Genomic DNA, 120,846 nt, shown 5'->3' with positions numbered 1-120,846 from the left:
CCTATATAGATCTGACATGGATCTTGAAGCAATTAAGCAGGCCGTTTTGTACATGTTAAAAATTGGAAGATTTCATTAAATAAAAGTTAACGCAAATATACTTAGTAAATAATTTTGTTTTCATATCTGTAGATAAATCTACATTCTACACAATATCTATGTTAATTGTTTAGTTGAATCTAAGTAAATATTATTGAAATTAATACAAGTATTATTGTTTATGTCTGCTACGTTTAAGTTATCGTTATCAGATAGGTAAATGACCATTGATAGTGTATAGCGCAGCAATAACAAAATAGAATAACTTTAGATAAAATTAATTAAGGCATATTTATTAAATATAATATTTTCAAAAAAGACAAGAGATAATAAGATTTTTTTTGTTTAGTACACTAGTTGATTCGCCCTTATCCCCTACGGGAGGGCGAAAAAAACTCAGGAAAATAGTCAAAAAAGAAAAAGAAAAACCACCTCAAGAAGCTCCCTTGAACAGTACAACTCATTCCGCCCGAAAATTTTCGAGTTCCTAATCTTCAGACAAACAAATCACTACTTTATAACAAAGAATAAAAAAATGCTTAAAAATACACAGTATTCTTATTGGTATAGTATATTTCTATGCTTTGATCAATTAAGCAAAGCATAGCTTCATTTGATTTTGTTAACGGACATACCTTATTTACAGTAAAGCTGTGCCACTTAAGCTAAGACTTATTGTATAGCTATACGTACGCATTACATTCATATTATTATTCTAGTCCCTCAGATATTCAATTTGAAAATATAATACAAAATCTTCATGATTTTTCAACAAAACAAAAAAAGACAATTTTATTCTACATATTGAAACAAGGATGAAAATATCCATAAAAACAAAGTGATAAAATGAAATCGAACATCAACACTTGCAGTTTGTCAGAACTTAATAAGCAAAATGTAAATTTAAAAGTCAATTTAAAAGAACAAAATTGTAAAATTGTAAATAAACCTATTGCAAAATTGCTTAAATATAGGATTCTGTTTAGTACATACATATACTTTTATGACTTTATTATAGAGATAATATTGTATTAGAATAATTATAATATTGTTGTTCTATGAATCATTATTATAATAGGTTGATGTTGATAGGACAATTCTAACATGCCTAAATTAACGATAAGAGCTATCCATTAAGAACGGGCGACAGAAAAAGACAAGTTTCAAAAAAATATTTTGAAGTTATATTTTTTAGTTTCAAATACACGGATAAAAATCTTAGAATGTGATAAGAATATGATGCAGGGATCTAAAGGGATAATACAATGGAAGATAAATCAATAACCCTCCCCAATAATAATAAACAAAAAATTCTGTAGATTAAAATAATTGAAAAGTTTGGATACTCTAGGTTTGGAAGCACCAAATGAAACTCCAATATAAGTTCCCAAAGGTTTCGAGTCTTAAAATAAGATAAAACTTTGGGTACCATATAGTTCAATGTCCCTACATCCATGGATAAAATGGCTTCCTTGAGTGCATTAACTTACAATTGTCAAGGCATAAAGTCACTTTCATTGTGATATCACTGTATAATTCAGAGAGAGAGAGGGGACATTGTTCTGTTTATTACACAAGTCCCCAGAGATTTATGACAATGTTTTGTTATTCGTTGGCTTAATATCTTTGGAAACTTTGATTGAATTTAATTGCTTGATTCATTAATTAATCTGAGTAGGCTATCAAAAGCCCCGGTCTTCAACTGCCCAGTAATAGGGGATTTAAAATTTATAGAAGTGGATTATTTGTGTTTGGGGAAGTATATTAATTTATCGGCCATTGTAAAATTTTGTTCCTTATTGGAGTGTAAAGAACCTTCTAAAATTCAATAAAAGTACCCAAAGTTTTGAGCTTTGGGTACCAGCGTAATTTACAGTTGGTATAATGTTTTTTAAAAACTCTATTGAACCAGTCTCAATTTAAGCACAGATAAACCAAGAAAGCCCTTTTTAAAAGCATCTAAAAAAATAACCTTTGAAAAATATCTTCAATGTTACTTTTTATATTTTTAGTGGATTTAGATTTCAGTAACAGAACAGATTCAATTATCCATTTTAGAGAAGCTTTACACAGATCCTTGGTTTACGGCTATTAATATATTGATTCATGTCTTAGGATGGTTTTAGGCTAATAACTATTTTTTGTAATTGTTATAAATGAAGAAACTCTAATAAGGTCATCCCAAAAAAATATAAATTGAAATTTGTCGGAGAAATAGTTGCTACGCCTAGCATGGTCAAAAAAGAGACCACAAAATGCATCCAAAAATATTTTGAAAATCCAAAAAATGTAATAGTTATAGTAATATGCCTGCTAAAAGAAATAAAAATAATTTTGAAATTAACCTCTTAAAATCACATGTTGTATGTGTCTCGAAAATGACTGCACCAATTATAAATCTATAATTTTCATAGACGCTTATTATTGGTGGATATGTTTTTTTCTTATTAATCTAGGATAGGATAATACAACGGAAGATAAATTGATGTACAACCCTAATCAAGATCAACAAAATTAACCCTTCTGTGGAATGATATTATAGGTGAAAATGTAAGGACACTGATAGTTTTACAAACTAATCAGAATTTTATAAAAGTCCTTAAAGTTTATAATAACAAATGAGAGAACACGTAAAACATTGGGTTATTAAATCTTTATCTTTTGTATGACTTTGTTATATTAACAGCATTATCGTTAAGAATTTAAAATTAATGCTAGCAAACTATATCGAAATTGTATGATGTGTGCTACCATTTTTTTTGGCATATTCACATGTACACCAGTTTAAAGATGGACAATTTCTTCAGAGGGTTCAAGCCAGGGAGAATGGATACATTGGACTGTAAAATCAACTGGTACCCAAATTTTTGAATCTGAGGTGGATTCCTAAAAAAAAATTGCCCCACTAATCGCTTAGTGGGGCAAAATTGTTTTCGTGAAAAATCCACCAAAATCACATCAAAAATCTACAAAAATTAAACAAAATCATAGAAGGGTTATGAACATAAGATTTTATTTAATTTTTGTAGATTTTTTTTATTTGATTTTGGAGGATTTTTCACGAAAACATTTTTGCCCCACTAAGCGATTAGTGATGCAATTTTTTTTAAGAATTCACCTCTGCTCTCGCTTCATAATCTTGATTACCCGTCGTTGGTTTGAATTAAATAGCATTGCCCAAAATTTATACTAATAAATTCGAAGACGAAGAATGTCCCTTAAAAAATCAGCATGTTACGTTATAAAAACGTTATAAAAAGATTATCATTATCTCTTTTTGGGGTTTTCTCTCCCACTCCTCCTCTCCTCATCCCTCATTTTTTTGACGTCACTGAGGGACTATCTTCGTCTTCTGAAAAAGGAGAATTTTGTTTCACATAATTAGGGGTTTATACTAGGGTTGGGCCCAGTGGCGTGCAAAGCACTTTGTCTAGGGGGGGGCATTTTGAAGATTTTGTAAAATTTTGCCCCCCCCTAAATCAAAGTGCCACAAAACATTTTTAATGGGTGGAAGGGGATGTTATAAAATCTCATCAGGAAGGATGAATAACCCCATTAAAAAAAATTGGGGGGGGGGGAGATAAAAACACTCATTTTGGAAATAATTTACCAAAAATTAACCTAATATGAGAAAATGATATTAAATATTTCTTTATTGTTTGACAACAAGGATGACAACATCTTTAAGTAGCAAAGCACAAAAAATCATTAATAAGAATACAGACAAGTAGATTTAAAGAGCATCTGTTGAAATAAATATATATTTTAGGTAGAAAAAGTCACAAATCCTTTTTCCTGTATGTTGTGTGATGACAGTCAAAGTAAATTACATACTGGATGCTCGAAACAGCGAGAAATTTTATTTTTTTTAATATTATAATCCACAAAAAAATCTATTGTACCATAAAAACCAAAGATATAATGAACTGTGTAAAAAATAAAAAAAAATTACTTGTCCTTTCATTGTGATAAAAAGCAGAAACCATTTGGAAGGGCGTGAAGCGCTAATTTTTTTCTTCAAATATGCAGGGAGGGAGAGGTTTTTGGGCTGTTTATTACACTAGTCCCCAATATTTCATAGCAGAAACCATTTGGAAGGGCGCGAAGCGCAAATTTTTTCTTCAAATATGCAGGGGGGGAGGGGTTTTTGGGCTATTTATTACACTAGTCCCCAATATTTCATAGCAGAAACCATTTGGAAGGGCGCGAAGCGCAAATTTTTTTCTTCAAATATGCAGGGAGGGAGGGGTTTTTGGGCTATTTATTACACTAGTCCCCAATATTTCATAGCAGAAACCATTTGGAAGGGAGCGAAGCGCAAATTTTTTTCTTCAAATATGCAGGGAGGGAGGGGTTTTTGGGCTATTTAATACACTAGTCCCCAATATTTCATATAAAATTTTCTTATTTGTTGGTTCAACAACTTTGGGGACTTTAATGGAATTTTGATTGGTTGGTTAATTAAGTCGAGTTTCCATACATTTCATCCACTAATTGTAATCTATATAAGGTAATTTTGTGTATCATCATTGGGGATGTACAAAATTTCTTTGGTACAAAGTTTATATTATACAAAATAAAATACTTCCTATAACCTGGTTTGTTATGTTGAGTGAAAAAAGATTATAACCTAATTTCTACACTAATTAAAAAATTTTGTAAGGTTAAATGAATAGTAACTGTTTGTTTGGCGCGAAGCGCCAAAATTTTTTTTTGGAGTATTTCTTGATCTTTTTTTTGGGAAACTGGGATAGTTTTGCTTTTTGTAGGGTAGGGGGCAAAAAGGGGCATTTTTGTTGACCAGGGGGGGGCAAAATGGGGCATTTTTTAACATTTAGGGGGGGGCAGGGGGGGCAGTTGCTAGGGGGGGAAGGGGGGGGCGTTTTGGTCGCTAGGGGGGAGCGATTGCCCCAAATGCCCCCTTCGGTTCGCACGCCACTGGTTGGGCCGGATATCCGGCCATTTTCAATATCCGGCCGGTTACCGGATATTTAAACTATCCGGCCGGATATCCGGCTCTTTAATTTTTTATACTTTACACCAAAAATCTCTGCTTTTTAAAATTTTAAATGGCTATAATTTTCTTATTATTGAAGCTAGAAGAACATTTTTTCTGAACAAGTTTAACTTTATGTAAATTTATATAAGATTTCTGAAGAAATTTTTTTTGCTACTTTAATATCTGGTAATTTGGCCGGTTATCCGGCCGGATATCCGGTAATTTGGCCGGATAACCGGATATCCGGCGTTTGAAATCAGCCGGATATCCGGTATCCGGTATCCGGCCCAACCCTAGTTTATACCAATCTGCCGCCCATTGTCTTATCCCTTACAATCCCTGTGGGTTCAAGCTATACTGTTGTTGTGTTGGTAACTAACATGGTTAAAGGAATAAGTACACAAATCTTAATAATATTGGTCGCAGCAGTTTAAAAAAAAAAAGAAATAGAAGGTTTTTTCAGTATGGCTTTAAAACCGATTAATATCCGCTGGAACAGAACAGGTTCTCAGCCGTACTGAAGAATCATGTATAACATCGAATTACAGACCATTTTCAATGAAGGATAAAATCTAAATTATACAAAACTTGTTTTGATCTAATACTTTTTCATTTTAATCTAATATCCGCGGAAAGCTTTTAATAATATGATGCGATAAATAACTATTCTCCTCTTGGAAAGTCAGAAAGTACTATCAGGGGATGACGCAACTTTGATTAACCGTCTTTCAAGTTTGCCGCTTAAGTCAACCAATCATTTTTCTCCTTATCAAACTACTCGCGTATAATTGGATGTCTTTTGACAAGGGAGAAACGTATATTTTAGCGACAAATTATAAATTCTAAGTTTTTCCAATCCTATTGGAGATATCATGAGATACTTAATAATCTTGGAGGTCAGGTTAGTTACAAGGATTAAGGCCCCCCGGAAGGGATTGGGCATAGGAAAAATAAATACCATCTTCCCTTATTTTCAATTTTCTTAATAAGAGGGAGGGTTCGGTGCTCGAAATGTACTTTTAGGGAAAGCACCACCATTGTCTTCATATATCAAAATTGAACTGTATCGAATTTATTCTTGGCTACCATTTTATTAAACCTTTTTCGTATTCTTTTCTCCCATAGCCTAACAATAGTACAAACCTACATATATCACAGGATAAGGGGATGAAGAACAATACTCGGAACTTATGAATGGTTTACATTAAAAAAAATAAGTGGACACTACACTGGTACGGTACCCAAAGTTTTATCAACTTATTCCTCATTTGTAAAAAAATTTGAATTGAGGATTTTATTCAATTTGTCTTCCATTTATATTAAATTTGACTTTCTTAAGATCCCAAATACTTTTTCACTTTTAAAATGAACAGAAATTAGGTGCTATTTTGGTTCACCTATCAGAAATTGGTTTGGGTTAAATTTCTAAACTCCTTCAGTAATTTTTTCATCCTCCACTAGAGTGTATGTCAACCTAAAAACTGGCCAAAAAATAGGCAAAAATAAAGATATAGAAATGCAAAAAAAATATTAGTCTTCCCACAAATTTTATTGTGTTAAAAAGCATGAACTAAAAAATGATAATTTATATTAAGAAAAACTATCCGTTATTAAATTAAACAATCGTTCAAAATACAATAATATTTTCTACTTAAAATGAATATCTTACAAATAAAATGTTATCTAAGTTAGCAGAATATGATCTTTCTTGGGTTAAATCATCACTATCCTCCTATAATATAAAGTAGTAAGGTTTTTTGTCTAAAGCTAAAGATCTGAATAATCAATGAACTGATTTAAAAAAAACTTTAGGTAAGCTTCACTAAGGTCCAGAAATTGTTTAAGGCTATTCCATTTTCAGATTTAAATCTAGGGATGGTTTTAAGCTATTTTTCTATCCGCTTTCTTTGCTTTATATAGAGCTCCTAGAAGTTAGGGGCGCATTCACAAATATATCTAAAAAGAACCAATTAAAAATATTATTTAAGACTAAATTAATTACAGAATTCTCATAAGAACTACAGAAGAAAATCAAAATGAAGCTAAAGGTACTTTTTTATAATTAGATATTTTAATATAATCTTAAATATGACTAAAAACTACCAATTGTAATTTTGAAGTATCAAATTTTACAAAGGCTCTTATGTTTTTTATGTTTAGTAAAGGGTATTAACATATTTCTACATATATTTCTATCATATTTCTGATTTTATTTTACTGTCATCAGATAATATCTAACTAAACATATATTTTTGAAATGAATATCCGCTAGATTAGAAGTGGCTTTAGCCATACTAAAATATTATATATTATATCGAGTCCTATTGTTATTTTTTAAAACGAGTAATAAAATGAAAAACATAGAACTAATATTTTGTTTGCACTGGCCTTCTACCATCTAGAGCCAACCAAACTGAAATTACTCTCATGATTTTTCTTTTTACTATCTGCGGAAAGCTATAACTATAATACGATACAATGAATATAAATTTAGAAATAATTTGATATAAAATTAAGATTATTATTTTATTTAGATTTGTTTTACGCTGTTGATTACTATTGGACTAGCGAAGGCAGTTCCCATACAGGTAAACACATAAAATGAAAGCTAATTTTTTGGGCAGGTTTTAAGCCATTAATTTTATGTTAGGAATATAGAATTATTAGTATAAAGATGTGTTGGTATGCATAGCATGTCCTAGTAACTATAAAATGATGAAGCAGCTTACAGTACCTAATACAAATTACATCATACAATACAAATGACCAATTATAGGCCAGTAAAAATTTTACCATTGGTCAATATAAATGTATACTTGCCTATTATTGTTCATTTGTATTATATGACGTCCTTTTTTTATAAGGCACTATAATCTGCCTAAATCATAGAGCATCTTTGCTTCTAAAAAAGTAAATTGTAGAGTAGCTTTGTCACTAAAACATATTCTTAGCCACTTGATATTAAAGCTCTTTCATTTTAAGGCCAATTATTAAATACTTTATAGACCATTTTTGAGATTTAAATTTATTTCAGGAAAGAAATTCCGAGTTAGAAAAGTCAATTGTTAATGCTATAGTAGAAAAGTTGTCTCAGACATTGACAACCTACCTATCCGATAATACCAGGAACATCAAAATTTTATTTTTTAATATCGTAGCTACTTTATAACTATGGTGTTGTTCAATACAAAATTTTTTTCTGCATATCCATCAATAATCTTTCAGCTTCGCTACTTATGGATGTTGTCATCCTTGTTTTGATAAACACTTTTTGATCATAAAAACGTAAAAAATGTAGGCACGGCAGCTGGATTCCTAGAAGATCATACCTGGAACCTAAAATTGTCTGGGAAACTTATATTTCACCTATTTTTTTTCTATTTTGAACTATTTTAGTATTTTATCAATTTTAATGCTTTGCTCAATGCATAAAGCTTTGACAGTCAGAAACAGCAATTTAGAAATGATCTTGGGTGGCAAACAAGCTCAAATCGGAAATCTACCTATGTATTGTATATGTGTGGTCAAAAAAATCTTAATGGCTGCTCAACAATTTTAAGCATCGCTGCTTCCCAGACTTAATCTAATGTTTTATCTTTTTTTGGTAGCACACTTACTCTATAATCTTAGTATATGTTTGTTCGCCGCTAGGCGCATATTCCGATTTATTGGAAATGTATAATACCTTCCTCGTTTATTGAAACTTAAACACCTTAAAACGTATTTTCTTATTCGGTCTTTTATTTATATTATTTATTTATGCAAAAAATTAAATTAAGTCTATAAACTATTCATAATCTAGATAAAATTGCTTTTTATTGCGGCGCTACTATTAAACATGCATGTCCTTGTTTTAAGCAATTTTTATGGATTATTGTTTGTTTAGTGTATGCGTGGCATCTCAATAGTTAACATTCTCTCTCTGATAACTCACTTAACTAAATATAATATTAAAGGGTATAACCCTCTTGAGGGGCGTTTTTCGTTTTTTAACAGAAGCTTCACTTCTATTTCTAGCTTCTGCGGTGGTCTCTAACCCTGTGGGGCAATCACCTAACCTAGCCTAAAATAACCTCTAAAAAGCAACAGTAAAATTACGACAAATCGCCCCTTAAGAGGCGTTGCTACGAAATGGACTACTCCCAATATAATTAAGATTTTCTGTATAATTTTTTTTTCGGTTTATTACTTAGTTTTATTTACTAATTATGATGTTAGAAAAATGATGACGTCATCCTCAAGCTTAGATATGCAACAGGTAAGCCACTATTTACTCGTGACTGTAGCGGTAACATGTAGGTAGAACATTCGAACCACGTTAGGGAGGTGATTGTTTCGAATCATGATCTAAAATGCGCCATAAAGACGTTAAAATATGTATATACAGCAGTATTATGTCATGCAAGGGTCATAAAATCAAAGAGTCTGAAATAATTTCTTATCTCCTTAAGGCTAGGGGCGAATCAACTAGTAATTATAGTACTTGTCGAGAACTTGAAAAATATTAGCTCAAATTATTCAACTAAATTCTTATACTATTTAAATGAATGGATTTAATATTACTTGGATATGATCTTACACCAATTTATATTATACTCTAATAAAGTAAAACTCGTAGCTGGCGAAAGTGACGATCCAACACACCTACCATCTTTTACCCCAAACCCTCCCCTTCTATTGGATTAAACTGACCAATAAATGATGGCCATGTTAGCAACTTAAATTGACGACAACTTTTTCTCCTGTCATAATATCCTTTAATATTCTATATCCATTTTTCCAGGATAGATTTGCTTACACAGTTTGGTCAGAAGAAAATAAGAACTACATGGCAAGACAAGAACAAATGAATGCATTGGAAGATAGGTAAATAATTTGTCTAGGCATTACATCTTTACATCCTTATTATATAATGTAGTAAGATTTTTGTCTGTAGCTTAAGATTTCGATAGATACTTAAGTGGTTGAGTTCTTCATTTTATGGAAGTTTGCTAAAGGTTCAAGATGTTTTTAGGCTATTTAATTGTGATATCTAAGTTTGGTTTTAGGCTACTTTCCTTACTCCTTCAAATACGGAGTTGTCTGAAAGTGAAATTCACGATTTTATATAATTATACTAAGCTTATATCTATGATACAAAGTAGCTTGATGTCTGTCCGTCTGTCTGTCCCTTAAGATCTCGGTAACTACTGAACCGATCGAATTCAGGGAATATACCTACTGGTCCTGTGGTGGTTTTAGACTATTTTCTTGGGGGTTGGGACACCCCTAACCCCCCCAAAAACAAAAAAATCCTCCCCATTTTTTTTTCAGAAGATTTCTTTGGTCCTTTTTTTTCTTTTTTTTGCAGAAGATTTCCCTGGTCCTTTTATGAATTTCACCTTAATTTTTTTTATCACCTCTTGGGGCAAAGCCCTAGAGGCTAGGGGCGAAGCCGCTAGTTTATATAAAAGTAACAGGATGTCTCTGTATCTTATTTATAAAAAGTTGAAGGTCAAAGTTTCTTCAGATGAAATATCTATTCCCTGGCTACTTTCTTTGCTTTTATCTTTATTTGTATTGAAACTATTAAGAAACAATTTGTTAAATCCTAATGATGTAGTCCTTATGTATACACAATACTAATGAATAAGGTTATCAGCTGTCTTTACACATTACAGCCACTAAACTTTTTTTTACATTACTTTCAAAGAAAATAATAAATACCAAATTATAGCAACAGATCTTACTAATTAATTAACATATAGATTTATCCAATGTACAGAAGATTAGCGGGATGGTTTCAGAATATTTTTTCTGCATTCTCCCTTCTTATAAATTGCCCCTAGCTGCTAGGGTAACAACCTATAATACATAGTAGAATGATGTCTATCTGTCTGTCTTAAGCTTAAGATCTCAGTAACCACAGAACCGATTGTACTTTACTCTTATAGGTAGTAATATAGGTATTGATCCAGCGGTGGTTTTAAGCTATTAATATTTTTTTTTGGGGTGGGGGGAGGTTACCCCACCCTTCTGAAAGTGAAAAGTTACCCCGCCAAAATATTTTGAAATTAAAAAAAATTGCGCAAGTGATGGAATACCAAAGAATAGAAGGATTAATGTTTAAATAATGTTATACAACACCAATTAGTATGATTTATTCTTTATAACATGGATTTATTCAGGGATATAAAGGGATAAGACAATGACCGATAAATTGATGTATATACATCCCCAATGAGGATACACAAAATTACACTTTATTTAGGTCATAATTGGTGTTTGAAATGAATGAATAGTCAACAATGAACCAACCAATCAAAGGTCAATAAGGTCCCCAACGGTGTTAATCCGAAGAATAACACATCATAAAACTTTGGGGACTAGTATAATAAACAGCCTAATGTCCACTCCCTCCCTGAATGTATTCCATGGATAAAAGAGTATGATAATAAATATATTATATAATTAGTAGGATTTATACCAGGGATATAGGGGTATGAGCATATCATGATGTCACAGTGCCTTTGAAGGTGCTTTGACTTTAGTGTCAGAACCTAAATTGGGACATAGTGCATTTCATTACCTTAGGTTAGGTAACTTCATTTCACTTTTTAATAAAATCTAAAATGCAGCGGTTTTTGAGAAAATTAAATTTAAAAATTTTAAGTTCAATTTTCACCCACTATGAGTTACCGCATAATCATGACAAGAAAAGCAAAGATTTAAAATTTTGAACAACTTTGCTTTTATAAAGTCAGTCATAAAACCTCTCTATATATGATTTATTTAAGGCTGAATTTTCGTGACCTTAGCAAAGCAATTGATAAAAATGGCCATTAATTAACTTACTTCAGGACTGTTTTATGAAGAACTTTATAAAAGCAAAGTTGTTCAAAATTTTGAATAAATAATCTTTGCTTTTCTTGTCATGATTATGCGGTAACTCCTAGTGGGTGAAAATTGAACTTGAAATTTTTAAATTTAATTTTCTCAAAAACCGCTGCATTTTAGATTTTATTGAAAAGTGAAATGAAGTTACCTGACCTAGGGTAATGAAATGCACTATGTCCCAATTTAGGTTCTGACACAAAAGTCAAAGCACCTTCATTTGCACTGTGGATGTATTTTTTAGCGCTTGCAGCCCTAAGACGCATATTTCCACGTCATAAAAAAAATGTTGTAAAATAATTAACAGCAGAAATTTTTAAAGCCGAAGTTTGAAAAAAATGTTTTTGAGTTATTTATAAGAAAAGTACATTATTTCAACGAATTAAATTTATAAATCAGAAAGAAAAGCAAGTCAACAAATGAAATCTCTTTTATTAAATAAAAAAATGTTATTATAGGTATGAAATATATTTTATAGTGAAAGATAATTTAATTTTAAATTGCTAAACCCTAAATCCCTGTATTTTTATTAGAGGTATATAAAAAATTAAAAGCAAATATTCTTTTTTACAATCCCTAATGATTTTTATGTTTATTTAAGGTCTAATTTTTATATTAATGTAAGAATATTTCTTTCATAATAGTTATTTCTCGCATCGTATTATAAACATCTTTCCGCGGATATAAAATGTACAATTATGAGATTAAAACCAGTTTTTTAAGCCCCGGGGTGCCGAAGGCACGGGCTAAAAAAACTGGTTTTTATCTTATGATTGTACATTTTTATATTCGTAGAAAGCTGGATATAATACGATGCTAGACATAGTTTTTTCGTATAGAGGAGAACCGGTTTCTATATCCACCGGATTCGAATGAATACGAGAAAATAAAATTATATTAAATGGATTTAAACATTTTGAAATTTTGGCTCAACATAACAGATAGTTAAAGAAACGAACATTCACAAATGTAGAGTAACATAAAATTAAAATTATTTACAATAACATCATACTAACTGTTTTATTAATCGATAGGTTAATTCTATCATAAAATATAACATAACTTAGAGGGCGATTACATTAATTTATCATTCGTTGTCATATCCATGTAAACAAAATATTTTGTCTAAAAAAAATAATTATATTTTCATACCTGATTTTTCAAAAATGGAGCCCAAGAGAATTGTTTTGGTGCTTTCTTGTGCAAGTGGCAAGTTGATTACCTCTCCTTTTATTTTTAATAAAACGTAACCAATGAGAGAGATATGTTTTTTCCTATGCCCTTTACCTTGCGAGGCAACCCAAGAACCATTAAGCTAACCTAGCTAGAGCCTAAGGAACAAACAAAAAACTACTCCTACCAACGTTTTTAAATAAGATACATAAAAAAGCGATGTTTTCTTTTAATTAAAATATCCCTGTTTATATGACCTATTCGTCTTATTATAAATTCAATTATGCTGTGAATAAGCCTTGTTTACTTTCCACCATCGTACATATATGAGCAATAAACCTTGTATTTTAAGTATTAAAGTTTATATCCTAGGCTCGGCAGCTGCAATTGTGGTATTTAAGAAAGTTGTAAAAATCTCTGATATAATAACCAACTGCCGATTGCTAACAAAAAGCTGCGGCCTCGGCAGTTTAAATTTACGATTTTAAGATCAATTAAAATTAATACTTTTAATAGCACTCAAGCTCTATTTTTAAGTAAAAAAAGTTTTAAAAATACTTGTTTATAATTTTTTACTATGGCGCCTTGAGAAAAAGAGAGGCTGCCGAGCCCACTGTTTTATCTTGTGTCAAATTTAAAGTCTGTAAAAGATAAATTGTTTCATTAAGAAACATTTATTTAGATTTGTTTTATTTCCCTAATAAGAGAGAGGACAATGGACTTAAATTTAAACTAGTACCAAAAGTTTGTAAACACGTTTACACAGTCTTTGGCTTTTAATTTTCACATTCAATAATTTTCACATTTTGATCTCTATTGAATGACTATTATTAATTCTTAGTGTCTCTGGTAGCTATGAGTATATAGATCCATATGGAGACCTTGTGGTTGTTCAATATTCAGCAGGTCCAGGTAAGATAAGCTGGTAGCCAGGAGTATATAGATCCATATGGAGACCTTGTGGTTGTTCAATATTCAGCAGGTCCAGGTAAGATAAGCTAGTAACTATGAGTATATAGATCCATATGGAGACCTTTTGGTTGTTCAATATTCAGCAGGTCCAGGTAAGCTAAGCTGGTAGCCCGGAGTATATATGTAGATCCATATGGAGACCTTGTAGTTGTCCAATATTCAGCAGGTCCAGGTAAGATAAGCTGGTAGCCCGGAGTAAATAGATCCATATGGAGATCTTGTAGTTGTTCAATATTCAGCAGGTCCAGGTAAGATAAAGCTGGCTAGGGGATCTTGAATGACATACAGACATATAAACAGACAGAAAGGCCTTCAAGTAAACATTATGTTACTTTTTTTTTATATCGGATGACAGTTAATTAACATTAAAGTAACTACTCTACAATTCAAGAATGTCAGTCTGCCTGTCCGTTTTTCGGTCTTTATTTGGAATGTATTCATGTACTTTGTATTGTTGTAGATGGCTACAAAGAATCACGTACAGCTGTGCCTAACGTACTGGACACTCTTATTGACACACTACACAACACCCAGGTACGTATTGGGAGGGTGGGTTTACTGAAATTTAAATTACATTAACACCCATAGTTTTATAGCCATGCCGCCTAATCTACATTTTCCTGAAAACTTTGGGTAAAATGATTAAATCTTGATTGGTTGGATCAAACTATCAGTATCTAAACTTTTTAACCAATAATTTATAGATTCTCAATATCTTAATTACTTTGCTTATTTGTTCTTTTATGGTTTTATTTTTAAAAGCTGAAAAAAGACAAAACGTTTCTGTATTTCTTTCATTGAATAAATATTTTCAAGATCTTTAAATAAAGTTCTGAATTCTCATGATGAAAACTAATTATTAGGATGGACAAGTGATTGATTCCAGCGTGGGTGTGGCAGATGTCCCCTCCAGTCAGTTTGGAGCATTTCCAGTTCAGGTATCCTTATATAAAAAACACAGGGTCTCTATATGTCTGTCTGCATTGAATGATCTCGCCAACCGTTAAACCGATATGGTCCTCCTTTACAATGGAACTTCTTATAGGTCCTTGGAAGGTTTATAACTATTTTGAAGGTGTACCTCCCACCCCCTTAAGACACTTAGGGGCATATCCGCTAGTCTTCTGGACAAGAGTTGTGCAAACAAAGGGTTAGTTGTCTGAATCTAATACCTGAAAGGGTGGTACTGCAACATGTTTAGTTAAAATAGATAATACCCTTAGAGTCATGGACGTTAAAGATCATTTAAAGCGCGGCTATGAATGTTTTTAGGCCTATTACAATAGCCTTGCTTTTCCAATCTTATCAGAAATATATAGCTCTGAAAATCTCTTAACTCTCTTTTTGGCATAATTTTAAAATTAATTAATAAAGATTTTGTACAAATTTTTGTACTTCTTTTTTAGGAATCTGTTCAAGTAATTCAGAGTGTAAACCGTCCTATAGATGCTATTATAATAGAAGCTAAGAACACAAAACAGTAAAATAAAACTAAAAAACATAAAAAAAGTAAATGATCCAATCGAGATTTATTTTCTTATTATTTGTAACTATGAGAGTAGTCCCTTTCGTGGCAACGCCCCTTAAGGAGCGATTCGTCGTATTTTGAAAATGGCTTTTTATAGGTTATTTTTGGTTAGGTTAGGTTATATTGGGTTAGGTGATTTCCCAACAGGGTTAGGCAATTGACCCCGCAGATTTAGAGCCCCCCACAGGGGCTAGAAATAGGAGAAAAGCTACTATGAAAAATACGAAGAATCGCCCCTTATGGTGCGTTGCCACGAAAGGGACTATACCCGTAATTATAGTTTAATTTTGCTATTTTAATACATTTTTTCAAGCTGTTATTATTAACAAAAAAATCTTCTAACTTTGAATTCTTTTGACAAGGCAGTAAGCTATAAAAATTGGAAAGATTTTTAATGAATATAATAGATCTGCATAAAATTTTAAGGAATTTTTAAAAAATTCGTTTTTTGTATAATTCTTTATCTATAAGCGCAAATACTAATTAAGTTAAATAATTTTGACATCTGTGATTGGTGGATCGAAAACTATCTGCGCCCTGATTGGAGAAGCTTAAGTGACGTACATCATTCAACCAATTAGAGCGCAGGTAGTTTCCAATCCACCTATCCTATTGGTCAAAATTTATTAACTTAAATTGGATTTGCGCTTTTAAATAATGAATTATATAAAAAACGAATTTTATAAAAAAAATCCTTAAAATTTTATGCAGATTTCAAATCTATTATATTCATTAAAATTCTTTCCAATTTTTATAGCTTACAAGGCAGCTAACATAATAACTAAATTATTGATTTTTAAACAAGGATGACAACATCCATTTGTAGCGAGGCACAAATAAACATTGTATAAACGGAAAAAGTGAGTTATAAAGCAGATGTTCAATTGACAGTACAAAGAAAATATTACAGATGAACACAGTAATAGTGTCGGACTGATTATGACGTAACAAAAAAAATTCGCCAATGAGAGGCCGCTATTGACCAATGGTAAAATTTATAGTGGCCTCTCATTAGCTAATTTTTTTTGTTACGTCATAATCAGTCAGACACTATTACTGTGTTCATTACAGATATGAAAAAAAACCTTAAGAAAACGAAACCTTTGAAATTTATAAAATGTATAGACTTGATGCACAGATGCCATCGGAATCCCCAATGAAAATTTCAGCTGTCTATCTTCAATAGTAGCCGAGAAAATTTCGCTTCCTTCGTAGAGTTACAGACAGATGCAGTGAATTATAGAGTAGCCTCATTTCTTATACATTGTCATAGTTTATATCCGGATTTAACAATAATAAATTTCTCTGTCGAAAATCAAACCTGCACCGATTTAAATTTTAATTTTTATAAAAGATTTAATTATCAGGAAACAAGGATGACAACATCCATAAGTAGCAAAGTTAAAAAATTCTGGATGGACATTCGGAAATATTAAACTAAAATACATCACAAAACCTTCTAAATATGATATTGTGAAAATCTATGAATCGATCTAGCACCCCAATCAATAGGGAAATCTTAATGAAGCTGCATAGAAGTTTGCAGAATTTGAATGTATTCAATCCCTGAAAATCTTGAATAGGAGGCGAGAAAATCAAGAAAACAAAAAAATCTAGGAATCGATCTAGCACCCCGTTTAATAGGCGAATCTTAATGAAACTTGGTGAAAATATGAAGAATATAATTTTATCAAATACCTTAAAATTTCAGCCGTCTAGAAAATTATGAAAACTTATAAATCTAGGGATCGAACTAGCATCTAGCATTCCAACCAATAAGCATATCTCGATGAAACTTCGTAGAAGTTTGAAGAATTTAAATTAATCTCTGAAAATTTCAGCCATCTATCTTGAGTAGGAGTCGAGAAAGTCAAGAGAACTAAAAAAAAATAGGAATCGATCTAGCACCCCAATTAATGAACGAATCTTAATGAAACTTGATGAAAATATGAATATAATTTTAATTAATCCCTTGAACAGGAGCCGAGAAAATCACGTTTCCCCCAAAACGTTTCAGATGGAAGGACAGACGGACATTTCAAATTATAGAGCAGCTTCGCTACTAAACACGAATATATGAATATTTTTATAATTGAATAACCTTTAAGTATACTAAATAATTGATGTAATTATGTTAATAATGAACAAAAGGTGTAATCATTTTGATTTTTATTATTACCTTTTTTTCATTATTGTGTAATAAAATATGTAATAAAAAACGTTACTAATAGAATGTATGAAGTTTTTTTTATTCATTTTATAGTTATGTAATCTATTTAATCTATCATACCCTGTGAACCAATGCAGGTTTATTAACTAAAGATCTGTACAGCAATTTTCTTATAGACCCTTGGAAGATTTACAGAAAGTTGCGTTGGCTATGTATGTTGTAGACAGCTTTATTTCGGATAGTAAGTTGAAAAATTATAAGATATTAAAGTAATGATTTTTATTTTATTATTCGTAGCAAATTGTTTAAAATACGATCGGTTCTTATCCAGCAGATTTTTAACGGTTTCAAAGCAATCGTCAAAAGATTTATAAAACATTCAGAGTCTCATTATTCCTTCAGTCTTTTTGTTAATTTATAAAAAACTATGAAGACAATATCGAAGCACAAAAAATTAGGAATGGAATTACTAAAAGTTCACTTAAAGAGCAAATGATCAATGTTCATAATTAAAGAATAACTGTATAGAAATCACGAAACATCCACATTTGTTGTTATATTTATAACTTTGTATTAGGACTGATATACCGACGAACAATTATATACTAAATCTACCTTGGTATACAAAATTATCAAAAAAATCAACCGTCTTTATTGAATAGTAGCCGAAAAAACACATTTCCCAAAAGCGTTACGGTCTTACAAACTGACTGCCGAACGGACAGACAAAATAAACTACAGAGTATCTTAGCTATTAAAAACAAAAATTCCAAGTTTGTGTACCTAAAATTTAACCTACTCTTGTAAAAATCGATATAAGTAGATTTTAATTGACAGATTTAAAACACTCGTCTCCTGGAACAGATGAATTATTTTTATTTCATTTCTTTAAAACACAAGGATGACAACATCCATAAAAGCGAAGCACTTAAACGGTATGACAAACGGACATTATCACTTGTATTTTGTCAGAACTGAATAAGCAGAATATAAATGTATAAGAGTCGAAGCAAAATTATAAGTAAATTTGTTGAAAAACTGCTTGATACAGGTTAATGTTTATGGACGTACTTACCTTTTTAGGACTTGATTATAGAGTTGCTTCGCGTACAATATTGTACTTTGTTGTCCCAGGAATCAGTATACGAAAAATCAGATCAATATGATAATTAAATCACATAAAAATTTGTTGCTAAAAAAGTAAAAAAATCAACATGTTAAAAATGGACGTACGGACATTCTGGTAATCATTATAGAGTTGCTACGCTTTCTAAATCGTACCTATCTACTACAGGAATCACCATGCAAAATCGATAGGACAATTCTAACATGCCTAAATTAATGAAAAAAGCTCTCCGTTACAGACGTACGGACGGACGAAACGACCCTAATTATAGAAAAGCTTAGCTTTTAATAACCTTTTGTCTTTTTAAAACGCTTTTCTATAATTAAGGATCGGCCCGTCCGTATGTAACGTTAGGTCACGTTTAGAAATGTAAGTTAATTTAGACATGTTGAAATTGTCTTATCGATTTCAAACTTTGCACATATTCCTTTAACAGTTAGGTATGATTTGGAATTCGCAGCAACTCTACAATTAATGCAAGAATTTCCATACGTCCATTTAAGTCAAGGTAATTTTTGGCTTTGTTTGACAAAAATTGATATAATATATATCTGATTTATGAAATACCGATTTCTAGGACAACAAAATACAATTTTATAAGCAAAGCATCTCTATAATAATTCAAGTCTTAAGTTGTAAGTATGTCCTTTTACATTGTGAAGAAGTTACAGACAGACGGACAGAATCTAATTATAAGGTAGCTGCACTTCAAACAAAAGATACAAGTAAAAAATGTAAGCAATAAAACCAGGATAGGTCTTTTTACTACATTTATTTTATCTTGTACTCATATAATTATATATATATAACTTGTATTAAAACACATTAATAATATTATTTTATTTCTTCAAAATTCAACCTAGATTTCACTCTACAACCTTTAAAGTCTTACCATTACTTAGCTAAAATGTTCGACTTAATTAAATTTCAGAATTTTTAAAAATATTATTTTGAAAGGTTACATTTAAGACACAATTTTAAAAATATAGCAGTAATTAAAAGTTATAGAACAACTAATAAGCTCGTAAGTTTATTTGCTTTTTAATTTCAAAATAAAATAAAAATCGATATCAGAAAGTTTGGACAAAATACATATAGTTTCAAAAGCAGACGATTAAAGCATCTATAGTATTAAGGATTTTTTAAATTTTAAATACCAAGGATAAGAGCAACCATATAAGGTGCATTGAAAAAAAAAACAAAAAAATAAGGATGGCAACATCCAATCCATTAGTAGCGAATCGCAAAAAATAAAATCTTTGAAAAAAAAGGCTGTTTGAGCCATAGCGACAGAAAGACAGACAAAACTACTCATAGACTAATAAGTAAGACGAATGGTTAACGGACCCAACATGTAAAATCCTCAGAATGAAAAACTCAAGGCATCAAACTTTTAAATTTATTCAACGTTTCGAGGGCAAAACTGCCCTCATCATCAGGAATTTTTTTCGTCCATGTACATTATTAACAAAACACAAATTGAAATAGACTAGAAGTGCCCAGGTTAAAGGAAAATTTCATCCGAGAAATGCATATTTCCCCAATAGTGTAAGGGACTGACTGATGTATGGACTAACTGACAGACAAAGTGAATAATAGAGTAGCTTCGCTACTATTAAGACAATAAAAGTTGATTATTTTTTTTTTATAAAATTACGTGATTGTTATTATCCTGATATGTAGGTACATTTTAAAATGACTTTGGCCATTAAACTTCACTAGATTAAAATTTACACTTAAAAATTATTGTTTCTTGTCATACTATTAATAATAACCAGTGTGGAAAATGAGTTGATTAATTTTCAATAAAGCTTTCATTAGACTTTGTTTTTTATTAATTGGACTTTCTTATATAGAAAATTTACTAATAACTTTTTTGCTTTTATAGATTAAAAATGATAAAATGGATAAATTTGCCATATTTTAATACATTTTAAGGTGATATAAAAATTATCATCTTAATTAGATGATAATCCACTCAAACTCCACACTAATGTAAACTAAAACATATTATTATACAGAACGAGGTTTTAAAAAAAAGTAAATACTTTTTAAAGATATTAAAATACACTTTTTACACATTATACATATATTTTTTTCACAACCTTGGTATAATTATACATTTAATTTTTTATACTGATTTGTCATGAATTTGACACGTCAAAAAATTATTAACTTCTCTGAAATTTAATAAAAAAAGATAATAAATATTTTGTAAAATTTATTTAAAAAAAACATAATTATTAGCCTTACAAACTAAAAAAAAAGATTAAACCATAAGTATAAGATCAGCCATGTTTAACGAAAAGATTAAATTGTAGTTAAAATAATTATTTATCGCATCATCTCATAGACAGCTTTCCGCGAATATTAAAATGAAAAATTGTGAGATTGAATTCAGTTTGTTATGATTTTCATTTTAATGTTCGTGGAAAACTGCCAGTAATAAGATGCTATATATGATTTTTAAATATGGCTGAGATCCGTTTCTAATCCTGCGGATATAGATTGGTTTCGAAGCCATACTGAAAAATACGTTGGATAAAATGCAAAGCCAATGCAATTAATGCTTAAGCCAATCAAAATTCGTTTTGATAACAACTCTAAATTTCTTATATAAACATAAACTATAGGAATTGTAGGCTTAAAAAATACTACTAAGTTTAACAAGATGTCTTTTCCTATTAATTATGATTTAAATTAATAATGTACCTAATGAAATGAAATATAACTACAATGAAATAAAAAATAAATAAAAAATAATATTTACAGAAACTAAAGTTCAAAATTTTTATTTTTTACTTTCCTCTTTCTTGAGAACTGTCTTGTACTTTGATTCATCATATAATTGGTAGAGCCTGTTGACCGCCAGGTTGGACTGTTCAGCTGCTTTGTCCGCACAAAATATTATTGGGTCGCGCATTTTTGTTGGGCCCTAATATTGAAAAATTAATTATTCTGGTAATTTGATGATTTTAGAGTGAGGTAAGCCTAGTGGGGGGGGGGGGGGGTGATACAGACGTTTCCTAACAAATTGAAATAATTTCAGCAGTAGCCCCAGACTTAAATATTAATCAGATACCCAACGTTTTTATAAGCAACAGCATCTTATCGTTTGCTCAAAAACTGGTGGTACTTTTCATTGTGTTTTATTCATTGGTTTGTAATTTTGTTTATTATCATTGGGAATGTACTTTAACTTATCGTCAACTGTCTTATCCTTTAATATAAATAAAAAAAAATAATTTACCTGCTTCTTTTCCGAGTCGTTCATGCCTCCCTCTTTGATTTGTGTAATCCTATCCCGGCGGGCGTAATGCATGAGAACCATCCATTGTAATTTCTCCCCCTCAGTATCTGCCTCCAGCTGGAAGGTTTTCACTGAAATAAAACATAAAATTAAATTTTATTAATGTACAAAAATTTATACAGAAATATTAGTTGTTTAATTGTTCTCTTTTCTATTAAAATACTTTTTGACCATGAACCAATTGGGTCCTTATTTTCTTCATTTGCTTCTAAATTTAATAACCTTTGTTTAAAGGTATCATTTTGTCTTTCGAATATTTGTATGGATTTATGGTTATGACATTGGATTTAAAATATTTCATTTTGCTTGTTAATTCTATTTTACAACATAACTTCCCATAAAAAATTTCCCATAGAAAAAATATCCCTTTATATATAATTATCTTTGTTTTAAAACGTACAGATTACTTAGACTTTGAATAATACGGATTATAAGAAAGATAATGCAGTAGTTAAATATGTGTATTTTAGACTTAAGCAAAGCGTTTGATTGTATAACACATAATTTTTAGATAACTAACAATGAGTTATAATGTTCATTTTAAATTTACAAAATAGTATACATTTTATAAATTTAAAACCTTATATATAAAGATTTTATAAAAAAATAGTACCATGCTAAACACTCATTCATAAGCTTCAGACAAAAAAACTCACTATCTATAATACTAAGTAGCTTGATGTCCGTCCGTCCGTCTGAAGCTTAAGATCTCGGTAACCACTGAACCGATTGGATTCTACTCTTCAGGGAATATACCTACAGGTCCTGTGGTGGTTTTAGGCTTTTTTCTTGGGGGGTGGGACACCCCCAACACCCCAAAAAACAAACCCCCTCCCCATTTTTTTTGCAGAACATTTCCTTGGTCCTTTTTTTATCAGAACATTTCCATGGTCCTTTTTTTCCCTGGTCCTTTTACGAATTTCGTTTTAATTTTTTTTATCACCTCTTGGGGCAAAGCCCCTAGAGGCTAGGGGCGAAGCCGCTAGTATTAAATAATAGAACATTTACTGAGTATATCTCTATTTAGTTACTCTATTCCCTACTTAAGATTCAAGTGGATATATAAATAAAAAAAGATAATGAATATTGGTTGCATTATCCCTTAAAAGTTATTCTTTTGCCTAATACCATCCCTCTAAAAAATGTATGTGTACGTGTGTTAGTCTATGAAAAAAGTACCTACGAAAATTGAAAAAAGTTTTCTGTGTGTGTTTTTAAAAATGAAAAATCATTTTCAAAAGGCAAAATAGAAAGATTAAGAGTTGTTTATCCCCCTCAAAAAATTAACCTCCCTATTTCCCCTCCCTCCTCCCTCCCATTAAAAAGCTTGAAAGTCCTTGATCGTTTCGTACAATACTTTATTTAAATTAAAAGTAAAAGTATTTTAAAATAACAGAAAGGGTATTTAAAAGTATGTAAGTATCTAAAAATTTGAGAATTTTTAATAAAAGAATTTTCAAAAATAATATTTAGCACGGCTAACTTACAATCGATTCAACGATTCCATTTTTTAAGAACTAACATCTGTTTAATGAAAATAAGATGAAATAATTTTGTTATCATTGCTTAATTGTTTTTTTTATTGCTAGGTGTACTTGAGTAAAAGTTATGTTAAAATAGGGAGCAAGACTATAGGGGTCATATTAAGAAATAGTATATTGCTTGAATATCGAATACTAACCGAGTCAAGTGAGATAAAACAAAAAAATCTTTATAAATAGTATTTTATTCATGGACAAATACAGACCCGTTTAAGACTCATATAAGGAAACAAATTGTGAAAAATGTTTTAAAATGTATGTACTTTTTTGGGGCTTATAATATTTAAATGATTTTCTGTACCACGGTTTATATAAGTTCTGTAAAATACATTTGTAGGTTTTTTTTGATATTTGATAAGGTCTACCGTAAACGTGTACTGTTTAGCAAGCTGCAACTAGAGTTAGTGTTGCTAAGCTTTATAAAACACAATGCAAACCACACAGTGCATTGTAATTAGTATTCTGTAAGATTTACTGTATAATCTTTTTACCTTGTATCCAACCATTCTGTACCTTTATTGATTTTGTACAGCGAGTCATTTCTATTATTTACTTATGGTGGTTAGTTAAAAGTACAGCTTATTAGGTATAGAAACAAAGTGTTCACTAATGATTTTTTAAATTTTATGTCGACTAAATGAAACTTGATTTCCTAGAGCTTAATTTCGAACAATTTTATAAAAAAATCTCTAAATAGTTTTAAAAGAAAAACTAATATTTTTAATATTTTGGGTCAATTAAATTGGTTTGCGCCTCCAGCATCTAAAATGAAACATTGAAAGGGGTAAGAACGGGGCAAAAATAGCTGAAAACTAGCCCAAACTTATATTTAACAATAAAACAGCCCAAAACAATCCCAGGGGCTATGTGAAGCTTCCCTAAAACCAAATATTCAAGCAGTTCAGTTGTTATTGAAATATTAGGCTTCATACAAAAACAAATCATACTACTATTTATAATAGGATAAGCCACGCAAAAAAAATGGATAATTTTTCCTTGATTTTAGGCTTTATATGCATTTTATTCTTCAGTATATGTACAAATAAAAAATAGGGAAAATCATCTAAAATGTACAATTTTATTTATGTATATATTTTAATAATACAAAAAAATAATATCCAAATTTAAAAACTAATCAATTGTTATTATAGCGTTATGTCCTTAATTCATTCGTAGGAATGTTTGAAAATTTTTTTTGAGGGTGTATTTTTTTCACTGTTGATGAAATGGGTACCTTCCCCAAAAATAGTTAGAAACATTCCCAGAACCTAAAAGGAGGACTATATCAGTTCCGCGAGCAGCGAGATTCTTTGAACACACTAAGAGACACCCTGTTACTTTTGTATAAGAAGGGTAATAGTTTCTCATATAATATTTTAGTTGAACGCTTGCTCATTTTGTTGTAATGTAAAATATTGATAGCTTTTTGCGCCACCTAAAAAGTTGTCCTTGTTGATTTGAAAATATTTTTAGTAGCGGAGCTACTCTACAGTTCGAAATGGCCGTCCTGGTGTCCGTCTGTCTTTCCGTCCGTAAGATCCGGAATTGAGTAAACGTATTTCCCTGGCATCCTTTTAGTATTTTTGGTGCTTTGTCATCCTTGTTTATCTCAATTTGATTAAATAAAAATCTTGTGTTCCAAATAAAAATATTTGTAATGTCTCGTGTTTCTGAGATTAAATAATTTATTGGAATGAGGCAAATTACTTGAATAAGTAAATAAACATATCAGTTACACTACAAACCTTTCTTTGTACTTTAATTGGTTTTAAAAATCAAACTGCTCATCCAATATTGTACCAGAAAACATTAAGATATAGGGTTTATAAATATATCGGTTCAGCTGTTTACTAGAGCCTTCGCTACAGACAGACACACACACACACATAGGCATTATATTACTTGTATATAAGGATCGTTACCTGGTGTTATAATTTTCCAGGAGTTAGTATCTTTGATATCTTCTATCTGAATGTTTTCAAGCAGCAGCTGTCTTTGCCGAATATAATTCAGATTTTCCCTAAAAATAAATCAGACTTATTAATCATTTTTAGCTTATTTTTTTGCAATATCTCTAGTTAGCCGCTATAATTTAAATATGAGAAAAATATTTGTTGTCCAATATCTTCAGGATATGAAAATGGACGATAAATTGATTTACATCACTGGGCCTCTAATACGATTATTGAGTTCTTCAGATTAAAATTATTGGCGGATAAGTTTGCACTAAAGGTTTGAACAACCCAATGACGATTTGATAAAAGCCAACGAATTGGAGATCGTGTTCATAAACCTTGGGCACTTGTTCCCGTCCTATGGATACATGCATATTTAAGATATTGCCATGAAAAAACATTTCTAAGTTTACATATTATTCACTGAATTAGAAACTAAAATCCTAACTAATTTATATTCATTTACCTCAAAACAGTTCCCCACATGAGAGAATCATTGAAGAGAAAGAAATGTCTTCGCTTTACTTTGGATTTACAACTCTTTGTCAGAATTCCTTCGGCTAAAATATATGGCAAAAAGTTAGTTTGTTCATCATTATTGCAGCCAAAACTATGTTCATAAGTAATGCAGCAAAAACCCATAGACCCTTAAGGCAAAATAGTCAGCATCCGTGATTCTAAAAATGTAATTCAAATATTGCCAAAAATGTACATTTTGTTAAGGTAAACTCGGGTGCGAGAAATAAAGTAGGTTTGTAAAAGAAAGTTTTTGCTTAGAATTGTTTGTTAAGTGAGCTAAAAAAAAAATAAACCAGTTACAGAAAAAAATACATTGATTGAGCCTACTTATGTTTGAGCTACAAGCAAAGGTGTATACACTCTGAAATACACCAAAACTAAAAAAGTTTGGAAAATATACGCCACTGGCTACGGGCGTAATAATAATTATATCAATATAAAATCTTACCAAGCAAAATTTTTTGTTGATTAAGAATATCTCTGCCCGCTGTACCAAAACAATTTTGTATCATCCGTATCCTGCCCCTACTGTCCTCACTTGTTGGCACCTAAAATATGCATGTTTGTAAATTATACTGGTACACAACTGGTAACTCTCAATGGATGACTCAAAAAATTTGGATACACATAATTGATCTTATTGGTTAGTTCTGAACTAGTAGTGGACTAAAATTAATTATGTCTGTATGTCCTAACTTACGTTCATTGTAATGTATTTTATAAACTTTCCATAATTTCACGCGTCTGGCTATGCAATGCAGCATTTACTTATGATACAGTGTGAGCTGGAAAAAACTTACCCAACAACTAGCAAACTTTTAAATATTTTTTTTATCGCATTGTATTATAGTCAACTTTCCGCGGAGAGTAAAATAACAAAATAAAAGATTAATTACCTACAGTTTTGTTCGCTCTAAACAGCCAAAGACAAAGGCTAACAAAACCATGTATTAATATTATCCATTTTAATATATTGTTCGTAGAAAATTTACTATAAAACAACAATCTACATGATCTTTCGTATAGCTTAGAACCGATTCTAATCCAGCGGATATTAAACAGTTTCGAAGCCATGCTGGACAATTGCTTACCACTAGATCACCATTAGAAAGAAAGTGTGCTAGAAATTATTTGACACTGGCTGGAAGAATCACTTACCACTAGATCACCATTAGAAAGAAAGTGTGCTAGAAATTATTTGACACTGGCTGGAAGAATCACTTACCACTAGATCACCATTAGAAAGAAAGTGTGTGTAGAAATTCGTTGACACTGGCTGGAAGAATCACTTACCACTAGATCCCCATTAGAAAGAAAGTGTGCGTAGAAATTAGTTGACACTGGCTGGAAAATTAATCACTTACCACTAGATCCCCATTAGAAAGAAAGTGTGCGTAGAAATTAGTTGACACTGGCTGGAAAATTAATCACTTACCACTAGATCCCCATTAGAAAGAAAGTGTGCGTAGAAATTAGTTGACACTGGCTGGAAGAATCACTTACCACTAGATCCCCATTAGAAAGAAAGTGTGCGTAGAAATTAGTTGACACTGGCTGGAAAATTAATCACTTACCACTAGATCCCCATTAGAAAGAAAGTGTGCGTAGAAATTAGTTGACACTGGCTGGAAAATTAATCACTTACCACTAGATCACCATTAGAAAGGAAGTGTGCGTAGAAATTAGTTGACACTGGCTGGAAGAATCCTCCAACCTGATCCAAACTCACGTCCTGAAAATTAGTAAACATGTAGGTATATTAAGTTGGTATGATTAAGCAATAACAGTGCAAATGGATAAAGAATACGTGGATATTGTGAGAGAATTTTTCATACCGTAATAAAATGTTTCTCCCAGTTGGCTAATATAAGAATAACCCCCCACCCCCAGCCTTATGACTTAACCCCATTCCCTCCCCTAACCATGGGGAAACGTATTGGCCAATATCTTAGGACTATAAAAGCAACCTAAAGAGACGACTAAAATTACCCTGTCATTTTGATTTTCTTTCAATGTTTGGAGTACAGCTTAAATATATATAACCATAAAAAAACGCAGGGAGGAATGGAATATTAGGCTCAAAACTAAACCATTACCTATAGTTTTATAAAAACAAACATTATCTTATTTGTTAGCTCTTAAACTTTTGCTAATTTTGATTGGTTAGTTCAAAATGTTTCAATTCAATAATTCAATTTCGAAAGGGTTATTTTGTTTATCATCATAGGGGTTGTAAAACAATTTATTGGCCATTGTCTTATCCCTTAGGTCCCTGCAAACAATGTAAGATCATTCTAGACATTTCTAATTATAATTTTTTTATTGAATAAACCAAATATTGACTTTGCTACATACTAATTGTATTTCTAGTTACAATGCTACTCAAAAAGTCATTTTTGTCAACATGTCTGTCTCACTTAACCTTAAAAGGGCTTTAAATCAGAACTTGGCAGTCGCGGCTAAGCTTTTATATTAACCCATTTGAGTGATTTGAATATCATTTTGAAAAGAGGGATTGCCATATTTAGGCAATGCTTAGACTTTCAGCTTGTAGAAGGTTGATTACTCTGAGGCTTACATTCTTACTTTTCTTTTACAAAATGCTGTCTGAAGTTAAATGTGATTTATTTCTTCTTAAATATAATAACTATATAACAAACTTACCGAAGAAAACTGATTTTTAAGGCTTAATTTTTGTTATAGTTCTGCTATAATCGAGTTACCCGCAGGGGCTAAACGATATTACAATTAAAGTTTTTGAGTACATTTAGGGGATATAAGTTATCTTTTTAAGTAAAGATTCTCTAAAACGCTATCAATCTAGTTTAATTTCCACCGTATATATAGCGCTACGTATGGAAATATTAAACCTTGTTTAGAAGTAGGTTACTTCTTATCAGGGATCTTAAGGGATAAGACCATGAATATTGAATTGATGTACATTAATAAACAAAATTTACCCTAATGTGGATTAAAATTAATTGTTGAAAAGTTTGGACACTGACAGACTGAAACTATCACACAAGTTTAATAAAAGTATATCAACAAATGATATATGTTCAAAACTTTGAGTACAAGTATAATTTACAGTCCACTATCCCCTCCCTCCCTGAGTTCTTATGCATATAGTATGTATTAAACATACGTTAATGAATAATTAAGTGTATATTTTATTACAATGGATTTACTGTTACTTGGATCTTACATCATATTAAAATGTACTCTTGTTACTGGCTAAAATAACGATCCAACTCATTTACCTCATCCAATCTTAAATAATGAAAAAACTGACCAATAAGTGATGTCCATGTAAGCAACATAAATTGACGACAATTTTAGCCTGTCATAATATCCACGCACATTTCATATCCATTATTTGTTACTTTCTACCAATAAAAGAGAACAGGATCAATTTAGATCAATGAATAAATTCATACAATTATTATTTCATAGAAAAGCTTTTAACAGACTTTTTTAAAACATAAAAAAAAACACTGTAATAATATTTTTTTATAAAACAAGTATTGTTTATTCATTAAGTAGTTATCCCTAATATAAAAGTAACCCGATGTCTTGTTTGTCTGTGTGTGTGTATTGTGTAAGTAACCGCTTAACCGTTCACGGTTGGACCCTCAGATGTCAAAACTTTATTTTAGTGTTTGGCCAAAATGACTTAGCAATTGTATCTGTAAGTACGTCTAATAACACCCTTTGCTATTTTTAAAATCCTAGAAAATTTTTTTTGCAAGAAAATTGCATAAATTCGCAACCTTTTTTAGAACCACTACATAACTCGAGTGGTTAATGATCACCTTTTCCAACCAATATTCAATCAACTTCTATTTAACCCTTATCAGTCGGGCGCCTGCCCCCCTATTATCTCAGCTTCTATTACTAGTAGCTTCGCATCTAATTATAAGGTTTAAGCAGCAGCATTAAAGTAAATGAATAGAATGACAGGAGTTAAGTAACTGTATGTCCACGCAGGGGTGGAGCCTGTGCCGTCTTTTAATTGGGTCTTTTAATAACAGCCAATAGCGTCAAAATATTCACACATCCAAGTTGCTACAAAAGAGCAGAAAGCAATTTTTTAGTAGATAAAAAGGTCACCACCACTTTAAACAGATAGGTGTCTGGGTTACATACACCTATGCTTATACATTTATTGCAACAATTATTATACCATAATGCACTTTTTGCAGTCTTAGCAGAGACAAGCTAGTTTCAGGCATACGGTAGCCACAGCCACACTGCCCTTTTTGCACATATTTCTATAATCTGCTGCTAAATTATCCATTTTCAAATCATTAATAATTCCAGGCGTAGCCGTGTCACATAAAATGAAATGATAGAAATAGAAAAAAATTTTTAATCATAAACAAAAAATGATTTTTTTAATGTTCCTAAATTCCTGATAGCAAATTTGCGTTATTGGTATACGAGGTAAAAAAAAGAACATTTTAAAAAATTATTTAAATAAAACCTAACGTGTATTGGCAGTACAAACATCTTAATGCTAGCAGACATATGTTTATCAACATTTGCAGAAAGCTATTTCCACAAGAAAAATTATTCAGGTTTCTACTTCACAATTTTAAATATTTCTTTTTGATAAAATGTTTGACATATATCGTATAATCATTTACCAAAAAAATATTTTGATAATTTAGATTTCAGAGAAGATTAATCCTTTCAAAAAAACTAAGACGACATTTTACATCTTCTGTCATGACATTTTAGAAAAAATATAAAAAACCAAAATTTAGTATGAAAACTATTTTCATCGATTTTTCTGAAGGTATTATCGTATTCTGTGGCTTTGTTATTATCATTTACTTATATCGAAAGTGCCAAACATTGTACCCTAACTTATTCATTTAATAAAAAACCAACCGTGCGTTATGAATATCATTAAATAGATCCAGGGACGGTTTATAACTATTTTTTGGCTAAAGTATTTCCAACTTTCCAAAAAAAATGGTCTCTAGAAAAGAAAACACTCTCTAAATCTTGTTCTTAAATTAAAAGTAGAGGTTTAAATCCCCCCTTTCCCTAAAGAGGCTCAATGGTCAATCAAAAATCATTACAAAAAACACATTACCTCTGTAGGTTCTAAAATCTTTCAAAGCTATTGCCCATTGGTAAAAGCAATATTCCACATTATACATTTGCTGTATATTTCAAATAACAGCCAAGTTATTCTTATTAAATCCTTAACGTTATAGCGTTACAGACTGGAGGACAAACAATTAACAGAGTGAGTTACAGATAAGCTTCGCAACTAAAAATTGTATATAATAAAAAATTGTAGAAAATGAAACCCAACCCGAAATAACGTAATACGTTGGTATACATATTGATTTTATAATATTATTATGCTTTATAAATATCAGGGAGTAAGGGGCAATGAGCTGTATATTATATTGATTCCCAAAGTTTTACAAATACATTCTCACATATGGCACAACAACTTATTCCATTATTAATTTTGATTGGTTGTTACAAATTAGCAATCTTCAAACTTTTTCATTTATAATTTCAATATACAAAAGGGATAATTTGTTTATTATCATTGGGTTGTGCACCAATTTATATTCTGCTTTAATTGTTTCACATACAATACTTATTCTTAAAAGCTTTGCCTCTATTATTTTTATTATTTAGTTTATTTAACTGGTTTATAAATCTGATGTTCAATTTCAAGAGGTTGTTACCCCCCCCCCCCCCTACCCACTCCTTCCTCCCTTAAAATAATGTGTTTTTTTTTAGATAAAGTGGGATTACCCTAGATGTCCAAGGGTAGGGGTGTTTACCCCCTGAAACTTTGAAACTCATCCTTTTACCCCCTAACAATTTTTGAAAACACATTAGATTACACCCCCTTCAAACCATTAAAAAACACCTTAATTTACCCCCCTTCCCCTCAAAATAAAAAGCTTGGATGTCGGCGGCTTACCTTCGGTTCTGGAATATAAATAAACATGAAGGGTAGTGTAATGAAAAGTATAGCAGCAAGAATCCAAAAACTGCCGTGCAAACCAACTTCCGACTCTAAAAATATAAACAGTAATTAATAATACAAATATTATGATTATAACTCTAGAAATTACAAAAATTATTATACCTATGAATTAAGATAATAATAATAATAGCACGAAGTTTGTCCCGTTGCCTGTCTCTATGGAGAGATCTCGCTAACCGCTGAACCGTTAAACAGGTATGATTCTCCATTCCCATATAAACAACCCTTTAAATAGTGGATGTAAATATTCATTTATTTCCCTGGTATCTCATTTATATCCCTGGTATCTCATTTATATCCCTGGTATGATTTTAGAAGATTTTTAATTTTTTTTGGAAGATTTTATAATTTTTATTAATTTCTAAAAGAAAGAAAATAATCTCCTTTTTTCATATTTATAATCATAGCCGGGAAATAAATGAAAATTAAAAACCAAAATTAAACCACATTTTAGCATAAAAAAATGAGTTTTTTGTTTAAATGAGAATGATATTCCTGTCCAGTTTTTTGTTTAGGAATGAATATTTCTTACCCTCGTGAATAAATGATGACCTATCGGTCCATCATTTATTCCCTCGGGTAAGAAATATTCATTCCTAAACAAAAAACTGGACAGGAATACCCCATTTAATGTAGCTTTAGATAGGTCCTGAGAAGGTTTATAACAATTTTCGAGTGAATTAAGAAATCACACATTGGAAAAAAAACAAGGGGGGGGGGGATAACAATTTTCAAAATTGATTGAAATATTTCTAAGAGGATAATTCCTCGAGTTCTCTATTTTAGGTTAGCTTCACATAGGCCCAGTGATGGTTTTAGGCTATTTATTTTTCAGATTAAAGTCTTAGGATGGGTTTAAACTATTTTTCTAGGACCCTTTTTGCCCCTGAGTTGTTTTTGTAATACTTAAATTGGAAACAGGGGAGGGGGTTTGACCCCTCCTTGCCTCATGTGCCACTAAAAACTTCTAGTAAGGTAATATGTAGTTGGAAGGTATGTATGTCCATAGTAGGTAGAGGATGATAGCCAATTATAGGATCCAATTTTGTACTGTACATCATTTCTTTTAAATGTATAATTGCTAAAATGTAAAACCAAATACCAAATGACTTTTTGAAGCAGTATTTTGAATTCATTTTAATGTAATATTCCTCATTTCAATAATTTCATATATGATCTGTATAACTGTTTACAGATTGTAAAAGAATACTTAAAAGTCACAATATCATAATTGAAATTATCATACCATTAATATTTCCAACCAGTGACGTGCACAGGGGGTTGTGAACCCTTGAGGGGTTTGCACCCACCTACAGAACCTTATTTCTTTTAACTGTACAATATTTTAAAATTTTTAGCAACAAAACTACTCTAAAAATTGTGATTTTCAGTCTGAATCAATTATTCGCTTTATTTTAATTAACATATCTACTTCAATTATGATTAATTGCTCTTAAATTGTTCTTTTTGGTTTACTTATGTGCTATTTTGTACATAAATGAATATATTTTTACTTCGATCTTACACCTGATTTTGATGTTTTCAAAATGTTGGATAAAATAACAATTTCCCCATTCCCCTTTACTCTATTCCCTCCCTTCTAGTGGACGAATGAACTGGCCAATAAATGATTTCCATGATAGCAACTTGAATATATGACAATGTTTCCCCTGTGATAGTATCCACTTAATATCTATATTCATTGCTGTACAACTTTTCTTATTTTGTACATATTTTTTTCTTAATTCATAAAATTTGACGTATTTTTTGTCTAAACAAGGATGACAACATTCATAAAAGCGAAGCACTGAAACGGTAGGACAAACGGACATTAACACTTACATAGTGTCAGAACTGAATAATCAGAATATAAATGTATAAGAGTCGAAGCAAAATTGTAAATAAATTTGTTGAAAAACTGCTTGATACAGGATAATGTTTATGGACATACTTACATTTTTAGGACTTGATTATAGAGTTGCTTCGATTATGAAATTATACTTTGTTGTCAAAGAAATTGTTGTTAAAAAAGTAAAAAAAAATCAACATGTTTAAAATAAACGTACGGACATTCCTGTAATGATTATAGAGTTGCTACGCTTTTTTAATCGTACCTAACTACTAAAGGAATCACCATGAAAAGTTTTAAATCAATAGGACAATTCTAACATGCCTAAATTAACGAAAAATGCTATCCATCTGTGACGGACGGACGGACGGACCGACCCTAATTATAGAAAAGCTTCGCTTTTAAAAATAAAATAAATTAAGCCAGATAATCTCCACTTAAATATTCGTGTATTAAGATTTAAGTGAGATTTAAAAATGAGAAAATCCGTTAACAGTTATACCCTATTTAACTATGTTAAAAATTATATTATGTGAATAATAGTAATCTAATATTTATCAAATCGTATTATAGACAGCTTTCCACGGATATTAAAATGAAAAAGGCTCGGCTAACAATATTGGTATTAATTTCATGTTTTATTTTAATAGCCGTGGAAAATAGTTGTGAATCGATGATATACATGATTTTTCAGTATAGCTCAGAACCAAAACATTAATTATACCTACATTTTTTATTTTATTTTCTACGGAAAATGCGATGCGATACATGTATTTTCTTACCTAGATGTGGAAATATTTTCAGCATGGAGAATGACATCAGAGAAGATATACACCGAATAAATCCTTTGCAACGGGCTCTGAAAATTTAAAATTGGTAAATTATAATCAATATATAAAAGTAGCAGGATGTATGTCTGTGTGCCTTAACAGGTAGGGGAAAGGCTATTGGTGTTTACCTGTGCTTGGGTCTGTAAATTGTACTGGTACCCAAAGTTTTATAACGCCGTTCTCTCTTAAATTGGTCTAACAACTTTAGGTATTGAGATTAAACTTTTATTTGTTTTACATACTAGCAGTGGCAACACTTATCCACCAATAAATTTAATCTACATAATCTACAGAAGGGTTAGTGATGCATATTATGATTGGTTGCGTGTACATTCATTTTTATTCCATTGTCTTATCTCTTAGAATTCCTACTGTTTATGAAACTTTAAAGGACACAACTCAAATAGAAAATGAAATAAAGATAAAAATATATTGAATTATAAGAGGTTAACTCTCAAACAAAATATGAATTTTACTTATTCATTCAGATAATACAAATTTTTTCGAGCATGTTTGCTCGCAAGTCTCATCAGATGTCAATGTAAAACTAAAGTTTGAAATGTATTTAAATTAAAGAATTTTTACAAATATTTTGGAAGATTTTTTGAACATAATAATTAAATATATAGAATTAGGTGTTGAATATAGAGTTATACTTATGAGAAATTACTTTATAATAAGGTAATTACTAAATACATATTCCCTATATATGATATTATTGTACTTTCATAAATGGATTTATTATTACCTGGATCTTACACCAGATTTTCAAGTACTCTAATAAAATTAAACTTGTAGCTGGCTAAAAAAAATGATTCCCCCATCCAACCCTTTTACCTCATCCCCTGCACTCCTAATGGATGACCAAAATGACCAGTGAATGATGCCTATGTTAGTAACCTAAATTGACGACAATTTTTCCCCTGTCAAAATATCCATGTTTAAACTACATACAATTTTTCCTAATAGCATAATGATATTATAATAATACATATAATTATGCAACGCATGTATGTCAAAATTGCAAAAATTAGTGAACAATTGGGGAAAAATATTAAAATTCTAGATCCCCAGTTCTTGACTGGATCATTAAGAACACAGCGTAGTAACAACCTGACCATATGTTTGGTTAAAAATGTACACATTTCGATTTCAAATAAGGCTTTTAATGATATTAGGCCAAATCAAATGGTTGAATATCTTATTTAATAGAATTATATGGCACTAAATATAGACAAGAATCTTCGTTTGCGAAAAGTGTCATATGTGACGTCATAAAAATACGATTATTATCCATCTCTTTTTTGGGGGTTTCCTTTCCCACTCCTCCTCTTCTCCTTCATCGTTGGCCTTTTTTTACGTCACACATAACACTTTCCACTTTACCGTCTGCTGTTCCTGTTTTATCTGATTTGCCATCTAGGGTGATAACTCTATTGCTTGGAATAACAATTATGATTCCGAATCATGATTGAAGGTGCAATAAGAATAATAACGTAATAAGTGGTAGCTTCATAGATCAATGGAACTTATCGAGCACGGACCTCCTCTAAAATCCTTATAATAAAGTAAAGGATCTTGCTAACCGCTGAACCATTTTTCTAACTAGTTTTAATCTTATAATTGTACATTCTATATCTGCGGAAAGCTGTTTATAATACGATGCGAGAAATAACTATTCTCGTGCTTTGATTTAGAAACATTAGGTATTTTTATTAAATCTTAGACGGTTCAAGCTAACAAGTTCTAACTTTTCGACCAAAAATTTTTCTAAGTAATAACATAATTTCAAATGTTGTCACTAACATTTCAAATATATTAACTTGGCCCAATTTCATTTCATATTATTATTAGAATATTTTTCCCTTTCTGAATTTTACCAAGAATTTTAATGTTTTGAAGATTATAATCATGTAAAAAATATCATGAAAGATTGTTATTCGATACATTAAGTAATAGTTTATAAATAATTTATAAAACAATATATATGTACATAAAAGAAGAATATTTTAGTAGAAGAAAAGTATTTTACTTTAAAATTAAACCGTTTTCGTGTTCTACAAATAGAGGGTGATTGTTATATTTCTTTTTTCACCATTTTAAGTAAACCATACCTATACTTATAACCTAATTTTGATGAATTACTAGATTAGCAGATTAAATTGTTATGCAGGCTCATCCAGTAAAGATAAAAAAAAACATGTTTGACTCAATCAAAGTATTTTAAGTGGCTAAAATACTAAAATACCTATATAGTAGTACAAAAGAATGTAAGTCAATTTTAGGTTCCTGGTATGATCCAGGTATAAACCCGCGACCGTAGCACAACACGTAGCGCATCCGCTCGTCGTCGGGAAGGTGATAGGTTCGAATATCGGTCCGACACCGCGTCATAAATAAAGACGTTAAAAATGGTTCCTACTGCTGCTATGTCAGGTGCGCGATACAAATAGTAGGGGGGATTCCTTGGCCCAAAACAGACGCAACTCACTACCATGCACAGTTAGGACTTCTCAGACAAAGGTCGTGCAATCAAAGGGTTGGTTGTCTGATGGGCAAATGGATGCTTTACACCGCAATTATAGGGCTTAGGGCTAACAACCCTATCCCATATCCATAAAAAAAAACACTGTTACGGAAACACTGACAAATTATCAGCGGCCTATGCTCCCCCTGTGGAGTGAAAAGAACTTGTTGTTGTTGTTGTTATGATCCTGCAGGTCCTGATCCTCCAGGTTTCAGGAAATCTTTAAATGGCTCCTGTAACCACAATTTTTAGAAATTTTACTGAATTTTGACACTCATTTTAGCTAGAATTAACTATATTATTCTTGTCTTATAGACAAATATTTAAAAGAAAAGTCTACTATAGTTGCATTTAAATATCAAATATTTGTAGTGGTATGTTGTGTTTGTTATGTATGCAGTTGAGTGTGTGTGTGTGTGTGTGTGTGTATGTTTGTATGTGTGTGTGTGTGTGTGTGTGTGTGTGTACTACAAATAGATTAATGCATAAACAATGCAGTAAAAGGTTACAGCAAAGAATATTTATAGATATTGTTTGTGTCTTCCAAATCTTACCCTAGCTAACTTAATATCAACCTTTATTTTTGAGAGCTAAAAAGCTGGACTAGTTTAGGATTGCTTATTGTTAACATCTTGTACTTCAAGACTTTCTTGACATTCTCATTGAAAAAATAAATATTCAACCCTTCTTTAGATTTCAAGAATTACAAGCAAAGGGCATCTAGGGGAAGGTTGCGTGATTAAAATCTGACAAACTGCGACAGCATTGGTCAACCAAGTGCCAAGTCGATTTTACCAACTAATAATTATTAAGAATTACCTGGCATCGTTGGGAAAAAGTTCCCCAGACAACAAATTTGGAAATGTTTGTACTCCAATCTGGAGAATGAATACTTGACAGGATATGATAATTATTGGTAGCATCTTGTTCCTGTAATAAAAATAATGGTATTGGATTAGGTGCTTCTAGAGGCGCCTAGGGACACATGGAAGTCCCCATTTTCAATTTTAAAAATTAAAAATAAAAACATTTAGGGTGGTATCATTTTTTACTTGAGGTGATTTCTTAAAGGAGAGCGGTGGTACCCTTTCCAAGTTGTAAACCTTTCCAGGACACCTATAAGAAGCTACATAGTAAAGAAGAACCATACCGGTTTAGTGGTTAGCGAGATCCTTTGGTACACACAGACATACAGGCATCCTTTTCATTTTATCGAATAATGGTGAATATATAATAGGATAAATCCATTTAAAACAAAAGAACTTGATAGTACAATTATATCACTTTTGGAATAAAAAATTCATATTTTTATATTTTCCTCAAAAGTAAAAAAAATATTTAAATTTAGAATATGACATTTTAGTACATTTGATAACAATTATTTAAATGTAAAGGTGAAAAAACCAGGGCTAGTCAACCGCGCGTCAGCCGCTTGTAAGCTTCAGGGAAATATACCTTTCCCAATTTCAAAAATCAGCTGGAAGTCTAAACATGATAAATATATGGCAATCCCTCCTAAAAAAAAGTCCATGCTTTCAAACAGTTTTTAATTTGAGGCATAGCCGCGGCTGCAGAACCCTAAAATTATTCTTTAGATATTTTAAACATCATCCTCTACGCATTGTTTTACGTTCATTCAAAATATTATTATTTATTCATAGTGTATAGATGTTGTTCAATGTTTAAATTATGTAAAGGGGAATTTAAAAAGTTCATTGATAAACATATTTGTGTAATAATCAGAGAGAGAGGGGGAAATGGGCTCTTTAATGCACTAGTCCCAAAAATTTTTTCTATAATGTTTAACAACTTTGGGGACTTTAGTAAATTAAGATTGGTTGGTTAATTGAGTTGAGTGTTCGAACGTTTCAACCAAAAATTGTAATCTACAGAAAAATAAGTTTTGTGTGTCATTATTGGTGATGTTCATAAATTTAAAGACCATTGTCTTATTCCTTTATGGTCTTGATGGTCTTGGATATACTACATTTATGAACTAAATAAAAAAAACATAATCCATGATGTATTGGTTTGACTTTTATTAGACAAAAAGGATAAAATATACATCTTAAAAGGTTATAAGATAAAAGTGAATAGTAAATTAAGTTGAGCTTTTATAAAAAAAACAAGGGAAGGATCAATGTACTCCATAAGAAATTGTCTTTAAAATTTATGATTTCATTCTGCCAGTCGTTGGCTTAAATATTTTCATGTTTAGGTTGTAAATTTTACTTTACTTCTAATCTAAGTTAATGAAATTTTTTGCATTTAATCTTATTCATTTTGAAATGATATAAAATTAAAATTGACTGGCACTAGACTAAACACTACACATGCTTTATAGGTCGATGGAAAGGCTTCACGTTTTAAAAGTAAGTACCTTCAAAATAAAAGAAAAAACAGAGGTGGGCAGAAGGGGAGTGGATCAACCCCTCCTGTCAAATTAAGGGAGAGTGTATCCAACCCGTTGCTAAAATTGTTGGGAAAAGATAGACAAACCCCAAGCAGCTTATTACACAATTATAAATGACCAATGATAGGCCAGTATACTTTTATATTAACCAATAGTAAAGTGTTTAATGGCCTATCATTTGTCATTTGTACTGTATGACGTCATTTTTTTAGGAACTAAAAACTGCTTTGATACACTCCGATAGAGGTTAACCCTCAACCATCCCCGCCATTGCTAAGGGTTCTACACCCCCCTAGAACTGCCAAGAAGGTGTCAAGTTAAGAAAGTCACAACACCCTCTTGATTTTTGTTTACCCTAAGCACGCTCTTGTTTACAATATAAAAAAATCTTATTTGAAATGCTAAATCAGTAATAATAGCTATCTATACATTATTGATCTATTAGTATAAAATTTATAATTATTACAGTAATTGGTAAAACATCCAATATAATTGAAAAAGAATATTGTTTGCTGTAAAAAAAATATATGTATAAATCTTCAACTGCTTTATTAAAGTCAAAAACACACTAATTACTGAAATGACTTTATTTGATGTAAATTTCTGTTTTGCATTGAATTCTTTCTTTTTTTTAGTTACAAAATTCTTAGATTTATATTTTATAATAAAAATAAGTAGTAAATCCCGTCTATAATTGCTTGAGTTGCATGTAGAACTTTGACAGGCATCATAATTTTATAACTAAATATTCGATATATCATTATTTGGATGTTACGCCAGATTTCATGTGCTCTGATAAAGTGATGCTTGCAGCAGGCTAAAATAACGATATCTCCCATCCCCTCCCTTCCTACTGGATGAATGAACTGGCCAATATATGAGGTCCATAATAGCATGCTAAATTGACGCCTATTTCCCCTGTCAAAACATCCATTTATATCCTATACCCATTGGAATCATACCATCAATAGGAAATTTTAAAAATAAATATTTTACCTGCCCTTACTAAAATCAAAACTTTATATCCTATGAAATGTCAACAAAAGCCTTTTTTTGTGAAGTTTAATATTTTTACTATGGTTTGGGTTTATTTTACAAAATCGTTTTATTTTAGAATTTCTTAACTCCTTAAAAATTCATTTTGAATGGGGTGAAAGACCTCCTCCCATTTCTATTAATTTAAAAATTTCTGATAGAAATTATTTTTAAAAAGTCTAGACTGAATACAAAGGAGGCGTGATAAATAAAAGTTATATATTAAAAAATACTTATCTAAATTTCATGTTTTATACAACATTTAATTTTTTTAAAATCAAAATTTATATAATCTGACAAACAATTTTAAATATAAATAAAATTTAATAGAAAATTTGAAGGGTCGGTAATCTTTAAAAGTTCGTGATTAAAATATTTTTTATTGTATTAGGTCAGGTGAGGTTGGGGTATATTAGGGCTCCAGAAGTTAGGTCATTGCAAGCATAGTGCCCGCAGGATTAGAACCCACACATAGTTTAGGCATAGGGGAAAAATAAACCTTCCTTTATTTTAAATTTTTAAAAAATGTGGGAGGGGGGGGGGGGGTGCTCGATTGTCAACTTGAGAGAAAGCACCCAAGGAAAAAGTTAGTAAAGTTAGGTAATGTAAAAAAAACTCTATAAATATAATAGAAATCACAAAACCTAATTAGAACTTAAAGTTGTGTCATTGGGGACAAACGTACAGACATGCGCTAATCATAGAGTGACTTCGCTACTATAAAAAAAACACTTACTCAGCTCCCAAGTTGTAGTAGTCAATGAATCCAAAGGCGACCTCAAAAGCAATGGTGCCCACCGCGGATACAAAGTACATGGTCTTACGGCCAAACGTACGGATGTACCTAGCCGCCAACAAGGTTGATACTGAAATAAAAAGTATAATTATTATTCAAATTTTTTTATTCTAGCTTATCTAATGTCAGCTAATTCATTGGATTTTATTTCATATATTTGTTCTTTGCTTAAAATAGAAACATTATAGGTAATGTTTTAAGTAGTAACAATAATAAAATAATGTTAATTCATCGTATTTTAAACGATAATGCGTCAATGAAAGTTAAAATAAATAATGCTAAATTCATATATTTTCGCTGAAAATACGACAAAATTTTGTAACTAATATAAGGTAAAAAGTTTCCAATTTATTTTGTCAATATTATGCTCAAATGACAAAAAATTGTAATTTCTACTTTCTTCCTTCCCGAGGGGATAAGCTTAGTTTTACCATGTGATCAAACTTCGACAGAATATTTTAAAACCCATTCCAGAATCATCAATATTTCAAAAAATACGATGAATGAATATTTTTAATGAATAAATTTTTTCAGTAAAATATGCTTACCAAGTCTGACACTTGCCATAATAACCGCAGCCCAATAGGCCCTCTGAAATAAAAAATAAACAATTTTTAGATGACTAAATAAATGGTGTGTTTTCACGTACTTAAGATCTCCTGAATAGTAGCTTCATTTAGAATTAAAATAATGCATACACCGTATAATAAAGAGTAAATTTTATAGTAAAATCAAATTAAAACTTTACTTTTGGGTCCAATAATTGTAATAAAAGGAATTATAAGCATAATAATAAGATTCTGATTGAGGATAACAACATCCATGAAAGCAAAGTTTAGAATCAATATTTCAGCATGGCTTCGAAACCGATTAATATCCGTTGGATTAGAACCGGTTCACAGCCGTAATGAAAAATAATGTGTTACAGACAATTTTCCACAAATATTTTTAAAAATCACCAGACTAATACTTGTTTTGAAACCCGGGCCTGTGGCCTCTCGGGGCTAACAAAACTGGTTTTGAACTACATATTAGCGGAAAGTCGTCTATAATACAAAACAATAAATAACCATTCTTGAAGTGTAGCATAAGTTGTATTGTATTTTTTTCTATATGTTTTAAATATTCCAAAAGATTGGGGGGGGGGGGGTCAATGATTTTTCATAGAACTTATTTTTAAAAATTCTCCTCTAAAAAATAGCAATACAGTTTCTTTGACGTAGAACAGCAATATCCAAATTATCTAAAAGATTCGCTTTAAAAATATGTGCGAATACAATTACCATAAACCAAAAAAATATATGAGTAATAAAAATGGTGTATGTATGTTTTTTTTTGCAGGGATCTAAAGGGACGAGACAAAGGCCGATAAATTGTACATCCCAAATGATGATACAGATTATTACCCCTCTGTAGATTACAATTAGTGGTTGAAACGTTTGGACACTCAAAGTAATGAACCAATTAATAAAAATTCAATAAAAGCCAACTAATAAGAAAACGTTATCATTAGACTTTGGGGACTAGCGTAATAAACAGCCCAATGTCCCCTCCCACCCTGGCATGTATGTATGTAAGTATGAAAATTTGATAACTACATTTGGTGAAATTAGATTGTCAAAATTTGATTTATAAATTGGCGGAATGAATATAATATTCATTATGAAAGTAATTCTTAGCAGGTGTGATTTAATTTTTGTAGCAGAGTTACCCATATATTAAAAGCGGAGCTTTTCTATAAATATGGCCGGTCGATCCGTACATCCGTATATAACGGATAGCTTTAGAGTTAATTTAGACATGTAAGAATAGACCTATTCGGCTTTAATGTTGGACATTATGTCTATCTAAATATCAGTAAAATCGGTTCTTTATTACTCATGCAACCGTTTACCTTATCTTCTTAGAAATCTTATGGATGATAAGACACCCAATAAACAAAGAATGTACACAAATTTAAAAGTACAAGAATAGAATATTTTGTTTTCAAATCTCTTTGTTTTAAACATTTAAGTAAATTAACCTTTAAAAAAATCCATAAAAAAATATTTACTGTACAAGATCGAACCGTACATTTGCCTGTCATCATCTTATGATAGTACTTTTTTTATTATCTTTAAATATTCATCTTTTATTTGTTTGTTTATCATATGTTTTTATATGCAGATATATTATTATTGATCTATTTATTTTCTTTGGCTGGGTAAATATCTAGTAATCAGTATAATCTAATAAAGGTGAGTAGAATCAAAATATTATGCGCACTCATAATCAAAGGGATCCTTTTTTGCCTTTTTTATATGCTTTAAAGAAATATTTTCTACAATGGATATGTTATTACTTGGATCTTAAACCAGATTTTCATGTACTTTAGTAAGGTGAATCTCGTAGCTGGTTAAAATGACGATACCCCGATCCCTTCCATTTTCACCCCTCCTACTGGATGGACCAATAAATTATATCCATGTTAACAATCTAAATTAACGACAATTTTTTCCCTGTCATAATATCCACACACATTCTATATCCACTTTTCTTATGGACTTTATCAGTTTATATATGAAACAATACATGAAATTTATCCCCAAAATTGTGTCAATGCTAAATAAATGGTAGAAACAAAATTTGATGATTTTTTAAAAATGTAGAGTTTCCCTTTAGTCCATTCATGATGAATAAATGTGTTTAGTGATTATTAATTCAAAGACGTAAAGGGATAATATAATAAACAAGCTAACTGACTAATAGTTATTTATAGCCAGCTTTCCACGAATAGTAAAATGAAAAATTATAAGGATAATTCCAGTTTAATTGTTTCAGAGTTAACAAAACCAGTATTAATTTTTTGTTATTTCATTATTCGTGGAAAATTGTCTGCAATACGAAACGATACATGATTTTTTAGTTTGGTTTAGAATAGGTTCTAAAACAGCGGATATTAAACGGATTCAAAGCAATACTGGAAAAGATTAGCTTGAAATAATGATTTACCTTATCTATATTGTGTCCATGTTTGACTCCACTGCGTTCAGTAGTATATACATCAGCAAATATTTCTATAGCATACCCTTGAATTATCTAAACAAAATAAAATTATTAGTTTTATTAACCCTTAACAGTCGGGCACATAGCCGCGCCTTCATCCCAGCTCCCATTAGAGCTTGAGGGCTAAAAAGTGTTGTGCATGTAACCTGTTTGATAATGAATTATTTTATGGTTCATTTTTAATTGAAAAATTCAAACGCCTGTAATTTTCTTATCTTTGAAGCTAGAAAAAATATTTTTTTTTGTTCAGAAAATGTTATGGGTTTATCATAATATACGTTATAATACCAAAAGAAAAAGAAGGTATGTGTATCTGTCTGTAATAATTAGTACTAAAAGCTGTAGTTTAAGAATATATTATCTGTCAATTAAAGCAAATTTTTATCTACCTATCTACCCCCCCCCCCCCCCCCCTCCCATCTTTATTATAGGAAAGTTGTTTTTGTAGCCTTTATGGCTAACCCCTGCGGGTATCCTTGCCCTGTCCTAGACCTCCGGGGCTACTTTGTATCCAATATAACCTAACCTAATGTAAATAAAAACACTAATATACAGAGAACTCCCCTATTCCCTTTAGAAAAACGGGGTGTAGCTAAAGCAAGGGGCTAAATTTACCACCTTCTCCTAGAGACTATATCATAACCAGAAAAGTATCAGAATATATATGGTTAGTTGAAAATTTATAAGAAAGCTACGCATATATACATAAATAAAAAATCTGTATAAAAATCATTAATTATGTTTTCCTAATTATTTTAATGAACAGATCTATACAAATTTGCTCAACATTAACATAAAAAAAAACATTATTAAGCATTATTAAATATTTGAATACTTAAATCAACAATGATAAAAATGTGGTCCTCAGACAAACGCAGGAGTGCCAAACGTCGGAGTGAACAAACGTTGGAGTTGACAGTTTACCTAATCTATTTTAAACCGTACTATAGGCTTTTAATATTAATATCTTAACCTAACCTAACCTGTATAGAAATACTTATATCTTAAAGTTAGTATGTTCTTCAACCTATTTTTAAAAAACACACTATTCTAAGACATGACGAATGACGATATATTTCTAATTTTAGCAATCATTTTCAATTCATTTAGTCTCTTGTAGAAGTAAATCAATCATTATTAGCTTGGTCGTTTTAGAAATACTTAATTAACTTGTTATTTTGGACACTCCGGCATTTGTCCACTCCGACGTTTGTCATTCCTTCCTTTTTCCTGGAACCAAAAATGTGTATTACAATTGTTTTATTGGTTATTCCCACTGTTATTATCCTCCATTATAAATTATATTAATTCATAAATTCAACACTTATTAAATCATTTGATATGTTTATGTGGTTAGGTTAATGCACCTAATGTGGATTGCATTTTATTGTTTTACAGGGATCTTAAGGGAAAAGACAATTAACGATAAATGGATTTACATTCTCAATGATGATAAACAAAATTACTCTTCCGAGGATTTAAATTATTGCGAGCTCTTTTTATCAATCAAGAATTAATAAAAGTATCCAAAGTTTAAATAAGACATAAACTTTTTGACCAGTGTAATTTACAGTATGTAGCCTTGATTCTCTGAAGTTAGGATTCAGATGCACGAGGAGATTGGAGGTGAGAATCCTTTGACCAATCCTGGATTGGTAAGCTTCGCGCACAGTTGAGTGAATTCTATGTTACATTACAAGCTGACCCGCAATTCTCGTAGAAGCTACTCAATTATCACATCACCCTGGCCTAGAGTTTTGGCAGGTGTTCCATATTAAGCCACCCTAATTAATGGCACTCTCATATGAATGAGGAGCATGGACGAGGGAACGCACGATTACAGTTGCTTGATGGATAGGATCCTAACTTCCTACAAATCTCCCTCCTTACAACCTAAGGGCATCACAGGGAAAGTTGCGTGATTATATTCTGACAAATTGCAACAGCATTTGTCATCCAAGTGCAATATCTATAAGGGGACTTGAACTCGGATTTTCCCAACCACAGCGTAGTGCGCTAACCACTACTCTATGGGACACACTTTCTAATTTTTCTCATAGCGTGGCTACTCTACTCCATATGTTATTTGTCTGTTTGTTACCTTTATGCCAGAGCATTGTTGGGCTATAACCACGACTATCAACAGTGACAGAGGAATCATAACTTCTCTAAATAAAAAAAAAGATTATTTCTAGTAAAAACAAGTTTAATAAAAATACTCCTATAAATGTAATACTCAAAAATGCTCTTAATAATATTAATGTTGACAAGAAAAATCAGAGGTCTAGTTTTAATAGCAGCTGAGTAAATCCAATTCCAACCCGTAGCGTTACGGACGGACTGACGGAGGGACAGGCATACACAAAATCATATAATAGCTTTGTTTATAAAACCAACTGTATGCAATATACTATCAGTTTCAGTTATAACAAAAACTTTTTAATTATATGCCTTATTTTCAATATCATATCATATTAAATAAGTAAATAAAATAAAAAATTCCTACAAATGAGTAATGTTGATCATACTAAAAATAATAATTTGTCATAGATTTGTACATTTTCTGGGGTTCAATTAATCAATTAAGATTATAACAAAATATAAAAAAGGACGACAACATCCATAAATGCAAAGTTTTATATTAATACAGTAGAACAAACCACTGCATAAATACAGCATAATGTGTAAAGAAATACTTATATTTTAGCTTGACTACAGCAATGCTTCGCTTTAAATATTGTATTTTTAATAAACGTACGAACTTTCTAATTACGACTATAAAGTTGCTTTGCTTCCTAAATCGTACCCAACTGATCCAAAAATCGTAATGTAAAGTTTAAAATCCATAGGACAATACTAACATGCCTAACTCAAAGATAGAGTATCAATGAATATTGGACGTACAGACGGACCGACCCTAATTATAGAAAAAAACTTTGCTTTTAAATTTTATTTTTGGGGTACTTCAAACTTTCTTTTTCTAGAAATATGAAAGAAGGATGTTTTGAGACTTAGAACTTGGGTAGGAGTCATATAAATTATGATTGACCTATTTTCAACAAATGAAAGAGAAATTCACAAACATTAAAATATTGAGAAAATATTGGTTAATTTCTCTAAATATTAGTATATTTTATACCACACATAGTTTTATTTACTATGGGATATGGAAGATGATTAAAGTCCCTCAACAGATTATGACGCCATACGATAAAATAACCAATGAGAGGCCAGCATAAATTTTACCATTGGTCAATTACAGTGTATACTGGCCTCTCATGGCTATTCTAACGTATGACGGCATAATCTGTTGAGGGACTTTTATCATCATCTGGGATATGACAATGGACGGTAATTGATAAGCAAAAGTATCCCTTCTGTAGGTGAATATTTATACTCTGATATTTTACAACCCAATCAAGATTGATTGAGAAGGTTCTCTAAAAGTAAAGAGAATGTATTTATAAAGCCCTCAGAATCAAAGTAGTTTACAGTCAAATGTCCCCTCCCTCCCTGCATTTACTCCAATTTACTCTTATAATCGAAGGTCTGGACTGACAAAACTGGAATTATCTTTTTTTATTCTAATATTCATGGAAAATTGTCTGTAATACGATGCTATACATGATCTTTTAGTATAGTATCAATCGGTTTCAAAGCCATACTGAAAAATATTTTATCATATTTTCTTTAACTAAGAATGTTTGAAATAATTTAGTCAAAAGTATCAACCACCATAAAAAATATAGTATAGGTACTAGACTTGTTAAATCAATGAAGGGTAGTGTCCCTTGAAATTGGAATCTTCCTGTTTGTCTCTCACATTCCTTTCAAATGTAATTCTCATGTTTTCATCAAAACAGTTATTTGGAAAGTTTTTCTTGTCTGGAACTTTATACAACTTTTTTAATTCAATAGCTTTACGCTGTTTCCTTATTGACAATTTAAGGCGTGCTTTTTAGAAAAGCAAGTTACTCTTTAACTATATATGTATGTAACTACTTTCTCTATTTTCGCTTTAACTTTTCTCTATTTCTAATTGTCTTTTTATTGATTTCTCCTGTTCTCATCCTTTTTTATTCTCCACTTCTATTTCCTACCAAAATATTGTGAATGTTTAATGCTACGATTGCGTTGCTTATAGACATAAATGTCTTTGTTCTATATTTTAAGTTCTATAAGTGGGACCAAATTTTTTTTTCTTAAAATTAAAATTAAAATGGGGGTTGGACGACTTTCGCCAACCACCTCCAGTGCGTAAATGGAGAACGTCGCTCATTGTGACGTCATAAAAATGAGGGGGATGAGAAGAGAAGTGGGAAAGAAACCCCCCCCCAAAAAAAAGAGTTTGGTTATCACTCATTTTTATGACGTCACATGTATTTTTTTGAGCGACTTTCTCCATTTACCTCCAGTGCACATAGAGACCTAGAGAGGGGCGTAGGCCATAATAATGAATAATCTAAAATTACCTTCGTTGCATCATGTTCATGTTTTCTGATACAGATAATTTCTTGGTCAGGTTGTCTGACCCCTTGGGATCACTTGGTCCAGCCTCGCCATCTATTTGGGTGTAACCACGAGTCTAGAAATATAGATAGATTGTTTTATCTGGATAGAAAGATAGATAGATTATGATATATGAATTTAAATAGATTATTAGATAGATAGATGTATAGATAACAAGCCTGATCTGAATATAAAAAACATACATATTGATAGAGGCCTCTAGGGACACCTGAGATAAGAAAGGGGGAGAGCGTCAGTCGACCCTCTCCAAAAATATTTATAAACCTTCCCTGGACCAATAAGAAGCTTCACTGTAAAGTGACAAACGATATCTTCAGATACAGCCACACAGACATACACACTTTACTTTCATAAAAGAATATAATACAGATAGAAAGATACACATATAAATCAATTTAAATGCAAAGGAAGAGGAGGAAAAACAAAAGTGTAACATGCATTTAAACAGTACATTGATACCAAAATAGATTGATAGCAAAATAGATAAATAAATAGATAATATTCACCTGTGAAAGATAAATAGATGATTCAGGGATAAATAGTTCATACAGAAGAGAGAAAATAGATAGATAGATAAATAGATAATATTCACCTGTGAAAGATAAATAGGTGATTCAGGGATAAATAATCCTTACAGAAGAGAGATAATAGATAGATGAATAGATAATAATCACCTGTAAAAGATAAATAGGTGATTCAGGGATAAATAGTCCATATAGAAGAGGGATAATAAATTTATAAATAGATAATATTCACCTGTGAAAGATAAATAGGTGATTCATGGATAAATAGTCCATACAGAAGAGAGATAATAGATAAATAAATAGATAATATTCACCTGTGAAAGATAAATAGGTGATTCAGGGATAAATAGTCCATATAGAAGAGGGATAATAAATTTATAAATAGATAATATTCACCTGTGAAAGATAAATAGGTGATTCATGGATAAATAGTCCATACAGAAGAGAGATAATAGATAGATGAATAGATAATAATCACCTGTAAAAGATAAATAGGTGATTCAGGGATAAATAGTCCATATAGAAGAGGGATAATAAATTTATAAATAGATAATATTCACCTGTGAAAGATAAATAGGTGATTCAGGGATAAATAGTCCATACAGAAGAGAGATAATAGATGAATAAATAGATAATATTCACCTGTGAAAGATAAATACGAGATTCAGGGATAAATAGTCCATACAGAAAAGAGAAAATAGATAAATAAATAGATAATATTCACCTGTGAAAGATAAATAGGAGATTCAGGGATAAATAGTCCATACAGAAGAGAGAAAATTAATTTAAAAAATAGACAATATTCACCTGTGAAAGATAAATAGGTGATTCAGGGCTAAATATTAAATAGTCCATAAAGAAGAGAAAAAATATATAAATAAATAGATTATATTCACATGTGAAAGATAATTAGATAAATAGTTCATAAATAAGACAGATAATAGATAGATAAATAGATAATATTCACCTGTGCAAGATAAATAGGAGATTCAGGGATAAATAGTCTATACAGAAGAGAGATAATGGATAGATAAATAAATAATATTCACCTGTGCAAGATAAATAAGAGATTCAGAGATAAATAGTCCATAAAGAAGAGAGATAATAGATAAATAAAAAGATAATATTCACCTGTGAAAGATAATTAGGTGATTCAGGGATAAATTGTCCATACAGAAGAGAGAAAATAGATAAATAAATAGATAATATTCACCTGTGAAAGATAAATAGGTGATTCAGGGATAAATAGTCCATACAAAAGAGAGATAATAGATAGATAAATAGATAATATACACCTGTGAAAGATAATTAGATAAATAGTTCATAAATAAGATAGATGATAGATAAATAAATAGATAATATTCACCTGTGAAAGATAAATAGGTGATTCAGGGATAAATAGTCCATACAGAAGAGAGATAATAGATAGATAAATAGATAATATTCACCTGTGAAAGATAAATAGGTGATTCAGGGTTAAAAAGTCCATACAGAAGAGAGATAATAGATAAATAAATAGATAATATTCACCTATGAAAGATAAATAAGAGAATCAGGGATAAATAGTCCATACAGAAGAGAGATAATAGATAGATAAATAGATAATATTCACATGTGAAAGATAAATAGATAAATGGTCCATACATAATAGAGATAATAAATAGATGAATAGACAATAATCACCTGTGAAAGATAAATAGGTGATTCAGGGATAAATAGTCCATACAGAAGAGAGATAATAGATAGATGAATAGATAATATTCACCTGTGAAAGATAAATAGATAAATAGTCCATACAGAATAGAGATAATAGATAGATGAATAGATAATATTCACCTGTAAAAGATAAAAAGATAAATAGTCCATACAGAAGAGAGATAATAGATAGATGAATAGATAATGTTCACCTGTGAAAGATAAATAGATAAATAGTCCATACAGAATAGAGATAATAGATAAATGCATAGATAATATTCACCTGTGAAAGATAAAAAAGATAAATAGTTCATACAGAATAAAGATAATAGATAGATGAATAGATAGTATTCACCTGTGAAAAATAAATAAATAAATAGTTCATACAGAATAGAGATAATAAATAGATGAATAGATAATAATCAACTGTAAAAGATAAATAGGAGATTCAAGGATAAATAGTTCATACAGAAGAGAGAAAATAGATAGACAAATAGATAATATTCACCTGTGAAAGATAAATAGGTGATTCAGGGATAAATACTCCATAAATAAGATAGATAATAGATAGATAAATAGATAATATTCACCTGTGAAAAATAAATAGGTGATTCAGGGATAAATATTCCATACAGAAGAGAGAAAATAGATAAATAAATAGATAATATTCACCTGTGAAAGATAATTAGATAAATAGTTCATTAATAAGATAGATAATAGATAGATAAATAGACAATATTCACCTGTAAAAGATAAATAGGTGATTTAGGGATAAATAGAAGAGAGAAAATAGATAAATAAATAGATAATATTCACCTGTGAAAGATAAATAGGTGATTCAGGGATAAATAGTCCATACAGAAGAGAGATATTAGATAAATAAATAGATAATATACACACCTGTGAAAGATATATAGGTGATTCAGGGATAAATAGTCCATACAGAAGAGAGATATTAGATAAATAAATAGATAATATACACACCTGTGAAAGATAAATAGGTGATTCAGGGATAAATAGTCCATACAGAAGAGAGAAAATAGATAGATAAATAGTTTATACAGAATAGAGATGATAGATAAATAGATAATATTCACCTGTGAAAGATAAATAGGTGATTCAGGGATAAATAGTCCATACAGAAGAGAGAAAATAGATAAATAAATAGATAATATTCACCTGTGAAAGATAAATAGGTGATTCAGGGATAAATAGTCCATACAGAAGAGAAAAGATAGGCAAAGGAACCACTAGCCAAGCTAAAATATAAACAAAACATATTAGAATATATAATTTATAAAACAGAAGTTTTTTTTTATAATTAAGGTTGTAAGTTTGTTTGGCCCTTGTGGTAAATTTAGGAATGTTAGAATTGTCCTATCAATTTCTAACCTCACATGATGAATCCTGTAAAACTTATTTACTGTTTTCAAAGCATTTCTATTATCAAGTTCTTAAAATTTAAATATGTCCTACAACAGTATACTGTGTTAAAGCAATTTTGCATCAAATATATCAATATAGAATTTTTAAAAATTTAATTAATATTTTGCTGATTAATTTATAACGTTCTATACGCATCAATGTTTGTTTATCATACCGTTATTTCAGGGCTTCTCTTTTATGGATGTTGTCATCCTTGTCATTGAATTTATGTTATTCTAAAGTTAAGTACTAGTTTGCAAGAAAATGTAATTCTAATGACATTTCTTTTTAGATATTTTACTCTTAATGACATTGAAAACTAGAAATAAACTAATGAAGGAATAGCATTAACAAGGAAAAGCATGTCATTAAGTAGCGTAGCTGTAACAGGCTTATGTTACAATAGATTTATATAAAGGGTAGATCAAAGTTTTAATGAAAACGATCAAATAAACGGCAATTTAAATGAACTTTTAGATTTGGGTTGTAAGTATGTATCCAAAGGGAAATAGGTAGAAAAAGAGATATTAGAAAGGTGTTTTGAAGAAATTTATCCTTTCATCAATTTTGCCCCTGTAAATAAATAGTTAATTACCAGTCGGGAAAGCTAGTCTAAAACCATTCCAAGACATAAATATGAGAAAAATAGCCTAAAACCATCCTAGGATTATAGAGAACACGATCGGTTCCGTAGTTGTAGATGTCCAGAGCTTCAGACAAAAAAAATCTTGCTACTTCAGATATTATGATAGACACCATCAAATCCTTTGTTAAAGTCAAAAATACACTAGATATAATTACTTTACTTTACCTAGAGTGTTCCAATCAATGAAAGCGCCTGTGAGATACACACAAATAAGACCAAAACTTCTGAAAGCTGTCTCAATCTAGATATACAAAATATATGTGAATATGTCAGCTGGTTGTTAGGAAGGGGATTGGGATTATTGGACAGTATAGTTATTGACCCTAAATTGCATGTTATGTTGCAAGTCAAACTAATTCTAGTGCTAATATGTCAAGTGACAAAGTGCCCAACGATTAAAGTAGGAGAAGAGTAAGTGCGTTAGCAGCACTACTAAAAGTGTAGCTTATTTAAAGAATATGTAGTAATTAAAAGGTTAATTGTCTGTTCAATGTAAACATGTCCAATACCCTGGGTATATGGATAGAAAAGGACATCTTTAGATTTAGACAAAACATCTTACTGATTTAAATAATATTACATTTTAGAATTTTAAACATACCATTTATATTGTACATTAGCCTTATTCCTTTGATTTTATGGAAGCTAAAAAACTTAATGTCAGACAAGAATGAAACTTACCATTACAACGGAACCTCTGCTATCAGGAGCCACAATTTCAACAATATAAACAGAGGAAGTCAGAATACCATTCCCCAATCCGACCAATAATCTAAATAAAACAGATTAGGTTAAGTAAAGGTTACAAAAGCCCCACAGAGATATGGCCCCGCTGGTTAAAAATTTACTGTCAAAATGAAAAATAAGTAGAGGTTGGTAGGTTTAAGTAAAAATTATTCAACTTCAATATACACGTTTTTTTGTATTTGTTTGAATAGTTTTGTAAAATACGTAAATTTTATGCAATATTGAATATCTTCCTTTATGTCGTTATCATGTATACTAGGGTGACCCGAAAAGAAAAATTTTTTAACACACAATTGTAAATTCTTTCACTACCTATTACAAGAACACTGGTACTTTTAAAAATCTCATAAGACCTTTTGTTCAGCTTTATGTAATTCTCAATTTTTTACTTTCCCTCTTATGGTGGTCAACATTTTATTACATCAGAACTATGGCTTCATGGTGCTTCCAGAAAAGGTCTTGAGGAGTATAATCAGGAATCAAAGATTGTTTGAAGATATCTTGCTAATTGAAATTTACATAAACCTGAACTAATGTGCTAAAAACTTTTTGCATTCAATTGTTATCATTTCGTTATGGTTAAGATAAGATAAGATAAGATTTATTTTCCTCATAAAGGTACAACATATTTTTATTTTAAATAATTTATAATGGTTACTATGTAGTTTGATGCATTGATGTCTTGATATGCTTTGGTTTGTGTGTTTTTTACATAGTAGCAGGTTGGTATAGTACCTTGCACGGGATTGAACACGTCTCCACCTAGTTCATTTAATAGCAGTACAAATAATAGATTTTATTTTAATAATGAATCCCATGCGACATTGCACCAGTTGGATGGCGTAACCCTCTCAGGGTTGTTGAGCCTCTGGTAAACTTTGGTGCTTGCCAAGCCAGTGCAATGTCCGATAGACATAATGACATAATAAGGAATATAAATGACAAGTAAAAAAATGACAAATTATATTCTACTGTGCGCAGCTATCCTCCTACCATTGGTCGCGACCTCTCCAAGTGTAAGTTTGGAACAATTAAAGGAACCAAAGCCTTCCTAAGAAGTCACTATTCCCGTCGTGATCCTTGGCAACCCTACTAGACACATTTCCTTTTAAACATCTATTTTAAAAATCTAGTGTGAAAAACTCCCATTGTAAATGGGGTGTATTCACACCTGACCCCAAGATAACGGCGCGTATTTCGGATAAGACCAGCCAAAAAACTCAGGAGCCAAAATATAAAACAAAAGCATAGGACAAAAAAAACTCAAAATTGAGGATATTTTTGGAAATATCAGTATGAATGGTATGTATGATGTGAACGATATATAGAATAGGGGTATGAACAAGGAGTTGGTGTGTAAGTTCGATTCCTACGGAATCTGATTTTGATTTTTTGAGCAAGGGTATAATTCCCAGTACATATGGGTTCGATTCCTCCGGAATCTGATTTTGTTTTTTGAGGCTGGGGTATAGGTCCCAGTATATATATATATGGGTTCGATTCCTCCGGAATCTGATTTTAATGTTTTGAGTACTTTTCGTTGCAATTGTATTGCAAACGTAATTACAGACATACAGTTTTAATTTTACTATTTTGCAATGTGCAGGGGAGGGACAATCAGAGATAGCGAACGAGCGAACGAGAATAAATAGAATATTAAGTAATTATTAAGTGAGAGAATATAAAGTAAGAGACTGTATTGACAAGGTTAGGTTTGAGAGACGTTTTCAATAATAGGAAGTAAAAAGAGAGGGAGAAAAAAGAGGAGGGAAAAGAGAGAGAGAGGAAATTGGGGGGAGGAGGATTTTGACTTTATTGATGCGATTGGATATTATATGATTTTGAATTTTGCAAATTTTATGTAATATTTAAATAAATAAATTGTAAATGAGTGATATATAAGCTAAGGTTATAAAGTAGACAACCGTTTGAATAAAGAATAAAAATTAACAGAATAAATTGGTTATTTGAAATAAACGGTAATGGGTTTAAATACTAATTTTGTTTCTTACGTAATTCTTTAATTAGACGCTAATCTCCGGTTGCTTATGGGGAGAAGGGGAGAGGGGGAGAACGGGAGAACTGGGGGAGATAGGGTGTAGATAGTGTAGATAGTGTGCTTGTCAAAATTCCAAACAAATGCTCTCCTAAGACACCGTTATGTACACTTACGTAATAATCTAAACGATTTAAATTTATTCCATTGTTAAGGAAATATTAGTAAAATAAAATGTAAATAGTATTCAAAATATTGACTAAATTCTATTTACAAATTCTAAAGGATAAAGTATAAAATATGTTTATTTTCCTGTCAAAATATAAAGAGAGGCAGTTGGCAATTCGACAAGTACTAAATGGATAGGCCCATGAAAAAATATTTAAGAGTGGGGATTTTTGGCTTAGGACCCACTAAAAAGAACAAAAATCGTTTTGAAATTAATGGTTTTATAGACAGCTTACCGCAGATTAAAGATTAAAACAAGATTTTTGAGCCCCGATGGGCCGAGAGTCCGGTTAAAAAACTGGTATTAATTTTATGATTTTTATTTTAATATTCGTGAGAAATTGTCTGTATTATACGATGCTTAAAAGATCTTTAAGTATAGTTGAGAACCATGTCTAATCCAGCGGATATCAATCGGTTTTTAAGCCATTCTGTAATAATATATAAACCTAACTTTTTTCGATCAAATTAGAAAGAGCCCGAATTATCTAAATAAATGAAACTTTTTGATTAATGGAAAATGAAACAATTTATTTAATAAAAAAATGGTGCAAGTTAAGTTTTTCTTTCTGTGAGTAAAAATAATAAATTGTATAGAGAAGTCTCATCTAGAAAATCTACAAATATTGTCAAAATTCTTTAGATGTCTTCACTCATAAAGTTGGATTTTTATTATTTTATCAAGGATCTTAAGGGATAAGACAATGTATAATTAATTGATATACATCCTCAATGATGATTAATAAAGTCAACCCTTATGTATATCAAATTATTGGTTGCAAAGTTTACACAAAATTCAATAAAAGACAAAGTTTTTAAGAAAAATAATTTGATAGAATACATTTGCTTTGAAGCTTAGGGTACTTTATATTCCAATGTTCCATCCCTGCCTGAATTTTACATAACATTAACCAGTTACTCAATAACTTTTATAAATATTTTTAATATTTAAACCTTTCATGATTAGTTATTTTTTTCTTGAAATTAGTTGTTTTGAAATTCTAATTCCAGGAATAGAATTCTGATTAATAGACATCCAAGGTTTGGGGTAGGGATTCTACCCCACTCAAACTTTAAAACTCCTCATTTTACACCCATCAACACTTTTTAAAGTATAATTTTAGATAACCCCCCTCAAAACTTTGAAACCCCTCGTTTTACCCCCCCCCCCCCCTTAAAATAAAAAGCTTGGTCGTCCCTGCTCTGATTGATAGTATAAGCACCTCCTGTAAAAATATAAAAATAGTGTCCATTAACCATTACAGATATCTAAATTATACTTTTAAAATCAATATATAATAACTCGCACCAGATGTCCGCCTATATTAATTAAATGGTTATTCCAACTAGTTAATAAAACGACCCCCACCCCACACACACACCTTTTACCCCATCCCCTCCCCTCCAACTGGAGGAACGTACTAACCAATAAATGAGAACTATGGCAGTAACTCAAAATGACGACAAAATATCCCACGTCATAATATCCATGTATTCTATATTCATTATTTTTATATTTAAAACTATGTAGGTACTATGTTTCTTAGAAATTAATTTTAGAATATAAAAAAAAAATTTTGACTAACACATCAACATCATTTATTAGTTTAGGTTACAATGAAATCCTTTTTAACTGTCAATTGAGTTATTTCCTATTAAAATGTTTATATGTGGTAACTTTATAGTCCTCAGACAAAATTTAACAATAAAAATGGATTAAATAGTCCTGTATTCATTTTTCCATTGACTTTTTAAAAAAATAGCGGCTGCAACACTAGCATTTAGGTACATTACACTCGATGAGGCAAAAAAGGAGGGATAAACCTGGCCAAAAACCATCCTGGGACATATAAGAAGCTTTTCTATAAATGAAAACTTAATTGGTTCAATATTTATTGAAATCTTAAGCTTCAGACAAAAAATACTAGAAATTTAAAAAGTTATATAAATCTTTTATCTTTAATTGTTCTATAATTGTTTAGCTTGTAGTCTTGGACAATTTTGATACCGCAACCACTAGCTAATATATTATATTTATTTATAGAATGTAAATATGATTTACAATGAAATCAAATCCTTTGTTATGAAACAAGGATGATAACAGGAGAAACAATTTTATTTGCAGCTAATACAAATACCGTAATCTATTGCAAAGTAGAATGATGTATGTCCGTCCTTCCTTCTATCTGTCTCTGAATCTTATTGGTAACTGCTGAACCGATTCGCTCTACCCTCAAGGAATATATATACAGGTCTTGCATTAGTTTTAGGCTATTTTCTTGGTAGGTGGGCAACCCCTGCTCACAAAAAAGTTTTAAAAAATGTTTGGGGCTTCATGTAGTAAAACTTGATTTCTTCTCTTATGGGTCGATGCCACATGAGGCATGGAGCGAAGCCACCGTTACCAAACAGTTTTTTGGAATTTGCTAACAAATAGTATGTCAATTCATTGAACTATCAACTAATAAAATCTTAGATAATTATGGTAGGTCACAAGAGAAAATATTTTCTTACCTGCTGATAATAATAGTGGACATGTTAGGCGCTAACCCCATTAACAACCAGGAGAGTGTAATGGGTATACACGCCATCAAACTTGTCTTCTTTGGCCCAAAATATGCCTAGAATAATGAAGCATGTAATTCATATAGCTGCTAACTTTTTAAATCATTTCTACTGAAAGGTTTAATGTATCAGCCCCAAGAATATTTAAAACAAACAAGAAAAGAACAACCAAATCACTACAGTAGTTTTTTTAACTCTATTACTTTGGGCAATCAAGTTTGTATTTGAGTGGGTACAAAGAAGTCTTCTAAGAAATTGTAATTTATCTGAATGACTGTTGCTTTTTATCTTTATTACTTGCCTGTAAATGTCCAGAGGCCAGTGCAATAAGGGCTGTTGTACCATAATCCAAACTTACTATCCAACCCTTGTTAGAATCATTCACAACAATTCCTAAACAATTATAATTGTTGTACATTGGTCTAAACTTACAATCCAACTTTTGTTAGAATTATTTACAAAAATTACTAAACAATAATAATTGTTGTACACTAGTCCAAACTACAACTCTTATATAGGTAAAATCATTGAGAATAATTCCTAAACAATAATAAATTTTGTACCATAATCTAAACTTACTATCATAACCTTGTTAGAATCATTCACAACAATTCCTAAACAATAGAGATGTATCAAAATCTCAACTTCATATCTAAACCTTGTTAGAATTTTTTCAACAATTCATAAACAATAATAATTGTGTATCACAATCTAAACTTCCTATCTAAACCTTGTTAGAATTTTTTCAACTATTCCTAAACAATAATAATTGTTGTACCATGTGCTATATAACCCTTTCTTTAGTATAATTGACAACAATTGTGGTATAAAAAATAATTGTTATACCACAATCTAAACTTATTTTCCAATGCTTAGGTTATAATCATTCACAACAATACTATGCAATTATAATTGTTGTACCAAAATCAAAACTTACTCTCCAACCCTTATCAAAATCATTTGCAACAATTCCTAGACAACTATAATTGTTGTACCATATGCTTTCTAACCCTATAGTGGCATTTACAACAACTCCCAAATGTTGATAATTGATGTACCAAAATTTAAAACTTACTATCCAATAAGATATATAAGTTTTCCGGAATTTTAATGTTAGGGGGAGATTTGAAATCTGCATCAAATTTTAAGGATTTTTTTAAAAATTCGTTTTTTGTATAATTCTTTATCTAAAAGCGGAAATGGTTTAAGTTAATTAATTTTGACCAATAGGATAGGTGGATTTTAAACTACCTGCGCTCTAATTGGTTGAAGAATGTACGCCATCCAATCAGAGCGCAGATTTTTTTAAATCCACCAATCACAGATGCCAAAATTAATTAACTTAAATTGCATTTCAGCTTTTAGATAAAGAATTATAGAAAAACCGAATTTTATAAAAAAAAATCCTCAAAATTTGATGCAGATTTCAAATCCCTAACTTTAAAATTCCGGAAAACTTATATATCTTACTATCCAACCCTTATAAGTATCATTTGCAACAATTCCTGAACAATTATAATTGTTGTACCATATGCTTTCTAACCCTATAGTATCATTGACAACAATTCCTAAACATTGATAATTGTTGTATCACAATCCAAAATTACTATCTAATCCATTTTAGAACAACTGGCAATAATCTAAACAATATATGTAATAGCTAAGATCATTTGAAGTATCTAGTATGGATTAACTTACATACCTGTGTTATTTTGAGATATCAACTGTGGCACTAATATACTTGGATAACCTAAAAAAAATAAATAGATTTGTTACGATCATATTGGAGTACATTGTTTCATTAAATATTAAATAAAATATTGTTTTTTTTTTCAAAGGTGATAGACATGCTTTATTATTCAGGATTTTTAAAAAAAAATAACAATAAATCTTTTACTAGACCTTAACCTTAGTAATGGAATCAATATAAAATTAATTAATAAGCTTTCATTAGACTATTCCATTATACATACACATATACATATTTACAATATGGTTATTCCATTAGCCCCTATATAACTTATTATGGTTGTTGGATTAAAAATTTTATTAAGTCATGTTTAACAAAAATGAAAATATACATTTGTTAACTTTGAGGACATGTTATGAAAAAGATTAGTCTAATTCCATATTTTAGCCATTTCAAAAATGTATGTTCAAAATCTCCAACAACCCTTCAGAAGACTAAAAAGTTTTGTACAAAAACGCACAAAAATAGATAATGTTTCCAGTATTGATTCGAAACTGATTAATATCCACTTGGGTTAGTTGTAAACTTGGAATTAACAATACTGTTTTTAATCTTTTTCATCTGAATATCCGTGAGAAGCTTTCTATAATACAATGCGATAAATAACTATGAAAATCTCATTTACAATATTTGATCAAAGATTTGTATCTAACTCTACTAATCTAAGTATAAAATATAAATGTAATGTTAATGCTGTGCTTCTTTTGGACAAAAAAGTATTCTTGTTAGTTTTTAGACATTTAATGTTATAGGCTAATTACTTTAAATTAACAACATAGCTTCCTTTTTTAATGAATTTAATGATAATTATCAAAATAATAACAGTTAGGTACTCAAATGAACACTCGTTTCCCTATTTAGACAACGAGAATAATAACCTTCCTAAATAGTTATGAAAATATATCCTATTTATAAGATTAAATCTATTTTTAAAAGACTACTACTGTTTCTATATATTTTAAAATATGAAATAAAGAATTAAAGCCATATTATCAATAAATTAATATCCATAAAAGAGAATAATCTATCAACTTTCCCATTACAGAGTAGTACATTCGTGAACCTAACCAAATAATGTTTACTAAATCAATTAGCTTCATTAAATATTAACTGCAGACATTTATGACAATAAAACTTTTTTTTCAGTTGCGAAGTTACTCCACATGTGTTTGTGTCTGTCTGTCTGTCCTTCTATCTGTCTAGTATTCTTTCCTTCTAACTGTTGGTAATGTTTGGGGATTAAGATTTTTATTTTTAAAAGTGCAGATAAATCATTTACCACCACTACCCCATCACTTCTCTACTATTAACTTGCCCTGCCCTTCCATTATACCCTTCATTAATCCTTCACTGCAACATATACAAGATTTCAAAGAAAAAAATGTAAATTCTTTTATTTGTACTTTTAGGTTATGACTCATACTATGACGTTCCAGAATGTTTAATTTAAACTATTGTTCTTAAGTAATATGAGGCAAAAATCTGTAAAGGTTTTCATTATCTGTTTTTTTTCTTTTTAGATACTAGCGGTTGCGCACCTAGCGTCTAGGAGCTCTGTATTCTTAGGAGTAAGGAAAGTGGGGAAATAGCCTTAAACCAAACTTAGAAATACAAATTAAATAGCCTAAAACCATCAAGTGACGTAAAAAATCTTTCATAAAATGGAGAATTCAATCATTTAAGTGAAAACTTTATATAATAGATTAAGATTTTGTTGTCTATTTCTTCTTTTCTAACTCTATCAAACTTTGACCAGTATGGTTACTGCTTCGCTATTGCTATCAGACGTAATATTCATCCTTGTTTATGAATTTTAAAACACTAATCTTTAAAACTTCAGACGTTTTTGACTTTTATTTTTGTTTGTATGTCAGTTATATAAAGAAAAATATCTTTTTGGCAGCATTAAAAAAAATGGCATCAGAAAAGTTTTTTTTCTGATATATATTTAAAATAGTTAAAACTACTAGATTTTTGAGACGGTAATTAATGAAAAGAAAAAAATTTAATACAGCGATTTTTTTTTAATTGATTAATAATTCCAAAATGTATATAAATAAATAAAACGGAAATATATTCTAGGGCTACACGGGTATCCATAAATTCGCTCATTTTAGAATTTAAAAAAAGGACTCTCAAAATGTGTCCTCAATCTCAATACGATGTCATCTTTTAATTTAAAAATTCGTCAAACAAGTCAACACAATGTGGAAATTTTAATAGCTTTATTTAAGTGCAGCTCTTTAATAAAGATTCCTGTAGTTAAAGTCGCATTTTTAAGATCTAACAAAAAAAATATATGGATACTTAAATATAAATACGTCTGTAATACAGTTTTGACTTCCAATATTTATATTAAAGATTAATTAATAACCATTGATTTACTATTGTAACACTATTAAACATTGTATGGGTATATAAGTAGTTAAATATAACAAGGATGACAATATCGATCAGTAGCAAAGCACAAATTATCATGGATGGAAAAACGAACAAATTTATTTAAAGATCAAAGATAAATTTATTGTTAAAATTCGCGAAACCTTTAACATGTTTTTTTTTTATTAAAGTTTTATTTTTGTAGCATGACTTACAGACTGACGGACCAAGTAAACTACTGGATTTTGAATTGATTTGGGGAATCTTCACCAAAATTTTTTAATAACAGACGAAAAATCACACTTCCCCCATAGCATTACGGACTGACGTGCAGACAGACACAGTAAACTCAAGAGTAGCTTCGCTAAAAAAAACTGTCTGAAAATATAGTCATATGCCTTAAACAGAGATATCTTTTTTTCATTAGAAGGGCAGCAATCTTTGGAGTACATTTAATTATAGGTTAAACAGTAAAAAGAATCTTGAATTAGAAATGCGTATGAGCAAAAAATATGTAGTACCATATTTAGATTATTTAGAACTGGTGGCTGTACCCCAATTATCTAAGAATAAAAAAGTAGCATAAAACCATTCCAAGGTTTATTGCTAAAAATAAAATAGCCTTAAACAATCCTGAGACCTATAAAAAGCTTCCCTAGATGGAGAACTCAATCGGTTCAATTGTTATATATATCTTAAATTCAGACACAAGAGTAAGAATTTACTACTTTATATAATAGAATTTCCTTTAAGCATGTTTTGCTTTTTCTAAAGTGGTGAATCAGTAGCTTATCATTCTGCGTAGAAACATTAGTGGAGCTCATTGTAATTCGCTGCGTAGAGCCACCAATGTGATATTCCATGAAGAAGTGACGTTAAAACGAACGGACTAACTCTAATTATAGAATAGCAACGCTATAAATAATCAGTGTATAAGAAAATTATATTATGTCTCGGTAAAATATTGATTGGTAAAGTTACATGTTTTGTTATTGGAATAACATATAATTATACAACCTATCTAGCTTTTAGTTTAAAAATCGCTGTGGGGACCTAGCCTTAGGGGGGGGGGGCAGAAAAATGCCCACCACAATAACCATATTCGGGTATAGTCCCTTTCGTAACATCGCACCTTATGGGGCGATTCTTCATATTTTTCACAGTAGCTTTTCTCCTATTTCTTGCCCCTGCGGGAGGCTCTAACCCTGCGGGGCTAATTACTTAACCCTGTAGGGCAATCACCTAACTCAATATAAACTAACCTAACCTAAAATAACCTATAAGAGCCATTTCAAAAATACGATGAATCGCCCCTTATGGTTCGATGTTTCGAAAGGGACTATTCCACCATATTCTTCTTTTAAAAATCAGAGGGGGTTAAGTTTTGAGTGGTGGTAGAAAAAAAATATGTTTATAACCTTTTTCGATATTTAAATTAAAACTCCAATTTTTTAAACATTGAATATAAATTAATGGAAAACGATAATGATTTATAATAACTAGTTTATTTATTTTCAGATTAATTAAGCAAGTGAGTGGTGTCTTTTTGTGAGGGGGAGGGGGGGCTTACTAATATATATTAAATAATATATATAAAATCATAAGTGTTTTTAATAGTTCCACCTATATAAAACCGAAAACGATTCTCAGACTGACTGGAAAATCAGGTATAACATCGTAATACAGACAATTTTCCACGGATATTAAAATAAAAAGAATACCTATACTCATGCCAGCACAGAACTGCATGATATAGAATGGCAAGACTTGGAAGAAGTAGATCATGTTGAGTACTAGCTGAGATCTTTGTTTTATCTGAACCTGGACCTCGCTGTCCTCTATATGCGTCAAGATCTCTCTACAAGATATTAATTCATTGTTTACAATATTTTTTTATTTAAATAGACACCAAGGAGGGAAGGAACAATGTACTGAAAATTCTTTCATTTATTCGCTTAAAAACTTTGGGTACTTTTATTAAATATTTTTTTTTTTTAAATTGGGCGGCGTAATTTTTTTTAGGGCCGATTTCTCCGGGGAGAAGGGGGGCACTCCCTCAAATTAGCTATAAACCTTCACAAGACTTTTGAGAAGTTACACTGTAAAGTAGAACCATGTCAGTGGTTAGCAAAACCCTTTCTTAAAGACTTACAAACAGACACAGATCCTGTTACTTTTGAATAGGGATTAACAACACAAAACAATGAATTGATTCCTTAGTTTGTCCTCGAGTCTTTTCTGTTTACTATTATTGTTGTACTCTTTCTCATTCAGCTCATCCTTGCTACCATCTAAATTGAATAATAGTTATTTCTAGCATCGTATTATGAACGGCTTCCCGCGGATATAGAATGTACAATTATGTGATTAAAACTAGTTTTTCAGCCCCGAGGTGCTGAAGGCACCGGCTAAAAAAAATGGTTTTAATCTTATGATTGTACATTTTTATATTCGTAGAAAGCTGGATATAATACGATGCTAGACATAGTTTTTTCGTATGGATGAGAACCGGTTTCTATTCACCGGATTCGAGTGAATACGAGAAATATAATACAAACAATGGAAGCAACATCCAAAATTTGCGAAAGATATGAATAACAGATGTTAAGCGTTCATAATACAAGAATAAATTTACAGGCAAAATTTACTAAACCTTTATGAAATATTTAGAATTGAACACAGTAATAGTGTCTGACTGATTATGACGTAACAAAAAAAATTAGCCAATGAGAGGCCGTTATTGACCAATGGTAAAATTTATAGTGGCCTCTCATTGGCTAATTTTTTTTGTTACGTCATAATCAGTCAGACACTATTACTGTGTTCTTTAGAATTTATATTTTTGTAAATTGTATACTAGATGATCAGATATAAAGTATCCTCACAGAAATGAGCAGTCTATTTTAAACTGCAGTTGAGAAAATCACATTTCTACTGTAGCGTTAAAGAAAAAAACAATTATAGAGAAGCTTCACTACTCATAAGTAAGAAATAATGTTTCTTGAAAAACTGTAATTATTATTCTCTTATTCATTCGAATCAGGTGGATAGGAACCGGTTCTCATCCATACGAATAAAACTATGTCTAGCATCGTTTAATATCAAGCTTTCTACGAATATAAAAATGTACAATCAAAAGATTAAAACCAGTTATTTTAGTCGGTGCCTTCGGTACCTCGGGGCAAAAAAATCTTATAATTGTACATTTTATATCCGCGGAAAGCCGTTTATAATACGATGCGAAAAATAACTATTCTAATATAAATTTTAGATACATCTCCAATCACATCACAAACATGTTTTAAAAAAAAAACAGTCATCAATGTTTCGAGTAGTAAATGAATTAGGATTCTATGCATTTTTTCCCTTATGGACTACACAGTCACCCCTAAGCAAATATCTGTGCACTTGTCTGGTGTTAAAACATCTTAAAATCACAATGTACATTCTGCAATGTACAAATCGTACAAATCATATATTTTAAACGTTGCCATATCTGCAATATGTAGTACCCCCCAATTCAATAGCATAAAACCATTTCAAAACCAATGTAAAACTTTTCCAATGAATTATTAGCCGGTTACGAGATACATGCATTCGATGATAATAAATTTTAGAAATTACCTTTAATCAATTCATTTTTATTACAATATTTTCATTGTAAAACTATTTTATTCCAAAAATCACTCCATATAAAAACTTATAAAACAATAACATAAAATAATTATGTAATAAATAATATTTGTATATATATTTATTAATGTTTATTGTATTAATATCTGATATCAACTGAATACTGATAAATCCTGTGAAAATATTTAATTAGGATCATTTAACATCATCACCCCTCCTCCCCTATTTTTACCTTTTATCAGGGATGATGGGGACATTGGACTGTAAATTACACTGGTACTCAAAATTTTACATCTATATTATCTCGTTTGTTTGTTAAAAAACTTTGAATACAGTTAATGAATTTTGATTGGTTCGTTCATAAACTAAAAGTGTCCAAACGAATCTACCATTAATTTTTATCTACAGGATGAACAATTTTGTTTATCATTATTGGGTATGTACATCAGTGTCTTATCCCTTAAGATCCCTGTCAATTCTTAATAATTTTCTCATAAATAAATGCGCACCTTTTATTTTATACGAGAAAATTACGTTTGTCCGTCTATCTGTCAGTATTTCGCCCTTAATTTATCAAACTGCAATATTTTTCACTCATATTTTTCACTTTGAAACAATGCACAATATCATTCTGGACAATTTTGTTTTATTATTCTAATTTTTAATCTACTTGTTATTTGCTCTACAAATTTAGCCCTGATTTAACACACAACCCCCCTCCCTCCCTCCCCTCACCACATGGTTACTACGTATCTCGCACTCACGTGACTAGAGGTTAACAAGTACAAAATTTGGTTTCATGCTATTTTATAGTCCCGCCCATTTTGATGTATATAATGCGCGCAGGAACAAAATAACAAGATATTGTTAATATTGTCTGCAAAATGAGTAAAGTTAAACCTCAGAACAATGGTTGCTATTTTAAACAATGATGACAATATCTATAAAACCGAAACTCAACAATTCAGACTAAAGGACATTTTAACATTATTTAAAAGTTTGAACAAAGTTATGTATGGATTGAACCTAAAATTACTTAAATTTAGGAAGCTTAAATGTTTTTCTTGTTACATTGTTTCTAGTCGTCCCAGGAATAAGTATTTAAAAAATCAATTGAATAAAACTATTAAAGAAATCACCGTCCAAATTTTAGAACAGTTGCACGATTTGAACATATATGAACAACGATCTATCCGTTACATACGTACGGGCAAACCCTAAAGGTAGAACAACCCTGTTTTTAAAAAGGGTTAAAATGTTCACCAAAATAAAATAGGCGGAGCCGGTAGTAAAATCTAATCCGAGGGATCAATTTCATTTCCCACGTTTATGGAAATGCCAGGTTTAAAGAATATCACAAATTGTTAAAAATTGAGGTTTGTTACAGGTTTTTTAAAAAAAATGAATCTAGTTTTAGTAGTAATGCTACTCTATAATTCATATTTTCTGACAGGCAGTCCATGGAACTTTATAGGAGAAATGCAAAGATAGACAGTTTTTTTCTGTGAAGAATGCCTGTATCAATGAGCATCAAGTCTATAATTTACTTGGTCCGTTCGTCACAAGATAGATGCTTCATTTTTAAAAGTGAAGCTTTTCTTTAATTAGGGTCGGTAACTCTAAGCGAAGGATCTCTATAACCAAGTTTAAAAATGGAATTATGAACTTAAACATTATCTTGTATTTAAGCAGTTTTGCAAAAAAAATTCTGACAATTTTGTTTATACTCATACATTTATGGTCTGATTATTAAGCTTTGACACTCTACAAGTGTTAATGGTTGTTTGTCCTTTCATTTTAGAGCTTTGTTTTTATGGATGTTGTCATTCTTGTTTACTTTCTACAATTAGTAAATTTTTCCTTATTTCACATTTTCTTTCTTTTTGTCCTCACGTCAACTGAACAACTGCTCTATAACTGACTTTGTCTGTTTGTCCATCCATGATTTTTAGAGGCATCTTAGGGCTCTTGAGAAAATGTGGGAGGAGTTGATCCTTTTTTTTTTTACAAAATCGGTACATGGAAAATCATATCGGTACACGTAGATACACAGACATACAGCCTATTACTTTTATATAAGGATTACTTAAAAGTTGTATAATCTTTTTATCGAAGTAAGTTTTTACAAATTGCATTACATTAACAAAATAATTATTAAAACACTTGCTTAATATCCTTTTTATAAGGCAAATAGTCTGCTTTTTAAAAGCGAAGCCTTTCTATAATTAGGGTCGGTTCGTACGTCCGTCCGGAACGGTTAGCTATATTTTCGTTAATTTGGACAGGTTACAATTATCCTATCGTTTTCAAACTTTGCATGATGATTACTATAACAGTTAGGTACGATTTAGAAAGCATAGCAACATTATAATCGTTACCAGAAAGTCCTACCGTCCTTTTAAAACAAGCTGATTTTCAACTTTTTTTTACAACAACTGTTTGTATGATTAATTATCCTGTTCATCTGATTTTTAAAAGCGAAGCTTTTCTATAATTAGGGTCGGTCCGTCCGTACGTCCGTAACGGATAGTTTTTTTCGTTAATTTAGGCATGTTAGAATTGTCCTATCGATTTCAAATTTTGCATGGTGATTCCTTTAATAGTTAGGTACGATTTAGAAAGCGTAGCAACTCTATAATCATCACCAAAATGTCTGTACGTCCATTTTAAACATGTTGATTTTTATACTTTTTTAACAACAAATTTTTATGTGATCTGATCATCCGATTGATCTTATTTTTGGTGTATTGATTCCTGGGACAACGAAGTATAATGTAATAAGCGAAGCAACTCTATCATCTATGTAAGTTTTTCAACAAATTTACTTACAATTTTGCGTTGACTCTTATACATTTATATTCTGATTATTCAGTTCTGACACTATACAAGTATTAATGTCCGTTTGTCTTACCGTTTCTGTGCTTCGCTTTTATGGATGTTGTCATCCTTGTTTAAACATTGATTTCTATATAAATTCTTATTAAGTGCCGACACTCTACAAAGTGTTCATGTTCGTTTGTTCTACCTTTTGATGTTTATAGATGTTGTCTTTATTGTTATTGTTTTAAGTACTGTACATCATTCTGGTTAGAATCTTTTTAATCTTATGTATATAGAAAAAAAATCCTATGTATGGAGCCCTACAGAGCCCAACACTGCGAGGATCTAGAGAAGCTAGTTTGATCAAACTTATCCTAAAAGTATGAAAATGGTGTTCAAATTTGAAAGTTTACAATGTTCAGGATAAAAAAAACAATAAATCGGTCAAAAGTAAAATTTAGAAGAACTTCTTTGTGAAAATAAGAAGAACAAGGATGCCAACATCCATAAAAAGCGAAGCTCTAAAACGGTAGGACAAACGAACATTAACACTGGTAAAGTGTCAGAAATGAATAATAAGAAAATAAATCTATAAAAGTTGAACAAAATTTTAAGTAAATTTGTTGAAAAACTGCTTAAATACAGGATACCCAGCATATACTTTTATCGCATTATTTTAAGAAACATGTCGCATTAATACGTCCTTAATGACGTAACTTTTTTATTACTATACAAATGACGTTTCATATTTTTTAAATTTTTTTAAAGGACGTGTTGTGTACCAAAAACACGTCGTTATCTTTAAAAAAACGTCACCAAAAAAATATAAATAATAACAATATTTTGAATTTAATTAATGACATTTTATCTTAAATAACGGCGCATTAAAACGTCAATTTTTCCTTTAAAACGTCCAGAAAAACAAGATGGCCGCCAAACTTTCAAAATTGTATTATAATTTTTTATTATTTGTGGTAAATAAAATGATTAAATTTAATTCAATTTAAATCATTTAAGGCTGTATTAAGACGTCAAATTTTTATAAAACGCCAAAAAAAAACAATATGGCTACCAAATTTGGTAATGTATTTTTTACTTACAAACAAAATAGTAGAAATAATTCAGGGTTAAAATTAATCTAATAATTTTGAATCAAACACATAATATGTTTCTATTATTTCATCGCTTACTGAAAAGTTTCATGACCTATATATATGGTTCTATTCTTTCTAGAAGGTCTCACCAAAAAAATTAGTTTTCATAATATACATGCATAAAGGAAATAAAATATAAATTCATAGTGGTGTCTGTAGTACTAATATCCTTCATTTCATTACAAAATAATAATTGTCAAACTAAAAATAAGGTCAAAACATTGAGAAAACAAAGCTAAACAATGAGTGATTTCAACTGCCATCTAGTGTCAATATCAGTAACTATTTGATCCATTTCCTTTTTAAATTTATATAAGATCATTTTAATGCGTCCTTATTTATCAATACGTCATTTAAATTATTTAATTAATAAAGATGACTTATTACAAATAAAGGACGTTTTGACTCCACATTATTTATTTTATTTACTGTCACATTAACCCATTAGTGCCGAGCGCCACTTTTATGGGCCGATCGAGCTGTAAGTTTCAGGGAAGCTTTATAATGGTCAAAACGGAATTCGTATTTTTTTGTTTTGCTCTAGTGGCGTGCACAGGAAAGTTGCAAAAAAACCCGGTTCGGCTTGGCCATAAATACCAACCAGGCATTAACACCCGTTTTTGGTGCTTTCCCCCAGTTTTAAAACCCGGTTGACCTGTATAAACCCGGTTATTTTGACCAAAAATCGAAAAATGTAATTTTTGAACGCCAAAAGTGAGATGAACACTTTTTAGAACTTTGATACGATCCGTAATTGAAAACTACACAACCTCATGTAATCTAAAGAGCTACAAGTATAATACGAAGCGATTTATTTCAAATTTAGTGTTTCGGCTATAGGTGCCGCCGTTTTCGGGTAAAAAAAACCGTTGCTCGAAGTTTTAAAAGACACACACTACAAAAAAAGAACATATAAAATTTGGGTGTTACATATCAGAAAACGAGCATAAAACTATTGGGTGACACCTATAGAGATTACTAGGGTTATTAGGGTGGCTCAAACCCTTACTAATGACGTAAACTGTTATTTTTATTGGTTGAAAAGTTAAAACCGGGTAATAAAAACCGAAACCGAGCCGGGTTTTAAAATTTTCGGGTATTTATGGCCAAGCCGAACCGGGTCATAATAGGGCGTAAAAAAACGATAAAAAAATCATATAAAAAATTATAATTTGAATAAAACGAATTCACAAATAGATGTACTTGTCAATAAACATTAGATTTCACAAAAAAAATCAGCGACTTTACTATAAAAACAAAAAAGTTAGAAGGTTATTTTGAATTTTCATGATTTTCAAATTTTGTTGAGCTATACCAGCAAACGGAAGTAAGCTAAACTGCCTGCTCCAGGGGGAAATGAAAGTCAGGGTAGTAGAGGGGGGATTCATTCTGAGAATGATGCAATTATGAAGCCGGAAACCGGTTTTTTTTTCCATTTTTCGGAACCGGGTTTTGATGCCCGGTTCGGCACTAATGGGTTAATATGTATTCTATAACATATATTAATATGTGGAAAAAATAGAATATGACGTATTGAAACAACCTTAATTTTTATATTTAATCAGGCATTAATTTGTAATTTCTTTTTTAAAGAAAAATAATGGCAAATAAAAAACAATTAAGGCCATATTAATAAGTCATTTTCTTTAAATACGTCACAAAAAAGACGTATTGAAAATTAACGACATGTCAATGCAACATTTCTAAAGAAACAAAACCACTTTAGTAGATGCTGGGTAATGTTTAACCGATTATTTCACTGGTACCCCAAATTTCATTAAAACGTTTTCTTATTCGTTGCCTTAACAACCTTGGAGACTTTAGTGAATTTTAGTGATTGTTTAGTTCAATATGTTGAGTGTTTTTACGTCTCAACCATTAATTTTTCTCTGCAAAAGAGGTAATTTTTTGTGTATAATCCCTAGGGATGTATATCAATTTATAGACCATTGTCTTATCCCTTTAGATCCTTGCCTAACTTATGTGTTAAATGATTTGTTGTTGTTGTTGAAATGATTTATTCGTTTTACAAAAATAATCATACATAATATAATAACAAATACGAAAAAATGATAAATTAGATACGTTTTAGTAGGTTAAGGGTTAGCAGTTATACATATAAAATATATATAACTAACATAAAAACAAGGATGACAACATCCATAAGTAGCGAAGCATAAACAATTAAATAAGAATTTAGATATTAGTTGACAAAAGCATGTATATTAGGAAAAAATCACGAAACCTTTTCAACATTTTTTAAAATTTCTTAATATTTATTTATATTTCAGTACTATGACTAACAGAATGACGGTCAAAGTAAATTACATACTGGATGCTCAGATCAATGGGAAATTTAATTTTGATATTTTTAACTACAAATTTTTTTTTAAAAAACGGACCATAAAAACCAAAGATATGAAGAAAAATGTAAAAAAAAATAAAAATAGCCAAAAACCTGCAAAAAGGCAGTCTGACCGCCATTGATGTGTTCTTGAAACGAAAGGAAATTTAATTTTGATGTCTATAACTGAAAAACTTTGAAAATTGGGCCATAAACACCAAAGGTATGGAGAAAAATGTGAAAAATACAAAAATAGCCTAAAACCTGATTAAAGGCAGTCTGACCGTCATAGTTGTTTTCTTGAAACGACAGGAAATTTAATTTTGTTTCTATAACTGAAAAAATTTTGGAAATCGGACCATAAACACAAAAGATATGGAGAAAAATGTGAAAAATACAAAAATAGCCTAAAACCTGCTAAAAAGCGGTCCTATCGCCATTGATGTTTTATAGTTAATTGTGCTCCTTGATAATGGGAATGTTGTCAAAAAATTTTAGCCTTTTATCTTTTATAGGAGCCGAGAAAATCACGTTTCCCCCAAACTAAGACGGACATACGGACAGACGGACATACGGACATACGGACAGACGGACAGACGGACATTTCAAATTATAGAGTAGCTTCGCTACTAAAAACTAACTACACAATTAAAATGATTTGTGAAAGTCCTCAAGTTTGTTATTTGATAAAATAAATATTACTGCCTTTCTAATGCACATAATTGTACTTGCTAGCTTTAAAATCTCTGTTCATTATGAACATAATTAAATATTGTAAATAGAAACTAAATAAATTTTAACTGATATTAGGTCCCTAACCTATATAAATAATAATTATTTTATCAGTTAATTCTGGTTATAATATGTGTTACTAAACTATATTTTAGATTATATTTTCACATGCTTAACAAGGAGTTTAGAATCCATAGAAGCAATGTGATTTTTACACATACAGCTTTTTTACATATTCAGTATAAGGATAAGACAATAGAGATGAATTGATGTATATTCCCATGTCTCTGAGGACTTTGTCGAAAACTAAATTTGGTGGTACCCACCAGGGGCGTCCAAGCTTTTTATTTTGGGGGGGGTAAAATTTTTTTAAGGGGGGGGTAATTTGGTTTTGGGGGGGGTAAAATGGCGCGCGAAGCGCGCCGCAAATTTTTTTTACCCCCCCCAAAATTTTTACCCCGGGGGTAAAATTTGCTTGGGGGGGGTAATTACCCCCCCTGAAATCTGTTGGCAGGGGTAAAATTTGTTTACCCCCCCCAAAATTTACCCCCGGGGTAAAATTTTTGGGGGGGGTAATTTAAATTTTATAAAAAATTTAGCATTAAAAATGCGCGCGAAGCGCGCAAAAATTTTTTTTGTTAAAGATTTTCTATTTTGGGGGGAGTATTTACCCCCCCAAAATGGTTTGGGGGGGTAAATACCCCCCCCAAAATCGTTGGGGGTGCCTACGGCACCCCCAAGGTAGGGGTAATTTTTTTTTTGGGGGGGGTATTGTTCACAAAATTTTGGGGGTGCCTACGGCACCCCCAAAATCGTTTGGGGGTGCCAAATGGCCCATTACCCCCCCCCTTGGACGCCTATGGTACCCACCATCATTAAATTCTTAGAGAGAAAAAAAAATCTTTTAGGGAAAGGAGGTATAGGGGGGGGGGGGATTTTTTTCTACATAGGAGTTATATATTTAAAGGAAAATGTGTCTAATCTATCCCCAACTGCACCCCCATATTTTTTTCTGGACCAATTTGTCCAGCTGTTCACGAGGTATTTTGGTACAGACAGACACACAATTAACTGGCATATTTTAATAATATTAAGATGGTTCTACAACCAGAGCAGTAGTAAATCATCATTTGCAAACAACAAAGCTAAAATGGAAGACAAACGTTCACACCTTAATTTTATATACTGCTTAATTTAGATAAGAAATAACAATTGCAGAAGAGCGCCCAAAGTACGTTCCCTTTCCTTCACGTGGGCTTCAAGCGTATATCAATATTTTCTCAGGGAGGAAGGGAGGGGACATTGGAAAGTATGTTAAAATGGTACCCAAAGTTTTATAAATTTAATTTGTTGGCTTGAAAAACGAAAGGACTTTAATTAGATATTTATTGATTGGTACTGAAAGCAGTATTCAAACTTTACCACTATTTTAATCAACAGAGAAGGTAATTTTTTTTATTAAAATTAAAGGTTACATCAATTTATCATCCATTGTCTTATCCCTTAAGATCACTGCATTTCACATTGCAATCTTTACAAGAATAGGAAAATCCAAAGTTATAATAATTTAAATTTTTAAATATGGTAAATAATTACCTATATACATAATTTCAGATAACTATTGTGATATCAATATATCTGCTAATGAAATTTCAAAAAATTATTTAGTGATATTAAATATGTATTTTTAGTTTCGCACTATAGTGTTTATGGTCAATCTTGTTATTGACTTTTGTATTGTACTAGAATTAGATAACCTAATTTTCTGATCTAAGGTGTTATTGTTCAGATATTTATAAGGATAACAAGGGAAAGGCCAATGGGCTCTAAACTATTACAGTTTATTACATTAATCCCCAAAAATTTTATGATTTTTTTCTTATTCGTTGGCTTAACAACTTTGGGGACGTTTATAGAATTTGATTGGTTGATTCATAAAGTTAAGTGTTCCAACGTTTCAAGCACTAATTGTGATCTATAGAAGAGGTAATTTTGTGTATAATCAATAATCATTGGGGATGTACATAAATTTATCGGCCATTGTCTTATCCCCTTAGATCCCTCAAAATTACCAATTATTTTAAGAATAAATTCATTGGTGGAAAAGTTTCAACACTGATAATAATTTGTACAACTCAATCCGGGTTATATATTACCCCTGACAGCTTATAAGCTAACAAATGACAGAATTGGTTTATTATTGGAGTGTGGTATAGAATACAGTTTATATTATCCCTTTCTCCCTGGTTAAAATGTCGCCTAATCTGTTGTTATATTAGTTACATTGATACAATTTTATATACGTATGTATACGAAGCTCTTATACAATTAGGGTCGCTGCGTATGTAAGTCGTTAACCCTTAACCCATTAGTGCCGAGCGCCACTTTTATGGACCGATCGAGCTGAAAATCTCAGGGAAGCTTTATAATGGTAAAAACGGAATTCCAATTTTTTTGTTTTGCTCTAGTGGCGTGCACAGGAAAGTTGCAATAAAACCCGGTTCGGCGCGAGTAAAAAAACCTTGCGGCATTAATAACCGTTTTTGGCGTTTTTTGGTGCTTTCCCCCGGCATTAAAGCCCGTTTGCGACCTAAATACCCGGTTATTTGGCCCAAAAAATTAAAAATGTAATTTTTGAACGCCCAAAGTGAGATGAACACTTTTTAAAACTACGATACGATCCGTAATTGAAAACTACATAACCTCATTGATAGAGCTACAACTAACATACAAAACAATTTATATCACATTTAAGATTTTGGCTATAGGTACCACCCCTTTTTGGTTAATAAACCCGGTTTTTGTTGTTGTTGTAAAAAAGATCTATTAGTAAAACCGGGTAATGAAAATTTCAGACTTTCCCTCCATATGCCGAGCCGGGTCTATATAGAACGTAAAAAAACGATAAAAAAATCATATAAAAAATAATAATTTGAATAAAACGAATTCACAAATGAATGTAAATGCCAATAAACTTTAAATTTCACGAAAAAAATCACTAACTTTACTTCATAAACAAAAAAGTTAGGAGGGGTATTTTAAAATCACCTTGTCTATACCGGCAAACGGAAGTAAGCAAATCTGCCTGCTCCAGGGGGAAATGAAAACCAGGGTAGTAGAGGGGGGATTCATACTGAGAATGATGCAATCCTAAAACTGAGAACCGTTTTTTTTCGGCATTTTCTGGAACCGGGCATTAAAAGCCGGTTCGTCACTAATGGGTTAACAGTCGGGCCCCTTGCCGCACCTTAATCAGTCGGGGGGGGGGGGGGGGGGGGGCGTTCAACGCCCCCCCCTATTATCGCAGTTCCTATTAGAGCTAGAAGGTTAAAAATTTTTGTGCAAGTCCACTGTGTTATGATAAATTTCCGACCTTAAGTAAGTCAAGGTCAATTTTCGCTTCCTTCACCCTTTTATTTAACAACCGTTGTTTTTAGGTCTTTTTTTACTTAAAAATTTCAAACGGCTGTAATTTTTTTATTTTTGAAGCTAGAAGAAAATTTTTTTTGCAGAAAATGTTTATTTTTATGTAAATCTTATATTTGAAATATCAAAACATAAATTTTAGCGGCCGCAGCTGTACTTGGCAGCTTGCAGCCGCCGCAGTCGGCGGTCGACGGGAAAACTGCGGCGGATCTTTATGAAATTTTGATACATTATGTAGACATGTAAGAAAAGCTTAAGTTTAAAATTTGAAGTCTCTAAGTCAAAAATTGTGGCCACAGGAGCCTTTTAAAGATTTCTGGAGACCTGGAGGATCAGGACCTGCAGGATCATACATGGAACCCGAAATTGACTTGAACACCTGTACTAGAGGATATTTTAGTATTTTGGTAAGATAAAATGCTTTGTTTAAGTCAAAAAAATATTTTTGTTCTTTACCTGGATGACCCTGCCAGGTTTGCTGGCATCCTGTGCCCGCCAGGATGGAGATATTCAAAAAATTCCAACTCTCAGTTATGTGTCATACCCATACTAAAAAAGTCAAGCAGTTTGGGCTCTTTATCTTTCACACACAGAAAATGAGATAGAAAAAAACGGATAGGGGTGGCGTTCAACGCCCCCCCTCCCACGACCGTTCAGGGTTAATTTTTAACATGATGGAATCGTCTTATAATTTTTAATTACTTTAACAATTAAGTATAATATTCGTTCGTCTAATCGTACAATTTATTAAACATGTAGCTTCGCATTTTGAATATTACCATCCTAGTAAAAATATTTACAGATTGCCTATTAACCTATCATATAAATCTTAAATTAACATAATACATAAACAGTCTGATCATCTGATGTAAAAGTATCTCTAGTTGCCTGTTTGTACCGAAGGGTTTTGCTTACAGCTAATCCTAAATGGTTCTCCTTTACAATGTAGCTTTTCATAGGTCTAGAAGAGGTTTTAAACTATTTTGGAGAAGGGAACCACTATTTCCCTTCGAGAGAAATCAACCCTAAGAAAAAAATGACATACACCAAAACTTTTTTTATTATACATATATTTAATTTTAAGAATTTAATTATTTGGTAAACTTTTGTTTATGTTTTTACATTATAAACCTTGTGGAACGTTTTAGTTCCAAAGGACGTAAATACATTCTTAGTTATAAGGTAGATGCGCTTCTAAAAATTACCTTTTGGAATCTTTTTTGTTTCGCCATTGGTCCCATTCAACTCTTGATGATGATTGTTGTTCATTTGACTGCCAACAAAATATAATATTCATCTGTTTTAAACAAGGCCAACTTATTGCGAAGCTGTTTTTGATGAAATTTGTAAGTTTAGAAGAATGGTTGCTTTCCCTAAATGTGCCTGTTGACCAATTACCCCCAACCCCACCCACGTTAATTTTTAAATTTTTGAAATAAGTGGGAGGTGATTAGTTTTTTTCTATTCCTCCGGGGGGCCTATACATTGATGCCCAAAACCTGCAGGGCTAACAGTTTCCAAATATAACAAAACCTAACCTACCCTAAAGTAAAAAAGAAACAAACGAATAGGAATTTCTCACATCGTATTATAAGCAGCTTTCCGCGGATATAGAATGTGCAATAATAAGATTAAAACCAGTTTTTTAGCCCCGAGGTGCCGAAGGCGCGGGATAAAATAACTGGTTTTAATCTTATGATTGTGCATTTTCATATTCGTAGAAAGCTGGATATAATACGATGCTAGACATAGTTTTTTCGTATGGATGAGAACCGGTTCCTATCCACCGGATTCGAATAAATACGAGAAAAAATATTCTCCCTCCCACCGCTCTTCGTATTTTCAATTCATGTTAGAATTAAGGGGAGGAGTTTAAGTGCTCAACAGACACAAAAAGGGGGAGGAATTAGCCGAAGGATGTTAAAATAAGACTCTATGACAGACCAGACACCCGGATGTCATGTTGAATGCTAGCAAGGTATATACTAGGGTTGGGCCGGATATCCGGTGATTCCCAACCCTAGTATAGACATAGTCATCCTTGACTTCATTCATTCCTAAGGTTTTGTGATTACATATTACACAAGAAAATCTTTCAAAAATCACTTTATTTCACTCCAATGGATGGAGGGAACATTGGGCTGTTTATTACACTGGTCTCCAAAGTTATATAATAACGTTTTCCTATTCATTGACTCAACAATTTTGGGGACTAAATCAAATATTAAATTAGTTGGATCATTATTTGAGTGTCCATAGTTTTCAACCACTTATTGTAATATAAAGAGGGGGCAATTTTGTGTATCATCATTGCATTGGAGATGAACATCAATATTTCGTTCATTTTCTTATCCCTTTATATCCTTGGTAAAAATCCTCTTAATTTTAATTTAAGGAGGGTGTCAAAATTTTAGGTTGCGCTCTAAGTGATTTTACCGAAATCTTTCTAGATTTTATATTTTATTATTTCAAGAGTTATATTATAATAAAGCCTGCAAAGTATTTTCATCTAACTTATAATACGAGCAATTTATAATTCTACTCTCCCTGTTACAGTAGTGGGGAATATGTGTCCATCAATGTATACTGATGCGGCTATATCGGGAAGTGGTGGGGAGATATTAAGCCGACCCTCCACTTTAAAATCTTGAAGAAAAAAATTCTATGGGGTATTTTTTTAAAAGTTCGTTTCTCTTTGAAGGGGTGATGTAACCTACCCCAAAACAAATTTTAAACCTCCCTTGAACCTATAAAGAACTTCACTGTATTGTAAAGAAAAACCATATAAGTCTAGAGGTTGGCAAGTTCATAAGCTACAGACAGACATAGGGGCATTCTGTTACTTTCATGTGGAGATGCGATCCCCAATTTTCAAAATTCTTTGAACGTACGAATAAGACTTTTACAGAAATACTTCGCATCTAGTCTATCCACCTATGTTTAATATAAATTTTACACCATATAAAAGTAGAATCTGAATATTTGATTGACGTGCCACGGCAATTATCAAGAGCAACTCAGGCACGAGATACAATTACTCTAGCTAGCCCGAGGCACCTTTTATATGCTTTTAAGTCTTTATTAGCCTATCCTTACCAATATAATACCATATATGGGTAATGCTAGCCTAATCATGGTAAATTGTATGTGATTTATTATTGTTATATGCTTATTAAAACATTATGTTAATTGTTAAAGTAACCATGTAACCATTTAATTCAAGTATGTATGCCTACAACCATAGTTTGATTTACGTCACAAGTTTAACATACAGACACTTAATTAAACAGACAAGTGCTTAGATCCTTATTAATAGTTGATGTTATAGCTTGCACTTCTTAAAATATCTCAGTTATTTATTGACTCTCTAACCATCAAGTTCTTCTGGCTTTAAAGGTAATGACTTAGTTGTTTGGCATGCATTGTAGTTTAAATTTAGGACCCTCAGTACTTAGCATGAATTGAGCTTAGGCCTTATGTTAGAACTCTAACACTTAGCACAATTCAATGCTTAGGACTTGGGGCACTTTTCTGTCCTACACTACTTATGATTATTATCACTTATTCTGTAAATATTTTCATACTTAACTTATTCACTTGTAATGTAAATACACATTATAAAACCATCTTCCTTCTTGAGTGCTTAATATACTTATATAATACCGATCGAATACCATAACCAACCATTTATTCTTAGTTTAAAGCAATATAATACCTCGCGTGGGTCTTTGTTGAGCTACCACAGGCTCAACCAAATTCGTATTATACTTGTGGGAATAGAGGGATAAGCATTCTAAAATGACGAACCGACGATGAGAATGTCTATGTGTATTGCAGTAAAAGTAGGAATTTTAGTAGTACTCATAGAAGAGCGATCTCCATACCATAATATTGGACAAGCACCCCATTCGCACTACCACATGTAAGGAATAGTAGCTTGCTCATGTCAAAAAATTCCCCGAAAAGTACTTTAGTATATTCAAATGCCACACTGAGTAAAGTATAAAATCTATATCAGATATTGAATTGTGGAAACATACAAGAACACTATAGTTTCATCAAATGCAAAACTGTGTAAATTAAAAAAATTATATAAGACATTATATTATGAAACTGACAAAAACACTATAGTTTCATCAAATGCCACACTGCATAAAGTATAAAATTTATATATGTCCTTATATTATGAAACAGACAAGAACACTATAGTTTCATCAAATGCCACACTGCGTAAAGTATAAAATTTATATATGTCCTTATATTATGAAACAGACAAGAACACTATAGTTTCATCAAATGCCAAACTGCGTAACGTATAAAATTTATATAAGACATTATATTATGGAACAGACAAGAACACTATAGTTTCATCAAATGCCACACTGCGTAAAGTATAAAATTTATATATGTCCTTATATTATGAAACAGACAAGAACACTATAGTTTCATCAAATGCCAAACTGTGTAAAGTATAAAATTTATATAAGACATTATATTACTAAAACAGACAATATGAGTTCATTAATTTCACTTTACTTTATTTCAAGTTTACACAAAATAGTCTGTTAGAAGAATATATAAACAAAATACAGGATGTCAAGCCCTACTCTATTTAAGCTTAAAGCTCATTTATTGGTCAGTTTGATTCATCCAGTAGGAGAGGTAGGGATGGCAAGAAGGGGGTAAATTCGATTTTTTAGTCCGCTCCATGTTTCATGAAAATCTGGTGTAACGTGACGGTAATAGTAAATCCATTTCTATAGAAAGCTATGTGGAGTAGATGAATAATATTAGTGTATCTTCTGCTAATAAATAACAGTATCATTTCAAAACCAGGGGCGAATTCTTAAAAAAACTTTTTTGGCTCACTGTCTCACTAATATAGTGTGTCAAAATAGTTAGGCAAAATTATCCCCTCTAAATTTTTAGCGAGCCTCACTAATTTTAGTGAGGCCAAGAATTTTTAGTGAGTCAAAAGTTTTTTTAAGAATCCATCTCAAGGCTCGGTGACTGAAGCGTCTAAATTTCAATTCAGCTTTAATTACATTTACTTGTATTATTGTAGGTTAGGTACTGGTTTGAAAATTCTCGCAGGAAATTTTACTCTGACAAAGAACCCCTCATGGTAAGGGCATCTGCAGGGCCAATGTTCATATTTATATTTAGAGAGTATCCGATGTAACATAGAATGCATAACAAAGAGTTGAAGTATGTAATACACATTTTCATACTGACAATAAAATCAAAAGTTTCAAAGATTTTTACAAAAAAAATATTAGAGGATTTTCGTGGCATTAAAATTACTAATATGTGTTAAAAAAATCAAATATAGTTATATTTTTTCATATAATTTAAATTTAGGGTTTTCGGTGATCAAGAAATATGATTTAGTGAAAGCACTGTTATCTAATTTACTAGCTTATGACTGTGTATAGTTTATCAAACTTTGTAGTTGGCATTTATCAATTTTAAAGGTTTTTGCAATAATAAAACTTCTTTGTAATCATTATGCAGTTTATCTTTAACTAGCGGCTACGCCCCTAAAGGCCTCTAGTGGCCCTTTTTTTATATAATACGATACATAGCAATGTTGCGTTCAAGTCTCTACGATACCTAGCTATGTTGCGTTCAAGTCTTGTTTTTTTTGTGATTTCTTTTAGAGTTATGGTGGTACCCTCCCCCAAAATAGTTATAAACCTTTCCGGGACCAATGAGAAGCTGTCCTGTTAAGGAGAAACCGATCGGTTCAGCGGTTAGCGAGATCCTTCGGTAAAAACACACAGACAAACATCCTGTTACTTTAGTATAAGGATTATCCATTTTATTTTTAGGAATTCGTTCTTACGGTTTGAATAAAGGAAAAAGTCGAAATAAATGCTAAGGGGAAAAGTTTGCTTCTTTTAAGCATACATAATTAAATTGCTGTATTGATACACTAGCGGCTACTCCCTTATAGGCCTCTAAGTGGGGGAGGGGAGATGAGAGCTACATAGTAAAGGAGAACCATTTCTATTTACCGATTTTGTTAGGTACAAACAGACAAAATCACAAACATCCCGTTATTTTTATATAAGGATTAATTTATGTCTTGTTAAAAAGTTATTGCTTTGCTACTTATGTCTAGAGCTATTCTTGTTATATAGTATATATATTAGGCTTTATATAATGCATAGCAATTCTATAAATCCTTACTCAATCAAATATAATCCATAAGTATAAATAAAACTTATCCTCACAGAAAGAAAAAAAATGTTTTTATATCTATATAAAATCATTGATACATTTTTATCTTTATATAAAAACTAGATGTTTGGTCTGTGAGCATGTATGTCTGTAAGAAACGATCTCAATAACCAATAGACCGATATAGCTTTCTTTTACATTAAAGCTTCTTAGAGGCTTCACGAAGATTTTTATCTAATGTGGAGTACCCCAACCCTTATTTTTAAAGTGGTGAAAGAATGGGTGACAGCATTCATTAACTATCGGCTACGCCCCTAAAGGCACTTAACAGTGTTTTAATTTATTTTATAAGTAAAAGAATTATGGTGAGATTTATTTTTTCTAGAGCAATTAATTTTAAAAGGTTAGAATATTACTTTTACATAAGAATGAAGACAATTATTAAAATAAACAATTTAAAGTTAATTCCTAGTAATTGTTTTAATTTTTAATAAACTTTTCCGTAGAAAGATCAGAGTTTTCTAATTAATATTTAGGAGATAAAGTAAAATACAATTGCTTTTATTTCAAATCACAAGTCATCGTAGAATCTAATGTAATCGTAGTCAGTTATGCATCAGAAGAAAATAAATATATTTTTTCCGAGGTTTTGTGATTATTTCTCCCATTCTCCCATTCTTCTATCTTATATTGTTTTGTCCTTATGGCTACTGAACATTTGCTATATTAACACATGCTTATTTTGTGCTCCGCAACTTATGGTTGTTGTCATCTAGTATAACACATAAATAGAAATACATATATCCTATTTGAAAAAGTAGTGTTATTTTTATACATTTTTATGCAATAATAGTTATTTCTCGCATCGTATAATCGTATTATAAACGGCTTTCCGCGGATATAGAATGTACAATTATAAGATTAAAACTAGTTTTTTTAGCCCCGAGGTGCCGAAAAGAATAAGTTTATAAAACCTAAGAAATTTGGTGTTGGACTTGTGCTAATGTTTGTATTGCAACTAATTTATAGGAAAATGTTTCAGTTTTTGTATTCCTCTCATGAGATACATCAGGAATATTTAATATACTTCCAGGGAGGGAGAGGACAGTGGCAGATAAGTTTTTATATTCCTCTCATGAGATACATCAGGAATATATAATATACTTCCAGGGAGGGAGAGGACAGTGGCAGATAAGTTTTTGTATTCCTCTCATGAGATACATCAGGAATATATAATATATTTCCAGGGAGGGAGAGGACAGTGGCAGATAAGTTTTTGTATTCCTCTCATGAGATACATCAGGAATATATAATATACTTCCAGGGAGGGAGAGGACAGTGGCAGATAAGTTTTTGTATTCCTCTCATGAGATACATCAGGAATATATAATATACTTCCAGGGAGGGAGAGGACAGTGGCAGATAAGTTTTTGTATTCCTCTCATGAGATACATCAGGAATATATAATATACTTCCAGGGAGGGAGAGGACAGTGGCAGATAAGTTTTTGTATTCCTCTCATGAGATACATCAGGAATATATAATATACTTACAGTGAGGGAGAGGACAGTGGCAGATAAGTTTTTATATTCCTCTCATGAGATACATCAGGAATATATAATACTAGAGTTGGCTCGATATAACTATCTCCCTATTGGCTAGTTTTCTATATGCATATATATTTCTCAATAAATCTATTTTCCTCACCCGGCATTACTATTTAAACGGAAGTAAATATTTAATAATTTAAATGATCTTAAAAAGATCTTTTGAATTATATTTTTTTCTTTACATTACCATCACCAAAGGGTTTATTATATGATTACAATTTTAGTTCAATATTTGAACACACAAAGTGTCGCCACAATCGAATTCTTTTAAAACAGAGTTTTCTTAAATTTATTATATCATAAATTTAAATTTTCTTTTTTATGATTAGAAATTAAATACTTCATTATAATGTAAATAGCAACATGAAATGAAAAAAATGAATTTGTTTTTAATAAAGTAAAATAATGGGTCTTATCGTTCTGGGCAATGAGAGTTTATTATGGATTATTGGAGCACTATGAGTTTTCAACGAATAGTCCTTGGAAAACTTGAGCTCGTTTATAGACATTTATTTCCTATATAGATCTGTCATGGATCTTGAAGCAATTAAGCAGGCCATTTTGTACAGGTTAAAAATTGGAAGATTTCATTAAATAAAAGTTATCGCAAATATACTTAGTAAATACTCCCAGGGAGGAAGAGGACAGTGGCAGATAAGTTTTTATATTCCTCTCATGAGATACATCAGGAATATATAATATACTCCCAGGGAGGGAGAGGACAGTGGCAGATAAGTTTTTGTATTCCTCTCATGAGATACATCAGGAATATATAATATACTTCCAGGGAGGGAGAGGACAGTGGCAGATAAGTTTTTATATTCCTCTCATGAGATACATCAGGAATATATAATATACTTAATTCCATGGAGAGAGAGGACAGTGGCAGATAAGTTTTTGTATTCCTCTCATGAGATACATCAGGAATATATAATATACTTCCAGGGAGGGAGGGAGAGGACAGTGGCAGATAAGTTTTTATATTCCTCTCATGAGATACATCAGGAATATATAATATACTTAATTCCATGGAGAGAGAGGACAGTGGCAGATAAGTTTTTGTATTCCTCTCATGAGATACATTAGGAATATATAATATACTTCCAGGGAGGGAGAGAGAGGACAGTGGCAGATAAGTTTTTGTGTTCCTCTCATGAGATACATCAGGAATATATAATATACTCTCAGGGAGGGAGAGGACAGTGGCAGATAAGTTTTTATATTCCTCTCATGAGATACATCAGGAATATATAATATACTCCCAGGGAGGGAGAGGACAGTGGCAGATAAGTTTTTATATTCCTCTTATGAGATACATCAGGAATATATAATATTCTCCCAGGGAGGGAGATGACAGTGGCAGATAAGTTTTTATATTCCTCTCATGAGATACATCAGGAATATATAATATACTTAATTCCATGGAGAGAGAGGACAGTGGCAGATAAGTTTTTGTATTCCTCTCATGAGATACATCAGGAATATATAATATACTTCCAGGGAGGGAGAGGACAGTGGCAGATAAGTTTTTATATTCCTCTCATGAGATACATCAGGAATATATAATATACTTAATTCCATGGAGAGAGAGGACAGTGGCAGATAAGTTTTTGTATTCCTCTCATGAGATACATCAGGAATATATAATATACTTCCAGGGAGGGAGGGAGAGGACAGTGGCAGATAAGTTTTTATATTCCTCTCATGAGATACATCAGGAATATATAATATACTTAATTCCATGGAGAGAGAGGACAGTGGCAGATAAGTTTTTGTATTCCTCTCATGAGATACATCAGGAATATATAATATACTTCCAGGGAGGGAGGGAGAGGACAGTGGCAGATAAGTTTTTGTGTTCCTCTCATGAGATACATCAGGAATATATAATATACTTAATTCCATGGAGAGAGAGGACAGTGGCAGATAAGTTTTTGTATTCCTCTCATGAGATACATCAGGAATATATAATATACTTCCAGGGAGAGAGGGAGAGGACAGTGGCAGATAAGTTTTTATATTCCTCTCATGAGATACATCAGGGATATATATTATACTTAATTCCATGGAGAGAGAGGACAGTGGCAGATAAGTTTTTGTATTCCTCTCATGAGATACATCAGGAATATATAATATACTTCCAGGGAGGGAGGGAGAGGACAGTGGCAGATAAGTTTTTGTGTTCCTCTCATGAGATACACCAGGAATATATAATATACTTCCAGGGATCTAGTAATGGGAATGGATCAAAAATTTAATATTTTAGGGGTGTCAAACCTTGCGGACACGCTTAAAGTGCTTCTTGTAAAGAATTTAGCAGTTGTTGAGAAACTTTGTACATCTTTCAAGAGCTGTACAAGCTGTCTATAATACGATGCGATAGATAACTACTATACTTCCAGAGAGTGAGAGGACATTTAACATTTAGATTAAGCTGCACATTTATATTTCCTTCATTCTTAATATAAAGTAGTAAGGTTTTTTGACTGCAGCTTAATATTAAAAAATCCACTAAACTGACTGTGTCCTTCCCATCCATTCAAATACGAAAAAAGCCCCTAGATCCAAAGGGCGTATCCGCCAGTTTTATATAGGCAACTAAAGGTCAAAATAACAAGTTGGTAGGTAATGAGAGGCATAAATTTTTATAGTCAATTGCCATATCCCTGAGTTTCAGAAAGAATAAGTATCATAAAATATTCTTCCGATCCATCAAAAATATATTTTTAAAAATAAATTTTTAGGCCAGCAAAATTTAAAAATGTAAAAAAGAAAGAAGTTATGATAGTGAAGTGCGGTAGGGGGGTTGTATAGGGGTGTCAACAATCCAATTAAAATATAAATTAGAAGGCCTGCCTTCAACTTTTTAGAACTGCCTGCAACTGTAATAACATTTATTGGCGGACTACCTCTAAGACATATACGTCAAAATTTATTTATATATGTATATTTCTTTGAAATTAAATATTAGTATATTCATTAGTATATATAAACTTCCATACCGTAAGAGATAATGTTTTCTATGCTATTTTAGAATATTAGCTGTTTTGTTTTTATACCATGCCAAATAAAAGATATAAATTGGCAGTTTTGTTTCTCTGCAATTTATCTATTTATTTCTAATAGAAAATAAGATATTACTAATAAGTATTAACCCTTACAGATCGGGCCCCAATTCCCACCTTAATAGATCGGGGGGGGGGGGGGGGGGGAGGGCTCAAAGAGCCCCCCTTTCCCTTTTTATTTTTTTTTCGTCTCCTGTGTCTAGGTCCTGTGATGGGCTGTAACTGCGGTACCCAATATAATATTACAGAAAAACAACAGGAAAACTAATTCTCTCCTCTTTTTTTCTTTTTCTATTTACTTAAAAGATAAGGGGGTAGGGTTTCTGTGTTAAACAAGGTATTTTAAGTGAATATTACGAAAATTAAGTCAGGTAACAGAATAATTTGTAAATTGATTAAATTAACAAAGTTTTAATTTAATCAAATAGTACGGCGTGTAATGCCAGACTTACAGAGTTAAGATTTGTTGCGCTTCTAAAATAAAAACAAGGATAACAACATCAATAAGTAGCGAAACACAACAAGATCATGGATTGAGGATCCACCTAAAAAGAGCAGATATCCAGTGGTCATAAATCAAGAATAAAATCACGAAACCTTTTAAGTATTTATTTTATGTGTTGTAGTATTTGAATTATTGTATAAATAATTATAGACCAACGGTATATTATATGGTATCTTCACAAAAATATCAGCAGTCTATCTAGAATAGCAACCGAGAAAATCACATTTCTCTCAGAGTGTTACGACTTTTTGACGGACTAACATACATTACCTTCACGACCTCAATATCAATTGTGTTATTGGCCATCTAAACCGAAAGCAGTAAATAAAAAATCTCCAGTATTCAAAAAGGGAATATTGATCAAATTGATCAAGTTAATGTTGTTTAAATATTTTGTTGCCTGGTAATAAACTGAGTTTCACAGGTCTCATGTGCTTGCAGCGGATACAAAGCAGAGTTGGTTGTAGTGTGGCTACCATCTTCAGATGTAGTATATCCGTTATACGAGTTTAAAGATTCACATTTCTGTTGTGCCTGGACAAGGGGCATAGTTATTTAGCTTTTTATAATCGTGTTTCTATGAATGTAAACCGCGAATAAAAATCAATATTGTAAAATTTAATTGGAGGTTCCACGAATATATTATAGTTTTTGTAAATATTTTCATTCTCTTATGCTAGTAAAAGTATGCAATTTAACCAGGCTGGCATAGCAGCAGAACCAATGCTTTCTTCTGTTGGTATGGTCAAATTCTCAAACCTATCACCTTATGAAAAAATAATGCTAAGGTAGAGAAAAGGGGTGTAAAACCAAAAGGACTAGTGAGCAGACACCCCCCCCCCTACCTTTAAAAAAATAGATTGAAAATACGCTAGGGTTAATATATTTTTTCGTTTTGTCTAACTACAGTGGGGGTCATAACCAATACAACGTAACCAAAACTGCCATGAAAAAACAACTACACTTAAAAAAATACTTTTCCCATTATCTTTAGAAATTAATGGGAGGAGGGGGTTCTATTCTCGTCTAGGTACTTATAGGGAAACCGTCAATGCTAAAACTAAACTATGCCCACACACCTTTGCTGGTCTTTTGGGTGCTTTGTAGTCTGTCTGAGAGTAATTGATGGATTGGTGGCTGCTCATTCTCATTTCTTTTTAAACAAGCAGCTATAGTTTCTTTTCAAGTCAAATTTCTAGTTAATCTAGAAATTTAAGAAGATTCCCCAAAACCTTACATTCTTTTTCTCTTAAATTTTTCTAAAAAAGTAAATACAATTCAGTATCTTTTTAACTCAACAAATAGTTATGATCTTATAATAATATTTTGCTTTTACATTTTTCCATAATCGGAAAAGTCATTTTACAACAAAAACCTTTTCTGCCATTTATTGTAAAATATTAGGATGTAAACCTTTTGTAATATGGAGGCAAAATAGTTTTAATAGGATGAAGGAATCTTCAATGGCTTTTTTAAACTTATATCTTTAGTAAAATAAAATGCTTAAAATATCTTGTGACTTAAGCTGTTGTCGTTATTGTTAAATTGGAGTCCTTTAAAATAAATACCCTTACCCTAACCAAACAACAAAAGTTTCAACTATTTTTAAATTTTTTAACATAAAAACAAAAAAAGTTTTTTTTACAATAAATTTAAAAAATATCGGAAAATATGTGTATGCCGCACGGCAGTTAAACTGGAAGTGGCGGAACAATTTGTCGGAGAGTCGAGCAAGAGAATATAACCTCTGACAACACGTCCAACGGAGCATGAAATGGCCAACTTGTGCAGTAGAAGTATACTACACTGTGTATATCGGAGAATAGGAATCTACAAGTTATGAATCTCGGATCCAATGGTATTTTCCGCCCCATACTCTCGGTCAATCCACACCCCTTTCTTCCCCCTATTAATAGTTACCTCCCCACCCAAATATATACACATAAAACTCATGATACTGTACGTAAAATAACTCTTTGATAATGAAATCTTTTTGTTGTCATGAAGTATAGTATAGCATATAAGAAAGGATAATATTAGGATGATTAAACCAACAAGTAGCGCAACAAGAACAGTTCTGATTGGATAATAATAGCATACTAGACAGGGTTGATGTATTAGATAAACAAGGATGACAACATCCATAAGTAGCAAAGCACACAAATTGTGGATGGGAATACGTACAAGTAGATTTGAAGTGTATTTATTAAACAAAGAATAGATTTATTGGAGAAAATAAACACGAAACCTTGTTTTATTTTGTATGATGAAGACGGTTAAAGTAAATTACATACTAGATGCACTTAACTATGGGAAAAATATTTTGAAACTGTTAATGCAAAAAAGTTTTAAAATTGGACCAAAAATACCAAAGATATGGGGAAATATGTCAAACATATAAAAATAGCCAAAAACCTGCTAAAAGGCAGTCTGGCCGATATTGTTGTTTTCTTCAAACTACAGAATATTTAATTTTGATATCTTTAACTGAAAAAATCTCGAAAATCGGACCATAAACACCAAAGATAATGTAAAAAAAATATAAAAGTAGCCAAAAACCTGAAAAAAGGCAATCTGACCGTCATCGTTGTTTTCTTCAAACGACGGGAATTTTAATTTTGATATCTTTAACTGAAAAAATTTTGAAAATCGGACCATAAACACCAAAGATATGGGGAAATTTTGAAAATATAAAAATAGCCTAAAACCTGCTAGAAAGCAGTCCGACCGCCATTGATGTCTTAATTGTGCTCCTTAATGATGAGAATGTTGTCAAAAAGTTTCAGCTTTCTACCTTTTATAGGAGCCTAAAAATTCACGTTTTCCCTAATTTATCAATTACGGACGGACAGACGGACGGACATTGTGAATTATAGAGTAGCTTCGCTACTAAAAAGATGCTAAAATACAAAAAAGAGTACACAGTAATTTACCTAAGAGCCAGGATTTCCTAATTTCAATAGTAGGGGAAAAACTCAAATATAATATTATAGATTAACCTACTAAAATATATATTATTTCGTTAAGATTTTATTCTTAATTTATTATTCAAGAGCTTTGCTACTTAATTTTGTTTTCATCATTGTTAAAATAAAAGTAATTTTTGAAAAAGAGAAATATAGTTACTAACTTTGAAATGGCAAAATTAAAAAAAAAGGATGACAACATCCATAAAAGCGAAGCACGGACATTAACACTTGTATAGTGTCAGAACTGAAAAAACAGAATATAAAAGTATTAGAGTCGAAGCAAAATTGTAAGTAAATTTTTTGAAAAACTGCTTGATACAGGATAATGCATACTTACATTTTTAGGACTTGATTATAGAGTTGCTTTGCTTATAATAGTGTACTTTGTTGTCCCAGGAATCAATATACCAAAAATCAGATCAAAATCAATAATAAGATAACATAAAAATTTGTTGTTAAAAAAGTAGAAAAATCAACAGGTTTAAAATGGATGTACGGATAATTATAATGATTATAGAGTTGCTACACTTTCTAATCGTACCTAACTACTACAGGAATCACAATGCAAAGTTTCAAATCGATAGGAAAATTCTAACATGCCTAAACTAACGAAAAAAGCTATCTGTCTAGGACGTACGGACGTACGCACCGACCCTAATTATAGAAAAGCTTAGCTTTTAATAATAGTGAGACAATAATATTATGAATATTTTTGGGATTTCTAAAACAATACATAAAATCTGATTTTCATCATTACAAAATTATATTTTAAATGAGATAAGGGATTTGAAACTTTATAAACAAAATGATGATTAGAGATACCATCTACAAAAATAAATCCGTTTCTCATAAATATTGGTTATACTAATTCTAGAATTCTTGACAATCACGAAACCTTTTGACTTATAAATACTAGTAAAGCTTTAGGATAATTTTAAAGAGTTTTAAAGAAACTCTCGCTGTGCCCAGAGAGGGACTGTAAATAACACTGGTACCCAAAGCTTTATTTCATTTGTTAGAGTGAGGGGTCATTATGCTTGTCATAATTTTGATCCAATTACAAAGATGTCTTATTCCTCCATGACTTAGTGGTAAGCAGGGAAAAGGGAATGTGATTCTGACAAATAATTCTAAAGGAAAATTTCCCCTTTTTTCTCCTTTTTTCTCACCTTCCTACCAACTCCCCTTCAGATACGAGAAAATACAAGTTTAATTCCAACTTTACTCCAACAAAATATTAAATTTTGCGGCATTTTCAATTGGAATTAATTGGCTGAATAGCTGCCTCTGGTGGTGGGAAATTATTTAAAATAAAAGAAATCATTTGTGCAGAAAAATTAATAAATCAGTGCACACAATATATATACTTGCACAGTTTTAACGTCAACTGTTACGTTATTATAAAAAAAAAGGATGATAGCTTCCATAAAGGCGAAGCTTTGTAATCAAAGGACAAACAAAAAGGAACACATTGAGATTGTCATATATAGGTCTAAACAAAATTGTACAAGTTCTGTACTAAGAAAATACTTACATTTTTAAGACTTGATTAAAGAATTTTACAATGTTTTCCTAGGAATCAGATGAATTAGATAAATCAACAATAAAGGTTGTATATGTAAAATGGCAAACCCCCTCCCTAAAAAACAAACATGCATGAAAACCAACAGATACTGAGATATCCTGCATTAAACAAACAAGTTTTTTTAAAAATCATCTCAAAATAAATTTATAAAAAAAATATTTATAAGAAATTAAATACAGCTTGGCTCCGAAAATGTTTGTGATATATGATAAGTTAGCCAATCAGTCGAGCATATCTTACAATAAATTTTAATACACAATTTAATAAAAAAAAACCTCATTTATTAGATTTGCCCCTCTCTCTCACTCCCCCTCAAAGTAAGGTTAAAAAGTATTATTAGTTAAGGATCTAAAGGGATAAAACAATGGCCGATAGATTGATGTACATAGCCCAAAAGATGACATACAAAATTACCCCTTCTGTAGATTAAGATTAGCGGTTGAAAAGTTTGAACTCTCAACACATAAATAACTAACCAATCAAAATTCAGTGAAAGTATTTTTGGGTGTTATACCTCTTCCCGTCTGGTCCATCTTCTATTGATCTAAACCTTTACAAAGGTTCCCTAAAAATTGTGGATTGATCGCGTCGGTCTACCAGTTTTCGAGATCTTTCAAAACATATAAAGACACATACAATAAAGTAGAATTTTTATTATTGTAACTTTTAGTTTTGATGAAAAAACTTCAAAATAGTTGTTCAATTCAATAGAATTATAAAATTGTATGTCGATTTAAAAAAATGGTGGTACATTTATGATCTACTGTTAATTTTAAAGATTCTACAGAATTTTCTTTGTTATTAATTAACAGTGCAAAGAGTTCAATATAATTACTTTTTGTTTTCTTAATTCATGTGTGGCTTAAATATGCAGGATTCAATTGCAGTTATCCTTATATAAAAGCTACATAATGTTTGTCTGTGTGTCTGTCTGTACTAAAGGATCTCGCTAACCACTAAATCGACAACGTTATCCTTTTCAATAGCTTCTCATAGGTCCTTGGAAGATTTGCTACACTTTTTTGGGGGAGGGTACCACCACGCTCCCGACAGAAATCGCCTTAGACAATATGACTCCAATTTTTTTTTCTTTTGCTTTTAAAAACTAAATTAGAAATTTGTTGTTTCCAATCTAAACGTTTTCAAACGTTTCATCAAATAATTCTTATCTAGAGAATGGATAATTTAATCATCTTTTGGGGTGATTGTACATATATAAATTTATCATCCATTATCTATCCCTTTAGATCCCTGTTTTCATATATATTTCCAAACAAAAGTGAAGAAATGGCAAAAAATAACGGAGATTTTAATTTAAAAAGAAAATGCACTACTTAATAAGTATAGCTCCCAGTTGAAGACATTAATTTTACAAAAAGCTACTCTATGACTCTATAGAGGACAGGATACTATACAGATCTTATTTTGAAGTATCTCTGAACAAATCTGGCAAGGCATGGTGAAACGCCGTTCATACTCCTAACCCTTTGATTGCATAAGCCTTTTCTGATATTACTGTGAATGGTAATGAGTTGCGCCTGTTGAGGGTCAAGGAATTCCTCCCACAATAACTTCTTACAATTAGAACTATTTTTATCGTCATTACAGAATTTTTCTTACATTGTTATAAGAATTGGAAAAAATAAATTAAAATTTAATTAAATTATACTGTTGCGCTACTTATAGATTTAATGTATGGTTACTTTTTATTTCTTTTAACGCCGTCAAGTAATTGATTTTTTTATTGTGAGAAATAGTTTAAGTAATCGATATATTATTACTTGGATGTTGCACCAGTTTATCATGTAATAAAGTAAAACTTGTAGCTGGCTAAATTAACGATACCCCCCATCTACCCCCTTTACGTAATCCCCTCCCCTCCTACTGGATGATATAGTTATATAGTTACTAACTTTGAAATGGCAAAATTAAAAAAAAAGGATGACAACATCCATAAAAGCGAAGCACGGACATTAACACTTGTATAGTGTCAGAACTGAAAAAACAGAATATAAAAGTATTAGAGTCGAAGCAAAATTGTAAGTAAATTTTTTGAAAAACTGCTTGATACAGGATAATGCATACTTACATTTTTAGGACTTGATTATAGAGTTGCTTTGCTTATAATAGTGTACTTTGTTGTCCCAGGAATCAATATACCAAAAATCAGATCAAAATCAATAATAAGATAACATAAAAATTTGTTGTTAAAAAAGTAGAAAAATCAACAGGTTTAAAATGGATGTACGGATAATTATAATGATTATAGAGTTGCTACACTTTCTAATCGTACCTAACTACTACAGGAATCACAATGCAAAGTTTCAAATCGATAGGAAAATTCTAACATGCCTAAACTAACGAAAAAAGCTATCTGTCTAGGACGTACGGACGTACGCACCGACCCTAATTATAGAAAAGCTTAGCTTTTAATAATAGTGAGACAATAATATTATGAATATTTTTGGGATTTCTAAAACAATACATAAAATCTGATTTTCATCATTACAAAATTATATTTTAAATGAGATAAGGGATTTGAAACTTTATAAACAAAATGATGATTAGAGATACCATCTACAAAAATAAATCCGTTTCTCATAAATATTGGTTATACTAATTCTAGAATTCTTGACAATCACGAAACCTTTTGACTTATAAATACTAGTAAAGCTTTAGGATAATTTTAAAGAGTTTTAAAGAAACTCTCGCTGTGCCCAGAGAGGGACTGTAAATAACACTGGTACCCAAAGCTTTATTTCATTTGTTAGAGTGAGGGGTCATTATGCTTGTCATAATTTTGATCCAATTACAAAGATGTCTTATTCCTCCATGACTTAGTGGTAAGCAGGGAAAAGGGAATGTGATTCTGACAAATAATTCTAAAGGAAAATTTCCCCTTTTTTCTCCTTTTTTCTCACCTTCCTACCAACTCCCCTTCAGATACGAGAAAATACAAGTTTAATTCCAACTTTACTCCAACAAAATATTAAATTTTGCGGCATTTTCAATTGGAATTAATTGGCTGAATAGCTGCCTCTGGTGGTGGGAAATTATTTAAAATAAAAGAAATCATTTGTGCAGAAAAATTAATAAATCAGTGCACACAATATATATACTTGCACAGTTTTAACGTCAACTGTTACGTTATTATAAAAAAAAAGGATGATAGCTTCCATAAAGGCGAAGCTTTGTAATCAAAGGACAAACAAAAAGGAACACATTGAGATTGTCATATATAGGTCTAAACAAAATTGTACAAGTTCTGTACTAAGAAAATACTTACATTTTTAAGACTTGATTAAAGAATTTTACAATGTTTTCCTAGGAATCAGATGAATTAGATAAATCAACAATAAAGGTTGTATATGTAAAATGGCAAACCCCCTCCCTAAAAAACAAACATGCATGAAAACCAACAGATACTGAGATATCCTGCATTAAACAAACAAGTTTTTTTAAAAATCATCTCAAAATAAATTTATAAAAAAAATATTTATAAGAAATTAAATACAGCTTGGCTCCGAAAATGTTTGTGATATATGATAAGTTAGCCAATCAGTCGAGCATATCTTACAATAAATTTTAATACACAATTTAATAAAAAAAAACCTCATTTATTAGATTTGCCCCTCTCTCTCACTCCCCCTCAAAGTAAGGTTAAAAAGTATTATTAGTTAAGGATCTAAAGGGATAAAACAATGGCCGATAGATTGATGTACATAGCCCAAAAGATGACATACAAAATTACCCCTTCTGTAGATTAAGATTAGCGGTTGAAAAGTTTGAACTCTCAACACATAAATAACTAACCAATCAAAATTCAGTGAAAGTATTTTTGGGTGTTATACCTCTTCCCGTCTGGTCCATCTTCTATTGATCTAAACCTTTACAAAGGTTCCCTAAAAATTGTGGATTGATCGCGTCGGTCTACCAGTTTTCGAGATCTTTCAAAACATATAAAGACACATACAATAAAGTAGAATTTTTATTATTGTAACTTTTAGTTTTGATGAAAAAACTTCAAAATAGTTGTTCAATTCAATAGAATTATAAAATTGTATGTCGATTTAAAAAAATGGTGGTACATTTATGATCTACTGTTAATTTTAAAGATTCTACAGAATTTTCTTTGTTATTAATTAACAGTGCAAAGAGTTCAATATAATTACTTTTTGTTTTCTTAATTCATGTGTGGCTTAAATATGCAGGATTCAATTGCAGTTATCCTTATATAAAAGCTACATAATGTTTGTCTGTGTGTCTGTCTGTACTAAAGGATCTCGCTAACCACTAAATCGACAACGTTATCCTTTTCAATAGCTTCTCATAGGTCCTTGGAAGATTTGCTACACTTTTTTGGGGGAGGGTACCACCACGCTCCCGACAGAAATCGCCTTAGACAATATGACTCCAATTTTTTTTTCTTTTGCTTTTAAAAACTAAATTAGAAATTTGTTGTTTCCAATCTAAACGTTTTCAAACGTTTCATCAAATAATTCTTATCTAGAGAATGGATAATTTAATCATCTTTTGGGGTGATTGTACATATATAAATTTATCATCCATTATCTATCCCTTTAGATCCCTGTTTTCATATATATTTCCAAACAAAAGTGAAGAAATGGCAAAAAATAACGGAGATTTTAATTTAAAAAGAAAATGCACTACTTAATAAGTATAGCTCCCAGTTGAAGACATTAATTTTACAAAAAGCTACTCTATGACTCTATAGAGGACAGGATACTATACAGATCTTATTTTGAAGTATCTCTGAACAAATCTGGCAAGGCATGGTGAAACGCCGTTCATACTCCTAACCCTTTGATTGCATAAGCCTTTTCTGATATTACTGTGAATGGTAATGAGTTGCGCCTGTTGAGGGTCAAGGAATTCCTCCCACAATAACTTCTTACAATTAGAACTATTTTTATCGTCATTACAGAATTTTTCTTACATTGTTATAAGAATTGGAAAAAATAAATTAAAATTTAATTAAATTATACTGTTGCGCTACTTATAGATTTAATGTATGGTTACTTTTTATTTCTTTTAACGCCGTCAAGTAATTGATTTTTTTATTGTGAGAAATAGTTTAAGTAATCGATATATTATTACTTGGATGTTGCACCAGTTTATCATGTAATAAAGTAAAACTTGTAGCTGGCTAAATTAACGATACCCCCCATCTACCCCCTTTACGTAATCCCCTCCCCTCCTACTGGATGATACTATTGACCAATAAATGAGGTCCATATTAGTAACATAACTTTACCTTGTCAATATATCCATGTATAACCTATATCCATTGTTTCAGTGCAATATTTACAAAGGCAAACGCGTATCTTTTGTTTAAACAATAAATACACAAAGTCTAGATCCTTAATATTTTAATTGGACCAATAGGAAAACAGTGTAAGAACATTCTGACTACATTATTGGATAGAAAATGTTCTTGTTTTGACAATAACTTTTTAATAATATCCATATAAGAATTCAATTATATTGATGAACTAAAAATTCCTTCGCTCGTATTATTAGATCAAACCTTCTATAAGTAAAATTTAAAAAATCTTCATTTGCTAAAAATATTTCTTTTAAGTTCGGCGAATTTTTTGTCCTAATTAACATTCAGGGCAATAAATTTATTATTTAAACGCTTGTCTCAATGAGGAGAAACTAAGCCAAGCTTTTTGAAAATAAGTTGCATGCATATCTTGGAACGTAGACGAACAAGGATGACAACATCCATAAAAGCGAAGCACTGAAACGGTAGGACAAACGGACACTAACACTTGTATAGTGTCAGAACTAAATAATCAGAATATAAATGTATAAATGTCGAAGCAAAATTTAAGTAAAATTGTTGAAAACTGCTTGATACAGAATAATGTTTATGGACATACTTACATTTTTAGGACTTTACTATAGAGTTGCTTCGCTAATAATATTGTACTTTGTTGTCCCAGGAATCAGTATACCAAAAATCAGATCATTCAGATTATTACATAAAAATTTGTTGTTAAAAAAGTTAAAAAAATCAACATGTTTAAAATGGACGTACGGACATTCTGGTAATGATTATAGAGTTGCTACGCTTTCTAAATCGTACCTAACTACTACAGGAATCACCATGCAAAGTTTGAAACCAATAGGACAATTCTAACATGCCTAAATTAGCGAAAAAATCTATCCGTTACGGACGGACGGACCGACCCTAATTATAGAAAAGCTTCGCTTTTAAAAAGAAGATAACTGATAAAGATAGATATACAGACAGATTACAAAGACCCAGCACACCTCAAATATATGCAAGTTTAACAAATACAAAAGTCGAATAAGATTCATTAAAAATGCTGTTATTAAAAGTAGAAATAATGGATTTAAAACTGTTTGTTTTGTATATTGAAGTAAACCAACCTCTTTAATATATTTGTATGTTGTAATACTCGTGGCAGACGTTTGTTTCAAATATAAACTGTACAATATTGGATCTGAATTATTCCATCATCGACAGACACTTGTAGAGTCGTCTCTGAATAATGATAACATTTAAAATTTAAAGCAAAGACGATTTGATCGTATAGTAGCTTTGTAACGATACACAAATAAAATAAGTTTTAAACAATCAATCAGTTCTAAATTTTATTTGTTCTATTCCACAATTATTTTTGATAAATATACATTAAATAAAATAAATATGATTAGATGTTAATACAAAAAATATTGGAAGCCCTTGGATAAATAATTCAAACAATGCAAATGCTTTGAAGAAAAAAAATTAAATAAAATCTGGTAAATGTTAATTAGTTTATAATTTTAACTGAGAATTTTTTTTCTAATTGATGATGATGAAAAAATTACAAATGAGCTGCCTAAAAAATGACGTTGAGATCACTAAAAGTATGTTTTTAATTACAATATTTACAGTAAATTAATTAGTTAATGCCCTTAGGTTTCATTTAAGGTAAGATTTGTATTTTGATATACATTTGAATTGCTTTAAAAAGTACTGCTTTTTACTACCAGTGGCCGTTATTCAAAAAATTAATAGAATTTGAAATTGCTGAAATATAGGATATTCTAATGGCGTAATTTTGGCATAAACATGTTTTTGTGGTGTAATTAAAGGAAAGTGGGTAATAAGGAGGGAAAGGAAGGAATTTAGTGGTGGGGAAATTTTTAAATAGAATTGATTGTCAGAATTCTGATTACTACAATGAATACCTTAGTACAATTTTCTTTAAAAGATTACTAGTAAAGATTTTCTAAAATATATGTATATGAACTAAATGTTTGACGGTTTGTCAGTCTTAAATTTTAGTCATGGTAGTTTTACGAAGAAGGTTAATTTGAAAAAAGGGAATATATAGAAATAGAAATACAATAATTTTCTTAAAATAATTAGTCTAAAATTTATAACATTATTAATATCAAAGACAGAAAATTATATAAAAATTATAAATTATGAATAGTATGGCCTAAAAGAGTTGGTACTAATTTGACTACTGTATGAATAGCTTGGACTAGCATTGTTATAACTACTACTACTACTGTATGTATTGTATGTTCTATAAGAGCTGGGTCCAGAACTCTGGTACACAGCGCTTGGATTTCTTTTCTTCCTGAAATATACACAACAAAATGTTAATTTAAATTTTAAGATCACCCATTATTTAGTGTCCTAAGTTAAAGTATTTCTTTCTTTATAAGTTAAAAATCAAGCTTTTTGAAAAATTATTGGCTTGTTTTAAGAAATACTTTGAAACCTATCAAATTTAATAAAAAAGACAGTAGAGTACCCTCTTTAACCTTTGAAACCAAATCTTAGGACAAATGATCTAAATGTCATCAGCCGATTATTTTACATTTGGACAGACAAACAGAGTGAGATAGAGTAGCTTTGCTACCAAAAAAAAGAACGAATCACTAAACCCTTCAGGTTATGCAATAAAGTAGGCAATTTATATTCTAAGATCTGTCCAGACAATTGGTTATATCATTTTCAATTTCACTTGCATTTAGATTTTCCAATCGTTTGGCCTTAAATCTCCCTTTCCTTACTTAAAGTACCCGAATTTTTAAAAATATTTTCTTTTATTCGTGTGTGCAAAACTTTGGGTACTTTCATGTAAAACTTTGTCACTAATTGGTTTAATCTACAGTAAAGGTAAACTTTTGCAGAAATTTACAGAGATAAAGGGGACAATGGGCTGTTTTTTACACTAGTCCCCAGAGTTTTATAATAACGATATCTTATTTGTTGGCTTAACAACTTTGGGGACTTTAGTGAATTATGATTGGTTGCTTAACTATAAGTTGAGTGTTTAAACATTTCAACCACTAATTAAGATCTACAGAAATGATAGTTTTGTGTATTATCTTTAGAGATAAAAATACTAGACCTGAATGTATTTATAGCACCATTTGTAGCTACGCCATGGTTCATGATTTTTCCTTGTGGGTAATGTTGTTGTTGCTCCTGCTGCTGTGGGTATGGTTGTTGTTGCTCCTGCTGCTGTGGGTCCCCACCAATATATCCATTCCCCAGCAAGGAGATCAGGTTCTCTCCAAAATGACCAAACTAAAAAATAAAACATAGGCCAATTATATAAACATTTTTATGAAATCGTGTATCCTTATAATAAAGTAACAGGATGTCTATTTGTCTGTCTGTCTGTCTGTCTGTCTGTCTGTTTGTTTGTCTGTCTGTGTACCGAAGGATCTCGCTCACCGCTGAAAGGATCGGGTTCTCCTTAATAGGATAGCTTCTCATAAGTCCCGGGAAGGTTTATAACTATTTTTGGAGAGGGTACCACCACATTCCCAAGATAAATCACCCCTAGAAAAATACCCCCCACCAAATCTTTTTTTTATCTACAATAAAAATTGGGGGGGGGGGGGCAACCCCTCCCCCCACAAAAAAAAAAATAAATAAATCCCACCCTCCCCCAATTTTTTTAACTCTTTCTTTTAAAATCTCAAATAATAGATGGGGTTATCAAATTCGACACACAAAAAAGAGGTAATAATCATCGGTAATTTTCCTCAAAGATACTATCGTACACTGAAATCTTCAATTACGTTATTTACGGTTGGCCTAACATAACTGAACTCTAAAAGCCCTGATACCCGAACTTTGCCTAACCTACCAACTTTTTAAGAAGGTTATAAAATCTTTTGTTTTTAAAAATTTCTCATCATCAAAAAAATTTAATGCTGCTGCTCAGTAATTTAATTACAATTTAATTTGTAAGTAATTAGGAGAATTTAGTGTACAGTTGGAAACCTCCAAATTTATAAACATTTATAGCTATATCTTTTGTGTGTTAGTATACCTATCAAAAGACAGCTGAGATAGGCATAACTATATAAAACATATCACATTTCTAAAATAGGAGTATATATCTTTTGTTTCTAAATGTACCTATAACAAGATAGTTCCTTGTAAATTAGTACACCCATAACAAAGGGTATACCAAAATACTATATTACATTTCTAGCATAAGAACATATATCTTTATAAGTTAGTATACCTATAATAAGATATTTATTTAATACCTATAATTGCGACAACTCTTATTACACATAGACTGTCAATTTTAAACATTTACATTATGGCTTTCGTTTTATTGCATAAAGTTCTTGATGTCAGATCTACATAGATCTGATATAGGTGAGCTTATAGTGTTCCAATAATTCTCAATAATTTAATTTTTTTTATGGAATGAATTCGGTTTTCCATAATTTAATATAATTACCTTTCTTGCATAAGAGTATCTGTCTCTGGCAGGTTGGTTAGGAGGACTGGGATAGTTGAAACTTGTATACAGGTATGGAGAACCAAATAAAGGGGTAATTCCTTGGCTACTTTCAAGCATACACTGAAATAAAAGTATATGTACATTTTTTTATATTTCTCATATATTAAAGTAAAATATTTGCAGTAAGTATTAAAATTTCACCCCGGCTCCCAAAGAGAAAAATAGAGCTAGAAAAAAATAGATTTCTTTCTTAGAAAATCTATTTATAGAGTTACTATGTTATCAAAATAACCATTACATATTAAGAATTTCTAGAAAGCTTTGAAAAAATCCTCTGAACAATTTACAATCATAACTATCAAAATGAATTTGTATATAACAAGAATGAAAAAAATCCATAACTTACCATAAAAAGTGCGAGAAGAAATATTTTATGAATATTTGAAAATATTTGTGCCATTTTCCTCCCCCCTGAGTCCACTTTCATCTTATCCTAACCTGAAATATTAAATAAAATCTCCAAAAACACACATGTAACAAAAAATAATTCTAATATATGAAATATCATATTTATTATAATCAATCGTATAATAATGTCTGTCTGTACGTGTAGTTTAAGATCTTGCTAATCGCTGGACCCAAATGGTTTTCCTTTACAGGGTAGCTTCTTATATGTCCAGTGATTTTTATTTTGGAGTACCTTGACCATAGAAAAAAATCTTCCATGATAAAAATACCTCCCCAGCCAACCATCCCCCCCCCCCGCCCAAAAAAAATAAGGTATTAATGATTTTTAATATTTAAACCAAATTTTAAAATGGAAGGTCGACTTAGGTCACAATCACAAGTATAAGTCTAAGATAATCAGAACTGCACACAATTTAGGAAAGTGTTAGATCAACTGAAAATGGATTATCATTCCTAATTTCCGAGGTTGTACACTGGTACAGCAGATAACCCAACTATTGCAAACGCCATTTTCAGCTACATCATCATTAATTATAAAAAAATAGTAAGACAACTTATACATTAAAAATTTTGATTTTTTTGAAGTTTGAAGCTTTTTTGGCTAGTAGTAAATATTGAGATAGGATGAGGGTGCTATTTACACAATCGAAAACTCAAATTCAGTTGACCAAGTGTTAGCGAATGCACTCTGTAAAAAAAAACATATAAATAAAAGTCAAACAATTTGTTGACAAAGACCAAATTGTGTAAAAAATAATCCATGTGAAGTCAAAAAAAATAAAGGATTATCCATCTCTTTTTTAGGGGTTTTCTTCCCCACTTCTCGTCGTCTCATCTCCCTCATTTTTTATGACGTCACATGGATAATTTTTTGACACAATTTGGTCTTTGTCAATTTGTTGATCCAATGTGTTTATTGAACTTTAGATACCAATCTAATATCCACCCTCCGTAGAAAATGCAGATATTTTAGCCTTTTAGGCCCAATAATCAATATATTATTATTGGTCTGCATTTCACTTCTTTCTCGTCGCTATATACTGGACAACGAAAATTATTTTTTAGGAAAATCATCTTTACAAAAGGGGATATTTAGCTTTGATCACTGGGATCGCACATTAATTTATCATCCATTGTCTTATCCCTTTAGATCCCTTGATGTCTTTCAAAGTTTCAAACATAGCAATGTGAATTGCTCTCATATAAGTATTAAATAATTGGCCGTCTAAAGTTCAACAATCTAAGCAATTTGATCACACATATAGCTAGTTGTCAAGACAGTTTTAAAGATAATAATCTAAATAGAGCAGCAGGACTCATTTTAATTGAAATAACAGTCTCATAATTCCGTGTATGTAGAGTATGTAATGATAATGGATATAACAATATGCGTGGACATTATGACAGGGGAAAAATTGTCGTCAATCAAGGTTGCCAACATGGAACTTATTTATTGACTAGTTCATTTATACAGCAGGAGGGAAAGTTACTGGGAAAAGGGGTTGGATGTAAGGTAACGATATTTTAGACAGCTTCAAGTTTCACTTTATTAAGGTACAAGATAATCTGGTGTTTGTTCCAAGTACATAATAAAACCATTGTAATAATAATTTCAATAATGGGAAAGCTAGTAACCTTTGACAATTTTATGTTTATTAAATGTCTTTGAGGTTATTTAACTGTTGTCATAATTTTATGGGCTAAACTTATTAATTATTACAGAATATATAAACATATTTTTCTTCCATTATTGGCTTCGAAACCATTTTATTAGATTAGATCCGGTTCTCAGACATACTGAAATACTTTTAATTTTCTAAAACTAAAATAATAAAAACCATGAAATTAATACGAGTTTTGTTGTTCCAGGACTTCGGCCCCTAGGGGCCAACAATTTTCCATTTTACTATTCGCGAAAAGCTGTCTATTTTATGGTGTGATGAATAACTATTCATTAACTTCAATAATGATAGCTAAATCAAGGTTCATTGATTAATTAGCGGCTGAGTCACTTGCATCTAGGCATTTTTTTATTATAGGGTGAGACAGTGGGCAGAAAAATACGCCAAATCCATTTCAAGAACTAAATCTCAAATTAAAATTGCATTAATTGATCCAGAGACCTGTGTAAAACTTCCCTAAAATGGATAACCAACTTGGCGCTCCGGCTAACAAGATTATGAAGTACAAACAAACTTCTATGATAAAATAGAATTCAATCAGAATCAGATAAAATTAGATCCCTAATTGATGCTTTAGAATTTTCTATATTAATCCAATTAGAGTGAGGTTTTCGGTTAATGTTTATTTTAAATGATATTCAATTGACGAATGATGCATTGATATCAGTTTGAGCAAATCTTTTCTATAACTAGGGCTGGTCTTTCCGTCATCTGTTCATAACGGATAGCAATGGTCGTTAATTTAGGCTTTTCTAGGTTGAATAGACACTATATAATAAGAGAAGCATCCTAATAATCAAGGCTAAACACGTTTGTCGTCGCGTCTATATTTAAAAACCTGCATTCAGGCATTTTAATGATATACTTTCTGATGATGTTTTGTATATAAAAATAATATTTTGTTTCTTTGATGTTATAATTACAGTTACTCTATGCATGCTACTGTTCGTTTGTCTTTCAGATTTGTTAACCTTCGCTTTTATGACAGTTGCCAACCTAGTAAAACTGTATTTCTTCCTAAAACTAAAGTAGATATTTCATTATATTCAGAAACATAGTAAAAATATATATTTTTATAGAGAAGGTATTATATCTAAAACTGAAAAAAATAATGAAACTTTTTTATATTTATGAAACTTCCAAGACTATGGGTGCAGCCGTTAGTTGATCTAAATTTAAATGCAACACTGCAATGTATAATTGACCCAGAGCAAAATTTTTTCCCGGCAATCTAATTTTGGGGCGGAACTAATTTTGTTTGGTAAAATTCTGCAATTTATAGCCGCAGGTGAAATATAAACATTTATGTATTTGTTGCTTATAATAAAGGTTATTAAACTTGAAATTTTTAAAACTAGGGCAATAATCATTTTTGGTGATATTGATATTGAAACTTTTCACTTTTAATATTTCCAGTGAGGAAGGGGACATTTTACTAAACTAGTCCCCAAAGTTTTCTTATTCGTAGGATCAACAATTTTAAATACTGTATTGAATTCTAATTGTGTATACCACTTATTTTAATCTACAGACGGGTTAATTTTGTGTATTATCATTTGAAGATGTACAAAAATTTATCGCCCATTGCCTTATCAATTTAGATTTCCTGGTTATCTAGCTTATATTTCACTAGCGGCTACGCCACGAGAGGCCTCTAGTGGCACTTTAAATATTTTTTTATATTTAAAATATGTCTATCTTGCGTTTGACGTTTATGTTGGCGTTAAACCCTATTTCTAAAATCGAGTACGTAATTTTTTTTGGATTTTTTTGTGATTTCTCTTAGGAGGGTGGTGGTACACTCCCCCAAAATAGTTATAAACCTTACCGGGACTTATAAGAATCTACCTTGTTAAGGAGAACCCAATAGGTTCAGCGGTTAGAAATATCCTTCGGTACAAACACACATATACACAGACAAACAAACAGACAAACATCCTGTTACTTTAGTATATTTCACGTATTTCATGGTAGCTTATTAGTTGCTAAGTGAGGGGAGGGTGTTCTTTGCTCGACTTGTCTCTTTAGGTGAAACCACCACTTCTTTATCGTTAAGACAAGTATAGACAAAAATGATTAAAATAAAAATAAAAAAAACACTAGCTGCAATATTCAGTTGCCAATAAAACGTATTTGGTAGGATGAAAGGATGGTTTATTATCAAACTAGCGGATACGCCCCTAGAGGCCTCTAGAAACACTGAAGGAATATGGGGTTGGGGAATTTGACCCTTCACATTAAATTTTTGTTTTAGAATAAAAACTATTTTTTTTTGTGGCGGGGGGTCATTTTTTCAATTGACAATTTCTCTTGGGAGAGGGAGACACACTTCCCAAAAATATTTTAAAACCTTCCCTGTTCCTATAAAAAGCTCCATGCTAAAGGAGAACCATATCGGATCAGACAAAAAGCTTAAAACTTATATAATATTATATTCCTATATAAACACAAGTTTTTTTTTAACATTTTATTAACGGAAGACAATTGTTTCACTACTACGTAGATCACCAGTTCCAAATAAGCTGTATAAATGCTCTTTATGTACCAATTATTTTATTTAATTAATAAAACATCAATTATCAATCATTGTCTTATCCACATATTCCCTGTATAGACGCTCTCTGTATGTAGCAATTATTTTGGTTGGTTAATTGAACGTAATTTGGTAAATACCCAATTAGAAACACGAACTAAAAAAGAGTCATTAACTAAAGGATATCAGACTATTATTCTATAATAAAACAAATAAAGGTATAACTGTATCCATAAGTAGCGCACCTTAACTGTAATCAAAAATTTATATCATTTTAAAAGTTTGCCTTTGCAAGTTTCTGGAGTATTAAGGGGCTAATGAAATCACATTTGCAAATTTAATAATTGAATTTTAAAAGTAGTAGTACAGGAGCAAATTAACCAATAAAATACTGCTCCTCACATTGGATAATAAACCTTTTAAACACTAACAATACTGTACAAATTTGGATCCTGAATTTGCCTTTCATCAAGAATTTATTGTCCTTGGTTATCCTTATAAAAAAAGTAACAGTATGTCTGTCTATCTCTTTGTGTGTCTTTGTACCGAAGATTCTCACAAACCGCTAAACTAATATGGTTCTCCTTTTTAACTTTTATTTTAAGAAACTAAAGTTAAAAATGGGGCGGAGTTGAAATCACCCCCCTTCACCCCCAGAGCCCTTATGGGCGTAGCTACTGGTGTTATTAAACCTCAAATTAACCTTCTCATATGAAATTTATTTTTATTTGAATAATATTTCCCTCTCCCGGATTCAGAAGCACATTTATGTTACTGACATAAAAATACACGTTGAGAAAAGGATTAATTTTTTGACAAACTTTTTAGAAATTTATTGAAATATATAAGCAATTAACTTTTGAAATAAGTAAATAGAGACTAATATTTAGTATTCTAAGAAGTATGATAGAATATAGATACTTGCGAAACCATTTTTTTTTTTTGAGTGCTTTCCCTCAAAATGCCTGGAGAGCAAAGTATCCCTCCTAGCTAACCACAACACAGTTCCACAACATTGCAGGGCTACCTTGGATCTAATATAACCTAACCTATCCTGACCGTAGGTTAAAAACAAACAAATGAAAACTTCTCACAACTACCCCCCCCCCCCAAAAAAAAAAAAAAAATAAAGTGCCAGTATTTAGAACATGTATATTTTGTAATGGAAAAAAAGTATGATTCAAGATTTAAAGGAATCCTGCAAGAAATACCACGCTTTGACTGCTGAAAGACTGCCACAAGCAGACCCATTACCCCAAATTTGAAGCCTTCAGCTTCTATAACAAAAAAAGTTCTAGGCGTTTTAAATTGATATTTTATATACAATGGAAATTTTGAAAGAAATTCAATGCTAATGTTAGAAATTTTGAAATTAAACTACGTGGCCTAGAAACAAAATTATAAGCTTATTTTTGTCAGAAATTTAGGTTGCCCGTAACTAATTATATCTTTACAATAAAAATACCCATTTTTATAGTCAAAATCATTAAAAAAAATTAAGTTTAACTTGCATTGTACCGAATGTACTGTAGCCAATCAGAAGGCTGAATCAGCTAAACAACCAATCACAGCTGAGCTTGTGTAAGTTTCCCCCTTTGTGTCCGCTATGATTTTCGTTTACAAATGCAATTTAAATCGATTTTTTTTCATAGATTTTGACTATGAAATGTGGTGTTTTTAATGTAAAAATGTAATCAGTTACCGGTAATCTAAGTTTCTGACAAAGATAAGGTTATAATTTTGTGTCTAGGCGACGTAATTTAATATTGTTTTTTCTTTTATGAGCATTGGAAATCTTTCAAAATATCAATGTACATAAAATACTATTTTGAAATGCCTAGAATTTTTAGGTTATTGAAGCTGAAGGCTTCAAATTTGGGGTATTGGGTCTACTTGTGGCAGTCTTTCAGCAGTTAAAGCGTGAGAGTTCTTGCAGGCGTCCTTTAAAAGAAACCCTTATCAAATTTCAAGACCTAAACAATTTTCTACTTTTTATTTTCTGAAATCTTAAGGAATATGACAATGAATGATATATTGAAATACTTCCCCAATGCTGATAAGCAAAATTACTTCTTTTGTAGATTAAAATTCATGGTTGACAAGTTTGGACACTCCTATTTTAAACCAACCAATCATGCTTCATTAAAATATCCTAAGTTTAATGTAAGCAAATAAGAGAAAATTTAGTAAACTTCCACTCCCAAAAAAATTCACAGAATTTCCATATGGTTTTATATATGCTTGACATTTTCAAAAGTTTTGTGCTTTTAATGTGCTTTTTAGATAGGTCATTTTTACAAAGAATTATTTTTTTACCAGTTAAGTCTGGTTATAAAACAATTGAATTTACACTATAATCATAATAAAGTGCAAAGAATAAGAATGATAACTTTTCGGGTTATAATATATATAAGGGAAATAAGTCACTAAAATTTCACTATGGTTTTGCCTTTGATGCTTGAAAGCAACTGCAAAGGTGTGTTATAAGAAAAAATCACCCAAATCACGTCGAAACACAAATAAAAGTTTGAAACGTCTTGCGTCATGGCTAAGATTATTTACAAGAAAATGCGTATACTTAGTACTATCACACCGACCGGGGGGTGAGGCGGGTGGTATGAATGAAAGAGAAGGGTGGTGGGGTGGTTACAGTGTACGCAAAGTTATAGCTTCGGGGTGCGTACGGACGCAATTGTAATAACGGCTTTCTATAAATCTTACGAGACGCACTTTTGCGTACGAGAAAGAGAAAGGCGAGGGTGGTTTCAGTAAACAAAGTGAAATAAAGAGAGGAAAAGAGAAAGAAAAAAAGAAAAAGCAGGGGAGAAAGGGAGATAGGATGTTGTTACGTCATACAAATAACTTTAGAAAAACCACTGAATAAACACAGAGAGAGAAAGATAGAGAGAGAGAGAGAGAGAGAGAAAGAAAAATAGAAAAGGAAAAAGAAAAGTCAACTAGGGGTGCGGAGGAGAAAGAATATAACTAAATAATAAAAGTGTTTTTTCACGTCCGCAAAAGTGTCACAACTGCGAACACATATTTATAACATTAGCCTTAATTGTAAGTATTTTTTAATAGAATTATTTAGATTTTTAGTTCAGACTTATAAATAATGATGCATTTGTTCATGTTTGTATGTCTGACATTCCAATGGTTAAGCTTTGCTTTTATGGAAGTTGTTATGCACAAATTTTTAATAATTTTTATAATGTATTTTATTTTCTAATTTTACTGTTATGAGAAAAATGGATGACTTTTTACAATATTATGGTTTATGTGGCTGTGTGTGAACAACTAAATAAAGGCCCTCCTTTAAAATAGTTCAAGTATATCTGTCACTGTTTAATATTTTCAATCAGGAATGTAGGGGACTTTGGATTTTTAAAAAAAATTGGGATCTACTGCAGTTCACGGTAAAATATTGCTGGTAACGAATATTGCCAAAAATCTATGAATATTAAAGGCTGCTAGCTGCCAAACGGCTGAACGTACAGATCATGCCCGCACATCATTTTAAGCGGTATAAGAAGGCCTACAAATAATCTGGAATAGCCAAGATCCAATGATGCACAGGGAAAGCTTCACTGAAGAAAAACGCGTAAAATAGGCCTTTTTTCGTGCATTTCTCTGCACTGCGAGATAATTATGCAATATTGATTTATGGCTATTCGAGATTATTTGTAGGCCTTCTTATGCCGCTTAAAACAGTGTGCGGGCATGATCTGTACGTTCAGCCGTTTGGCAGCTAGCAGCCTTTAAAATTCATAGATTTTTGGAAATATTCGTTACCAGCAATATTTTACCGTGAACTGCAGTAGATCCAAAAATTGTTCCATTGATTTTTCAAGTACTCTTCCTAATTCGCAGGCTTAAAAGTTTTATTAAATCTTAATAGGATGGTTCCAACTAGCAGTGTCCAAAAATAATTTTAAATTTACAATCTACAAAGGAAAAATTTGTCTATCAACACTAATTAATCTCCATTGTCTTATCCCTTAAGATCCCTTAATGTTTACTTTATTGTTGTTATACTCTTCTTTATTTTAATCAGTTTTTAAACATTTTTTTGTGCCTAATATTTAAATATTTTTTTTTAAATCTAAAAACCTTTCTTGCAACTAAAAACAGAAAGAAATTAAGTTGAGTAATAAAGTAAAAAATATATGAAAATCCTTTGCATTATGTATTGTAAGGCAAAATTCATGCTTTTTAATTTTTTGCGTTATTTCCAGCAGTGGCGTGATGAAGGAGGGCGTTGGGGGATTTCAACACCCCTTTATTAGGATTCCACCTTCCTAACATAGAGGTTGTCAAAATTTTGTTGTCTGCTTCGCACATTCTTCTGAGAGAAAGTTTTATCCCTAAAAAAACCTTACTTTAAGAAAACCAAGAGACAGAAAAAATAAACTAACAAACAACTATTGAGATTAACTTCGATACAAAAAAAGAATTATGCAAATGTTTTTTCAAACTGACCCTTGAGAAAGAATTTCATTGTTAAAGTTAGGGTTGCGATCTCATAATCGTTATATCATTACTTGGATGTTGCACCAGATTTTCATGTACTCTAATAAAGTGATACTCGCAGCTAGATACTTCTACTAGATGAACGAACTGGCCAACAAATGAGGTTCATATTATCAACCTAAATGTTAATATATCCACGTATTCTATATCCATTGCTCTCATTCGCTTGTAAAAAGTCTCTTTCTATTTCTTTCTTTCTCTAAATATTTTTTTTACAGCCCCTTATACTTTTTTATTTAATCAATTTAAATTAATACAAAAGAATACGAGTTAGAAAATAAACTATATTCAACTTAAGGATAACTTTTTAGTTACTATATATTTGCATTTGCACATTTGCATTTTAAGGTTAATCGATATATTATTACTTGGATGTTGCACCAGGTTTTCATGTACATTGATAAAGTCATTCTCGCAGATGGCTAAAATAACTATATTCCCATCCACTCCCATCCTACTAAATAAACAAACTGACCAATTAATGAGATCCATATTAGCAAGCTAAATTGACGCTAATTTTTTCCACTGTCAATATATCCATGTACATAATACATATATCCTATATAAATTTTAAGATTTAAGGTTAAACAAAAAATTGAATTAGGCCAGTTGAATCAATTTAACAAGTTTACTTATTCTTTACAAAAATAAATCATTTATCATCAATAATTGCAATGTATCATGCAGTGCAAAAAAAAATTATTTATATATGTAGACCAATTAATCAATCAAAAAATTACATTAATATTTGATGCAGAAAAAATTGTCACACAAAAAAATAGCAGTTACATTAATTTACATGCTTGTCAAATAAATCTAGAATAGTATTATAGACAGTTTTCCTTGGATAATAAAATAAAAGTATAAAACCAGTAATGTTATACCCAAGTGGCCGAAGGTCTGGACTAACAAGACTAGTATTAATTTCATGATTGCTAATTTATTATTCGTAAAAAATTGTCTGTATTACGATGCTATACATGAGTTTTTTAGTATAGCCGAGAACTGGTTCTAATCCAGCGGATATTAATCGGTTTGGAAGCCATACTTGAAAACTAAAAAGATATTTTATTTGTTATCAACAAAAATGTAAAACCTCAAATTAGTTTTTTTTTAATTTTTTATCATTTTTTCCTTGAATTAAATATGAAGAATTCACACAACTAATTTTCACATGAAACTTTTGTTTAGTGGTTTCTTTAAATAACTGAGCTAGGTTACATTTTTACAAATAATTGATAATACTTAACACAAGGATGACAACATCTATAAGTAGCGAAGCACTGAAAAAACATAAATAACATTAAGTATAACCAGAAAATATAATAAATATTGAAAATGGAAATGATATGTTATAAAATAGTTGAAATAATTTGAAAAATAGACCATCCTATAATATAAAGTAGTAAGGTTTTATTTTCTGATGCTTCAGATAAGATAACTAATGAACCGATTGGATTCTCTATATTATGTAAGCTTCACATAGGTCCGTCTTGGGGTTAGGTTATTTTGTTTTCAGATTTCAGCCGTGAGATGGTTTCAAGCTATTTTTATAGCCCTATTTGTCCTTTCGAATCCGAAGCCTCTAAATGCCAGAGGCATAGCCGCCTATTGTGTTTTCAAGGGTTGAAATATCTGACCAAAATGTTTGGAATTTACATAATTTACATTCAGATTTAGATGTAAGGGGGAGACGTGACGTCATAAAAATGAGGGAGATGAGAGGAGATGTGGGAAAGAAAATCCCTAATAAAAGATGGATAATACCTCATTTTTATGACGTCACGTGGCTGATTTTTGAGTGACTTTCTCCCCCTACATTTTGCTGCTCTAAAATTCAATGCTATACCTGATTCCGTCATCATGCAATAGTTGACTCTTAAGAAAAAATACATTAAAATTCCATATTTACTAGAAGTTGTTGGTTTTTTTTACAAATGTAAGTATGTTGATTTTTTAAATATTCGGATGATTTGCGTTTTTTTAAATAACACCAACATGGATCTTTTGGGATAAGACAATGGATGATAATTGATAATGATAAACAAACTTACCCTTATATTGTTAAAACTAATTTCTTAAAAAGTTACTGAACTACAAGTTCAAGGTTTTTGAGCAAAAGAACAGAATTTTGCAGTTATAAAGCTTTAGGTTTCAGTGTAATTTACGACGTCACCGAAACTGTCCCAATTTTGTATAACTTTTGCGGAACAAGTTCCAATTACGTCATATTTTTCTTTCCCGAAAAAGGGAGGGGGGGGAGAAAATCTCTTCAAAAGAGATGGGGAAAACCCCCTTTTCTCCCATCTCTTTTTTCTTCCCCCCTTCCCTTTTTTTTCTTTCCCCATTCTCTTTTTCGGGAAAGAAAAATATGACGTAATTGGAACTTGTTCCGCAAAAGTTATACAAAATTGGGACAGTTTCGGTGACGTCGTAATTTACAGTCCAATTTCCCCTTCCTCCCTGAATACTACTTACCATGAACAGGCTTATCTATTATAAATCTTTTGTCCACGATTAAATAAATAAAAAAAATGTTTTGTTTAAAAGTCAAGAAGAGTTGCATTAGAAATTTCTTTGTCTTGTCTGAAAATAGTTTTGAATAATATATATTATCTAGATACATACTCTCTAAATCAGCCAATAGGAAAACAGTGGAAAAAACAGTCAGGGTATATTATTGGTTAGAAGATGTACACATTTTGTTAATAAAGGGCAGTTATTTTTTAACTTCGTTCGCATAATGAGACAAATAATAAGTTATAACAAGTAGCATTTCTTAGGATAAAGCTTTAGAGTTGGCTCTCAGAAAATTATTTATTCGTAAAATCTTGTCGCTTGTGTTATTGAAATAAATTGTATATAACAATAAATAAACAAATTGGCTGGTCTGCTAGAATTCCCTTTTTGGGTATAGTCCCTTTCGTAACATCGCTGGGAAATCACCTAACCCAATATAACCTAACCTAACCTAACCTAAAATAACCTATTAAAAGACATTTTAAAAATATGGAGCGATGTTACGAAAGGGACTATTACCCTCTTTTTAAGTCGGATAATAGGGCCAGTTTCACCATCTAGATCTACTATATCTTCTATTGTCTAAAATAGTTTTGAATCTACATAGTTTTTTGATCTTTATCTTGAGGTGGCAGTGGTTTCTTTTTTGTTTCTCCTGGGCAGAGTGTGGACATGTATTCAGATTAACAATTGAATCATCCTTTGTATGTATAAAGTAGTAAGGTTTTTAAACTTGAGCTTAAGATTTTTAGAACTACTGAACGGATTGACTTCTCCCTTTTTAGTTCATATGGTTTTAGTCATTTCATTTTTAGATCTAATAATTTGAAATGTTTTGAGTTATTTTTTGCCCCCTTTTACTTACCAAATATTTTCATTTTTATAGTCTAATTGTCAGTTGACAAAATTTTGCATTTTCATTTTGGTTTCAAGTAAATTCTTTTGATAAACTTTAGACCCTTTTCAGATGTCAAAATATTTATTTTCATTGCCACGAACCTTTTTCTTGTATATCAAAATTGGACATCTTCGTCGCAGAAAGGAAACTAGATTCCAAAGAAACAAGTATGATGACATTCATAAAAAGCGAAGCTCTAAAATTAGACAGTGGGAAATAATACTATAGTCAGTGTGAGAATGTCATTAGGAAATTAAAATTAATAATAATATAAAAAACTAAAATCCTGTCTGAAATAAGGCATAACCAATAAGCGAAATAAATCTAAAATGATGTTTGAGGGGCATATGTAAAGGTCGTCAATTTTAAGTGTTGGCCCCCCAACGACAGATGAAATTATAAATAGGTTTCGTGATTTTTTTTTGAATTGATTTTGCTGTTGGTATAACCTTAATTCTAGCAACATAATTTCTCTGCATGGCGGATAAACTGACCCAGTTAGACAATATCATCCCTTTTAAAAATGTCTAAGAAAAGTGTTTTTGATTTAAATGAAATATAATTTAGATTTTAATGTGCTCTTTTTGTCTCATTTGAAATGAAAAAGGATGGTAACATCGACATCCATAAAAGCGAAGCTCAACAAATTAGATGACTATACATATCCTTATGATAAAGTAACAGGGTGTCTGTTTGATTGTTTGTCCGTACCGAAGAGTCTCGCTAACCTCTGAACCGATCGGGTTCTCCTTAAAAGGGTAGCTTCTCGTAGGTCCCGGGAAGGTTTATAACTATTTGCTGGAGGGTACCACTAATTTTTTTTACGTAGAGACTTGAACGCAACATAGAAAGGTTACGTATAAATTAAAATAAACATTTAAAGTGCCACTAGAGGCCTTGGGGGGCGTAGCCGCTAGTATGTAATATAGTAACACGGCATTTAATGTTCAATATATAGTCTAAATCTAAAAATTACTTAAGTAAAGATGGTTATACTTTCATTTTATGACTTAAATATAGAACTGATTCGTTAATAAGTAAAGATTCTGTTTGGACACACTGACTTTCTGGTTATAATCATTAAGTTGTTATGATTATAAAATATTTTTCACTGTTAAATCATCATTTATCATCGATAGAACAATTCTAACATGCCTAAGTTAACGAAGTTATTCATTACAAACGGGTGACCAACATGCCGACGTACACTTCAAACGTTAATGTAGATGCGCTGATAAAAAGTGCCGTATAACATTTCTAATTCATTTTTAAGCAATTCATTTTTGAGCCTATGTAATTTGGGTTTTTATAGGCTAGATTTTAAATTAAAATTTTGAGCAATGTAATGATTATTATGTTTTGTTCACAAGCAGTGGCGTGCACAGTCTTTTATCCGGGGGGGGGGGGGTGGAAAATCATTGAAAAAAGGGAAGAGAGGCTTTTCTAATCATAATTTTATTGGGGGTGTTGGCACGTCCCCTTTTCAACCCCTACACCCCTGTTCACAAGTAAAGAAACAAATATTTCTTTAAAAATTAATTTTATATTTTAATTCAAACCTTGTATAAAATTAACATGATGTCTATCTGTCAGTAACAAAGAACTTTGCTGACCGCTGAACTGATATGGTTCTCCTTTACAATGAAGCTTCTCATTGATCCATGAGTTTATGACTCTTTCGTATATAAATACTTTTAATGTAGATACTTCGCTTAATATTGGTTGGTATACATTGTTGTCCTAGGAATCAATTTAAAAAAACAGATGAATAGAATAAAAGTATTATACATAATTAAAATCTAAATGGATGTAACGACTTTCTGGTAACGATTATACAGTTAATACGCCTTACAGGTGGTACTTAATTGTTACAGGAATCATCATGCTAAGTTTAAAACAGATAGGACAATTCTAACATCCCTAAATTAACAATTAGAGCTATCTGTTACGTACAGACGCATGAACGGACGTACAGACTATAATTGTAAAATGGAACTGTTTAAGAAACTTTTTTCTAAATACAAAAAATAATTACTACATCATTTACTTATCTATTTATTTGTCTAAGTTCAAGTTCAAGTACATGCTGCTTAGGGCTTTCAATTGCCTTCTGTAACACAATAAACAAGAGCAATCATATTCTTATATAAATGTGTAGCGTAGCAAATTACTTTGTACAAAAATATACATATTTATAGCGCCTAGATGTACTTTAATGAGAGGACGTGGGAGAGAACACGGACACGCACTTTCATTTTTTTTTGGGGGGGGGGACCTACAGTTTTATAACCACGTTATCTTATTCTTTAGCTCCAGATTGGTTACTATTAGTGAATTGTATTTGAATTGTTCAAAATATTAGTATCCGATAACTTACAACCTAATCTATTGAAGGGGTATTTTTGTTTATTATCATTCGGGATTTAATGTCTTATCCACAATGAAAGTGAGTCATAAAGTAGCCAAAATTTCCAATCGTTCCAATTTGTGTAAGTTAAGTTAGACAAAGGTCCATAAAGACATGTTTTTTTAAGTGTTCCAACGTTTCAACCAAAAAAACGTATCAGCGCTTGACACATTATGTGGACTATTTCTTTTTTGATGATTAGGCATTTAAATGAAAGCTGTCAAAAATGACTTACTATCGCCATTCCATGTTTTTAACAGACAAATTTGTCCGTCATTATATCGACTCTATATGATATATTGGGAAAGTGTATCATTATTTAGTGGTTGCGATGGAAAACTGCCTTTATAAATACAAAAATTCTTAAATCATCTAAACCAACAAAAAAAAGGAATAAAAGGTGTATCTGTCTATCAACAAAACAAATTCTTATTTAAAAGTAACAGGATGTCTGTCTGTATAGCATAGGATATCTCTACCCACTGATCCTATATGGTTTCATTTACACAGTGAAGTGTCTAATAGGCCCCTTCTGTTGATTACAATTAGCGGTTGAAATGTTTTGACAATCAACTTAATAAATCAATAAATCAAAATTCATTAGAAGTCCAAAAAGTTTTTAAAACTTTGGGGACTAGTGTAATAAACAGCCCATTGTCCCCTCTATCTCTGCAGAGACAGACACACTGCGTGCCATAAAATGTGATAGAATGACCGAGTAAATATTATTTACTTTTTATGATTGTGTCATAATTACTGATATGGCCATATTTTACATCAAGAGACACTCTTTTACTGGGTCTTAATGTTGTTTTTTAAATGCCATACTTACAGTAAGGTAAGCTGATACTAATACGAAATAGGTTTACGTACCTTATTTAATCTATTTATCTTCGAATTAAAAAAATAAACATTATTTTGGCTTTTTGAACGATTATATTATAATGATGATTATTTAAGTTAGATAATGATTACGATTTCCCCACAGGAATAAGGTCCTTAAAAGGTTAGACTTAGTAACAAGTTGAAAAAAATAATAAAATTTTATGTACTGTAAATTGGTATTTGATATATCCTAATAATAACAAGGACTTACATTTATTACCCCACAATTAACACAACACTGGAACTAACCAAAACCTTGGATGAAAAGAACAGTAAACTATAAAAAGTTTGTAAAATTAAGAAATTATATTGTAGAATTTAATAATCTATAAAGATTAAATATAAAACAATCACGAAACCTTTAAGCTAAGTTGTGATAAACGGACGAAATTATGGATATAACTTTATTATGTAGGAGCTGCGCTACTTATAATATAAACCAGAATATAGGAGAATACTTCGAGACACACATATATGTCCAGCAAACATATTTACCTGGAGTTTATTAGTGATGTGAGATTACTAATTCATATCAATATTTTCTCTCCATAAAACGAGAATAACAGATAAGAAAGAGGTCATAAAAATCTTGTTCAGTAATGGTCAACACTAAAATAAAAACAGTCATATTTGTATCTTTTCTTTGGAAGTTGAAATAAACAGAAGAAAAACCCTATATAAACATCAACTTTTCATATCAATGATACAAAGAAAAATTATGTTTGTCCGTCCGTCAGTTTGTCAGAAGCTTAAGATCTCTGTAGTTGCCGAACTGATTGAGCTCTACTCTTCATGGAATATAGTTACTGGTCCTGTGGTTGTATTAAGCTATTTTGTTTGGAAGTGGGGGCGAAAACCAAAAACAACAAATATGACATATCATGTGGAGCAAATATTCTTGATATTTTCTTCTACTAGCCCTTAACGGTCGGGGGGGGGGAGCGTTGAACGCCCCCCTATCCGGTTTTTTCTACCTTATTTTCTGTGTGTGAAAGATAAAGAGCCCAAACTGCTTGACTTTTTAAGTATGGGTATGACACATAACCGAGAGTTGGAATTTTTTGAATATCTCCATCCTGGCGGGCACATGATGCCAGCAAACCTGGCAGGGTCATCCAGGTAAAGAACAAAAATTTGTTTTTGACTTAAACAAAGCATTTTATCTTACCAAAATACTAAAATATCCTCTAGTAGTACATCCTCATATTAAATAGAGGTGTTCAAGTCAATTTCAGGTTCCAGGTATGATCCTGCAGGTCCTGATCCTCCAGGTCTCCAGAAATCTTTAAAATGCTCCTGTGGCCGCTAATTTTGACTTAGAGACTTCAAATTTTAAACTTAAGCTTTTCTTACATGTCTACATAATGTATTAAAATTTCATAAAGATCCGCCGCCGTTTTCCCGCCGACCGCCGACTTCGGCGGCTGGCAGCTGCCAAGTACAGCTGCGGCCGCTGAAACTTATGTTTTGATATTTCAATTATAAAATTTAAATAAAAATAAACATTTTCTGCAAAAAAAATTTTCTTCTAGCTTTAAAAATAAAAAAATTACAGCCGTTTGAAATTTTTAAGTAAAAAAGGACCTAAAAACAAAGGTTGTTAAATAAAAGGGTGAAGGAAGCGAAAATTGACCTTGACTTACTTAGGGTCGGAAATTCACCATAACACAGGGGACTTGCACAAAAAATTTTAGCTCATTAGCTCTAATAGGAACTGAGATAATGAGGAGGGGCGTTGAACGCCCCCCCCTCCCCCCGACTGATTAAGGTGCGGCAAGGGGCCCGACTGTTAAGGGCTAGGAGAAAGCTCTTAGAAACTAGGGGCGGAGCAACTAGTGGAATATAAGCTTTTAATGTGCTTTATTAACGCCTATTATCTATGTGTAAATTATCATTAAACAGAAAGAAAACATATTAAATCCATTA

At 31.1% G+C, this 120,846-nt stretch overlaps 3 protein-coding genes and 1 long non-coding RNA gene across 5 annotated transcripts; 1 reads left to right on the top strand and 3 right to left on the bottom strand.

The window, feature by feature from the left end:
• Positions 1 to 7,040: 7,040 nt before the first annotated feature.
• Positions 7,041 to 15,996, top strand: LOC145323288 (uncharacterized). Its single transcript, XM_080165716.1, has 9 exons — positions 7,041 to 7,086; positions 7,573 to 7,626; positions 8,073 to 8,164; positions 9,257 to 9,296; positions 9,822 to 9,904; positions 13,926 to 13,996; positions 14,517 to 14,590; positions 14,920 to 14,994; positions 15,463 to 15,996. The coding sequence occupies exons 1-9, from the start codon at positions 7,075 to 7,077 to the stop codon at positions 15,538 to 15,540; spliced, it is 579 nt and encodes a 192-aa protein (XP_080021842.1). The 5' UTR covers positions 7,041 to 7,074; the 3' UTR covers positions 15,541 to 15,996.
• A 3,637-nt stretch (positions 15,997 to 19,633) lies between these two features.
• Positions 19,634 to 78,594, bottom strand: LOC145321988 (facilitated trehalose transporter Tret1-like). 2 transcript variants are annotated; one of them, XM_080163709.1, is made up of 23 exons: positions 78,522 to 78,594; positions 65,425 to 65,498; positions 64,929 to 65,067; positions 60,781 to 60,828; positions 59,380 to 59,471; positions 59,028 to 59,134; positions 54,224 to 54,314; positions 53,708 to 53,783; positions 52,651 to 52,730; positions 49,195 to 49,307; positions 46,824 to 46,890; positions 44,669 to 44,755; positions 42,226 to 42,268; positions 41,618 to 41,747; positions 38,253 to 38,363; positions 34,859 to 34,935; positions 32,162 to 32,256; positions 27,851 to 27,937; positions 26,654 to 26,753; positions 26,153 to 26,246; positions 25,654 to 25,751; positions 22,131 to 22,261; positions 19,634 to 21,815 (listed from the first exon to the last, which is right to left on the bottom strand). In XM_080163709.1, exons 1-23 carry the CDS (start codon positions 78,583 to 78,585, stop codon positions 21,672 to 21,674), a joined length of 2,148 nt encoding a protein of 715 aa, XP_080019835.1. In that variant the 5' UTR covers positions 78,586 to 78,594; the 3' UTR covers positions 19,634 to 21,671. The 2 variants fall into 2 exon arrangements, with proteins under 2 accessions (XP_080019835.1, XP_080019836.1); XM_080163710.1 differs by lacking the exon at positions 78,522 to 78,594 and adding an exon at positions 66,832 to 66,972.
• A 9,996-nt stretch (positions 78,595 to 88,590) lies between these two features.
• Positions 88,591 to 89,934, bottom strand: LOC145322991 (uncharacterized). The gene is made up of 3 exons (XR_013880855.1): positions 89,759 to 89,934; positions 89,080 to 89,213; positions 88,591 to 88,648 (listed from the first exon to the last, which is right to left on the bottom strand). It is a non-coding gene; the product is annotated as an uncharacterized LOC145322991 (long non-coding RNA).
• A 9,931-nt stretch (positions 89,935 to 99,865) lies between these two features.
• LOC145323287 (uncharacterized) lies at positions 99,866 to 103,502 on the bottom strand. The gene is made up of 4 exons (XM_080165715.1): positions 103,404 to 103,502; positions 102,995 to 103,117; positions 101,639 to 101,817; positions 99,866 to 100,858 (listed from the first exon to the last, which is right to left on the bottom strand). Exons 1-4 carry the CDS (start codon positions 103,482 to 103,484, stop codon positions 100,699 to 100,701), a joined length of 543 nt encoding a protein of 180 aa, XP_080021841.1. The 5' UTR covers positions 103,485 to 103,502; the 3' UTR covers positions 99,866 to 100,698.
• Positions 103,503 to 120,846: the final 17,344 nt, after the last annotated feature.

Source organism: Acartia tonsa, chromosome 6, assembly GCF_053477335.1.
Source record: "Acartia tonsa isolate MP-2025a chromosome 6, ASM5347733v1, whole genome shotgun sequence".
Classification (NCBI taxonomy): Eukaryota; Metazoa; Arthropoda; class Copepoda; order Calanoida; family Acartiidae; genus Acartia; species Acartia tonsa.
The sequence above is the reverse complement of the archived record's forward strand: the minus strand, read 5'-3'. Positions and strand labels throughout refer to the sequence as shown.

What these genes read in the sequence shown, in the direction of transcription:
- LOC145323288 (XM_080165716.1), top strand. An exon ending in ACACACTACACAACACCCAG is followed by an intron (nt 14,591 to 14,919) that starts GTACGTATTGGG and finishes ACTAATTATTAG; the next exon opens with GATGGACAAGTGATTGATTC. An exon ending in TTGGAGCATTTCCAGTTCAG is followed by an intron (nt 14,995 to 15,462) that starts GTATCCTTATAT and finishes CTTCTTTTTTAG; the next exon opens with GAATCTGTTCAAGTAATTCA.
- LOC145321988 (XM_080163709.1), bottom strand. Translation starts at nt 78,585, where the DNA reads ATGAACAACAATCATCATCAAGAGTTGAATGGGACCAATGGCGAAACA. An exon ending in CACCTATTTATCTTTCACAG is followed by an intron (nt 49,308 to 52,650) that starts GTGAATATTATC and finishes CTATATTTCTAG; the next exon opens with ACTCGTGGTTACACCCAAAT. An exon ending in AACAATGCTCTGGCATAAAG is followed by an intron (nt 44,756 to 46,823) that starts GTAACAAACAGA and finishes TATTTTGTTTAG; the next exon opens with ATAATTCAAGGGTATGCTAT.
- LOC145323287 (XM_080165715.1), bottom strand. Translation starts at nt 103,484, where the DNA reads ATGAAAGTGGACTCAGGGGGGAGGAAAATGGCACAAATATTTTCAAAT. An exon ending in TTCTTCTCGCACTTTTTATG is followed by an intron (nt 103,118 to 103,403) that starts GTAAGTTATGGA and finishes CTTTTATTTCAG; the next exon opens with TGTATGCTTGAAAGTAGCCA. An exon ending in GGTGCTATAAATACATTCAG is followed by an intron (nt 100,859 to 101,638) that starts GTCTAGTATTTT and finishes TGTATATTTCAG; the next exon opens with GAAGAAAAGAAATCCAAGCG.